We start from the raw sequence: 144,179 nt of genomic DNA on the forward strand, positions 1-144,179 counted from the left end.
AGTGTAAACCTATTATACTTTAAGGAAAAATATCTTTGGGAGCCCTGGAGGATGGGTTGAAGAGTGGGAATACTTTTGAGTCGGAGGACCAACTAGAAACTACTGAAATAGTCCAAGCAAGAAGTGACGGTGGCCATGGGCCTGGAGTAAGGAGAATAGTCATTAAGGAATCAAAATCAATAATGCTTGACATTTGGTTCAGTATGGAGTGTTAAGGAGAGAGGAAATGGCTTGACCCTTTCCACTTTTGGCAAAAAAAGGCAAGTTCCCCAGAGGAGTTTGGGAGGAAAGGTCATGTCTTACCTCTGAGTCTGAGAATCCTCCAGAAAATCAAATACAAAATGTTTAATCAGCAGTTGGTGATAGAGGGCTGGAACTCGGGAGAGAAACTAGGACTGGTTCCTGGAAGTCATCTACAGAGAGAAGATAAATGAATCCACAGGGTTGAGGAGTATACCCACAGATGGAGAGAAGGGAGGTAGGGGTGAAGGGATGTGAAGAGGTCACAGGAAATATGGATAATGATTTGGAAAAAACTGAAAAGCTGTCATTAGGTAGGGAGAAATACCAAGAGTAGCAATAGAAAATCCCAACAGGGGAGACTAAATAAGGATGAGAGGGTGGTCAGTATTGTCAACCACAGATTGATTAAAAAGTGTGAGGACTGAGAAAATTATAAGATCATCTACAATTTTTGAGAGCAATTACAGATGAATGATTAGGTCAAAAGCTATAGTAAGGGTTTACAAAATAATGTGAGTAGAGGCATAAAGTGTTGATAGTTTTTTTTTCCTTTCTTTTGTGGGTATTTTTTTTAATCACAAAATTCATTCTATTAATGCTTTTGATCTTTAACTAAGTCATTTCCCACCCCCCACTCCTCACATGGGGACCTCTTGTAAAGAAAAGCACTTAAGCTTAAATACAAAAACTTTGGCTTGCAATGCATCTCCTTTGCTTTTTGTAGAAGTGAGGTACTATGGGTGAGTGTGCAATGTACGTATGGCCAAGCACAATTAATGTGATGGTTGGCTTTCTGAAATGTTTTTACCCTCTTTTTAAAAAACCATTCCAAGAATAGTTTAGTGGATGATGGTGAAGGAGTAATATATTTAGAAATGAAGTTACATAAAAGCAAGAAATCTAATGAATTTGGTTGAAAAATCTTATAACAAAGTCTGTTAACATCACATTATAAAAGATGCTACTCTGTGGCTTAGAACCTTGGGACTTCCTCCAAAAAAAGATGCCAATGAAATACAACAGGGGCACATAATCCCATAAAATCATCAGATATTATTATTTCAAGCAAGATTCTTTAAAAAGAGAGAATACCTCCCCACTCCAACTGCACCACTGAAAAGTAGGACCAAGGCTATTCTAAAATGGTTTTGTAGTATCCAAATGACCAATTTTTATAATGGCAACTTTGAAAGAATTATGATCTGGAATCTTTTTGAGACTGCTTGCCATCTTGGCAGTTGGAGGGAAGGAGGGAGAAAATTTGACTCAAAATTCTTTTCAAAATGTTGGAAACTTTTTCATGTAATGGGATTGGGAAGGCATAATTAAAAAAAAACAAACCTTATCTATAAAATGACCAACTATAGGATTAGTAATGAAACAAGCTATGTTCTGACAGTACAGTGATGATCTCCATTTGTAGAACAAGATGAAGAAATGAGTCAATTTTGGATATGGTCAATGAGAATTTATTTTACTGTGCATATTTAAACATTTTGCTCTCCTTTTTAAAAATTAGGAAAAAAAACAAAAAAAAAGAAAAAAAGAAAAATAAAAAAAACAAATAAAAATTAGGGCAGAGGGAGGGGATGATTAGTGAGGGTGGAGAAAAATCAATTTGTTAAATTTTAGAAGCTGATTTTGCACCTTATACTCAGAAGTATTTCATACAATGAAAGAAGGGATACCTAAACTAAAAGGTTTACCTGCCTATACTATGCTGCCTCTATTCCTAATTGGGATCAGGGATTTGCTTTTGCTAAGTATCCATGGTTAAGCTATAAAGTGTCCATATATGTATATATATATATATATATATATATATATATATATATATATATATATATATATAAATCAAGTCTTAAATGAAACTAAGGCTTATAAGAGGTGAAAAGTGCCTATATTACAAGTGTGCAATTTGGGGACATAGTGGAGAAATCCAAAGGCCTGTAGCTGGGTAGAAACGAAGAGACAAATGGTCTGGGCCACAGCTAGTTGACTAATTATTAATTGTGAGTAAAGGGTAGTAATGTGAAGTAAGGCTAGGCATGTTAAGCAGATGCCAGACTGTGTGAGGCCTTAACTTCCAGCTCAGTTTTTGCATAATGGATGGAAAGCTACCCCTTGAATTGGGACAAACTGGATTCAAGGGCCACCTCTTATTGTTTTGAGTGACTCTGGGCAAGTCTCATGCCCTCTCAATGCCCAAGAACTCTCAATAAAGCTATAATGTGGAGAAAAGATGTCTGTATCAGTTTTGGTAAATGGCGTTGCCTCACTATAGCTCCTTATTCAGGTCTGTTTTTTTTTTATCCTTTTTGAAAATTTTACTTAGTCAATTTAGAACATTATTCCTTGGTTACAAGAATCATATTCTTTCCTTCCCTCCCTTCCCTCCCCTTCCTGTAGCCACGCGCAATTCCACTGGGTATTACATGTGTCCTTGATCAGAACCCATTTCCATGTTGGTGTTTGCATTAGGATGTTCATTTAGAGTCTACATCCCCAATCATATCCCCTTGATCCATGTGATCAAGCAGTTGTTTTTCTTCAGTGTTTTTACTCCCAGTTTTTCTTCCGAATGTGGATAGTGTTTTTTCTTGTAACTCCCTCTGAGTTGTTCAGGATCACTGCATTGACATTAATGTTCTGAGAAGCCCATTACATTCAAATGTTTAGGTCTGTTTTTTTAAAAAGGCAACAGGGAGCCACTGAAAGCTTTTGAGCAAGTCAATTATTATTGGCAATTACGTGGAAAATTAGCAGAATTAGCAAACAAAGTGATTGAAAGTAGGGAAATTACAGTCCACTCCAAAAGTGACTAGCAGGTTATTTGTTTGAAGGGAGGATGATTGTCAAAGATATTTTGTAGGAAGAACCTACAAAGCTTGTTGTTCAGTTGTGTCCAAGTTGCTATTCCCATTTGGGGTTTCCTTGGCAAAGATATTGACAGTGGTTTGCCATTTTCTTCTGTAGCTCATTCTACAGATAAGGAAACTGAGGCAAATAGGGTCAAGTGACTTGCCCAGAGTCATCCAGCTAGTGTCTTGAGATCAGGTTTGAATTCAGGAAGATGAACTGAGCCCTAGAACCATCAGAGGGTTAACATGAAGTTAGAGATTTTTGAAGATTGGTGATAGAGAAAGGATCTTAACTAAGATCTAAGTAACCCTACAAAGTTGTCAACTGACTTAAATATGGGGTAGGATGGGGTTTGTAAGAGGGAATTTATCTAGGTTACTATGAAATTATAAATGGGTAAATAGTAGACCCCTCAAAACAATTTGCAAATTTGAAGGGAAGGTAAGAGAAAGGATCTTATGTTTTAGAAAAGTTTCATTTGAAATGCTTATGAACCATCCAAGTGAATATTTCTAAAACAGTTGTTAACATGGGATTAAAGTTCAGAAAATAAATAGGTCAGATAATTATAGATGGTGAGTTATCTAAAATAACAATCCACCTATGGAAACCATAGAGATAAGAAAAACCAAACAAGTCACTGAAATTAACATTGTATTTGTACACCGAACATGTTCAACTGGCTAATATGATAGTGTTGTTTTGCATGACTGAACATGTATCATGGATGTCATATTGCTTGCCTTCTCAATGAGTAGGGATGAATATGGAGGGAGGGAGAGTATTTGGAAATCAAAAATTTTAAATAAATGTTAATTAGCAAAAATTTGTGTATGTTGATTTACTTTATCCATAAACAATTAGTATTTTTTTAGGTCTAGATTTATTCCTTCAAAAGAATTTTATCAGTGGCCCAGTGTGTAGAGAGCCAGGCCTGAAGATGTGGAGGTCCTGGGTTCAATTCTGACCTCAGATACTTCCTAGCTGTGTGACCCTGGGCAAGTTATTTAACCCCTATTGCCTAGTCCTTACTGCTCTTCTGCCTTGGAACCAATACACAGAGTACTGTGTCTAAGACAGAATGTAAGGTTTAAAAAAACAAAACAAAACAACAGGTTTTTGTCATTGGGTTAATATAGTTCCTAGATGTGTTTTGGTAGATATATTTTCAACTTTTAAAAAAAGTATGCTTAAAATATATTTTAACAGCATATAAAAATACTCTAAATCTCTACAAATTAGAGAAATGCAAATAAAAGGAACTTTGAGATTGTACCACTTCCCTTTCAGACTGACAAAGATAACAAGAGGAAAATGACAATGTTGGGAGGAGTGAGCTGTGGGAGAAACTGTAGGAGTGTCAAACTCACAACCCACAGCAGAAAGAACCTGCAGACCAGATTAAAATGTAATTGGGAAGTGTTTAACAATATTAACCTTTTTGTGACTTTCAAAGCTATAGAAAGTCAGAGCTTCTCAGTCTGGGACTCAGAGCCCATCACTCCCTATTCCCTCAACGCCTTCCATTTGAAGGTTGTATTCTTTTTAAAAACATTTTGCATATTACCAACTCAGCAAATTTACTCATCCCAGCCCTGTACCCACTCCCTGCTCCCCTACAACATCCCTCTCTTAGCCTACCCACTTTTCAAGGCTCAGCTCAAATCCCAATTCCACCATGAAATCTTCCTTGAACATCACAGTCTAGTCTTCCTCCTCTAAACTTCTAAAGTATTCAAATGTCTTCATAATTTTGGTTCTTAGAATGTGTCCTACTTTTAGTTTTTTTATAACACACATACTCCTCTCAATTACACTAAGCTCCTGGAGGGGAGACATTTGTACCTTATAGCCAGTCAGATATAAGACTTAAGTTTGTACTTCTTGAAGGCAGGTACTTTTATAATATTAGAGGTGTATGCACATTACAGGTCTTCAACAAAGGCTTGTAAATGAAAAGAAAAAAATCTGCTCTATTAATGATAAGTGTAACAACTAGCATTTAAAATGAGCACTTTTAGCTTTCCAAAGCACTCTATATTATCTCCTTTGGTACTCATGACAATCCTGGGAGGCAAGGGTTACTATTCCGTTTTACAGATTAAATAATTTCAAGGAATACATCATATAGCCAAATTCTGGCAAAAATAATCATTTGGATTCCATCGTGACCACCCCAGATAAAGTTCATTTTAATGAAATAGTATGGCTTGTGTTTTAGAGAATAAATGTTCATTAGCTTCAAAGTTAGTATTTAGTGAGGTCTGACCCAGGGTTATCTCTCTGCCCAGATGTGACGACCCAGTCGGATAAAGGAAATGAGAAACACCGTGTATTCAATCCACGTATGCAGGCATCACACACAGTGATCTGCCATAATACTGTGGTTCGTTTATTATATGTTTTCAGATACATGCTTCTTTGACACATAATCTTCTACATATGTGACATTCTACATTGATTGGATATTATCAAATCACCAAAACAACACTCTTGTGATGTTACAACAAAGAATTCTCTGAGCATTTACTATGTTTCTACAACACTCATGATAGATATGAATAATGTGAGTAAAATCATTTGTAGTTTAGTACCCCTTGACCTCCTGAGAGGATCATTGTGCTTTTGATCAGTTTTCACTATCAATCACAATTGCTTAGGAGATGAATAACAAAACATCTTCATATCTAGGTGTGAGGGCTTAAAAGCAGACCAGTTTTGGGGTTTTCCTCAATTTACAAGTTCTGTTTTTCTTGTGTTACTTTGAAGTGCCTATCAATACTGCCTGGTATTCTGTTCATCAACAAATTCATTGGAGTGTGATAACTCTAAGGAAAGATTTATTATGGTGTTCAAGCATTTGGCCAGTGTTTATTGTAAAGCCTTGAAGTGTATCTTGTGCTTGAGAAAGGAGGAGTTATGTGCAATAATATTTGGGTTTTGATTGCAATCTTTTGGGGGTACTAATCTAGGGGGATTAAAGTGGAGTATATATTTATTGATCCTTTTAAGTATTTGTTCTCATATTATTTTTCCTGTACTGGGGAGAGATTAGTAATCATAGCAAGTCCATTAGTGGAGGAAGTTAGGGAGAGAAGTCACAGAGGGGGAATCAGTGGGGGCCTCAATTTCTGGGAGCTGCTTTGCAGACTGTGACCTTGTCAGCCAGTCAGGGTAGGATGGCCTCCAGCAAATATTTAGATAAATAAGTCTCAGGAAAATCCTAGTTCTTGATCTGTGAAAGTGGAAAATGTGTCCATTTCCCAAAATAATTCAGATTAAAGTCTTTCTAGTTATTTTGGTTTTTGGTAATCAGGTAATCAAGTTAAAAACACTTTCCCCTAAATACTGCCTTAATGTGGAGATAAGTTGCAAACTAAAGTTGCCTTCATTGAATCTGTTTATTTTTAAAAATCAGTAGCTGAATGTATGTTACCATTAAGAGAGCTGGGGGAAAAAAAAAAAGAATAATTTTTTGTGATAAGTCCAGACAAGAAAATTACCAAGTGAAAAGAATCTCAAAACAAACAAGAAAACGATAAAAAAAAAATAGGTTTAATACTTTCAAACACTAAAACAAAAAACAAAACAAAAGCAAAAAAAAAAACAAACCCAAACCCAGGAATTCAAAAGCAAAGCAACTTAAGAAATCTAGCAAGACTTAATAATAATCAAGAATAGTGACATATCTTCAATCAGATTTATAAACATGGTACCAACAAGTTTATAAAACACTTGAAGAAGTTTATGAAAAAGGTTTTTTTCTATAAATGAAGATTCAACATGATAAAATATTTTAGAATAAAAGCACAGAAGCTGAAACTTGGACTAATCTTTATTGCTTACAATGGGATTTTAACAAGTACTTTTGTCATGATAAATAATATGCAGATCTAAATAAAGAACTACTGTATGAAACCCATGTTGCTGCTGCATAGAGAGATTGTGTTCAGTAAATGATCCTTTTGTGTTTGAAGGTAAAGAATATTTCAAGATTGGCTTCTTGAGAACTGAGATTGACCTTTAAGGACCATAGATGTCAAAGAAATCAAATTAATTTTTGTAACATTTCCCCCTATTTTTAATATTTTGTAATATGCAAAGAAAACCTTTAAGAAGACATTAAGTACAACAGCAAATGGTTCCTAGCCCCACCCCACACCCCTGTATTAGAACAAAGTACAAAATGTTTAACTACAGTCTCATCCACAACTGAGGTTACAACAATAAACACTGCTCTGCTCCTAACCAAAAAGGAAGACAAATATAATGCTGAATACTTTTAAATTTCTAAAATACTATTCCACAGTTGCATCATGCTCACAATATTAAATATTTACATTGAGTACTATTCCAATTTGACTGCTGGTATGACCAAACCTCAAAATTTTATAACTAATTAGTAAAGCAAAACACAAAATGGAGACAAAATAAATGTGTAATACCTAAACATGGTTCCAAATCCAAATTCCCAATCTCTGCAAATAGATGCCTTTCACATATTTTCTACCAAACTCATGTAAAAAGCATTTCAAATTATGACTCTGCAGTCTTAGTTTTATACTGAATATAATCCCATTAAGCACCAGGAAGTTTGATCTTTACCACAGTATAATCCTTTGCATTGCATGGAAACGTTAGAAGTGTTAGCAGCAAAATTTCTTAGAAGTTAAATTATAATGTTTAGGTAAAGCTCTGTTTTTTAAAAAACCAAAATAGTCCCTCTCCCCACTCTGAATGATGGCATTGAGGTTATAAATATCAATCTCTCTATATATATATATGTAATATATATTCTGACATAACTAGCATTTTCATTGCCATTTTAAACTTTTGATGGAAGTGGAATTTTTGTTCATAACATTCAGATATATAATTTCAAGTATGTATGCCTATATATACAAATATGGACCTGAATTCCCTTCTTGACAGAGAAAATAGAATTTTTTAGAGAAGAAAACCAATTCACAAAGGTTTGTTAGGGCATAGTGAAACATTCTACAGGTAATAGAAAACATAATGATGACTATTTGGACCATTCATTTCTGCATAACTGGAAAATTTTGTGTATTTCCTTGGAGGAAACCAAATAAGTATCCAATTAAGTTCACAAAATTCTTTAACAAAAGTAAGTTCTGTCAGAAGTTAAAAAGCAGTCAAATTCCGTACCCATTTTAAGTCACTATACATAAAAAGGATTGGTTAAAGTTGACTTCTAACCTTCCCTACTTTTTACCCCCAAGACAATAATCACATACACACACAGAAAGTAGCATTTTAAACAGTAGTACTATATGTAAACCATGGCAACTATAACAAAAACTCTACTGATGGGCTGAATGAAAAGGGTTTACATTTTTTTTTTTAAGAAATCCTTAAAATTCACTTGAGTATATAGGAGTTAAAAACAATCATGAATAGGTTTACATTTCTATTCCCCAGTGATCATATACAAACAATACGTGGAAGAAACAATTCAGATTAATGCATCTTTCCAAACAGTTTCCTGGTTTGTAAACTTAATGAAGATATGCACAATGGATGCAGACTGACAAAGTGGATAGAATCCCAAAGGACAACCCACACACTGTGTAAGGAAATCAAAATACTTTGAGAACAATGTACTAAGAAAATTAAGAATAAGGTTAGAAAACAGATAGAAATTTAAACTTGAACTCCAAGATCAAAAGCAGGTGCTTAAAATTTACTTCACAAGAGAAATGGAAATCACAAATTAAGAATTTAGCCTAACCTATTAACAGAAATCTTGAATAAGTTTTATCCATTATGAAAGTCTTAACAAAATATTTCTAATCAGACCATGATAAAAAAAATCTAACAATGGGATGGGTGCTGCTTGTTTTTTATTGATACACCATTACTAGTCTTAATCGTTCAATATTTTTGAGTTAATAATCATTTGTTGAGAAAACAGATAAATGGCCATGGTTAAAAGTCGTATGATTCATTTGAGTAAAAATGAAGACATTTGGCTCATTTCTGTTCAATAAACAGCCAATATGGAAAAGGGCAAAATCTAAAAATGTAATAAACAACTTTGATAATTTGCTTGCCTTGAAGACCTCTGATCTCTGCAATTTGGGGTTCTTATTTTCCAAAATACCAACCCTCAAAGTGTAAAAAGTTATTGAATTTAATCAACATTATCTAAATATAGATAAGCTTCCCAATCTATCTTCAGTAACTTCAGTAATGATGCAAAATCAAAACATAATCTATCCCCCCAGAGGGTCCAAATGGCATTTCACATTCACCATACCAAGTTCCTCTCTTGATCTGAATATTTTTTTCTAAACCACATGTGTGTATATATATATATATGTATTGAACACATTACTGATACTGCCAAAGAGTAATTAATGTGATGTTTGACAACTTGAGATTATTTCCATTTCTACTAGAAAAGGTTATGGTATTATGATAACTAAGTCACAATTCAGAGGTGGGAAGCATTCTTAACGCCTTAGAATGCTTTGAGAGTAGTATGTCACCACTGAATGAATGAGTCACATCCCCAATTCTACTTCCATCTGCCGTGATCTTAACCAGGACAATGAGATATTAGCAGGGCCAGAGTGAGGGCTAAAGCTTCCAGCATATTTCATAACCAGCATCCACAATACATACTGCAGACCCACTCACACTGAGGTGGGTTATGGAACTGCAAGACATGGGGTGGGTGGGTGCATGAAAATCATTCAGGAACAAAAGACCCCAACTTAACTATCAAGGGCTATAGGCCAAAAGAAGGCAATAAGAAAAATTCCAGATTGAAGGGAGCTCTTCCCAAAGAATTAGAGATGGTTGAAAGCTAGAGTAAGACCAAGGTTAGAAAAAAATTCCAGAGTTAAGTCAAAGGACCTCTTGACAGTTAAATGGTTTCATTGCTCTTGAATTCAATGTGGTTTAATGATGAAGCAGGAAAGGGCATACTACCAGCTGGGTTGGTAAGTGGACTTCTCAATAAACACACTCAAGGGTGGTGCTTAATCTCCAATATTTCTTTCCTAAAACATGGGACAAATCACCATCTGGCACAACAAAAGGTATGTTAACTCCAAGGAAACCAAAGCAAAGGTCTTAAAATGAGGTACACAAAGTCAGAAATTTTAACATAATACATGATTGGGGTGAAAACTGAAACTCCCTTTAAGGGACTTAGAATCTGGTAAATTAAATTCAAGTGTGGTGGAACCACAAAAAAAAATTTATACCAAAATAATGGATTTAACATTATTTAAACATAATTTGTTTAACCAACACCAAAGGATTGATGCTCCTATTACTTGGAGTATCAGATTATAACACAGAATGACTCAAGATGCATGTGTGTTTATATACCAACATATATACAAATGGATGGAAGAATGGACAGAAATCAGTAGCCCAAGTAACACTATTTTACTTATCTTTTGATTTAATATAGTTTAATGGTCATGCTGTCAGCCACTTGAAGACAGTTACCTTTTTAATTCTATTTTAGTGATAGTTTTAGATTAGATGTTGCCATTTTAAATATTCCTATCTTTTAAAAACTGTTTGGAAATTAATTTTGCTATTTAAGAGTAAGATTGTGAAACACCTTATTTTGTATTAAAACATCAGTAAAAAAGTGTAACTTGTAGTATAAAAGATGATTTCTGTGATAAATAGTGGAAATTCTGCTACCTTTGTATTTATCATAGTTTAAAAAAAAGTAATGGCCATTTATCTCCACCTGCTAAAGATTATTTATACTCTGATTTGGTGACCCAAAATAGGAATGTGGTGGATAAAAAATAAAAAGTTTATATATATGTGTGTGTATATATATATGTATATGTATAGTGCTGAAAATGTCTAGAAAAATTAAGAAGAATGGTGAATCTTGATTCCTATAAGAGGGGAAAAAATGTATCATAAATAATTCCAACCAGAAATTTTGGAACAACAAATGTTCATCCTCTAACTACCATGTTATAAAAAACTACAACAACTTTGTTACAAAGAGGATTTTTAAGACTGATTATTTCTTCCACCATTTAAGCTAGCTTGGTTTTTTTCTTGGCGGGTCCTTTGTACCCTTTGGCCTTTCTTCTTAAATTTCGCCTGTCTATTACTGGTACTTCGACTTCCACCTCCTCAGAACTGCTGTCTGCAGCCTTCTCAGTTGACTGGGGGAAATGATCCAGAGGCTCTGAAGAGGCTTCAGACTGTTCTTCCGACTGATTCTTTTGTCCTGTGTTTTGGATATCTTCAAGTTCAACCACAACAGGGGAGCTCTGAGAAGGGGTTGTTGAATTTTCCTGGGAATCAGGGACCGTTTCCTCTGCTTGATCTTCCAATGAGGAAGTTGTTTTGGGCGACACATTTGCAGAAACAGATTCTTCTGAGGCTTCACCAGTCACCGAGTTTGCGAGACCATTATCAGATGGTTCTTCCTTTGGGATTATGGCAACACTATCAGAATCTCCCAAAGAAGGTTTTTTTCGTGGAGCTGAAAGAGATTTTTCTTCAGGGTTCTCTTTTTCATCATGTGGGCTTTTGTCCTTCTCTACTTTGGAATCAATGACATCCTCAGCCTTAAAAAAAAAATAAAATAAAATAAAAGTAGTCACTTTTAAATTGTTTAGTCAATTTTGTCCTAAGAACTATGATTCTTTGACCCCACTCTTAAAGAGAGAATTGGACTTAAGGGAGCCTGTGGCTTGAACTGACCACTGTCCTAATTAAAAAACAAAAGAAAACAAAAAAAACCTGTTGCCTTAGAAGATAACATAGAAATATAAGGAATCACTATTAAGAAACAAAAGGGCATCTGGAAACTTAAGTTTCATAAAGAGCTGTCATAAAACAAACGCAAGTCAAAATCTAATTTTTTAAGGATAGTAAAATTTCATCGATGTGAATTATAGTTTGACAGAATTCATTGGTAGCTACAGGTTCAAGTTCATATCTTTGCCCTATCTATGAAGTAGAGATTTACTAAGAGTAATAAACAAACCAGTTGGCAGGGAGAACATTTAAATTAATTGACTGATCCAGGACAACACTGAGGAACTTCTGTGGGAGTAGAAATGCAGAAGAAAATATATTATTCATCACTTGTTTACACAGGTATACGAATTGGGGTTTTGGTTTTAAAAGATTACTTGATTACAAAAATGAATAATATGGAAATAGGTATCAAGTGATAATACATGTATAATCCAATGGAATTGCTTGTCAGCTCCAGGAAGGGTAGGGAGAAAACATGAATCATATAACCATGGGAAAAAATGAAAAAAAAAAACTGACAACCAGTATGAGCACTATGAAAATATGTACTTCATGAAAGCACTGGTATAACCTATATCCGATTGTTTATTGCCTTGAGGAGAAGAGAGAGAGAAAAAAAAAATCTGAATCGCAAAATGTCAGAAAACAATTGTGAAAAATTGTTTCCACATGTAATTGGAAAAAAATTTTTTTAATTGACAATTTTTGAAGCACCTATTTATATTCAGAGGGTATTCCACTTAAAAAAATCATTTTTTCTAATCTTTTAAAAAAGGCTCTCCTCTAAGACTTTCATAAGTATTACAAAGTACTATGTTAAAACAAAATTTAACTTGATTCAGCTTTCTGTAGACTTTTTGCGAAGCAGCTGCGGTAGATGTAGTGCTGGGCTTGGAATCAGGAAGACTTGAGTTTAAATATGACCTCTGGTCATTGTGTGCTTGGACAAGTCACTTAACCCCAGTTTGCCTGACTTTCCTCATCTGTACAATGGAAATCATAACATCCAATTTACAAAAATAAGCACAAGGAAAAATGAAGATAGAGAATGTTAATAAGTAGAAGAAACAGTAAGCACTCAAAGAAGTCTTCAGAGGATATCAGAATTGAATTAAGCTGAAAAGGAAGATAAAGTTTCTTGGAGACTAGAGTTGAGGAGAGAGTACACTCTAGACATGGTGAATAGTTTATTTATAAGGATGCTTTAAGGTGGGAAATAGAGCATTAAGTTTTGGGAATAGCTAGCAGTCCAGTTTGGACAGAAAGCAGAGTCTTATAAAGGGTGTAAAAAGTACTGGAAATCTAGGCAGTTCAGTTTACCCCATCAAAGACTTAGTTTCCTCATCTGTAAAATGCAGCAGAAGAATAATACTTGCAGTAGCTATATCATACTCATGGTGGTGTTATGAGGATCAAAAAATCTAAATGCCACCATTGACCTATTAAAGTTTAATTTTTATGAACTATTAAAGCTCAAAACTGCAGTGAGACATCCTGTGTGTAAAGTACTATGTAAATTTTAGCTATTAACAAAAACAACAACAAAAACACAGGCAGCCACTAGGTGACTCAGTGGATAGAGCCAGGTGATCCTGGGTTCAAATTTGGCCTCAGACACTTCCCAAATATGTGACCCTGGGCAAGCCACTTGACCTCATTTCCTAGCCCATACTGCTCTTCTACCTTTGAACCAATACCTAGTATTAATTCTAAGACAGAAAGAAGGTAAGGATTTTTAAAAAATAAAGAATTGTAATGATGATCTGGATTTGATTTTATTACTAAAGCCAGGAAGCAGACCATGATGAAGGAATCTTACCAGGAATTTATTTAGAACTAATCCAGGAAATCCAGACACACAGAAATTTTAATCCAATGCATACGCATCAGTTGCCAATGAGTCAATGAGTCATACCAAATGTAGCCAGTGTATTACTTCTTAGCTTTTTGCAAAAAGTTGAATGAAATTGATTTAATGCCCATTTACACACACTGACCAAAAGATGATCAAATGCTAGTAGGATTTGTAAGCTCCTTTCTATCTTTGAGTATTTTAACACCTAGCACTCTTAGTAGGTATCTTCTAAATGCTGACTGAACTGATTTGAATTATCAAGACTGTGACAAGGAAGTCACTTTAAAAGACTGATATATATTAATTTAAGGTTGCCAAGGAATTCAGCTATGTAATTCCTAAATGAAAACTCAAGTCAGCAGTCAATCTTTTATGGAGTTTAATTACAACAGGAGGAAGAAAGGAATTAGAGATAGAGAGAGAGAAAAGGGAGAGAAGGGAATAGGGCTTAAATACCCCTTCTGTTTAGGCTGGGCCAAAAGGCCCAAGCCCTTAGATAGCTGGGGCAAAGAAAAGAGATCAGTCCCTATTACTCACGTGACCAAAATGGAGAAACAGTCTCAGAGGCCCCCACCTTCAGCTTCCTTCAGAGCAAGCTTCTCAGAGCACACTCCAACCACTCAGACCAACTCCTCAACCACCACCCTGAGTCTTCAGAGCCCTCTATCTTTAAGGAAACCATCCAAGTTCCCTCCCCTCAGTTCTCACATCTACCAATCACTGTCCATCAATTTCCCTGTGCCAATGGAGGCTCTAGCTTAACCCACGACCACCCAGAGGTCTCTGGCTTTGCACATGTCTGTTGAAGGTCATATTTTCAAATAATTAAATCTTTGATCCTTTGCTACAGCCCTTCCTAAATCCTGTTAACCTGAGTAGGGTAGAGATTGGAATAATTAAATTTTGATCTAGGCTGCAGCCCTTCCTCAATCCTGTTAGGACTGAGTAGGGTGGAGATTGATTCCAAGTATCTCCATTGTATCAATTCTAAAATCAATCATGACTCAAAGAAATTCCTGTTCTATGCTTAAGCATAGGTCAAAGTCCTTTCCATTGTTCAGCAAAAGGTTTCTGTCCTAAAGTAATCTTAAGAAGGGAGGAGGGGGAAACTCTCATGCCAATGGGGTTCACATTCCAATAGCCAAGACCCACTATCAATAGGAAATTTTTCAAGTATGAAATTTCCCAATGGTGAAATTTTCCAACATTTATAAGTCTAAGAAATTTTGAGGTTTACAAGACAAAGAAGGAAGAGAAAAGGGCAAGTGAGGGCCAGATTGTGGATGGACTTAAGTGCCAGGCTAATTAGTTTCTCATTCATGCTAGAAACAAATTAGGAGCCACTGAGATTTTCTGATTAGGAAAGTGGCATCCATCAGCTTCATTTCTTAGAAAGATTATTCTAATAACTGCATCAAGGACTGATTAAAGAGAGGAAAGACTAAAAAATAGGGAGGTAGACTAGAGGCTATTTATAGTAGTTGAGGCAAGAGGTGATAGGGTGTGAACTTTATTCATAGCTGCCCCCGGTAAGAAGGGGAAAGATATAAGAGATATTGTACAGAAAGAATCAACAAGGCTTGTACTGAAAAGGGATAACTGTTATTTTCCTTAAGTTCTGAAAATGTTTGGAAACATCTACCAATGTATTTTTTGGCCAACAGATACACTAAAATTATAAGTTAATATAAATTCTGAATCAACTGCAATAGTATTGGAAACACACGATGGTTATGGCCTCAATGTCACATTAGAAAAGGAAAATTAGGTGTTTCCCCTACCTTATCAGGTGCAACATCCTCAGGAGACTTTGTAGATTCAACCGCAGGTGGAACAGGGAGTGTTCCAGATTCTTCACTGGAATGATCAGATTGCTCTTTTGACTTTTCATCCAAAGCATCATGATCAGTGTCCTCTTCAGTTTTTAGTGAGGTCTTTAGGGTATCTTCCATTACCTCACCATTCAGGGGTTCTAATTCAGATTCCTGTGGCATTATTAATTTTTTAATTGAAAGCATACATAATCACAGACTATCTTCCTAAAAATGTGGAAGGGCCATCCTGATAATTCAATTTAAAATGAACATTTAATAGCACTCATTAATTTGTAAAAATGTTCTTATATGGTAACTATGAAGAATTTACCATTTTTAAAATAAGGAAGCTAAGGTACTCTGAAAATCAAAAAAGTAGAGCTAGGCTACAGAGGGGCCTCAAAGATAATTCAGGGGAAATTTATTTTTATCCTTATTGTAACAAGAGAGCTATCAAAGGTCTTTGATCAACATCAGAACATGATTTTTTTTTAAAAAGCTCTTTTAGAAAGAATAATCCATTCTACACATTGCTTTTGGATTAGAAGGCCAGTTAGGATTTTACAGTTAGCCAACTGACAAGTGATAAGATCTTAGAACAAACTGGCAATGGAACAGAAACTTAACAATTTTTTAAAAAGTAAAAGCAATAGGATTTAGCAAATGATGAAAAGCAGGAAGAGCTGAGATCAAAAGTTAAATCAAAATTTTAAGCCTGGTTAAGAAATGTGGAAACTGAAGATACCTTGGCAGAAACTAGAAGTTTAATTTAGGACAAAAATGTCCTATTAGGCAGCCAAGGTGGAAGCAGGACAAGTGTTTGATTGAGAGTAAGGGACATAATAGGGTTCAAGACCTAGATCCACATTCTCATTTAACCTTTTTAGACTCCACTTTACTTATCAGCAAAATAAAAGGGTTGGACCAGAGGATCTCTAAAGTTTGTTCCAGATCTAAATACTATTATCCTATGATTTGGGAATAGAATATAAGTTTAGAATATTGGAGATAAGAGATTTAGAAGTTTTATATAGAGTAGATAACAAGGCCAGAAGAGGAGATATATTTTTTTATAAAGTAAGAAAAAAGATATTGTGCCTTGGCAAAATGTCCATAATCAAAGGACAGTCAAAAGATGACAGCAAAATGGAAGAGTCTAGTGAGGGAAAAAAAGCCATAAGAGTATTATGCCAGTTGACCAATGTAAGATAAATGGATGGTCCACACTTGAATGCCAAAAAAAGATAAAGAAAATTAAAGACTGACTAGATACCACTGGTCACTTGGTAAGACAAAAGTACAATATGGTTTCAGTAGAGTGGTGGGGATGGAAGCCGGATTTCAAGGAGGAAAAACATGGGTGGGAAAGTGAGAGACAAACCATATGCTACTTTCTCATAGCAGTTCTATAGTCAACACAATGAGAAATAGGATAATAGTGAAAAAAGATAATAAAATCAAGTGGAAAAAATTTCCCCAAGAAAACAGAGCCTTAAGCATGTGGTGAAAAGATGTTAAAGGGAAAAAGGAGGGAAATATGTTAAAGAGGTTAATGGGTTAGTACAGGAGGGAAAGACCTCAACATTCCCTTATACCCAGGATTCAAGGGATAGATAGAGGTGGGAAGAATAGATAGATTGGCACCTTCTTTCTCTAAGTCTGCTGGAAATAAAGGTGAATGGGAATAAGAGGGAAGAGACAATGAGAAGACTAGAAAACCAAGGATGAGAGTAATGGAAAGATTTCATGCTAGAGAACTGATAAGTGATTTTTGCTTTTCATAGCAATTTCTTCTTCATTTAATTAGATCCTCTTCCTTCCACTAAAATAAGGACACCGGTTAGGACTCAAAGTGTCAGATGGCCAGTATCTACATCCCACAGAAAAGTTGTCTACATAAAAATACATTATTTTTTTAAAAAAGCAGGCTTAGAAATAGACCCTTATTTAATTGGTTAAAACTTCCAGTATACTAAAATATTTTGAATAACTAGTGAATCACATGATGACATGACAGTGAAGTTTAAAAGAACTCTTAGGCAATGGCAAAAAGTAGAAAAACTAACTAGAGTCATCTCAATTTCCCACCACCCCCTTTATTGTTCTTATCTAATTAAAGCCTCTAGGCAAGCTATTTTATGAGCCTAAAACAAGAAAACACTTTCTTCTGGAAAGAAGTGATTCTTTTTATAATAATATTTATTGTCATTCAGCATGAATATGCACAAGCATATCAATGTGCATTGTTCTGATGTACTGATATGAATTTAATTTGGTAAACGACTCAGAATTTAAACATATTTGGGGATCTCACTTTTAAATACATCCTACAGCAAATCTTGTATTTGCTACACAAATTATACAAGTTGTATAATCACCCCACTCCTAAACTGATCTTTTGCATTGATTCAAATTTTCACATGGTAAGGTATGTTTTGTTTTTTTGCACCAAACAAGGGAACCTCCATTTCTATCACCCTTCTTAAGATGTATTAATTATATAGCTATATAATCATAATTCCATATCCATATAACATTACATGGACATTATTTTATGATATGGATAAATAATAACAAGTGGTAGAAGTAAAAGTTTATTGCTTTGCTGTCTGAAGAGGAACAAAATAATTTTGACTTGTGTTGTATTCTCATACCTCTTCATCATCTTGCTTCTGTGGAACTGATTTACTTGACCCTTGTGTTTCTAGGATGTGTTGTTCTTTATCTTTTGTTTCCTGCTCAGAATCAACCACACTCTCATCTGGTTCATCTTCAACTAGATCTTCTGAGCTCTCAGATGTATATGCAGTAGATTCCGATCTGGAAAAGAACGTTATTTTTGTTTTGTATTCTTAGTAATGAACTTACTTGGTGAAAAGAAAAAAATCTTCTACAAAACTTCCCCAAAAGAGGTCATTCAACTGCTGCCTAGAGAACTCTAGCATTGGGGAATTTAGAACCTATGGCAAGACAACTCATTTCTTTTTCTGAACTTGTGTTAGTAAGTTATCCTTTTTCTGAACCAAAATTTAGATCCCTTTAACTACATAAATTAGTCCTAGCTCTGTGCTCTTTGCAACCAAGCAGAAGTCTGTCTGTAGAAAGTCATCTTCTACATGACAAATTTTCCATAGCAACAGGTAGGCAAAAAAAAAAAAAGTGGATATTCACCCATTGGTAAATAATTGAACAAATTAGCATATGAGTATATAGAAATATTACTATAAGAAAAAATAAATATGTGAGAAATTCAGAGAAGCCTGAGGATACACCTATTTGAACTGGTGCTGAAATCTGAATGAAGTCAAAAACAGAATAGTATGTGACTAAAATGACATAAATGGAAACAGTACTGAGAGGCAAATAAATTATGAGTCATTGTAATGACTAATCTAGACCCCCTCAAATGAGATGGCAAAACAAAAATCCCACATTCTGACAAAAGAGATGGAGAGTGAGAGAGAGGGGAAGGAGGAAAACTACAGACGCAGCATGCTATTCATGCAGCTAGACTTGGTCTATATAGAGAAATTTTGGTGAAATGGCTTTTCTCTGTTAAAAGTAAGGATTCGGGGAAACTAGGTGGCTCAATGGATAGAGAGCCAAGGCTAAAGATGGGAGATCCTCAATTCAGATCTGGCCTCAGACACTTCCTAGCTTTGTGACCCTGGGAAAGTCATTTAATCCCAATTGCCTAGCCTTTACTGCTCTTCTACCTTGGAACTGATATTCTGTATCCATTCTAAGGCAGAAAGTAAGGGTTAGGTTTTTATTAAAGTTGAGGTGTAAGTGTGTGAATGTTGTGAATGGAGATATGTATACAAATCAGGAAAGTACTATTATGAAAACAAAAGCTATCAATAACACACACCCCTTCCCAAAAGTCTTTTCTCTCTTTGGCATGATAATCCTTCAAATATCAGCAGATAGCAGTCATGTCCTCACTGTGTTTTCCATCTTCTCTAGGCAAAAACTTCTCGAGTTCTCTTACTGATCTTTAGATGGCTTGATTTCAAGGTACAGTTCACTCAATCTATCCTTCCCTTGGTTATTGGTGAGTTCAACTGATTAATAAAAATTTCTTGGAATACATATACAGGCTAGTAGACACTGTCAGTCCTCAACTATCTGCTGATTTTGATGGAAGGAAAAGGACCTAGTTGAATGATGGGGGGGGGGGGTGAAGGGAAGGGAGGGAAGGGGAGGGATTCCCATGAAAATCGAGAATGCTTTATTGTTTGGTTGTGTTTGACTGAAGAACCCTTAGTCATTTGTTAATAGTCTTGTTGGCCCACCCGTTCATTCCAAGGAACATGGGCTGTCACCATAACTTTCCACTCTATGCAGCAATGTGTAGGTCTCTATGTAGTGCTATTAACCAGGAAATCTGAGGTTTTTCACAAAAGATACCATAAATGAAATTAAACTGCTTGTCTAACAGAATAAAAAATAAGTCCATTAAAATTTTAGTTTTCTACAATTAGATTTGTCGTTGACTATTCCTACAACATGATGGCCAGTGTGGGACCTAATATTCCAGGTGAGGTCAGGGCAAAGTACTCTGGGGGTTTGCCTTTCCTCAATCTAGCCAATATGTTCTGTCAGAGCAGCCCAAGATCACATTAGCTTCTTAGACTGGCACACAAAGTTCTATTACATATATGTATACACACATATATACATATAAAAACATATGCATACATAAATACATACATATCTGTCTGTGTATATATATGTATGAATGTATATATATAAATACTTAGCTCAAATAAGGCTTTATTCTTATTCTTAAATAAATATGTTCTATATTCTTATTCTATATTCTTAGATATATATGTATACACACAGACACCAACTATTGGCTGCTTTCAAAATAAAGTACAGAATTTAAAAAAAATGAATATCATAAGTATACTTGTGAATTTTGAGAATTAAGACTCCTATGGTAGTGGCTCCCTGAATTAGAAAATGCAGAAAATAGAGAAGTCTATGAGCAAAAGCAAGAAGATAAAATGGATATTAAAAGTTTTCTATATAATAGCCATTTTTATTTTTGTTTAAAGCATACATTACTAGTAACATATTTGTGGTAGCCAAGAAATGAGAACAAAGATGGATTTGAAATATGGATTAAGAAATGTGACTCATGAAGGTAATCAAATATTAGTATACAGTTAAAAATAATAAAAATTCAGAAACATGAAAGACCTAGAAAACTATATGAAATGATGCAGAATTAAGTAGAACCAGAAAAAATTCATAAAATGAGAACAATGTAAATGGAAAGAACAAAACAAAAACAAACTCAAAATGAAATCTGTGAAATCATAATGACCAAGCTGAATCCCAAAAGGGGAAATGAGAAAATTAATTCCACCTTCTTCTTGGTAAAGCTGGAGGAACTATGGGTATGGAACATTATATACACTATCAATCTTATTTAATATGTTTAATTTTGTTGGACTCTTGTTTTTCTATTGTTTCCTAATTCTTTGTTACAAAGATGACTATTTGGGAAGAGAATAAGGAGGGATATAGATGGAAATGGACAAAATGTCTTCTCATCCCTCTTCTTTGGAGTCAAGTTCAACCATAATGTTGAAGCATTCAGTTGCTTTTGGTGTTGTAATTCTTTATATTTATTTAATTGTGATCATTTCTATGTTGTTCTCTTGGTTCTGCAAATTTCATTTTGCAATGGTTTTTAAACAATCTTCCCAACCTTTACAAACAGGCTTGATTTCTTAAAGCACAGTCATATTCCATTGTATCATGTCCTATAACCTATTGTGATATTTTTCAACTAGTGGGCACCTACTTTGTTTTCAGTTCTTTGCCACCACATACAAGTGCTACTATAGATTTGGCATATATTGAACCCTTCTTTTTGTTTATTGACTTCCTTAGACATATAGGTCTATGTGGAATTGATGGATCAAAAAGTACTAACAGTTTATACTTTTTTCAACTAATTCTGAACTGCTTTCCAGAATGATTAGACCAAGTTACAGCTATGCTTATGATTTCACAGTTTGCCTACTGTTCCATCAACAATCTACTCTTCTCACCATTTTTGGTATCTTGGTGTCTTTGGTATCATGGGTATGTGGTACAACTTTGGTTTATTTTTGACTAGGAGATGGATTTTGGAGCCACCTAGAGTTCTGCTTGCTGAACAGCTCACAGTGAAACTGTCAGCTCTAGCTACTTCCACAGTTCAAACTGCCCATGTTGACTGTTGGACCCTTAAAATCAGATTGTCTGGTTCTTTGTCCTATATAACTCACCAAAACTGTAAAAATAGGTAAACTATAAAAATAATAAAGCAGTGAACTCATTATTGATTATAAACTGATTTAGATACTTCTGCTTGCTGTGCTTACAAAGTATCTTCAGTTTATATCAGTGAAGTGAAGCTTATAAATGAACTTCTATTCAGGGCCAGGTGCAAGAATGCTAAAGAGACTCATTATAAAAAATAAAATATTTATTAAAATATAGAAGGATAAAAAAGGATTTCTAACTCTAAGGGATTCTAACTCCACTCAAATAAAACTCCCTGGTTCCACAAGGAACCACTTCTCCTGTGTCATAGGCTACACTAATACTTCCTAATCTGATTAACACAAATTTTTCCTATTCTACAATAAACTAACACTCATCCTTATAATTCTTAATTTTGTCTTGAAGCTACAAAAATTACTTGCTAGCTGGCTGAGCTCCTTAGCAAGAACCAACTTAGGATTCTGAGCCTTAACAGTCTCAGAGTCCAAACCAAAGACGAGGTCTTTCTCAAGAGTGAGCAAGAGAGAAAAGATGTTACCTCCTCCTCTAAGCCCTCAGAGCAAGTCTCTGTGTGTGGCTCTGCCAACTGCCAGAGATCAACTGTCACACAGAAAAACCATTAGACTAGAAACTGACTCTGGCTGGAGGGGATGTGGCAAAATTGGGACATTAATGCATTGCTGGTGGAGTTGTGAATTGATCTAACCATTCTGGAGGGCAATTTGGAACTATGCCCAAAGGGCACTAAAAGACTGTCTGCCCTTTGATCCAGCCATAGCACTGCTGGGTTTGTACCCCAAAGAGATCATAAGGAAAAAGACATGTACAAAAATATTCATAGCTGCGCTCTTTGTGGTGGCCAAAAATTGGAAAATGAGGGGCTGGCCTTCAATTGGGGAATGGCTGAACAAATTGTGGTATATGTTGGTGATGGAATACTATTGTGCTCAAAGGAATAATAAAGTGGAGGAATTCCATGGGAACTGGAACAACCTCTAGGAATTGATGCAGAATGAGAGGAGCAGAACCAGGAAAACACTGTACACAGAGACCGATACACTGTGGTACAATCGAATGTAATGGACTTCTCCATTAGTGGCAATGCAGTGACCCTGAACAACTTGGAAGAATCTACGAGAAAAACCACTATCCACATCCAGAGGAAACACAGTGGGAGTAAAAACACTGAAGAAAAACAACTGCTTGAATATATGGGTCAAAGGGATATGGTTGGGGATATAGACTCTAAATGAACATCCTAGTGTAAACAACAACATGGAAATAGGTTCTGATCAAGGACACAAATAACATCCAATGAAATAGCATGTTGGTTTCGGGAAGAGTGGGTGGAAGGGAGGGAGGGAAATAATGTGATTATTGTAACCAAGGAATAATGTTCTAAATTGACTAAATAAATTAATTCAAATGGGAAAAAAAACTGACTCTGTCTCAGCTCTGTTTGAAACTCCAATTCTTTCTCAAGTCAGCTTCTCTACTTCTTATCTCTAAACTAATATAACAAGACCCAATTTCTAATATCATCCTTATAGTATGTGGTACAATTTTGGTTTAGTTTTGATTTGCATTTCTGATTTAATTTGCCTAATATTACATTAATAATTAAAAGAACTGATGAATAAAAATAAGACATAATTTTATATATACCTTTTTGTGAAATGATACCTTTTTTAATGGAGGGAGGGAAAGGAAGAAAGGAGTTAAGTGAGTATCTTAAATTTTAAATCTTACAAATGAATAGATAATTTTTTAAAAATTGTATATTTGGTGGATTTTAAATAGTTGTTTGATGGAAGAAAGGGAAGGAAGGGAGGAAAGGAAGGAAAGGAAAGAAAGGAAGGAAATATGTAAATTCTGTAGTTAAGAGAGGTCCTGCTAAGAAATTCCCCTTGCCAAAGTTAAGCAGCATCCCCTCTACATGCTATCTTCAAGAGCCCAGGCACTTAAGAAATGAAGTAACTTGTTTGGTGTTACACAGCTATAATCTATAGATTCTGATACCTATCAGATTCCTGAATCCAGGTCTTCCTGAGGCTAGCTCTCTAATTTATATTGCTCTCTACTATAACATATAATGAGTCTGTGGGTTGACCTTTACCTGTTCATTGGAGCCACAGATGAAGCCTGGGGAGTATTTTCATCCTCATCTTCCAGAAGGTTAATATCTGAATCCTGAAACTTCTTTCCAATCTTTGGCCGCTTCAAAAGAGAGCTTCTTATTTGAAGGTTAACAGGTGTTTTATCCAAACCTAAAAGACAACAATAAGCCTATCCTAAAGTACATATCTAGGATTATGCATATCCAGCATACACTGAAGTAGATTTTGTTTATATATTGACCCTACATTTCTCATGTTCTTCACTGATACTCGGGGAAAATGGGCCATATTGTTCAAAAGTAACAACTAAAAGAATTTTACCAACAATAATAATGGCCTACCTTACAAGAACAGCATTTCCAATATGTTCTTTTAAAATAAGACTTTATGGCTCTTTTTAATTTCTTAAATCACTTTAGTTATCTCAAAAATCCCTCCCTCCTTCTCCTCCTCCTCCCAGGAAGCCATCTCAGTGACAAATAGTATTTTTTTAAAATATATTTTATTTGATCATTTCCAAGCATTATTCGTTAAAGATATTTTTTTTAATAAAAGAATAATGTGTTTTAAAATCTCATTTCATTATTTAATATCCCCAAGTTGAGGGGTGAGGAGAGCAGGCTTTACCATCTATTTTACAATGGACAAAGAAGATGCTCAAGCACATTAATCAAAGGATCCAAATTCACAGTTGTTTACTAGTTGAGAAAGAATGAAAAAACTTGTTAATTCCAGGAAAGGTGTACAGGACCTGCACAGGACACAAAACGCAGGAAAATCTCAAACATTTGGCAGCAGATTGACCAGTGATATTTCTTACCTTCAGATGTACTTGCATAAGTATCTAATACACTTCTTTCTTTTACAGGATCAACCTAAAACAGAGGGATAGATTAGATTTCCATGTTTTTGACCCTTCTTTGAGGAACATGTGCTTCACCAACTTCAAAGTTAATATAAGAATCTATTTACAATAAAAAATATCTGAAATTCATGATTTAGTATAATTACATGTAAATTTGGTTGTTCTAAGAAATACATAATTTGGGGACAGCTTGGTGGCTCAGTGGATTGAGAGCTGGGCCTAGAGACAGGAGGTCTTGGGTTCAAATGTGGATTCCGACTTCCTACCTGGGTCCTGGGCAAGTCACTTAACCCCATTGCCAACCTTTCAGCACGCTTCTGCTTTGGAACCAATACATAGTATTAATTCTAAAATAGAAGGTATGGGTTGAAAAAAGATACATAATTTAAACAGTTATGCTACTGTATCAATTTTAATATATAATTTCAAGGTGTTTTAAAAATAAGATTCAATGTGCTCAGCAAGTCTTTTTCTCCCGACAACACATATGCATTATGTATGTCCATATCTACATTTCAAATCTCTTTCTGCTTTGACAACTATAAAGCCATGGAGTATTTTTTGATAAAACAAACCAAAATACAAAACCCCTGCAAGATGTTTAAACTATAACTCAGATTCCCAGAACTGAGGAAAATGATAGCCTTAAGAATTAAGTTTCATTGGTCAATTGAGAGGAATGCTTTTGTTTAAACACACCCCCACTTCCAAGAATCCTGACTTATTGATTGCTAGTGGATTTTAAAAAGATGTAAAGAACTCTAGCTATTTCATTTCTTTCAAATTAAGCACAAAATGACCAAGAAAGATAAATCTACTCTAATAAAAATGTTAGTATAAACATTCTTGTCCCAAAAGCTGGGATATTTGGGTTTATTTTATCAAACAATATCTTGCTGAGGTCATTTATCCCAAGTCTATGGCATTGATCCTCCCTTCTATCTCTTAGTCAGAACCATATTGTTTTGATGACCACTGATTTAAAGTCCAGTTTAAGATCTGGTACTGCTAGGCCACCTTTCTTCACATTTTTTTACATTATTTCCCTTGCTATTTTTGATCTTTTGTTCTTCCAAATGAACTTTCTTATAATTTTTTCTAATTCTATAAAAAAGGTTTTTGGTAGTTTGATAGCTATGGCACTGAAAAAGTAAATTAATTTGGGTAGGATTATCATTTTTATGATATTAGCTTATCCAACCCATGAGCACTTAATGTTTTTCCAATTATGTAGATCTAGTTTTAATTGTGTGGAAAGTGTTTTCTAGTTGTGTTCATATAATTCCTGTGTTTATCTTGGCAAATCTATTCCTTGATAATTTATATTGTCTAGGGTGATTTTAAATGGAATTTCTTTCTAATTCCTAGGTCAGAGATGGGAGGTCATAGGTTTAAATCTGGGCTAAAACACTTCATAGCTGTGTGACCCTGGGCAAGTCACTTGACCCCCATTGCCTAGCCCTTACCACTTTTCTGCCTTAGAACCAATACACAGTATTTATTCCAAGATGGAAAGTAGGGATTAAAAAAAAAAAGAATCTCAGAAGATGGAAGGAAAGTCATCAAGTCTAACCCATATCAAAACAGAAATTCAACCTTATGTCTTTTCTGATAAATCTTGGCTTCAAGACCTTTAATGAAAAGGAGATGACTATCACTCAGAGGCACTCATTCAAAATGCAAATTAATGCCTTATTTTGTCTAGTTTGTCAATTCATGATCCTATATTCACTTAATGCCAAGAATAATTCTATTTCTTAATTCCACTATGTAGAATTGTCATGCTCACTGTCATTTCTAAACAGCCTAGTGGTGATAGTTGAAAATCTGTAGAATTTGTTTTATTTTCCTCTGAATGACCATTTTCACAGTAGGTACAAGAAGTATTTGCTGAAAAAAATTACAATTTTCACAACCATAAGTGGGATTGAGTATTTTGTTAGAAACACAAAAATCATTTTAAGTTTCTATAACAAATGTGTGGACCTACAATTACCTGCATTTCACTGGGTTTGTTTTCTCCACATCCTGTTTCATTTCCTGAATCGGATATAGAGTCGCCGTCTTCATATGTAAGTTTTCTCATTTCACTTTGGGGAACCTCTGTGCTTAGAAGAATTTAAAAAGAGAAAAAGCAAGTCCACTTAACATTTAATTATAACATCACCATTACAATCATTATGTTATACCATAAAGATTATTATAACCCAATACCCAGGAGTCCTTTTCTTCAAACTCCAACTCATAGATTCTTAAATATTTTGCATTTTGTGAATTCCAAGAAAGATAGAGCCTATCCCCCTGTATCTGAGATGGCTACTCCATCCATGTCATATGTTCAGCATTATATCTTGCTTCTCTACCAATTCTTAGTTAGCATGATCAGTAGTTAGTTGAAAATGAAAGGAAATTTCTGTATCTTAACTCGATTAAGTACTCAGAGAGTTCCACCCTTCTAACTCAATTAGTCAGAAACTTGTGATTCCTTTGATAAGAGATTATACTCTCAAGAGAGGTGGATCCCACAAACACTGCCCCCCTGGACAGTATTAGGCAAATTGAAAGATTGCTATTGGTTTCTGTGAAAAGGGGGAAGAGACAGGAAATGACACGGAAACCCTTCCTTGGTTTTTGGAGAGACTGGTTCCAGAGATTCCTTCCTCAGCTTGTGGAGAGACTCTTTCCTTGGATTCTACGTTGGCTTGCTGGAGACTACCGGACTTTCATGTGGAGATCAGGATTTGAGGAAGTCCTTATGGGGGGCTGAGCCGGACTTTACTGGAGAAACACTTGGGGCTAGTAGGACTCTTCAGGCTCTATCTCTTTTTCTACATTTCCTATTTCCACTTTTTCTACCATATTGTAAATAAAATGACTGATAACAGCCATTTTGACTTGGGGACGAATATTTTATAAATGGCAACCACTTTTATAACTCTCATATTGAGCCAAAACCTAAATTTAAACCTTATAAAAGATGACCAGAATGTCATATGTCTAAGGCCTTTGGAACTGTTCAGATGACTATTAGTATCCTAAAGGCTAATATACAAAAATAGTTAAACTTCAGAATACTTTTGTAGCATCTATTGCTGTACACATTGTGGATGATTACCAATGGACATTCACTTTCTAAACTAGAATAGTATTATAATCAACTTAAAAAAATTCTTACCTCCATGTCTGAATGTTTCTCTTTGTAAAGCACTGGTGATGGGTATTCTCTGATGCCAGTGTCCAGTTCCTTCGATTTCCCAAAGAAGGTCATGATCTCCTGGGTACTTCTCAAAATACTGTTTACAAGCTATAAAATATATTTAAAATGTTTTTTTTAATCCAAATATTTAAAAATACATAATGTACAAGAGTCTGCTAGTGAAAAGAAGAAAAATCAAATTAAGTTAAAAATCTGAATGGTTACACTCTTGAAAGATTAATGATTTCAAAAGAAGCTAAATTCAAGTGGAAACTCGCTATAATAGAAAAAGCAATAAAACTAGAATCAACAAATGGTTATAACATATCAACTTTTAATATATACCGTATCAAGTTACCCAAGGTCTTTTAAAAATATAAGATGCTACATTTTATATCTTGTTATTCATGAGGAATGTTATGTATAATATTTGCTATAAATGCAGATGTTGATTTCACTATGTATTTGAAGAGTTAGGTGGTAGCACCATAGTGCATTAGGCAGTGCACTGTCTTGGAAGCAGAAAAACTTATCTTCACAAGTTCAAATCTAGCCTTATTAGCTGTGTGAGTCCAGGCAAGTCAATTAACCCTGTTTTCCTCAGTTCCTCCTCTGTAAAATGAGCTGGAGAAAAAAAATGGCAAACAACTCCAGTATCTTTGCCAAGAAAACTCCAAATGGGGTCACAGGAAGAATCAGACAAGATTGAAAATGACTAAACAACAAAACATTTCCAAAACCTTTGTCAAGAAAACCCTAATGGGGTCACAAAGAGCCCTACACAACTGGAAAAAACTATCCAAAAAGAAGTTTAAATTATATTGAATGTCAAAATTGGATAGGATATCAGAGGACAGAAGCTTTGAGAAGGGGATATGACTTGCTCATGGTCTTACGACTTGGGTCAAAAAGAGAATCTAAGACTTATGAAACTAATGTGAACAATAAGGTGGCACAGTAGATAAAGCAATGGGCCTTAAGTCAGAAAGCACAGAGTTCAAATCTGATCTCAGACACTTATCTGATGTGTAATCCTGGAAAAATAATTTAACCACTTGTTTTCTTCCACTGTAAAATGGGGATAACAACAACATTTAGCTCAGTATTGTTGTGAGGATTCAACAGTGCCTGACACATAGTAGACACTACATAAGTGCTTCTTCCCTCCCCTTCTTTCCATTATGAGCTGTGCAAACACAAACAAGTCACTTAAGTTATCATTCTCAGTATCTTCATCTATAAAAATATGGATAATAATAATTCTATTACCCCATAGGGGAAAGGGGCTAATTGTGTACAACTATGTCTATGAAATAAAACATCTTTATGATGTATGAAGTCTTCACTTTTACTGACTGACCCTTTACTTTCTCTTTCTGGCCACCATGACATGACAATTTCTAGAATCATAGATTTAAAGATGGAAGAGTCCTCAGAGGTCATCTCATCTAAGGTCTTTTATTTTAGAAGTGAGGACAGAAAAGCCCAGAGGTTGACTTGACTAAGGCCATGAAGATAGATGAGGCAGAGTTAGGATTCAAACCCAGATCATATGTGGTATGATTGTGGTGGAATATTACTGCATCATAAGAAACAAAGAGTAGTTACACAAGATAACAAACAGTGAAATGAGTAGAACCAGGAGAACATTATACATAGCTACAGAATTCATGGCAGAAGAATAAATTGTGAATGTTACCTCCAGAAAGTGAACAGAAAGGTGAAATATGAAACAATTTCTATGTACATATTGGCTACCTTGATATCTTTTGTGATGCAGGAAGGATGAAAGGGCGGGGACACTCTTGGATGGGATTTGTTATGTATATATGAAGAAAAGTAAGCTAAACAACATATTAGGAGATTTGAGTTCATTTGTATTCTATCTTCTTTTTCTTTGTATATGGAAATGTTTTGTTTGGTTTTGTAAGATTTGGAATTTTAAAAAATTTACACACACACACACACACACACACACACACACACACACACACACACACACACAAAACTCAAATCTGGAAACCCATTTTTGGGGAACAAGAATAACCTAAACCATCAAGAACAGATAAACACATGCAGAATGATCAATATGAACATAGCCCTTGACTACTGATTTTCAAATCATTACAAAGGAGGCCAGGATACATTTAAATCATCTCTCTATAGTTCTTTTGCATAATGTAACAGGAAATAAAAAGCCACTTAAGATTTCTGAGGATAGGAATATGCTGAACGTTGTATTTTAGAAAGATTACAAAGGAGTAAGTTCAAAAGTACGGTGACTAGAGAGATGGTTATAAAAGTAACCTCGGTATAAGTGCATAAACAAGTAAGTAGCAGTAGGGGTATCGAGGTAGCTAAGTGGACAGAGCTCAAGTCCTGGAGTTGGGAAACCCAAAGTTCAAATCTGGCCTCAGTCACTTCCTCACTATATAATGCTGGGCAAATCATTTAACCTCAGTTGCCTAACCCTTAACTGCTATTGTGTCTTAGAATTAATAATTAGTATGAATTCAAAGACATAAGGTAAGGATTTTAAAAAACAATGTAGCAGTAGAAAAGGAAGATGAAAAGGCATTAAAAGGAAAAAACCAGCAATACCAGGCAACAAAGTGAATCAAAAAAAATAACAAAAAAATCTGTTGGGAGGTGGCAAGCTAACAATATCATATTTAACCTGTATATTGAAAAAAAGATGTTCAACAATACCACAAAGATGTCCTGCACAAATTCTAAAAAAGGCGATTCACTTAGATAGGAACATCTGAAAAAACCTATCTGCTGAAATTTGCCATGTGCCTTTCCATTGCCTTCTGAGTAATATCTACTTTTAATTTTTAGAGATAGATTAAATACACTGTTTTACTGGGATATAATATGCCCCACCATTAGAATGCAAATATTAAAAAGATGGGCTTTTGTTTTCATGGGAAGTTCAAACCCTGTATAAATGAGTCTAATAAAGAGCTTGTATATATTAGAAGGTAGGCATATAGTGGTAATTGTTAATACTGAAAAAAGGCAACCAAGAAAACAAAGTGCAAGATTTTTTCTACATCTTTGGTATATTCCCCTCCTTCAAAAACCCTGCAAATTGATCACTTAATGCCCAGACAACTGTTGAATACCTAAAACAGAAATCTTTCACAACCTTTATCCAATTTGGCTACTTTCTCCATCTCTATTCCCTTTAGTGCCATTTACATCTCCACTATAAGCTTTCTGGTCTGGGTGTGGTGGATCTATTGTCCATGAGTGAGAAAACAATTTTGTATCCTTTTCATTTTTCTTCTGTTGGCTATCTTCTTTTAATTTTTACTTTGAAATATTCCTGGGATTAAATATTTGCTGGGCTTTCTTTAAACTGGTGTTACTATTCCCCAATGCTTCTCTAAGCTTAAGAGATAATACAGATCACAACTGTCCATGATGTTTCGTTATAAGCTTTAGATTCATATACAAAATATGACTTTATAGTCTAACTTGATATAGCTTTTGGCAGCTATCTCTGAAAAGTCAGGTGTTTTCTAAAGTATTTTTTAGGCTCACTCGTTTTCCTTGTTGTAGCACTTAGTTTATATTTGTTAAACTTCTCTGTAAAATGGTAGTTGGTGTACTGTATAATTAGTTAAGTACCATCATTCATTTCCCATTTGATTGGTATTTAAATAGTTAAGAATTATTTCAATTAGATATTATCGTTTTACCATCACTGTTTTTTTCTTCTGTTTTACAATTCTGATCCTAGCTCAAATGAGTCAGTGATCTTATTGTATAAAGACAAGGATAGTTCACTTCAAAAATAAAACTTGACTTGTTTCCTAAAATAGTTCATTTTGTTCTTTATGGTACACTTTATGTTTATGGCTCTTTATGATTTTGGGTACACTTTGAAAAATGTTTCTGGGGATACAAACAAAAAATGAAGCACCCTCTGCTCTCAAAGACCTTAAACTTCACTTAAACATCTAACAAGTACACAGAAAAATAAACATAAAGCAATTTGAAGAAAGCACTAATTACCAGAGTTATCAGGGAAGGTTTCACCAAGGAGGGGTACATAAAAATTGGCCTTTGCATAAAGATAAGGATAAAGAGAGAGGAACACAAAGAGCAAACCTCTTCCAGGCATGAAAGACATACCTCATGCATGTGTCAAGAGTTAAGAGGTAGGAAGCTTAGCTCAAGTTTCCCCTAATAGTACAATATGGCTAGAATATAGGTCTAAGAGGGAGAATAAGGATAAAAACAAGTTGAAACTATCAAGAACTCTATTCAATCATTGAAGTGTTTTCACAGAATCACATATTAAATTTGGTTGGGATCTTGGTGGCCATTTGGTCCAAACTTATGGGTTAAAACAACCCCTATAACATAACTGTCTAGTATGTTACAGTATCACCTGAGGACCTCCAATGAAGAGGAATTCTCAATTCCATCTTTAGATGGCTCTAATTGTTTGAAAAGTTTTTTCTTCTCTTGGATACAACTTTCTATCTTTGCAACTTTCACACAATGCAAGGGAGTAACTACATGGCCAAACCAATGTCTTAAAATATCTTAGGAAGATTCTTTTGGTTACAGTAGGGAACATAGATTGGAGGAGAAAAAAGCAAAATGAGAACTAACTAAGCAACTCCAAATAGGCCAGGAGAAGTTTTGAATTGAAATAGTAACCATGTGAGTAAAGACAAAAGGATGGATGAGAGGTACAGAGATTAAATTAAAGAGACTTAAGGGAGAAGGAAGGTCAAGGATACCTAAAGTTACGCACCTGGATTATTGGAAGAGAAAATTTTGGTTGCAATAAGGAGCATAGATTGGAAGAGAGAAAAAGAAAAAAGAGAGAGAACTAAATAAACAACTATAAATAAACAGTAGAAAGATCCTGAATTGAAATGCTAACCATGTGAGTAGAGATAAAGAAAGGGATGGACCCGAGAGGTATGATGAGATAAAATCAAAAAGGCTAAGGGTCAAAGATACCTGAAGTTATGCACCTGGGTTACTGGAGGAACTGTGATGCCTTCAACAGAATCAGTTCATTTTGGAACATAGGGCAGACATAGAAGGAAAAATATAATGAGTACCATTTTAGCCATGTCAGCTTCAAAATGCTAGTAGAATAGCAAAGTGGAAACGAAGGATTGGCAGCTGACAAAAAGAATAGTCAAAAGAAGAAGAGACAACACAAGTTGGAATAGAACTTTGGAAGATATCTGTGCATAAAAGTTAGGAAATCAATTAAGATCCAGATGGAAGAAAATGAGATAGTTGGGTCATAGAAGCCAACAGAGGAGGAAGTAAATACACAAAAGAATAAGGCAATCAATTGTTTCAAAAGCTGAAGCAGCTGTTACCTACAATGCTTTTACACATGAGGAGTGGGCCAAATTATCACAGACATCTAATACCAGAAAAAGAGTTAGGTTGGTCATAAAGTAAAAGTTGCATCCTACCCTAAATACTAAAGGAGGGTCTTCAGCCCAATGGGTTGATCCCTCCTTTGAGAGATTATGGAAAAACGTGAACAAGATTTACACATAGGGTTAAGAATTCGTAGATGGCTTAGAATATATATATATATACCATGGATGGAATCTGAATGATGAAATGACAGTCACAAATTCTATGCTATTTTCACATTTCAAAAGGTCTTTTAATTTATTCACAATTCTAGACTTGGACAAGAGGCCATAATTGCCCCATAAATAAGAGAAAAAAATAAAATAAAGGATTCTATGCTCTAAACATATGCAACTGTAGATATAAATGAGCACTGCTATGTCAAGGATCAGCTCCAAAAAGCTGGGCACTAAACAAATGCACTTCATTCAACTTATGATTCACTGTCTATTGGCATCCTCCATATGGAAATTATTGCATTCTTGGAAAAGAATCAAGATAAGGATTGGTCAGGGACTGAGGGGGGAAATCACTGTAGGAAGCAATAGAGCACCTGTTGTTCATTTGAACTCCAAATGCCATCCCCAAAGTCAATAGAGTTTAGAATGGGCATTCCACACTTGATCCTTCTCCTGCCAGCCAAAGTAGTGCCTGGGTCCATTCTAATAATAAGCAGATGGACTGCCTTAGTATAAAAATGTTTTGAGAGGGAGTATATTTATGAAATTATAGGGGAAGTCAATAAGAAAATGCTTCACTTTTATAGACCTTGCTTTATAAATTATTTTTCTAGGGTGTCAGGGAACCCCAAGAGGTTGTTTTAAAATATGATATGGTAGAGAAATAAATTAAGCTTTGATTTTCCAAAGAACCTAGAATTAAAAGTATATTGAGGTGGAGAGGAAACTAAGGTGGCCCAGTGTTTTGAGAGCCAGGTCTGGAAATCAGGAGGTCCTGGGATGACATCTGGCCTCAGATACCTCCTAGTTTGTCCCTGGCAAGTCTTAACCCCCCACTGCCTAGCCCTTACTGTTCTTCTCCCTCAGAACCAAATACTTAGTATCAATTGTAGGATAAAAGGTAAGGGGTTTTCTTTGTTTTGTTTTTTTGAAGTATATCATAATATATTTTGGGGAATTCAACTTCAATTCTAAATATCAGAAATGTGATTGAGATGCTTTCAGAATGTCTAAAAACTCCCAGAACACAGTAATTAATGTATTTTTAAAACTAATTTACCTGTATACATAAAAGAAGATAGTGGAAACCGTAGACCAAGTGTATCTTCTGTAAAGGAATCAACAAAGTCTTCCAGCATCAGTAGCCCCAAATCTTTCCCCCGATGGTTCTTTCTTATGAACATTGTGTCAAGCACTGGAAGCTGGTAACTTTGAGTGAGATAGGATGCACACTTGCTTCCTGAAATCATAAGAATGGAAACAATTTTATCACTACTTTTTTTTCCAACTAGGTTAAAGAAAAAATATATATACACAGTATAAATTTAATGAAAAAGACAAAACATTTTTTAAACTTTTATTTTCTATCTTACTAACAACTCTTTAATAGAAGGGCAAGAGTTAGGCACATGGGGTCTAGGAAGTCTCTGAGGCCAGATTTGTACCCAGGTCCTTCCAGCTCCCTACATAAAGCTATATTCACTGGGCCACCTAGCTGCTCCAATTCAAAGGGATTTTAATTTAACCACACAAAGAATCAGAAGACTGAGCAAAGCAATAAATTGCTGCTCAAAAGCTGTTTGACAGAGTCACATAACTAATGTAGTTAAGTCCAATTTCTGAAAGAGCTTCCTAACCTAAATAAACTGCACAATCTTTATTTTTTTTAAAATGGTCCTCTAGCTCTTCTGGACACTTACACAATGTTGGAGTTGCTAAGACAGTACCTTTAAGAGGGTGCGTGCACATGCTGACACCCAGACACACACACATATAGACAGACATACACACAGACATGGACTAGACAACCTATAATTGATTTGGCACAAGGAATTCCCAGATAATGAAATTTTTCCATTGCTAATGCAGATTTGCAACTTCCAAGCAAGGTAATAAATAGAGTCTTTAAAAGTTCCTTGCAGTATTTAGGTTAAATGACTTGTCCTGGAATTCTCAACCCAATATGTAGTCTTAAGAGAGTTTCCTTTTGAGTAAATGGGAGGGGAGGGGGTGCCAAATGATTTGCTTTGAACATAAGAGCACTATATCAAGGGGCAGGACTTGAACCCTGTCTTTCTGACTCCAAGGCTGCCTCTTTAGCCAGCGCTACTTTATTAATACTATATGTGAGGAGCTAGGTAGTAGAGAGGATAGGGTGCCAAGCCTGGAGTTGAGAAAACCTGGGTTCAAATCTGACCACAGATATGTTCAAGCTCTATGATCCTGGACAAGTCACTTAACCTTGATTCCCTAGTCCTGCTGCTCTTCTGTTTTAGAATTGATACTAAAGAAAAAGTCTTTTCTTTTTTTAATACTTAATTTTTAATAATAATATCAGAGACAATGTAAAAGCAAAACCCAAATTATAACGATCAGGATTTAAATCATCAAAATTATGAGATTAAAAGGAAAGCCAGAACAAGAAAGTCAAGAAATACAAATTAAATAGCAATTCAATCTAAATTATCTGTGAACCAAAGTGCTTGATTTAATATTCCATAATATTCAACCCAAAAAATAATTTGGAGACTATCTCAAAGTTCACTATGATGTTATTTTATCTGTTATAGGCCAGGTTTAATTTTAATGAATATGAGGAATAGAGAGAAACCCAGACCTCATTTGAGTCTTGGCTCTGATCCCTGGATAATTGGGTCAATACAAAAAATGTCAGAACCCCTATAATCTTCAGTTTCCTTCACAGATAAAAGGACTAACATCTCCATCTACCTACTCATCTCACATAGTTGTCATGAAGAAAGCTTTCTGTGACCCTCAAATTGTTATATAGAGTGGTTATTATTAAAATACTTTATTCTATGGTTATTTTTATGTCCAAATAAATACCATTTTGCTCATGTAGATATAATGCATTCTATTTTGTAAAAAAAAAAAATCTATATAGCTGATGGGTTTGAAAATTTCTGTTCCTTTAGCAAATAAATGATTAACTAAAGATGTCTTTTTTCGATTAAGATGGAATATATATTTGAAAACCCCTAAGATGTTTGAAAGTCTTACCATGTTTCATAAGCTATCTCTCAAAATGTTGGCATTTTTCCTAAAGAGTGGTTACTATGTTGGACTTTCCTGCCAGAATTAAAACAGTTTAGGTACATGACAGGAGTGAGGGTAGGGTGGCTAAAAAGTAGTTCTCTACCATAGACCTAATCCTATCTAAGGTGAGCTAGGAGACAATATCCAATCTCATATAACAAAAGTTGTAATAGATAGAAAACAGGGGAGTAGGGAGAGAAAAGGGTAAGAGTAGAAGCAACAAGGAGACAACTACGTGGCTCAGTGGCTAGATAGCCAAGCCTGGAGAGGGAAGGTCCTGGGTTCAAATGCGGCCTCAGATGCTTCCTAGCTGTGTGATCCTAGACAAGTTATTTAACTGTCATTGCCTAAGCCTTCCGGTTCTTTTTCCTAGGAACTGTGAAGATGGGATTAACTCTCCCCTGCCTATTTTTAGATTTAATCACCAAAAGCATATACATCCCTTTTATCCTTAAGTGGGGGTGGTTTGTGACCCATGTGTGTGCTTGGTTCAGATGAGGCCTGAGTAAACATCTTCTCTCTTTGATTTTCTTACTTTCACTCTTTCTCCTTTTGTAAATATATTACCATTAAAAAAAATCATTTGGAATTCAGCAATAATTCCTGGTGACCACATTCTTGGATATTTTATCCAACCCTTTCATTTTAACACCTTACATTCTTGACCTTACAGAACTAATATTTATTATTGATTCCAAGACAGAAAGGAAAGATTTTTTTTTAAACAATGGCAATAAGAAGGATTTCTGAGGTGATAGGGGAAAGGAACTTCTGGAGACAAAGAAAAAATGGAAATGAGTTATATTAATCCTTAGGGTCAGTGACTAAAGAAATTTTAAGGAAAAAATAATTCATATGACTAACTAGAAAGATATGTCTTTTATTCTGAATGGACAGAAAGAGCAAAGACTTGAACCTAAAGTATTCCCTTTGTTAAATGTTAGCTCCTTTAAAAACACAATCAACCTTTCAATTCCCATGTGAACTATTCTACAACAGTAACTTCTATGGCTTTAATAAAATAGTTACAATAAAAATACAAATGTGAAAAAATATTTCCATTCTCAGCCACCAATATTATGTCCCACAACTGCCTTTTGCATTATTCCCTCACCCACCTCCCATTTGTTTTTATTTGATATATACAACTTATAGTTTTTTTTAAATGGGAATACAATATAGGAAAACATTTCCAGCTAACAGGTTTTGGGATTCTATCTAAATGATGTATGCTTTACTACACAAGTTAACCATATTTATTGTTCCTAATTCAAATTCCAAAAATGAATAGCAAAAGACATGAGCTTAAAACAAGAGGATACTTTAAAATAACTTGCTGATAAAAGATTTTTTATTCTCAGTTCTGTGGAATAGTTTTAAAAAATGTATTGAACAAGTACTAAATTAAAAACTTCACTTTGAATCTTAGTGAATAATTTAATGAAGAATCACAGATATTTGTATTAACAGGGTAACCTACTTTGGTAGACAGAAACAATATACTTTAAAACACTCACCTGTAGGTTTAACTGAATAAAATCCAATGGCTTCACCTTTCTTCCACAAAAGCTTAGCATAATCCGTACTACTATGGCATAGGAATGGGACTTCATTTCTTTCCATTTCCCGTTTTCTATAAATAATTCGATTCAAAACATAGAGCACCACTCTTTCCCCTAGACTCTTCACCTAAAGGGGAGAATCAAACACCAATTCTAACAATTAGATCAAGAGTACTGTTGTTCACCTTACTCCTGGCACCAGCTCCTTGGAATTCACATTAGTTCTACTATATTAATATTGAATATATTATTTTTATTATTAAATATTATTTATTTTATTATTAAATATATGTGCATCGTGTTATTAATGTTTTATTAATATATTAAATATTATTATGTATTAATATATTAATATATTAAATAAGGGCCCACATTAACAGTAGGAAATTCAGATTAGGTTGGAAAGAAAGGTGGTGTCATGAATGATAGCCTGATAGCGCCATATTTTTTGAACAAGCAGATCTTGTACTAGCTGTCAACTCATGCCTTATAACATCTATCTAATCCATGTCTAAGATGGTACTGAACCCAAACACCTGCTTTCCTCCACATCTTACCTACCATCACTTCATGCAGACATGCTGAATGGCTCTGTTGCAAAGGTCTTTAGAAATACTAACTGAGGGTCACTGTAAACTATCCTAACAAAGTGACACTTACTTAAAGGGAAGTCTGGGTGACTCAGTGGATTGAGAGTCAGGCCTAGAGACAGGAGGTCCTGAGTTCAAATCTGACCTCAGACACTTCCCAGCTGTGTGACCCTGGGCAAGTTACTTAACCCCCATTGCCCAGCCCTTACTACTCTCCTGCCTTGGAACCAATACACAGTATTGATTCCAAGACGGAATAAGGGTTTAAAATAAAAAAGTAATGCTTAAAAGCTTTTTCTCCAATAGAATGTGGTTGGCCGGTAAGGATTCTTTGATTCTCTGTACTTGTATTCAGTGCCTGGCACACAATAGTTGTTTAATAAATATTTGTTGAATAAGAATATGATAATTCCCAACTCAAGAGAATGGCACTTCCAGTTCTACAAGTAATGTCTCGGTTCCATCCTATACTCTGACTCCTATACTTATCAATCTATACTCAGATGCCATGTTTCTCTTAAATTGTAAGTCTATACATTATCCACAACAGTGGCTACTACTCCAACTACTAAGAGCTTTCTTTAATCAAGGGCCATCCAGAACTGCTGCTCTTCTGTTCTAGACCAGTCCAAGCTCTTTCCATCAAGACTGGCCCCTCATTATCAGACTTGTACTTCCTCCTGAGATTGTGTGCATAAATTACAAGAGAATGGGAAAATTTTATGCACCTTTTTTATGGGAATTAAAGAAAGTGACAAGCAGGTAAAAGGAACACACCCAGAGAAAATGTCTAAGAGCAGCTGTACAATGTGGACACATCCCTCTCGGGAAAATGATTCAACATAACGGCTGCAAGGAAAAGAGAGAAGTGAATGAAGAAGTAAAGCAGCTTTGAGGACTCTATAACTCCATACTATCAGGAAGAATGACATTTTCCTAAAAACGATGGAAAAAGAATTTCAAAGTAAAAATAAGAAAAAAGGATCTGAAATAGCAGAAGAGGATCTTGCCTGTATAGCAGGGAAGTGAAGGTTGGAAGAACCCAATAAAGGGAAGAAAGTCCAAAGAATACCTAGAGCTAAGAAGTAGAAAGGGTCTACTCTATACACCACCATCATTGACCTCTGGGTCATCCACAGCTCTGATCTTTCTCAGGCTTTGTTATAAGATTAATAAATACAGAATACACAAGGAGAATAGTGATGTTATTTAACATGAGTGGTTGTGTGGGGAGCAGCTTATATCACTTCTCAAGTACAAACCAATATGATCTCTTCTCCCTGTTCAATTCTGGCCCCAGCTCACTGTCTATTTGTAATCTATACCTGTCCCATGAGAAGACTGCTGTTGTTGTTGTTCAGGAATTTTTCAGACATGTCTCTATGCCACATTTTGGTAAATTTGCAAACTATTTCAACCTTTTCCATGATCATTATACCTGCTCTGGTGATCTATGATCCTTGGTGTTACTATTGGAATTGTATTGGAATTAGAATTTGGAATTTTTTAGGGTACCATAAACCATGCCCATATAAGAATTTCAAGGATAAATGTTGGGTGTATTCTGACTGCTCTACCAATTGATCCTTTCCCTCTCCCTCAAGCGTACCTATTCCCTGAGACAAAACAATGTTGAAATTAGGCCAATTAATAACCCTAAAATGGTTTCTAGGTGTGTTTAAGTGAAGGCAATCAGAGCTCTGAATTGATTTAGCCCTTCTAGAAAGCAATTTGAAACTATGCCCCCAAAGTCATTAAATTATACTTAGTAATATAGTTACAAAATTTATAACTGAGTTCCAAAGAAATATAAGAAATAATAGACCTATCTGAACAAAAATGTCTTTCTCTATTTGTAGTAGTCTCCTACTCCCCTCCCAAAAAAGGAAACTAAGGGAATACTCATGAGGAATAGCTAAACAAATCATGGTATATTAATTTAATAGAATATTATTACACTATGATAAAACAATGACAGATAGTTTCAAGGAAAGCTGAAAAGACTTGCAAGTAGAATGAGCAGAATAAGAAAAATACACACAACAACATCATTTAAAAGTGATTTTTAAAAAATTTAAGAACTCTGATTGTTATAATGTCAGACTACTGAAGACAATGCATACTAATCACTTCCTGACAGAGAGGTGATAAATTAAAGCTGAAAAATGAGAAATATGTTTTTGAACATGGCTTAGGTTAGAGTCTGCCTTGTTTGACTATGCATATTTGTAATTAGGCTTTGTTTTTCCTTTGTTTCATATGGAGGAAGGGGGCAATCAGAGCTTGTTATCTGAAAATAAATAATTCTTTAAAAAATGAAGACAGGAAATGGAATGTCCTTGCTCAACCAGAAGAGGAGAACCAAGGCAGAAAAGTGACTCAATGCCATGTCACTGGTGAGGTCTTGAAGGGATAGGGAAAGAAGTGGAGAATTAGAGGGCATGGCATAGTTATTTTCAAATATATGATAGGTAGTCACAAGGAGAGGATGGATATACTCTGCATGGACCCAGAAGGCAAGAATTAGGAGCAATGTGTTTAAGTTGCCAAGAGGGAGGCTTCAATTCTCTGTAAGAAAAGACTTCTTGAGTTCCCAAGATTCTATTGTGATTGAGCTAGACATAGAAGACAAATGTCTCTAAAGATAACAGTCTATAAAAAATCTCTATTTTAGGAGAAAAGATAATAATAATGCAATATAACTAGAAAATTGCAAAATCTCATTTACCTGCTGAAGTCCTTCTCTAGAAGAAAGTGATGTTTTCACAATATCATCAACAGACCACCAATGATCAACAAGGTACAGAGCCACAGCTTCAAAGGAAATGAATCCAAAAGGAAGAAAGGAAGAGTATTATTAATAATTAAATCCAATATACTATTTATTGTACCTATTGTTGCTCTTTAGTAGTAGAATTTTTAAAATGTTTATCTATATAGAAGATCATTAACTAAATTCCAAATCAAACCACAATATAGTTCTAGTGACACTAGTCAAACTGCCTTTGGAAGTTTAAGTCATTATCCTCAAATTGGCATCTTTAAAAAAATGATGTCATCTCTTACTTTGGCCAGTTTGTTCAGATGAGAAAATAATTTCATGTACTGAGGTAATGGTCAAAAGAGTAACCAAAAATAAGGGAATAGGAGGCAAGTAAGGGAATGGGACAGATTTCCTAGAAGTTGTGATTAGAAATATACTGTTATGAAAACATGTATAAGTAGCTCTTTTAATATATCTCTAAATGAATGGAGGAAAATCCTTCCGTTTATAAATATCAAGAAATATACCTGTAAGTGAGTCCTCTGGTGCAAAAAGGGCAAGAATTTTGTGGTTCTGATCACCACCATAAAGAGGGACGAAGCCAACAGTTGACAGGCTAATTGGAACCTGAAAGAAAAAAGAATGCTTTATAACATGTTGAGCAACAGAGGAAATGCAAGAAAACCACACACACACACACACACACACACACACACACACACACACACACACACACACACACAAAGTGTCAGCTTATTAATTATACCTGTGAACATTTTTTTAAAACCCTTATCATTGGTCTTAGAATCAATACTGTGTGTTGGTTCTAAGGCAAAGGAATGCTAAGGGCTGGGCAATGGGGGGTTAAGTAACTTGCCAAGGGTCACGGTTAGGAAATGTCTGGGCTACATTTGAACTTGGGACCCCCAGTCTCGCTAAGCCTGGCTCTCAATCCACTGAGCCACCTAGCTGTCCCTACAGTTTTTTTAAGCCCTTACCTTCAGTTCCAAGAAGAAGAGTACTAAGGGCTAAGCAATTAAGGTTGAGTGACTTGCTCAGGGTCACACAGCTAGGAAGTATCTGAGGCCAGATTTGGATCCAGGATCTCCCAATCTCCAGGTCTGGCTCTCTATCCACTGAGCCACCTACCTGTTTCTATCTCTGAACATTTGTTTGTTCATCAGATGTTAATCAGACAGCTAGGTGACATATTAGATACAGCACTGGACTTGGAAGTACTAAGGCTGAAATCCTGCCTTAAACACTAGCTATATAACCATAGACAAGTCACTTAACCACTGCTTGCCTCAGTTTCCTTATCTATTTCCTCATACAAGGTTTGTGTAAGGATCAAATCAGTTAATATTGGTAAACTACTTTTTACAAAGCACCATTTTACAAAACAAGTTCATATCTTAAAAAGCTATATCAAAACCATTTAGGAAGAGGCTATCAACTAAATTTTAATATTATATAAATTATATATTCATATATATTTAATAAATACTTACAAATTTATCATAAAGTCTCCGAGATTAATTTTTTTAATTTTATAGTATTTTATTTGATCATTTCCATGCATTATTCATTAAAGACAATGACCATTTTCTTTTCCTCCCCCCCACCTCCCGTAGCCGACGCGTGATTCCACTGAGTATCACATGTGTTCTTGATTCGAACCCATTGACATGTTGTTAATATTTGCATTAGTGTTCGTTTAGAGTCTCTCCTCTGTCATGTCCCCTCAACCGCTGTAGTCAGGCAGTTACTTTTCCTCGGTGTTTCTACTCCCACAGTTTGTCCTCTGCTTATGGATAGTGTTTTTTCTCCTAGATCCCTGCAGACTGTTCAGGGACATTACACCACCACTAATGGAGAAGTCCATTACATTCGATTATACCAGTGTTTGTCTCTGTGTACAATGTTCTCCTGGTTCTGCTCCTCTCGCTCTGCATCACTTCCTAGAGGTCGTTCCAGTCTCCATGGAATTCCTCCACTTTATTATTCCTTTTTGCACAGTAATATTCCATCACCAACATATACCACAATTTGTTCAGCCATTCCCCAATTGATGGGCATCCCCTCGTTTTCCAATTTTTGGCCACCACAAAGAGCGAAGCTATGAATATTTTTGTATAAGTCTTTTTGTCCATTATCTCTTTGGGGTACAGACCCAGCAGTGCTATGGCTGGATCAAAAGGCAGTCTTTTATTGCCCTTTGTGCATAGTTCCAAATTGCCCTCCAGAATGGCTGGATCAGTTCACAACTCCACCAGCAATGAATTAATGTCCCTACTTTGCCACATCCCCTCCAACATTCATTACTTTCCATAACTGTCATGTTAGCCAATCTGGTAGGTGTGAGGTGATACCTCAAAGTGGTTTTGATTTGCATCTCTCTGATTATAAGAGATTTAGAACACTTCTTCATGTGCTTATTAATAGTTTTGATTTCTTTGGCTGAAAACTGCCTATCCATGTCCCTTGCCCATTTATCAATTGGGGAATGGCTTGATTTTTTGTACAATTGATTTAGCTCTTTATAAATTTGAGTAATTAAACCTTTGTCAGAGGTTTTTATGAAGATTTTTTCCCAATTTGTTGTTTTCCTTCTGATTTTAGTTACATTGGTTTTGTTTGTACAAAAGCCTTTTAATTTGATGTAGTCGAAATTATTTATGGTTTCCTTCTTTATGTTTAAGTCTTTCACCCATTTTGAATTTATCTTGGTGTAGGGTGTCAGGTGTTGATCAATTCCTAATCTCTCCCACACACACTGTCTTCCAATTTTCCCAGCAGTTTTTATCGAATAGTGGATTTTTGTCCCAAAACCTGGGATCTTTGGGTTTATTGTATACTGTCTGGCTGAGGTCGCTTGCCCCCCAGTCTATTCCACTGATCCTCCTTTCTATCTCTTAGCCAGTACCAAATTGTTTTGATGACTGCTGCTTTGTAATATAGTTTGAGGTCTGGGACTCCAAGGCACCCCTCATTTGTGCTTTTTTTTTTTCATTATTTCCCTGGATATCCTTGATCTTTTGTTATTCCAAATGAACTTTGTTATGGTTTTTTCCAAATCAGTAAAGAAAATTTTTGGGAGTTCCATGGGTATGGCACTAAATAGATAAATAAGTTTGGGTAGGATGGTCATTTTTATTATATTGGCTCGTCCTACCCATGAGCAGTTAATGTTTTTCCAATTGCTCAAGTCTAGTTTTAGTTGTGTGGCGAGTGTTTTGTAGTTATGTTCATATAGTTCCTGTGTTTGTCTCGGGAGGTAGATTCCTAGGTATTTTATTTTGTCTAAGGTGATTTTGAATGGGATTTCTCTTTCTAGTTTTTGCTGCTGAAATGAGTTGGAGATATATAGAAAAGCTGATGACTTATGTGGGTTTATTTTGTATCCTGCAACTTTGCTAAAGTTGTTGATTATTTCAATTAGCTTTTTGGTTGAATTTCTAGGATTCTTTAAGTAGACCATCATGTCATCCTCAAAGAGTGATAACTTGGTCTCCCCTTTGCCTATTTTGATGCCTTCAATTTCTTTTTCTTCTCTAATTGCTACTGCTAGTGTTTCTAGTACAATGTCAAATAATAGAAGTGATAATGGGCATCCTTGTTTCACTCCTGATCTTATTGGGAATGCATCTAGTTTATCCCCATTGCAGATGATATTAGCTGATGGTTTTAGATATATACTGTTTATTATTTTTAGGAATGACCCTTCTATTCCTATGCTTTCTAGTGTTTTTAATAGGAATGGGTGTTGTATTTTATCAAAGGCTTTTTCTGCGTCTATTGAGATAATAATGTGGTTCTTGTTGGTTTGCTTGTTGATGTGGTCAATGATGTGGATGGTTTTCCTAATATTGAACCAGCCCTGCATCCCTGGTATAAATCCTACTTGATCATGGTGGATGACCCTTCTGATCACTTGCTGGAGTCTTTTTACTAGTATCCTATTTAAGATTTTTGCATCTATATTCATTAGGGAGATTGGTCTATAGTTTTCTTTCTCTGTTTTTGACCTGCCTGGCTTTGGAATCAGTACCATGTTTGTGTCATAAAATGAGTTTGGTAGAACTCCCTCTTTGCTTATTATGTCAAATAGTTTGTATAGTATTGGGATTAACTGTTCTCTGAATGTTTGATAGAATTCACTGGTGAATCCATCAGGCCCTGGGGATTTTTTCTTAGGAAGTTCTTTGATGGCCTGTTGGATTTCATTTTCTGATATGGGATTACTTAAAAATTCTATTTCTTCTTCTGTTAGTCTAGGCAGTTTGTATTTTTGTATATATTCATCCATATCACTTAAATTGGTCTATTTATTGCCATATAATTGGGCAAAGTAATTTTTAATGATTGCCTTTATTTCCTCTTCATTAGAGGTGATGTCCCCCTTTTCATCTTTGATGCTGTTAATTTGCTTTTCTTCCTTCCTTTTTTAAATTAGATTGACCAGTACTTTGTCTATTTTGTTTGTTTTTTCAAAGTACCAGCTTTTTGTCTTATTTATTAAATCAATAGTTCTATCACTTTCGATTTTATTAATTTCTCCCTTAATTTTTAGGATTTCTAGTTTGGTTTTCTGCTGGGGGTTTTTAATTTGGTCCCTTTTGAGTTTTTCATTTGCATTTCCATTTGATTGATCTCTGCTCTCCCTAGTTTGTTAATATATGCACTCAGGGATATGAATTTACCTCTGATTACCGCTTTGGCTGTATCCCAAAAGGTTTGAAAGGATGTCTCGCCATTGTCATTTTCCTCCATGAAATTATTAATTGTTTCTATGATTTCTTCTCTAACTAAACGATTTTGGAATATCATATTGTTTAGTTTCCAATTAGTTTTTGATTTGGTTTTCCATGTATCATTACTGATCGTTATTTTTATTGCCTTGTGGTCTGAAAAGGCTGCATTTATTATTTCTGCTTTTTTGCATTTGTGCGCCATGTTTCTGTGACCTAATGTATGGTCAATCTTTGTGAATGTGCCATGTGGTGCTGAGAAGAAGGTGTATTCCTTTTTATCCCTATTTATTTTTCTCCATATGTCTATTAATTCTAATTTTTCTAAGATTTCGTTCACTTCTTTTACCTCTTTCTTATTTATTTTTTGATTTGATTTATCTAAATTTGATAATGGTTGGTTCAAGTCTCCCACTAATATGGTTTTACTGTCTATTTCTTCCTTCAATTCTCCTAGTTTCTCCATTAGAAATTTGGGTGCTATATTATCTGGTGCATATATGTTGATTAGTGATATTTCCTCATTATCTAAAGTCCCTTTTAACAAAATATAATTACCTTCTCTATCCCTTTCGATCAGGTCTATTTTTGCTTTGGCTTTATCAGATACCATGATTGCCACTCCTGCCTTCTTTCTGTCAGTTGAGGCTCAGAAGGTCTTACTCCATCCTTTAATTCTGACCTTGTGGATGTCTACCCGCCTCATGTGTGTTTCTTGGAGACAGCATATGGTAGGGTTTTGGATTCTAATCCATTCTTCTATTCGTCTACATTTTATGGGTGAGTTCATCCCATTCACGTTCAATGTTATGACTGTCACTTGTGGACTCCCTGGCATTTTGATATCCTTCCCTAATTCTAACCTTTCTTCTTCAGCTCTACCTTTTAGTCCAGTGATTTACTTTAAATCAGTCCCCCTTGTATTTCCCTTTCTACCCCCCTCCCTTCTTTTCCCCTGTAGTCTTTTTAAAATTTCTCCCCCACCCTCTCCCTCCCTTGTACTGCTTCCCTCCCCACCAGTCTGTTTTTTACCCTTCTACTCCCCTATAGGGCGCAAATCTATTCTCTTCCCCAATGGATTGGATTGTTCTTCCCTCTTTGGGTCAGTTTCAAAGTACGTAAGAGTTGAGTATTTCCTATCTCCAACCTCTTTACCCTTCCAGTGTATTGATGTTCTCCCCGCTCCCGCCATGATCTTCTTTGTGACATATAAATTTACCCCCATTTGTTTCTTTTCCCATTTCTTTTAGTCATAACCTCTTTTCTTTTTTAGCTGTAGTCATGTATATATATATATATATATATATATATATATATATATATATACATACACATGTATATGTATTTATGCATGCATATATCTATATACCTATTTATGTCTTGTCCTTTCATCCTATACAGTTTGTCACTGTTTCCTCTGAGTGTAGTTCTTCTAGCTGCTTAGGTGATAGCAACAGTTTTTAAGAGTTGCCAATGACCTCTTTTCTTATAGGGATACATATCATTTTAACTTATTGAGTCTCTTAAAAAAAAACCTTTTTTGTTGTTGTTGTTGTTTTTCCCCTCTTTTTTAATTACCTTTTGATGATTCTCTTGAGTTCTGTGGTTGGACTTCGAATTTTCTGTTCAGGTCTGGTCTTTTATTTATGAATACTTGGAACTCTTCTGTTGTGTTAAATGACCATACTTTCCCCTGTAAGAATATAGTCAGTTTTGATGGGTATTTTATTCTTGGCTGTAGGCCTAGTTCCCTTGCTTTCCGGAATATCATATTCCATGCCTTTCGGTCCTTCAGTGTGGATGCAGACAGATCCTGTGTTATCCTCACCATGTTTCCATGGTATCTGAATGGTTTCTTCTTGGCAGCTTGTAATACCTGTTCTTTCATCTGATTGTTTTTGAATTTGGCTATAACATTTCTTGATGTTGTCCGTTGGGGATTAAATACAGGGGGTGATCTGTGGATTCTTTCAATCGCCACTTTCCCCTCTTGTTCTAGGATTTCGGGATAGTTTTCCTGGATAATTTCCTCTAGTATTATGTCCAGGCTTTTTCTTTTGTCGTGGTCTTCTGGTAGTCCAATTATTCTTAAATTGTCTCTTCTTGAACAATTTTCTAAATCGTCTGTTTTCTGAATGAGATGCTTCACATTTTCCTCAATTTTTTCATTCTTTTTGTTTTGTTTTGTAGTGTCCTGCTGCCTTGTGAGGTCACTTCATTCTAGTTGTTTTACTCTGGTTCTTAAAGATTGGATTTCATCTTTGACTTTTTGGTCGTCTTTTTCCTTCTGGTCTGAGTTTCTTTGAAGATCGTCTTTCATCCTCTTTATCTCGTCTTTCATCTCCTTTGCCTCATTTTCCAGCTGGATGATTTTGGCTTTCAGGACACTATTTTCTTGTTTTAGTTCAAGTGCCTCTGTTTCCAGATGACTTATCTTAATTTTTAAGTTCTTTTCCCAATTGTCTTCAGCCTCTCTTAGTTGTGTTTTGAGTTCTTCCACAGCCTGTATCCAATTCGCTGGGATTTCTGGTTTATCATTTGCTGATCTCTCCCCCTCTGTTCCATTTGGTGAGTAGTAGCTGTCTATTGTAGTTTCTTTCTTCTGTTTCTGTTGTTTGTTCAAATTCACCCCTTCTTTCCTCCCTGTATTTGTCTGTGCTCTTGTTCCTCTCATTTATTTTTTTGAGAATTCTATCAGTCTCCCCTCTTGGAGCTTTAACAGAGGATCTCTTGGTGTAATCCCTGAGGGAGGGTTGTTGGGGGTTTGAGCTTTCCTGTCCTCTGGAGGCTTTTGATTGGCTTAAAGTCCAGCAGTCAATGAGGATGGTTGGGGAGCCTGGGCTTCCCTGTGTTCTGGAGACTTTTGATGGGATTGAGTTCAGCTTAGTTGGGCTGCATTTACTCTGAGTTTTAAACTTCCTGGACAGCTGGAGCAGATATGGAGGATCTCTAAAGCTCTGGCCAGGCTGCCAGGTCTATGCTCCTTCTAGGCTGCCATCTTGACTTTGCCTCTAGGTTTCTGTTTTTTCAGAAGACCCTGCTCTCTAAGGGGGGAGGGGTTGTGGCTTGCCTGGACTCTGAGGGCTCCTGATGGGATTAGGTTCAGGTGGTGTGGGCTGAATGATCCCGGAGCCAAAAAAAGGAAGAAAAAAAAAAGCAGCCACCTCCTCTTCCACAGTCTGTGTTGGGTGCCCAGAAACTGGCCCGGGTTACTTTCAAGGTAAGCTCTTCGGAGCAACCCCTTTGCCAGCCCTGAGTTTTCTGTCCTTTCAGTAGCTCTGAGGGCTCCTGATGGGATTGGGTTCAGCTGGTGCCCTAAAGCTGGGACCTCCCTTGAGACTCAGATGGAAGGACCCAGCCAGGGGGCCACAGGCTTCCCCCTTCTCTCTATGTTTCCCTGCCATCTGTGTTCAGAGCCCTGGAGACTGGCTCAGGTTGCTTTCAAGGTGAGTCCTCAGAGCCCTGAGGTTCCCGCTGCTGCCGTGGGCTCAGCACTCTGGGTTGGGGGGGATGGGTCCTGGGACCTTCTTTCTGTCTACCCCTTAGATCCGAGTGATCTAGGGTTCTGGCTTTTGGGGTGTGGTATCTTTTGATCCAGGTCCAGGAGGAGGTTTCCCCAGGTCTATCCTGTTGTTCAGCTTGAATTTCGGTGTCCTAAGAGCACTCTGTTTGCGATCGGTAAGGAAGGGTTTCCGAGGTCTGAACTTTCGCTGCTTCTATACCGCCATCTTGACCGGAAGTTCCTCCGAGATTAATTTTTATTCATAACACAAGTCTTAATTTTGCTACCTCCCGTGTGACTTCTCTGAGATGGCTTCAAAATACTTGTCCTGCTTACTTCCTAAGACTCTATAAGCATCAAAGGAACTATGATATATGTAAAAGTGCTTATCAATGTAGGGCGCTACTCTATAAATCTTAGCTGCCCTGACCACCATTCCTTTATATGTATTATTTCCCTCTATTAGAACAGACATTTCTTGAAGGCAGGGATTGTTTAATTTTTTTCTATGTGTATGCCCAGTGCTTCATCATACCCAGCACAGAGTAAAGTGCTTAATCAATGTCCTCTCATTCATTCTCATTCATTATTATCCTCTAGACTAAAATGAACCTGATTCCTTCAAGCTATCCCCATTTGGTATAGTTTAAATATTTACCTACTACACCTCCACATGCTGTGCCCCTTCCTGACTACTTTCCTCTTGAAGCATTTCGACTTGTCAATGTCCCTACTAAAATATGAGCCTCACCACATCATGTTTTCATAGAAGCCCAAAAGGTTAGAGCTGGAAGCAAGCATGAGCTAGAGACAAATCTGCGTTGTAAGCATTTACACCTCAAAAATCCACAACCTACAAACCAGGGCTTGGTTCATTATTTTGTTGGTTGTCTAAAGCTAAGAAAGTGATGGGAAAAAACATGAACAATGCAAACTAAATTGAAAAGTATGCCATGTGTACATTCCTCCGCCCTAAGGTGTATCTACCAGTAAACTCCTAGTTAGCAAGGGCTTCAGAGGCAGAGTCTGGAGCCTTAAATTAAAGAAGTCAAAGATCTGCCCAGTGTTGCACAGATGGTAGGAATTATGACATTAAATGTCCTGGCCTATCAATTTTCAATTTTTGATTTTGTCCATTTTATTACATATTGCCATATACTAATTACTTCTTTATTTTTCTACTGAGGTACATTTTAAAAAATATTATGAACATGTTTGTTTGTTTGTTTGTTTGTTTTTTTAAACCCCTACCTTCTGTCTTGGAATCAACACTGTGTATTAGTTTCAAGGCAGAAGAATAGTAAGGGCTAGGCAATGAGGGTCAAGTGACTTGTCCAGGGTCACACATTCATTTGAGCCTAGAACCTCCTATCTGTAGGCCTGGCTCTCAATCCACTGAGTTACCCAGCTGCTCCCATGAACATGTGTTTTTTAAAACACCCAAAATCCAAAAATTGTATTTATTTTCTTTTTTAAATCACCAACCTAGGGGCAGCTGGGTGACTTCAGTGGATTGAGAGCCACTCGTAGAGACAGGAGGAACTGGGTTTAATTCTGACCTCAGACACTTCCTAGCTTTGTGACCCTGGGCAAGTCACTTAACTTCCATTACCTAGTCCTATTTTTTTAAAACCCATAACTTCTGCCTTAGAATTAATACTATGTATTGGTCTTAGGCAAAAGAGTAGTAAGGGCTAGACAATGGGGTTTAAGTGACTTGCCCAGGGTCACACAGCTAGGAAGTGTTAGACATCCTTGTGTCTTGAAACCAATACACAGTATTAATTCCAAGATGGAAGGTAAAAGTTTAAAAAATAAATCACTAACCTTGTAACTCTTATATTTAAAACATTAAATATGTTTCTGGTTAAAGAATCAAAGATTTACAATTAGCAATTTAAATTCAAACTATAACATTAAACAGCCCAATACCACCTTCAAAGAGGCACTTATTAGAAACATGGTTTAATTTTTAAATTCATTCATTATTAAATAAAAGTCATTACTAATGCCTTACCCGATTACCGTGGCAAGTAAAATGTTCTGGATTATCTGGGTCTGCACTCCTGAGGACTGTCAAGTATTCTTCTGAATTGCTTTCTAATTCTTCGTGACTATAATTACTCAGCAAATCCACAGGGAATGCCATCCCCTTAAAAAGAAAAATAACAAACATTAAACTATATAAAGGCACAAAAGTATCAAATGTAAATCATGATTTCCCTTTTTAAAAGCAGAAAGAAAAGGTACAGCACGTTTTTGCTGTGATTTTTAAAAAATTTCTTTAAAACCCTTACTTTTTGTCTTGGAGTCAATACTGTGTATTGGCTCCAAGGCAGAAGAAAGGTGGTAAGGGCTAGCCAATGGGGATCAAGGAACTTGCCCAGGGTCACACAGCTAGGAAGTGTCTGAGGCCAGATTTGAACCTAGGACCTGGCTCTAGACTTGGCTCTCAATCCACTGAGCCACCCAGCTGCCCCCACTATGATTTTTTTTAATCAGTGAAGAGTTTGTTTATAGCAAGGGATAGTTCAATGGCTAGGGAAGTGGGGAAGGATCTATTCAGAGAGAAATGTGATATAGAAAAAGAAGGTATGTGGCTCAGTGGGTAGAGAGCCAAGTCTGGAGAAAGGAGGTCTTGGGCTCAAATTTGACCTCAAAACTTCCTAGCTGTGTGATCCCGAGCAAGTCACTTACCCCTCCAATGCCTAAACCTTGCTGCTTTGGAACGGATACTTAGTATAAATTCAACAGAAAGCAAAGATTTTTTAAAAAAGATATAAACAAAAGATCTAATTTTAAAAACAAAATCAATGAGAAAAAATGTCTATGCTGAAAACTTGGAACTACCAAATCAGAGGACCTCTTTAAAATAAGTTTTACAGATCTATCAATAACCATTTGTTAAAGGCTTACTCTGTGCTAAGATCTAGGAGACCTAAGTATACTGATTTTGAACTTAATTTCTACTGTAGAATAAACATTACCCAGTGAAGAAATGGCAGAATAGGAGCACTGAGTCTCTAGAACCAGTTAATCATGAGTAAAGCTTTTCCCTTAAAGGATGGAGCTGGACCCTCTAAAGAAGCAGAAGCACCTCATACTCCAAAGAGGATACATACTTGCCCCTAAGGAGAAAAAGAAAGTGATTCCCTATTTCCTCTGGACTAGACAATAAACTCTTCTATTTAGCATTTAGAGCCTTTCACAATCCTTCTAAAACCTTATCTTTCCAGATTAATTTTACAGTGCTCCCCTTCAGGCAATCCACATTCCAACCAAAATGATCTCACTGTAGTTCCCCATAGGACATTCCTGCTACCACAGGAACATCTCCCCCTCAGTGTCATTTGTTGCCCTGGCTATGTCCCCTATGCCTGGTTTGCATTCTTTACTCACTTTTAGATTTTTAAAAACTAGCCTCCTTCAAGGTGGCTCAATGGATAGGTTAGGAACAAGAAGTTTGACTCCAACCCCAGACATTTATTGGTTGTATGACCCTGGTGCAAGTCCCTTAATCCCCAGCATTTTCATCTGTAAAACTGAGGATGATTAACACTTCTCTCCAGTACTGTGAAGGCAAATAGATTTGTGTTTTGCAAACCTTAAAGTGAAAGAGATATAGATATAAAGAGAGAGAGAGCGCACTACTATTATTATAATTATTATTACTAAAGGATTTGTTAGTATCTCTCACCTGAGAATAATATTTAATTTGTATTTAATTGTAATTAAATTAAATGTATTTTCTATTGATTTATCTGTGTACATAGTTTCTTTATATAGATCAATTCTATAATTCTAAAAAAAGACTGTTTTGTTTCTGAAACACCTAGAACAAATAATGTTTTTCACACACTGTTGTTCTCCTACTCTTCATCCCCATGGACAAGTGTCCATAAGGTTTTCTCAGCAAAGACATTGGAGTAATTTGCAACTTCTTTCTCCAATGTGTCCCCATTTTGCAGATGAGGAATATAAGAGGTTAAGTGATTTGTCCAGAGACACACAACTAATAAGTTTCTAAGGCCAAATTTGAACTCAAGTCTTCCTGACTCCAGGTCTGGTGCTCTATCCACTGTCCTATCTAAGTGTTTCCTGCCTTTCACAGAGTAACTGCTACCTGAATAAATTAATGGTACCGTTTCTGAATTTTGATATTCCTCTAGCCATAATCTCTGCTTTCCATCTCTCCTTAGACCCCATGATTTCTAGTCTCTCCTACTTCCCATGATTTCCACTCTAACCTCACTTCTCCCCTTCATTGTCTTTATTCTATAAACATTTCAACTGAATTGTTCTCCCCCCTAGCTTCTCTTTCTCTCTTGTCCTGTTAATTCTCAAAATTCTGTATGCCCTCATCTCTGCTCCCATCCATATGTGTTGCTGCTTAAGTGATGCAATGCTGCTGTCTGGACACATTGCAAATTCATGTTCTCACAACTCACTAATGCACAATGCTTTGTACTCTTCATTGACTCACTCCTTTTAAATTGTTCCAATTCTTCTGCCCTTCACCATAGCCCAGCTCTCTCATCTCTTCTCAGGAGAAATCCTTGCCTATTTTACTAAGAAAAACTAATTTGACAGAGCGATGAAAGCTCTTACTGATCTCCCCTCTGTCTTCTTCAGGATCTTTGACTTGCTCATTCTCTCCTCTCTATTTCCCTCTCAACCTCTCCCTCCCCAACTGTATCCTAACCTTTTCTCTACTTGTGGGTTCTCTTCCTCATGCCTTTAAAAGAAACTTCACTTGACTTTTGTCATCCTCTCGAGCTTGTCTTCCCTCTTTATATTCTCTGACAAACTTTAAAATCATCTATACTTTCTGTTTCCACTTCCTTTCCCCCACCTCTTCCCTCAATTCTCAACCCTAGTGGATCTAATCCATCCCAGTATTCCAGAAAGACTGCTCTTTTCCCAAGTTATAAACACTGTAACTGCCAGATTCAATAGTCCTGTCTCAGGTCTCATTTTCCTCGAATTCTCTGTAGCTTTTGACACTGCTGACCATCCCTTCCTTACTGGCTGCTACCTTTTCCCTTGGGTTCCATAAGTCGGCTTTGTCTTGGCTCTGACTGAATCCTTTCATTCAGTATTCTTTTTTGGAATCATTATCCATCGTCTGCCCTCATGCATGGGATTCTTGGACCTCTACACTCTGTCCCTTGGTAATAGCCAACTCTCAGGATTTCTATATCCATAAATAAACCTGGATCCAAAGCCAACTTCTGAATGCCTGTTCCACATTGCCAATTGACTACTGAATATTTTCTGGTATCCTATTTGGCTTCTCAAAATCAGCATGACAAAATCAGGATGTATTAATTATCTTACCTATAAATACTTCTTCCAAACGCACTGCCTTAACAGGGGTAAACTAGACTTTATCTGACCAGCCTTCTTTTGTAGAACTGTCAGGGTAGTTGGGAAGCTCAGTGTATAGAGAGTCAGGCCTGTAGATCAAAAGTCCTGGGTTCGAAGCCAGTCTCACACATTTCCTAGTTGCAGGACCCTGGGCAAGTCACCTTACCCCAACTGCCTAACCCTTACAGCTCTTCTGCTTTAAAACACATTCTTAGTATAGATTCTAAGATAGAAGGTAAGGAATTAAAACAGAGGGACTGTCAATTGACCCCCTCCCAAACCCAGTAACGTATCTTCTTTTGTTGCTGTTCTTCCATGCCTACAATGTTCTTCATTCCTCATCTCAGAACCTTTATTTTTATTTGAAGATGAGCTTAAGTGCCTCCTCCTCTTATCATCCAGCCAGTTCCTAGTGCCCCCATAGTGCCTTACTAGAGTTACTGAGGTAAAAGTTGATTCCCGCTACAGAAAGTAAGCTCTTTGAAGGCAGCAGCATTTTGTTTTTGTCTCTGTAGAGCCAGTCCCTTACATAGGATGTGTTTATTTTAAAATGCTGAATTTTACGACCCTAAAATAGGATTCTAGGCTGAATATATTACCACTGAAGAAAAGTGACAGTGTTACTCAAGTAAAAGAAAGAGATATTTAAGGATGAACTTTTAGGGAATTGTTAGCTCAGGGAAAACAAGCAAATCCATTTTTTAAAAATTTCTATTCAATTTCCTGCCCTTTGACCCAGCCATAGCACTGCTGGGTTTGTACCCTAAAGAGATAAGGAAAAAGACTTGTACAAGAATATTCATAGCTGTGCTCTTTGTGGTAGCAAAAAAATTAGAAAATGAGGGGATACCTTCAATTGGGGAATGGCTGAACAAATTGTGGTATATGTTGGTGATGGAATACTATTGTGCTCAAAGGAATAATCAAGTGGAGGAATTCCATGAAGACTGGAACAACCTCCAGGAAGTGATGCAGAGTGAAAGGAGCAGAACCAGGAAAACATTGTACACAGAGACTGACACATTGTGGCACAATCAAATGTAATGGACTTCTCCATTAATGACAATGCAGTGATCCTGACAACTTGAAGGGATCTACAAGAAAGAACACTATCCACATTCAGAGGAAAAACTGTGGGAAGTAGAAGCACAGAAGAAAAACAACTGCTTGATCACATGGGTCAAGGGGATATGATTGGGGATGTAGAATCTAAATGAACATCCTAGTGCAAACATCAACAACATGGAAATAGGGTCTGATCAAGGACACATGTAAAACCCAATGGAATTGCGCATCGGCTATGGAAAGAGATGGGGGAGGTGAGGGAAAGAATATGATTCTTGTAGCCAAGGAATAATGTTCTAAGTTGACTTAATAAAATTTCCAATAAATAAATAAATAAATTCTATTCAGAAGTCTTAAATTAAAGCTGGTTTAAACTACACAAAGATTTTTGATACACCCAATAAATGAAATATATAATTTTTTTAAGCCCTTATCTTCCATCTTGGAATCAATACTGTGTATTGGTTCCAAAGCAGAAGAGCAGTAAGGGCTAGGCAATGGGGGTTAAGTGACTTGCCCAGGGTCACACAGCTAGAAAGAGTCTGAGGCCAGTTTGAACCTAGGACCTCCCACCTCTGGGCCTGGCTCTCAATCCTGAGCCACCCAGCTGCCTTAACAGTAATCATAAAGACAGACATAAGCATTCCTGGCAAATTAGATAAAATTTACTTTCCTCCCTGAGGCCCAGCTAGGTCTGTCTGACATGATGCCACAAAAGCCTACCAACTCTAAAACAAGTGGAGAGAGAATAAATGAGATAACATATGTACACATCGATTTGCCATCCTTGAGGTGCTAATACTTGGAAATAGATAGACAGACAAGAAAGATAGGTGACAGCAGAAAAATAGATAGGTAGGCAGATAAGATGATATAGACAGACAAGACAGATGGGTAGATGGGTAGAAGGGTAGATGGAAGGATTGGTAGGTAGACTCATGGATGGAGAGATAGAGAGATGGATGGGCAGGTAAATAGGTAGACAGATAAGAGTCAGACAAATATTGTTATTATTATGGAAAATGTGGAAGAATACTAACTACTTCCTGCTAATCTCATTCCAAGAAAAAAGGTAGAGACAGAGCTCAAAGGATGAGAAAAAGACAAAAGATTTTAGCTTCCTTAGCCGCCGCCCCCCCCCCCCCCCCCGGGTCAAGTCACATCTATTTATTATTTTATAATTATATTTATTATCAAGAGTTAGTGTTTATAATTAAGAACTTATATTTGTTATGAAGAATCTGGTATTCAAGTCCTGCCTTGGAGGAGAGTCTATATTCTAAGCTAAGATGTAGAAAGCAGTGAAATAGTTACTCCAGCACAGATCAATTCTGAATCAAAATAACCTTGCCTTGTTAACAAAAGGAGGCAGCCACCTCAATCTATTGCCCCCAGTTCTGGCAGAAACTCTGGGGAGAAAACATGAATGATTATGCCCCTAATCCAAGGAGCTAGGAGGTAAGGAGGTATCAAGGTGTCATTGAAGAACATACCTAAGCAAGCAGATTCCTAACACCTACCTTCAGGGTAGGGAAAAATAGAGAGGGGATGGGAAGTAATCTGTGGAGCAAATATATTTTACCATAACAAAATTTATTGCTCATTCTGCTTTCTTTTGTATATTTAAGCTTCTGTACTGCATGACTGCAAATCTGTCAGGTCAAATGCTTATCATGTATTGTTTTTTGGTACTGTTCATGAGATACACCAACTGGCCCAACTAAATTCATACTGAATGACAAAAGCTCACTGTAGCCTTAGGCAAATCAACTCATCAAAAGTATTTATGCAGAAAGGTCAGTGAAGTGTAAAAGAATTTCCAAATTAATTTTTAAGCAAGTGAAAAACTCATTAGAACAAACCTGAATCTGGTAAAAATGCAATGCAAGACCTCTTAGTAAAAGTTTAGTATATACTTTGCTTACAAATCAGCCTTTTTTACTTTTCATCCATTTCCCTACAAAATGCAATAAGAAAACATTAATTCCCTTCTTCGATATATGTTCCAAAGAATATACAAGGAAATGGAAATTAAAACCCCTTGTGAAATCAAAAATGGTAAGATTCCATATAGACCAAAATATTTTAAAAGTGCAAATTATAGGGAATGGCTAAGCAACTAATGACAGGGGAAAGTAACAGAATATTTACTGGTACCCCAACTTCTTAGAAAACAGAGCCTACCTATAATTAGATAGGAAAAATGAGCAAACACAAAAACAAAAACAAAAAAGCACCTAACTCTAAAGAATTTTTATGGAGACAATGAGGAAGGTACAGACAAAGAAGGGGACAGAGAAGCAAAGGAAATACACACAAAGTCCAAAAGAAAAATGTGCATTGGACAAAAATTTTTGAAGAGCTCAAAAAAGACTTCAAAAACCAATTAAGAGAGGCAGAGGGAAAAGTGGGGAAGAAAAATGGAAGTGAAGCAAGAAGAAAGGAAAATGATGCAAGAAGAAATGGGTCAATTGAAAAAGGAGAACCAAAAACTGACAAAGAAAAATCATGCCATAAAAATCAGAATATTTACTGCAGAAGAAATAAGAATACATAAGCATATATATATACACACATATAAAAGATGTTAACCAATGCAATGTGGAGTGAATTAAGCAGGTACATAAATCGTTATCTGCAATGACTACAACAGTATATAAGGAAAGGGAAAAAAAAAGGAAAAAGCTCAAATGCCAGAGAGATAATGCCCTTATTATGTATTTACTTGCTTGAAAGAAATAAGATAGTCTTTGTCCTAAAGAAAATTACATTCTAATATTACAATCTAATAGAAGATAAAGGAGAATGTGGAGCTTAAAAGGGGAAGTGAGGAGAAAGCATAGTGTGGGAGATGGGTTGGAAAGTCACATAGAGACCTGGATCCAAGCAAAATAAGGCAGAAATACCTTACTGAAAGTCACTGTTTTCTTTTTTTTTAAACCCTTACCTTCTGCCTTCCAAATGATACTAAGTCTTTGCTCCAAGACAAAAGAGTGGTAAAGAAATGGCAATGGGGATTAAGTGACTTGCCCAGGATCACCCAGCTAGGTAGTATCTGAGGCCAGATTTGAGTCCAGGACCTTTGGTCTCCAGGCCTGGATCTCTATCTACTGAGCCACCTAGCTGCCCCAAAGTCATTGTCTTCTAATGCACTATTGGGAGAGTCATGATGAGATCTAACCATTCTGGAAAGCAATTTGGAACTATGCCCAGAGGGCTATAAAACTGTCCATACTCTTTGATTTAATAATCATCACTATGTCTTATGCCTAAGATATCCAAAAAAGAAAAAAAGGAAAAGGACTTATTTGTACAAAAATATTTATAGCAGCTCTTTTTATAGTGGCAAAAGAATTGGAAATTGAGATATTCAGCTGGGGAGTGGCTGAACACAATGTAGTATATATGATTTTAATGAATTACTACAATGCAATAAGTGACAAAGACTTGAACAAACTGATACAAAGTGGAATAGACAGAACCAGGAAAACACTATATATACACTGTACAGAAATATTATATACTATGACCAACTATGAATGAATTAACTATTCTCAGCAATACAATGATTCAAGATAATTCCAAAGGACTTGTGATAAAAATGCTATCTACCTCTAGAAAAGGAATGAAGGAATCTGAATACAGATCAAAACGTATTATATTTCATCTTATTTTCTTTGGTGTGTATTTTTTGGGGGAAGAAAGGAGGAAGATATGTCTTCTTCCACAACATAAACAACATGGAAATATGTTTTGCATCATCACACATGTATAACCTATATCAAATTGATGGGAGAGAGGAAGAGAATTCGAAACTCAATATTTTTTAAATAAATGTTAAAATGTTTTTTAAAGTATAATTGCGAAAAATATATATTTTTTTTAAAATACAGTGTCCCAAGGTTGTCTAAGTCTTCAAGGAGGGGTAAAGTGAGAGTAGAGAAGTATAAGAGCAGGAGCATAGAAAACATGGTAGGGGTGGTCTGGAAGTGGTCAAATGAGAAAATATACCTCTTTCCTTCAATGGAGAGATGTGATCTATCAAATTTCATTGATGAGTTAGTTTTGTAGAACTGCTTCCCCTGCCTCTTTTTGTTCTTTGCTGAACAGTTCTGGGCAGAAGTGGTAGGTAGAACACATTTGGAAATGAGGAATGAATTAAAAGAATTATTTTTCAGATTTAAATTGTATTAAAAGGCAAAAATCACTGTTGGGAGTCAATTTAATAAAATTAATACTGGACCTCAAAGGGGACAGCTGGATGGTTTAGTGGATTTAGAGCCAGGCCTAGAGATGGGAGGTATTGGGTTCAAATATGGCCTAAGACACTTCCCAGCTATGTAGCCCTGGGCAAGTCACAACTCCCATTGCCTAGAACTTACTGTTCTGCCTTGGAACCAATACACAGTATTTATTGGTTCTAAGAAAGAGGTAAAGATTAAAAAAATAAAATATTGGACCTAAAATCAGGAAACCTCATATGCTGGAAGAGGTTCCCAATACTGGGAGGAGCATCATACCTAACACCTTGGAAAATCTTATCCCATTCAACTCCAGCCAAGAATCAGGATTTGGAGAACTCTGCTGGTTATCAAGGCAGGACTGTTATCTATTTAAAATTGAATCCCTTAAAAGAATTTTAGACAGCAATGACCCTCAAATGGCTGTTGGATTCGTTCTAGAGCTTGAAAGAACTGTGTTGGCTTTAACTTTCATCAGGATAGGGTAGAGAAAAAAGCTAAGGAACAGGTTATAGAAGTTCTGGTTGCTGTTCAGGGCCATCCAACTCTTTGTGAGCTCCTGGAGCATAGCATGCAGGTGCTGTCCATGGGGTTTTTCTTGGCAAAGATATCAGAATGCTTCGCTATTTAATTTCCAGTGGATTAAGGCAAACAGAGGTTAAGTGACTACCCAAAATCAGTTTATATCTGAGGCTGAATTTGAACTCAGGTTTTCTTGCCTTCAGGTCCAGTACTCTATTCACTCAGCTACTTGCCTCCTTCTTAAAAGTTCTACCCAAAAGGGAAAATAAATACATGTGAACTTAACCAAAACAGGCTCTAAGGAAGTCCTATAATAATTTCCTTTCCAGATATTTTTTTTTGCTCAGATTTTTCTTTTATCTCTAGTTGTGTCAAAGGTCACAATTCTTTTGTCCCTATGATTTAATGGTCAGGAAGCACTTGCCATAGGAAGGGTAGCAAAACGTGGGCAAAAACATGGGTTTCTATCCTTAAGGCTACTGTTAAAATTGTATTCTCAAATTACAGAAGTAATTTAGATAGATTTGGATGCGTCTTAACCTAGAAATTTCCCTGAATGTGCTTTCAAGTCCTCATTAAAATATCTTCTCTTCTCAATGTCAAATTGGTACAGTGTGATCCTGCACAAGGGGAGACTTCTCTGACCTTCACTCTTATCTGTGAAATGAAGATGTGGGTCTCTTAGGAGGCACATGAGTAAAGGGGATAAAACGAGGAGATGAGGAAAGAGAACTGTCAAATCTTGACAACTGATTGAATTAGAGTGAAAGAGAGAAAGAATCAAGGATGACTCCAAGGTGGTGAGGGTAGGTGACTAAAAGGATGATAGTGCCCTCAACAGGACCAGGACAGTCTGGATAAGAGGTAAGAGTGAGGGACAAAACTGGGTTCCATTTGGGACATGTGTTTTGAGTTCCCTTCTCAATTTTTGAAACATTCACTTGGTGACATAATTAGTAACTGGTGATACAGAATATTTAGGGAGATCAGACACTAGGCACAAAAGTGAAAATCATTTACAAAGCAGATGAATCCATAAGCATTGATGAAGTCACTGAAAGAGTGTAGAGAAAGAAAAAGAGAACCTAGGCCAGAGGAAATCTTAGGTGATACCCACCCTTATAGAAAAGAACATGGATGATTAGCTAATAAAGAAGCCTGAGAAGAAGTTGTCAGCTGGGAGAACCAGGAGATAGTGTCATAAAGGGCAAGGAAAGAAGAGCAAGGGGACGGTCAGCAGTGTCAGGCAGTGCAGAGGTCTCAAGCAAGAGAACTGAGAAAATAAACTGCAATTAGGAAGATATACAATGAGAAAAAGGAAAAAGTTCTAAGCAGGATTCTTAACCTTTGTGTCATGAACCTCTTCTTAGAATATTTTTAAATGTATAAAATGTATTATAGGGTTACATAAAAAACCAATTATATTGAAATAGTTAACAAAATATTTTTAACATACAAGTTCAAAAACCTCAAGTTTAAGAACCTGTACTGTAGATGGACAGGTGGCCTCCATTTTAGCAGTAAAATAAGGTCCTCTGCTGAGACTGACCTTTGCCATGTTAGTGTGATATTAAAAGTTGCTAAGTTTATTATTTTTCACACTCATTCTTTTTTTATGTCATGAAACACCTTTATAACATCAAGAAATTTATGGACATCTGTTTAATAATTAATTTCATTTTTTTCTAATCAGCAGGACCTAAGAGCAAATAATCATTCCGTAGCCATTTAACTTAGTTAAAAGAAACGGAGTAAAGTCAGCCTGAAGAGAAGGTAGCACATATGCATTAATAGTTAATAGATATGTTATGGAAGTCTAATTTAAACTGCATTTAGTAAGTCAAATACAGGGCATCCCAAAAAGTCTTAAGTTTAATAAGCTTAAAATAGCATTAAGGCTTTTGGGACTCCCAGTATTGTACTATGATATTCAGCTGGGAAATGTTTGGATGCCTGATGCTTCTAAGGTAACAATAATTATGAGATAATCTGAAAATGTCTGAACATTTCAGTGTTACTAAAAATTTGGTCTTGGACACAGCAATCTTATTCATAATTTCTCAAAAAAACCTATAAAGTGTTTTTTTCTGAAATTAATATTTATATCAAACTAGTACAAGAGTATACACATTCTTTAATTTTGAAAATAGAACCATCCATTTCCCACCTCTAGTACTTTTCATATTTCAATAGCAGTTGGATAACCTGTGGTATGTGATTGTAATGGAATCCTATTGTGCCATAAGAAATGACAGAAGATGATCACCAAAAAAAAAAACAACCCTGTAAAGACTTCTATGAAGTGATGCAAAGTGGAGTGAGCAGAACCAGGAGAATGCTGTACACAGTAACAACAATAATGTAGGATCAGCAACTGTGAATAACTTAAGACAAGGATCCAAGACAACTAAATCCAGGACAACTCATGAAGAAAAGGGGTATCTATCACCACAGAAGAACAGATGGAGCCTGAAAACAGTTTGAAATCTTCAATTTGTTTTCTTTCGTGAATTTTTTTCTAGTGTAAGTAATATGTTTCTTGTTTCATCACGTTGTGAAATATGATGCCATATTTGCCTTCTCAGGGAGGGAGTAAAGTTGGGGGTGGGGGAGAATGAGACATAGATTTTTGGACACAGCTAACGTGAGAATCTGTTTCTCTTTGAAAAGCATATTTATTATAATTTATCTCATATACTCATAACAAATCATATGAATTGATATTGTTATACATTTTAAAAACAAATAGTAACTAAAAATAGAGGAATGTAAATTATGAGATATTAATCATATAAGTAGGTTACAAATGAATATGCTTTATAAGCTTTTAACAAGGTTTGTTCATTATTCTCCAATGTGGATTAAATGTAAGTCAAAATGAAAAATTTTCATCTCACAACTAATAATAAAACTCAATATAATTTCTAAAAAAAAACTTATATAGTAGTTATCAGAGAATTTTCTCTACTGAAGGGAATGAGAAGTCTTAGGAGATGTATACCTGTCAGCAGAGGTCCAATAATTGTGGATTAAAGATAGAAGGCTAAACTGAAAGCAATGTATTAAAAGGCTAAGGAAGTCTGCTAATTGTAGCTTTGACTTCCTAGGGTACAGAAGTAGTTTTCTAACTTTAGACCCACTAGAATACACAGTAGATCAGAAATATTCTGTAGCAATTTAGAATAGATAAGTAACACCTTTCACAGGAGAGGGAGGGGTAGACATAGGAGGAATCATTCAGTTTCGCCATAGAACTATTGGAATTTGTTAAAAGAATGAGAAGAAATTCCCTCTTCATTAGGCAGAAGACAAGGGTAAGTAGTCAAAATATTGTTATAATTATGAAAGAAGTCCTTTTAGATAAAATTGCATGGTTAGACGAGAGGCCAAGTACATTTTATCCAGAAACAAATAGTGGTTACAATGGTAGAGGAGACTTGGTTTTATCATATTCTTGCATTGTTTACTATACTTCACTTCTCCATCCAAAGTTGTTAGAGTTGGGGCAGCTGAATGGTTCAGTGGACTGAGATCCTAGATTCGATTCAAATCTGACCTCAGACACTTCCTAGCTGTGTGAATCTGGGCAAGTCATTTGACCCCCATTGCCTAGCACTTACCAATACACAATATTGATTCTAAGGTGGAAGGTATGGGTTTAAAAAAAAAAAAGAGGGGCAGCTGGGTAGCTCAGTGGATTGAGAGCCAGGCCTAGAGATGGGAAGTCCTAGGTTCAAATCTGGCCTCAGACACTTCCCAGCTGTGTGACCCTGGGTAAGTCACTTGACCCCCATTGCCTAGCCCTTACCACTCTTCTGCTTTGGAACTAATACTTGGTATTTATTCTAAGGCTGAAGGTAAGGGTTTAAAAAAAAAAAAAGAATTCATGGGGCTGCTAGGCAACTCAGTGGATTGAGAGCCAGGCCTGGAGACAAGAGGTCCTGGGTTCAAATTTGACCTTAGATACTTTCTACCTGTATGACCCTGGGCAAGTCACTTAACCCTTACCACTCTTCTGCCTTAGAATCAATACACAATATTGATTCTAAGGCAGAAGGTATGGATTTTATTTAAAAAAAAAAGTTGTTGGAGCCATCAAGTGGTTAGGGTGATTTCTACATAAAAACGTCATGGCCGTTTTTTCCATAAAATATACTAAACATGGCTGAGCTAAATTCTCCCTTCCAGTTCTGCTCCTATTTCTCTTCACTGAACAGAAACTATTTTCTTTAAATTTGTTAGTGATTTCATGATTGCCAAATTGAATAGGTTGAAATACTTAAAAACAAGAGATTGGAAAAGATATAACTAGTCTATGATTATATATATATAATATATGTATATATATATATATATATATGCACACACACACACAATCTGTATCATATTAACTGCCTTCTTGGGAAGGGAGGAAGAGTAGGGGGGAAATGAAACATGGATTGCAAAATATCAGAAAATAAATATGAAAAATTGCATCACATGTCATCTAGGAAAAAAAATTAAAATTTCTTATAATAAAAAAATATAGCTAGACAATTCCTATGAAAAAAGATCTCAGGATTTCTGTGAACTTCCTGTTCAGAGTTAATAGTGTGACATAATAGGCAAAAAGTTAATTCTAGAATGTATTATGATAGGCATCATAACCAGAAATTCCATTCTATTCTGCCCTAATAAGGTCATTTCTAGAGTACTGCATTCAGTTTTGAACACCAAAGCTGAAGATGAGCTAAAGCATATCTAAAAGGAGGTGATCAGAATGGCGAAAGAACTAGAGAACATTCCATGAGTATTAGTTGAAAGACCTAGAGATGTCCAAAGTAGAGAAGGTTTCTCTTTCTCTGGAGGTCTTCAGAAGACTGAGGCAGAGGCAAAAAGATCACTTGTTAGGGCTATTAATAGAGGGCAATCTTATTGGTACAGGTTGAACTAGAAGGACCACTCAATTTGAGGTTCCTTCCAACTTTTTTAGATTCTTTGATTCTCATATGAAAGACAGTACAAAATAACTCAAAGGCACTAAAATACAAAGAATACTAAAATCTTTAAATAATAGCTTGTATCAATATACAGCTTTGTTTCACAAGAGACTTAGGGGTTAATAACTGTCATAAAGATAAGCAAAAAGCGAGGAAGTCACTTACACAACTAAAGAGGTAGTCAGGTCTTAAAACTAGATCTCATATCTCTAAGTTTAGTGTTCATTCTACTAGGCTACACTAAACAATAAGGCTTTTTTTTATTAATCTAATATATCTTATGAGCAATAGAGTCTCACTTATTGAAAAGGCACATAGCATAAACAAGAGTACCCAAATCATTGATAGATATGTACACAGATGACATTTTATCAGAATTTTCCATAAATAAAAATTAAATGTATCAAATGGCATTTTGCAAATAAATTTAATTTAAACATGGAAAGCATTGGCATAAGCAGGGGTATGCTTCTAATGTTTTACAACTGGCTCTCCAGGAAAAAAAAAATTCATGCTTAAGGCACACTTTTGAATTTAATCTGCATTATTAACATTTTCCTCTATCACTTCCTTAAGTTTAGACAATCAACAAAGTAATAAATCAAGCTCTGATTTCTAACACTTACAGATTTGAGGTGTAAATGCTCACAATAAAAATTTTTAACAACTAGCTCCCAAGATTCTGTCTCCAATACATTCCTGTGTAAGGGAAGAGGTAGCTGGAAATCAGAGGACCCTAGATGCCTCCAAGGAAGAAATAGCCTTTAAGAACTTAAAAGACAAGTTGTCATGTCTGTGTACTTACCAAGTCTTTTCTCTGAGATAGATTACACCAGGCCTTCTTCAATCAATCCTCACAGAATATTCTCTAATCCTTTCCCCATTCTGGTCTAACTTGTCTTTTCTAAAAAGTGGTACCCGAGATTGAAACATAGTATTCCTATCCAGTCACTTCAAAACACTTAAGAATCAGCCAATGAATGCCTTTGGGCTTCCTGAGAACAGTGAAGGGGAAGTCTATAGGATAATAAGGCACCTTTGCTCCAGAGCCACCAATATCAAAAATGCTCCATCCCCCAGACCATAGTTCATATCTAACCAACACTGCTGAGACTAGCCACAAACCCTCCCCTCTCCAAAAGAAACAAACAAAAAAACTAGTCCCACTCCCCCATCTAGTTTCATTTCTGTAATAAGAGGAGAGTTATAAGATTTTGGCCATTTTGATAATTTTTAAAGTAATAAGGAGAGAAGAGGAAGGAAGGATGTGCATTTATATAGCACCTACTATGTGCCAGGCACTGTGTTAAACAATTTACAAATATTATCTCATTTGACCCTCATAACATCCCTGGAAGGTATGTGTTCCTAAGTATCTCTATTTTACAGATGAGAAAACTGAAGCAGGCTGAGGTTAAGTGACTTGCCCAGGGTTGGACAGACAGTATCTAAGATGAGATTAGAACTTAGGTCTTTCTATCTCCAGGCCCACTACTCCATGATGACATTTTATGTAGATAAAATTGTGCTTTTAAGATTTACAAAGCCTTTTCCATACATGATCTCATTTATAGATGAGGCAGCTAGGTAGCACAGTGGATAGAGTGCCAGGAATCAGGAAGATTCCTATTCCTGAGTTCAAATCTGTCTGGCCTCAAGACACTACTAGCTGTGTGACCCTAGACAAGTCACTTCACCCTGTTTCCCTCAGTTTCCTCATCTGTAAAATAAGCTGGAGAAGGAAGTGGCAAACGACTCTAGTATCTTTGCCAAGAAAATCTCAAATGGAATCACAAAGGGTCGAATAAGATAAAAACTGAAACAATATAAATAAGAAAACTGAGGCTAAGATAAAGTGTCACAACTAAGTATCAGAGGTGGGATTCCAATATGGATTCTTCCTGACTCCAAATGTTCTGTGCACTCTTCACTATCTCTAATGCTGACAACCCACACATTATTTAAGTGGCTACTGGGCACAAAGCATGGCACTAGGTACTGAGGATACAAAAAGCCAAATAAAGAAGAAGTCCTGCGTGAAAGCCTATATTTCACTGGGGTGAAGTGATTAACAGAATTTAGTTTGGATTCCCTAAAGATTTCATTCCCAGATATGTGATTCCCTAACAGATTAGCTTCATAACCATGACATTCCACAAGACTGCCATCCCCAAATATGGATGCTCGATCCTTTACTTACTGAATATAAATAAATAAAAATATAAATTTTTAAAAAATGAATAAAAAAATAAATATAAATAAGCAAGACGTACAGAATCAAGCCAATGCTATTGTAGTCACACTGGCATGGGTGCTACAATGAATGCCTTGCAGAAGATAGATATGGTGAATGGTGAGAGAAATCTACTTTCTACCTGGACAGCCCTGGCATTTATCCCTTGTACATGTGCTATTATCGAAATGAAAACAACACCCTTCAACATGAAGACGTCAGCAACTACTGCATGACCTAGATTGCTGCATATTATTTATATAATCACTTGGAAGCTGCTTATAACAGGCTCAGAAAAGCCAAATCAAAACGACTAAACCCAATACTCCATATAACCCCATCCTTTCCTTTCACCCAGGGCTATTCAAAGTTACATAATTAATCTAAAATTGTCTCTTTCTCCTAGCTCCAAGGATACCCAGCCTTTGAAAATATATACAGTGTTTCTGATTCTTCAGTGCTCTCTCGGAGAGAGGCACCTCTCACTCAAAGTCAGGAGGAGGAGTTGTGTGTATTTAGTAACCTTGGGTCCAAGGCCAATTTAAAAAAGAACAATTTAAACAGCAAATGCATTGTTCATAACCATCTTCAGTCACTTAATCCCCAAACTAGCCTAGTCCCTATGTTGGCAAACCTGTGGCACACATGCTAGAGGGGGCTGCTCCCTTTCCCCTTTCCATTGCACCTGAGGACATTTTTCACTTCATCCACCCTTCTGCCCAGCAGCCCAATGGGAGCATTTCCTCCCTTCTCTGTCTGGGGTGAGGGTGCAGTTTGGGCACTGGCCCCTGCCCAACACTTAACTTCTTAGTATCAGTTGTAAGATAATAAAGGGGCACGGCCTAGTGCCCAGATAGTAAGACAGAAGTGTCTAAAAATAAACAAGTAAATAATAAATTTCTTCTACACGAGATAACAGGGATTCATTTTAAAGAAATCAAATTCTTAACTGAAATGCAAAGAAAATCAATGCTTAGCTATTTTAAAGCAAAAGCATCTTGATCTAGCTCAAAATCAAGATGAGAAGAGGAATTTCAGAGTTGAGTATTTTGAACTAGGTTTCACATAATCTATATCAACTCATAAGTACAAGATACCTGTACTCTAAAACTAATTAATCAGATGTCTGCCTATTCACTGCTATCCTGTAGTACATAGTCTCTGCTGCCCACAGCATTCTGCAGGACCATTATTTATCTTTTTTCTCCCATTTCTGCTGTGCTGAGCTCATTAGAGGTTCCCACCAGTTTTCACAGAGATTCTCACTCATCACCATCATGTGAACAAGTGTTTGCAGCTTCCTTTTTCAACTTTTCTAGCCAAGAAAGGGCTTCCCCTTGGACCCCAGGGGAAAGGGGAAAGGGAATGTTACCTCAATCAAGGCTGCTCTAAATAACACCCTGAGCAACTCTTATAGAAACATAAAACCTTGGAAGGAAATAGATCTGCCTCAACTGGACATCTGTGCCTAGGATGTCAAAATGATGGAGGAATAACTTATTTTCAACATTGAATTCATACTTACAGAACTAGATAATACAAAGCAGAGCCCTGCCTAGAAAACCACACAAAGGATTTTTATTCAGCCCAAAATGAAAACATGTTTTTTTAGGGGAAAAAAAGACTTTTTTCAAAGTAGCTAAAACAGTACAAAAGATAGCAATTAAGTCAAGCAAACAATATTTGATATTCATTCAAACTATTATACAAAGTAGCAAAGCTAGGTACATTTTATAAATGGAAGAAGTGACTCAAACTGTCAAAGGACAGATTTAATATTCCAACATGCTAATAAGAAAAAGGCAAATTAAACTGAGGTTCCACCTTGCTGCGTAGAAATTAGAAAACATGGGGAAAAAAGGTAGAACACTCAATGGAGGGGTTATAGGAAGCCAAGTACACTGATACAGTTGGTAGGTCTATGAAATTGTCTTAAGGGGTGTGACAATTTGAAATACAAGAAAAGTGACTCAACTCTTTGTAACTTTTGATCCATCAGATCACGAGAGCAACAAAATAAGAGAAGAAATGCTTTTCCTATCTCTACCACCCTTTGAATCTCTCTGAGACAGAAATTTTTCATCAAAGATAAAGTAGCTTCAGCTGTCTCCCCATCTAGTACTCCAAGAATCTGAAAGATGGTGGAAAAAAAAAAGAAAAACCAGGAAGTCATGTTTGCTGATCATGAGCTCACTCCATACTCCTTCCCCACCTCCCACACTAGGAACTGTGAGAGGCTGCACCAGCAGAACCAAGGACAAGACCCAGGCTTAGGTCAGAAACCACAGTCCCCCATGGAGACAATGACTTCAAAATGTAAAAATTCTGTTGTCTCAAAAGCCAACTTAGCCAGTACACTTCAGGAACAAAAGAAGCCTGCCAGGGGAAGAGCAACCTGGAAACACCAGTGCTACAAAGCTCTATAAGCTGCTGGTTCCAGGCCAGAGAACTGAGGACACAGGTCATCAAAATAGGACACCATGCAATGGGGAGGAGGTGAAAGGGTTGTAATACTCCATGAAGCCTGAAAGAAAAGGTGCAGATAGGGTCAATTCTGACCATCCAAAATTCAAGTGGAGCAAAGACTTAAGTTGGTAACAATTGCCCGGTATGGAAGGAGGCTAAGATACTATGAGATCTAGCCTCCATGGAAAATCACAATTAGAGGGTAGAGTCAAGAAGTAAGAGATAAGGAAAATAAGGGAAAGGTGGATAGAGGGACTGAAAATACCAAAGAATTCTGGAAGAAGAAAACTCAAAGACCTTGATAAAGAGGTAACAATAACAGAAGGAAATATGGTCTCCAGAAGTAGTAAATGAATTCAGGCATTTATGAACACATAATGCAAATGAAAGAAAAACGACCCATACCTGATGAGACAAAGGATCATATGGAATTTCAAGAGAACAGGGAACCACAACATGCTTTTCCTGAGTGGTTTAAAACAGAAATGAGAATTATGAGAGCAGAATTTATATCCTACACAGCAAAAATAAGTAGAATAGAAAAACTTGAATAGGCAACGGCAAGCCTCACCAAAGAAATGAGAGAACAGCAGATTACGCAGAAATACAAATACAATGCGAAAACACAGAAATTAAAAGGGGAAAAAAACATTAACATCAAGAGAAAATATGTTTATTACACAAACAAAACACATGGAATTCAAAGACAGAGTACAGAGATAATCTAAGGATCATAGGTCTCTTAAAAAGACAGACTAGGACAAAAAAAAAATTAAACCATAATAAAGTGACAAAAAGGAATTGCCCAGAATAATCTAAACATAAAAAATGAAATTCATAGGAGGCAGTTAGTTGGCTCAATGGATAGAGCCAGAGACCTAAAAATAGGAAGTCCTGGGTTTGAATTTGAATTTAGACATTTTCTAGCTGTGTGACTCTGGGCAAATCACTTAACACCCACTTACTAAACTTTACCACTCTTCTGCCTTAGAACCAATACCTAGTATTGACTTTAAGATGAAAGATGGGTTTTTAAAAAAAATTCACAGATCTCTCAGGGAAAAAAATGAAAGCCCACAAATTCCAAGGACCACAAAAAGTTCTGTAAGCCATGGAGAAAAGACCCTCAAACACAATGAAATGGATGTTTAAATAATGCAAAACTCTTCTGTACACACCAGAAAAAAAAGAAGTATTATTCTAATTATATGTTTCAAAGAGCAATAAAGTTCAGGGAAAAGTGACCTATCCTGTAAATCTGGGATTAACCACACAGGACAAAAGATGGACATTCAGTAATAAGGATGAGTCTCAAATATTTTTATAAAGAAAATCACAATTGAAGAGATCAGTTGCCTCTTAAAACACTCCAAACAACCAGGATGCAGGAATGAATTATAAATTCAGCAGGCAATGATAGCAACAGTGATAAAAGAGAGAAAGGAAAGACTTTTTACATGAGACAATAGTTAACAATGAAAAGTCATAAAGGTAACATTATGGGATTTTAAAAAGAAGAGTAGGGAGAAGAGAATAGAAGTGATTTATGGGGATCAAATCAAGGACTTACACTGAGGATGGCCTCTGGTCTCAGAAAAAGAGCCTACAGTCAAGTGGTGAGAAATGTTAGTATGTGGGTGGGTTTTGAAAGGGGAAGAAAAAAAAAGACCTTACCTTGGATACAAGGGATTCCATTGATGATATTCTGGGTAAAGAGAGATGAGGACCTTACTGAATGAGGTCTGGGGGATTTGATGCTTGAAAAGTCTACTTGTTAAAAGAAAAACCAAAACCAAAAAAAGGAAAGTCTACTAGTTCTGGGTGGGTGGAAAGTGGGAAGAGTTGGAACTCCTTGTAATACTAACACTTGGAAGAGAGGTAGGGCAAGGACATGAGAGGAAATATCCAAGCAAATACACAGAAATGGAGAAAAGGGAAAAAAGGTCAACAAGAAAGGCTACAGATCATAAGTGGGGTGCATAATCAGGGACATGGTGGGGGAGGGGCCCTATCATGAAACCAGGTATTCTATGACATATGCAATAATTTGCATTGTTGTCCAAGAAAGGAACAATGATGGAAAAGGGAAGTCCTACAAGGTGGTGGCATAAAATATCTAGAGGGAAGAGCCTAGAACCTTGAGAGCTTTAATGGCATAAAGAATATGGAAAGACCAGATCATTTTAGGGGTGATGAATCAGAGAATGAAGGTCTAGTAAGCAGAAAAAAAAAGAAATAATGAAGAGAGACCCTTTTTGGAAAGAAACACAAAAAGTGAAATTTAAAAATACTAGCTGAATGAGAGGATAGGCAGAGGAATTATTAAATGAGAAGAGAAGTTCAGGGGTGAAGTGGAAGAGGGCCACCTTAAAAAAAAAAGATTTAAAAATTTGTGTAATTGAGGAATAAATAATTTTTCAAAAAAAAATGTGTTTACAGCAGAAGAAGGAACATGAAAATGAAAAGCTTCTGCACAAACAACATTAATTCATCCAGGATAAGAAGTGGTCAAATGGGGAAAAAAATCTTTGTATCAAAATTATCTGATAAAGGTTTGGCATCCAAGGTATATAAACATTTAATAAATATATAAGACTGCTAGCCATTGGGTGACTAGGTGGTGCAATGGGTACAGTACCTGCAAATATGGTGGAACAATCCAATGTAATGGATTTTCCTACTAGTAGCAATGCAACAAACCAGGACACTCCTGAAGGATTTATGGGAAAGAATGCTATCTACATTGAGAGAAAGAACTATGGGAATAGAACTGCAAAAGCAAAACATATGACATCACTTATTACATGTATATATGAGTATGTGATTTGGGGTTTATACTTTTAAAAAAATTGCTGTGCAGAAAAAATTAATAATATGGAAATAGGTATCAAATGATATTTGTACAACCCAGGAGAACTGTTTGTTGGCTCTGGGAGGGGGGAGGGGAGGGGAAAAATAAAATGAATTATGTAAACATGGAAAAATATTTTAAAACAAAAAAAATTTTTAAACCCTTACCTTCCATCTTAAGATGTATTGATTCTGAGGCAGAAGAATGGTATGGGATAGGCAATAGGGGGTTAAGTGACTTGCCCAAAATCTCAGCTAGGAAATATCTGAGGTCAAATTTGAACCTAGGACCTCCCATTTCTAGGCCTGATTCTCAATCCAGTGAGCTACCCAGCTGCCCCCATAGAAATATTTTTTTTTAAAGAAGTAATGATGAAAAACAAGTGGTTCAATCAAGGAATGATAGAACATGATGTAATATATAAATGCAATGGGTATTACTCTGCAGGAATTAATGACAAAGAATTCAGAGAAACATGAAAGATGCAGAGTGAAAAAAGTAGAACCAGAAATATACAATGTGATTTTAACAATAAAAATTTAAATATATTGAGTAAAAGGAACCCATATTCCAACAAACTGAAAAAAGAAAAATGGATATACAGAATATTATTGTAAAATAAATACAATAATAAAATCTACTTTTTCTCCGCAAAGAAGCAAAAGTCTATGAGGGTGGAATACATTGCCAGAACCAGGTATGATAAGTCTGTTATTCTGAATGGTTTTCATTACAAAGGAATATTCAATGAGGAGGAAGATGGGGGAATGCCCAGAAACCAGAAATGACAATGACATAAAAACAACGAAACAAAAATAGCAATATTATGTTTAAAGGCGTACTTCATCTTGATTTGAGCCCTTACAATGATAACCTTCTTTCCACTCATATGAGCTCAATAATATAGCTTCTTATCCCCTGGACTGCTGTAGTAAACTCTTAACTAATCTACATACCACCAGTCTCTTATCACTCACTCATCTATTCTTTACACAGTGGTCAAAATAATTTCCTTATAGTACAGGATGGACCATGCTGTGTTTGTGTGTGTGTGTGTGTGTGTGTACTTATATATATATATATATATATGAACTGCCCTATTGGGGAACAGCTAAACAAGTGATGGTATCTGAATAAAATGTAATATAAGAAATAATATGGAAACTAGGAAATCTTCTAAGAACTGATACAGAAATCTGTGAAGAGGGGATTGACTCTCCCCTTGCCTACTTTTAAATTTAATAAACAAAAGCTTGAACACCCCTACTTGGTACTAGGTGGGGGAGTTTCCACAAGCCACTTAGAGAGCTCCACCCTCTCAACTCAATCAGTCAGAAACTTGTGAATCCTTTGATAAGAGTCTACACTCTAATAGGATGAGAGGAGAGACCTACAAACATTGCCCCCCTGGGCAGTGTTAAGCAAATGTAAGGACTGCAGTTGGTCCCCATAAAGTGGAGAAAGGGACAGGAAGTGACACAAAAAACGGCTATAAAAGATAATGAACTTCCTGTGCAAGAGGTCTTCGTCCTGAATTTTTGCGTTGGAGGATCTTCTCCCTCGGGACTTTAAGTCTTCAGCTTCACTTGGACCTGGCTCTTAGACTGCTTCTGTAAGACTACTCCTGGATCTTCTCCCTTTGGATCTTCTCCTGGTGAGTGAACAGCTTCTGGCTTCTGGAGAGATTAGCTCCAGAGGTCTCCCCTTCAAGGAGGAGGTGGCATGGATTGAACCTTTGCTTAATTCAACACAGAGTCCTCTGGCTGATGGGGTTAATGAACCTGGGACAGAGCAATATTTAGGGTGATAAGCTAGACTTCTTACTCTACCCTCTTTCACATTTCTCTACTTTCACTCTCTACCTCTGTAAATAAAACTATTTAAAGTCATTTTGATTTGGGCTGTATTAATTTTAAAAATTGGCAACCACAGAATTATCTTAAAATTCTCATATATTTAGTTCAACCTTTAATTTAATTCCTTACAAATCAAAGCAGACCTTATTTCACTTCATACCCTGCTATGAGAATTAACAATTCTGAGGCTGAGTTCCTAGTAAGAAAATCAATTTATTGATCAGACTTGCAAAAACCAATAAATTAATTGGTCAGGGATCAAAATAAAGATATTCAGCATCTTGAGTTATTAACTACAATTCTAGAGGCTCATTATTCAGCCCTCCTCTAGATAGTGCAAGACATTTCTAATTGGTGAATATCAAATGAGGAGGTGGGCTTAATAATTCACAGTCCCCTCTTAATTCTTTGATGATGAAAAAAATCACATGTCCAATCCTAGGATTTAGATGGAAAAATCAAGTTATGACCAATTAAGAAAGAAACTTTATAATTTTTTTCAATGAGGGAATCCAAGGGTGCTCTCTGGATGTATTTGGCCAAGGCTAGTTTCTGTTTATTAGACAAGATGGAGCTCACAATCTCAATCTTAATAATCTCAATTATAGAAGCTGCTCTAGGCCAGGGAATGTAAGAGCATGTCAGCACAAAGGAATGAAGAAAGAGGATTGAGACACAGACCAAGTCTTATTTAGAATATTATGTAAATTATTTAGGAATAAAAAACGATATATTAGAAATAAATATCATTACAAAAACAGTAAAAATGACAAAACATGAGAATAATCACTGTCAATGCAATTACAGAAAGACCATGGCATAGTTGGTGGAGATGTAACTTAATACAACCATTTGGGGAAGCAGATTAGAGTTATGCAAATCAAGAAACAAAAATTTCCATACCTGCTGATCCCAAGATTCCACTAGTAGGCTTATACCAAGGAGACCATTAATATGAAAACCACCATAAACACCAAAATATTTATTCTAGTACTTTTTATGACAGCAAAAAACTGAAAATAAAGGAAATACCTATTAATACTGGAATGGCCAAACAAATTGTAATATACAATTAATAGAATGTTACTGTGATATGGAAGGAAAATATGATAAATACAGAGATGAATAAAAATTCCTATATTAACAGATGTCAAATGAGTTACATAGACAAGAAAATAATACACACAATGAATAAAAAAAGCAATGTAAATGCAAAGAATCAACAAAATCAAAGGTTAATATTGCAAAATTGCAAAGAACAAGTATGACTCCAAAGACATTTGAGACATCACACATCTACCTCAAGATCCATGGTGTGAAATATTGCAAATGTTTTCAGACTTTTTGGATGTACTGATCAGTTTTGCTATTTTTTCTTTTCTTTGTTATTTCATAAAATGTTATTTGGTATGGTTAAGAGGGAGAGGAAGAGGGATACCAGGGGGAAAATAATTTTTTAAGACATCAGTTAAAAAGCTATTTTATTTTTTTGGAAATTTTATTTAATCAATTTAGAATATTTTTCCTTGGTTACAAAAATCAATGTTCTTTCCCTCCCCTTCCTCCACCCCATCCCATAGCTGACGTGCAATTCCACTGGATTTTACATGTGTCCTTGATCAAAGCCTATTTCCATATTATTGATGTTTGTACTAGGGTGATCATTTAGAGTCTATATTCCCAATCATATCCCCATCAACCCATGTGATCAAGCAGTTGTTTTTCTTCTGTGTTTCTACTCCCACAGTTTTTCCTCTGAATGTGGATAGTGTTCTTTCTCATAAATCCCTCTGAATTGTTCTGGATCATTGCATTGCCACTAATGGAGAAGTCCATTACATTCGATTGTACCACAGTGTATCAGTTTCTGTGTACAATGTTCTCCTGGTTCTGCTCCTTTCACTCTGCATCACTTCCTGGAGGTCATTCCAGTTCACATGAAATTTTTCCAATTCATTATTCCTTTAAGCCCAATAGTATTCCATCACGAACATATACCACAATTTGTTCAGCCATTCCCCAACTGAAAGGCATCCCCTCTTTTCCAATTTTTCCACCACAAAGAGCGCAGCTATGAATATTCTTGTACAAGTCTTTTTCCTTATATTATCTCTTCAGAGTATAAACTCAGCAGAGCTATGGATAGATCAAAGGGCAGACAGTCTTTTATCACCCTTTGGGTATAATTCCAAATTGACCTCCAGAATGGTTGAATAAATTCACAACTCCACCAGCAATGCATTAATGTCCTGACTTTGCCACATCCCCTCTAGCATTCATTACTTTCCTTTTATGTCATGATAGCCAATTTGCTAGGTGTGAGGTGGTATCTCAGAGATGTTTTGATTTGCCTTTCTCAGATTATAAGAGATTTAGAACACTTTTTCATGTGCTTATTAATAGCTTTGATTTCTTAATCTGAAAATTGCCTATTCTTGTCCATTGCCCATTTATCAATTGGAGAATGGCTTGATTTTTTGTACAATTGATTTAGCTCCTTATAAATTTGAGTAATTAGACCTTTTGTCAGAGGGTTTTGTTATGAAGATTTTTTCCCCAGTTTGTTGCTTCCCTTCTAATTTTGTTTGCATTGGTTTTGTTTGTACAAAACCTTTTTAATGTAATCAAAATTATTTATTTTACATTTTGTAATATTTTCTAACTCTTAGTTGGTCTTAAAATTTTTCCTTTCCCAAAGATCTGACAAGTATACTATTCTGTGTTCACCAAATTTACTTAGTTTCCTTCTTTATATTCAAGTCATTCACCCATTCTGAGTTTATCTTGGTGTAGGGTGAAAAAGTTATTTTAAAATTTAAAAATCTCCCAACTGATAAATGGTCAAAAGATGAAATGACATTTTTTGGCTAAAGAAATCAAAGCTTTAGAACAATACAAAAAAGGCTTTAATTCATTATTGATTAGAGCAATACAAATCAAAACTCTGAGATATGTCTCACACACTTATTAGATTGGCTAAAATAATAACAGGGCAAAATAACAAACATTGGAGGGGATGTGGAAAAATGGGGACACTAAATAACACTGCTGGAAGAACTGTGAACTGCTCCAACCATTCTGAAGAGCAATCTGGAATTATTATCAAAGAATTCTAAAGCAATGTACCTTTTGACCCAGAAATACCACTATAAGCGTAATACCATTATTAGGTTTATTTCCTAAGGTGATTAAGGTAAATGGAAAAGAAAACTATTTTTTCTAAAATATTTATAGCAACTCTCTTTGTGGTGGCAAAGAAATGGAAACTAAAGGGATGCCTATCAATTAGGGAATCGATGAACAAGTTGTGGCATATGATTGTGATGGAATACCACTGTGCCATAAGAAATGACAAGTTAATTTTAGAAAGACCCATGGAAGGCATTATGAGGAGTGAAAGGGTCAACATTAGATTATGATCAACTGTGAAGGTTTCAACCATTATCAGCAAGTCTCCATGATAATCACAAGGAACTTGTGATGAAAATGTTATCCACTGCTAAAGAACTATTGGAGTCCGAGTACAGATCAAAGTAGGCCATCTTCCATTATGTTTCCTTCATGAGATTTCTGTTGTATCTGTGATATGTGACTGCTATCATATTATGAACAATATGGAAATATGTATTACAAGAAAGTACAAATACAACTTATATCAGACTATTCACTCTCTCTGGTAGGGAGGGTGATGAAGGAGTAAACTTGAATTCTAAAATGTTGAAAAACAATCCAATTCTCAAAAATTGCTTCTACGTGTAATTGAAAAAAGTATTTTTTAAAGAGTGAAAAAAGCAGAATGAAGAGAAAATTATATTCAGCAATAAGTTATTTTAGAAATAAATCCTGAGAAGACTTATATGAATTGATGCAAAGTGAGTAGAACTAAGAACTAAGAAAACTATACCCAATGACAACAATATTTTAACTATCAACTATGAAGGACTTTAACATCTCTGATCAAGACAATTCCAAAGGACTCATGATAAAAAATGTTGTCCACCTCCAGAGAGAGAACTGATAAACAGTATAGACTGAAATATCCTTTTTTTGTACTTTCTTAATTTTTCTTGCTTTTTGGGTGGTTTTTACAAACATGGCTAATATGGAGATATTTTTGTATGACACTTTACATGCAAAAGTGAAATCATATTACTTGACTTCTTATACTGGATGATGGAAGAATAGGAAGGAGGGAGAGAATTTATAACTCAGAATTTTTTAAAATGAATGTATAAAAATGTTAATGAAATTGGAAAGTACCAAAATAAGAATATAATTTTAAAACAAAATAAAGTATGGGTTGAAAGGAGAGTGAAGCGAACTAGGAAAATTTCTATAATAACACTGCAAAGAAAAAATAACTTTTAAAGACTCTAGATAAATCAAGAGTACAGAAAACTCAAGATCAAACATGCTGCTCCACTGTCAAAGAGGTAAAGAGACTTAAAAATGCAGACATTGTCAAGACCAATGTAGGAATTTGTTTTGCTAGACTATTCATGAGTTGTTTTTTTTGGGTTCTTGCATTTTTTGCAGGGGAAGGGTAGTCAGATGGACAGATTATGTTAAAACTACCAAAACTATTTTTTAAAGGGCAAAGACTAAAGAAAGGTGGCCAAAATTAAGACATTTAAAAAAAGGTGGAGGGAAGCAGGAATGTTATGTATGGGAAACACCAAGTAGACCAGTTTGGTGAAGCTATAGGGAGCTCTAGGGGGAATAATGTGAAATTAATCTGTAAAGACAGGTTGGAACCAGATTATGAAGTCTGAACCACAGGATTTAACACTCAATTATAATATCATCTTTGATTCCATAATTCAGAGGGACAGACCTATACCTGGACTTGATTTTCAAGGCCATTTAATCCAAGATCAGAGGTGGGATTTGAACCCAGGCACTCTGAACGAACCCAGTGTTTTTGGTACCATACTGCAGTACTTCCTATCTGCATCCAAGCTACCTGAAGACTGTATTATCGTGGTAAGAAAAATAGTTATTAAAGAAGTTGAGTTCAAATCCCATCTTTGCCTTTGTCATCTGTATGACCAGTGACAAATCACTTCAAACTCTCAATTATTTAAATATGTCTGTGTTTATCTCTATGCCTCTATGTCCTCCTTCAGGTTCACCATTTGTAAAATGAAGAGTTGGACTAAATGAGCTCTGAGGGTTTTTCCTTTTTTTATTTTAATTTTATTTAATTAATTTAGAACATTTTTCTCTGGTTACAAGATTCAGATTTTTTTACTCCCGTCACCCCACCTCCCTCCTGTAGCTAACACACAATTCTACTGGGTTTTACATGTGTCATTGAACAAGACCTATTTCCATATTATTAATATTTGCACTAGGGTGATCTTTTAGAGTCTACATCTCCAATCATATCCCCATAAAATCATTTGATCAAGCAGTTGTTTTTCTTCTGTGTTTCTTCCTCTGAATATGGATAGCATTCTTTCTCCTAAGTCCCTCAGAATTCTCCTGGATCATTGCATTGTTGCTAGTAGAGAAGTCCATTACATTCGATTGTACCACAGTGTATCGGTCTCTGTGTACAATGTTCTCCTGGTTCTGCTCCTTTCACTCCTCATTAACTCCTGGAGGTTGTTCCAGTTTGCATGGAATTCCTCCAGTTATTATTCCTTCCAGCACAATAGTATTCCATCACCAACATATACCACAATTTGTTCAGCCATTCCCCAATTGAAGGGCATCCCCTCATTTTCCAATTTTTTGCCACCACAAAGAGCACAGATATGAATATTTTTGTACATATCTTTCCCCCTATTATCTCTTTGGGGCATAAACCCAGCAGTGCTATGGTTGGATCAAAGGGCAGTCTTTTAGTGCCCTTTGGGCATAGTTCCAAATTCCATGGCTTAGCAATTTAAGAAAAAAGTTATTTTTTTTTAAAGGAGGAGGAAAGAGGAAAGGGCAATATAAAATCATTGACAAGTGTCTAAACTCTTTATAATTATGCTAATTACCCAAATATAAAAAAAGCTATCATCCGAAGTTAGCAATGTCTTCTTAAAACCGAAATATAGATCACTTTAAATAAATTCTCAATTCTCAGCTGAAAGAGAACAGTTATGTCAATTTATGCATTTTTCATAATTTTTAACTAGTGTTTCTATCTTGAATTTAATATCCAAAAATATTCATAATTTCTGCAAAAATTGAGTATCAAATGGTACTCAAAATTGTTATTTCTAAAACAATGAATTGAAAACTTATGGTTACATAATCTGAGGGCCTTTTTTCAATATAATATTTTTCACTATCTTCTAAATAGCCATCATTATTCTACTATGTCAAAAAAACTCAAGGGAAGCAAAACAAACCTGACCAAATTCTGTCAACTTGCCAGCTAAGACAGTTGTACAATAAAACACTGACTTTTTCTTTAGGAATTTTGCTATGGGAGAACTATTTGCATTAAAATATCCAAAAATAAACTTCACCAGGTGTTTCATTTTAATGGAATAATTCTAGAAGCTCATCAGCCTAGCTTTTGGAAAATTGACAAAAATAAATATGCCAATACTGTATGCCTGTAGACCGTGTGCCCAGGGTCTCTTTAGGGGGCCCACAAGAAAAAAAAATACTTTTTTCTTCCTGCTAAGGTTTTTCATTTGTAATGAGATAAATATTGATAAGATTGAATTCATACCAACAAAAACTCTTTGGAGGAGGATTCAATAATTTTTAAGATTACAAAGGACTCTGAGGCCAAAAGTTTTTAATACTGCAACTGTATCAATAAGACTACTCACCTCTAATTTTGAGAACTGCAAAAAGAAAAAGGAAAAAAATAGCTAGTTTTTATATAAAATGTTTAAAACTTACAAAATGCTTTATTTATTCCCCACCACAATCTGTGAGGCAAGGTGCTACTAGAGGCAGGTAGCTAGGAGCTAGGTTACTTAGTGGTCTGAGAGCTAGGCCTAGAGAAGTAATCCTGGGTTTAAATCTGACCCCAGACACTTCCTAGCTGTGTGATCCTGTATAAGTCACTTAACTCCCACCATTGCCTAGTCCTTGATGCTCTTCTGCCTTGGAACCAATACATCATCCTGATTCTAAGGCAGAAGGTAGGGGGAAAAAAAGATAAAGTGAAATTATTATCCCCATTTTACAGATGAGAACAGTAATTAAGTGTTAATTTAATTTAATTAATTAAAAAGTTAAGTTAATTAAGTAATTAAGCCCAAGGTTAGACAGTTACCTCTGACTCAGGATTTGAACTCCAGACTTCTTGACTCCAGGTCTGGCAGTCTATCCACAGCACCTAGATCATAATTGAGGTAAGTCCTACTTATTTCCCAAACTTGGAAGAGAAGAGTTTAAGAATTAACAGAAAATACTTCTTAAAGATGAGATTCAGTACCCTCTCATATAGTCAACTTCCAATTATCCATCAAAATCCAAATGTCTTCACTATCCAAGAATACTGGACTTGTGATTGTTTCCTATTGGCCATAACATTTCTTCCCACATTCATAGAGGCAACAATGAGAATATTACATGAGAAAATATGACCACATCTAGGATTAGATACTAAAACTCATCAATTTCAGCTCTGTATTATAAACAGTATAGAAGAGCTATCTTTATCTCTGCAAGATAAGAGCTGGACACTGAATGAAATCTTTGAAGCTTGACATTGAGCACTACACTCTAATTTTATAGAAAACTGAGTCCCAGAGCTAAGGGATTTGCTCAATCTGAATCTAGGGTCTCTCTGACTCCAAAACTACTAATCTTCCACTGAGCTACAACTGAGAGTAGGTTCTAAAAACACAAAAGTTCCTTCCCCTTTTTCCTACAGAGAATCATAGAACAAATCAGGTCTGGTCCCTTCTAACCAAATCATTTTATGATTTTAAGCAAGTGACCTTAACCACTACTTTGTTCAATTTTTCATTCAGTGTAAGAATCCCTTCCACCAGTTAATTCCTGAGGGTCCTCTAGTAGAAACATCTCCAGTGACAGCTGACTCAAGGATTTTGCATTAGACCTATAAATGAAATATTTTTACAACATTTAGGCAAATGGTAAAATCTTGTATCTGAAGTATTTATAGAGCTCATAAAAAAGGCTGGTGGCTAATAGATAACAAAACATATTAGATAACATAAGTGGATCAGTTGGAGGGACTTGGGAGTAAGGAAGACCAGAGTTCAAATCTGAGTAAGTCATTTACCTCAATTTCCCCACTTGTAACACGGAGATAAGAAAATAGCTACTTTACACAGTTTTGGGACTTATTGAGCATTTTACAAATGTTAGCTCTTATTAAAATTCTTTTCTCTGTATAATGTAGTAAAAAAGGAGAAGGTCTGTATTCAAACACCTGCTCCAAATACTTACTAGCTGAATGACCTTGGAAAATTATTCAACCTTACATAGCCTTTTTTTCTCATCTATAAAATGAGGGGGTGGGATATCTCCTATTTTCTGTCCTTTTGAACAGGTTGCTCTCCTTGCCTGGAATGTTCTACTCTTTGCTTCCCTGGCTTCCTTCCAGATACTTCACTCAAATTACATTCTTCTACGGAAAGCCTTCCCAATCCTTCCAGGTACTAGTTAGTGCCCTCACCTCTGAGATTACTTTCCATTCTACTCCTTAGAGTATCCATCTACTCATATTGAATCTTCATTAGGAAGTTAACTCTTAGAGGTGAAGAATAATGTCTTTTACTTTTCTTGTATACCCACTTCTTGACATATAATAGATACTTAATAAATATATGTTGAGTGGCTAACCAAAAGTCTCCAAGTCTCTTCCAGCTCTAAATTCACATATCTCATAGAGATAATTTACCTAACTCTCATAGGAGTTCTAGAAGTATTCCAAATGATGTTCAATCTCTAAGACAACTGAAGGAAAACATTTCCAGATCCTACAGGCAAAACAGTAACACAGATTTAATTATGTTAGCCATCACATGGCAACTGATGAAATGGTATGGTTGACAAAACATGGAATTTAGTGGGAACAAAAAGCTTACAGATGCAGGAGGCCCACCCAGGGCCAGTCTTTGTCGAGGGAATACCTGGGAGGCCAGGGCAGTTCTAAGGCTGCCCTTGTTACTGTTTAAGAATATGAGATAACATATATATAGTGCTGTACAAATTTTAAAGCATTATATAAATGCTCATTATCAGAGTAATTATTGATTAAAGGCAGGCTTCTGCGAATTGTTTTTTCTATCCTTTTTCTTTCTTTTAATAATGTTATGTGGGTTGGTTCTCAGGGAGGGGCTGAAATACAGGTGATGTAAAAACAAAAAATATCAATAAAAATTTATTTTAAAAAATAAGCCCCTTTTCCAAAATATATTAAAATATTTTTTATATTTTATATTATTATTATATTATATATTATATATATTATATATATTTATATTTTATATTATATATAAAAATAAAAAATTTTTCACTCAATTATGCTAAGATTTAGGAATCTAAAGATAAAAACTGTGTGGGTCTCTACCCTCAAAGGTGCAGTAATGGATAGTTCTGGGTTGAAAGTCTGGAAATCAAAAGTCCAAATCTAACCACAGACACCTTACTAATTCTGTGATTCTGTGTGACCCTTAACCTTTGTCTGACTCTGTTGCCTAATATGTAAAAAGGGGATGAAAAAGCACCTCCCTTCCTGGCTAATGTAAAGCTAAAATGTGACAATACCTGTAAAGCAATTTATAAACCTTAAAGTGCCATACAAATGCCAGCTCTTATTATTATGATCATAATCATTGTTATTATTATTCTACTGTAAGAATATGATGTATATAAACCATCGTCCTGAATAACAGACCTGTTTCCACTTCCTTCCAACCAAGACATTGCCTTACTCACCACCCTCTCCCATACTATATATTGGACCTCCTCTTATGACTTCAACACAACTACATTAGGCACAAGGCTTAACTTGTTTCTACTGCCAGACCCTCCCTCTGCTGCTCTATTCAATAACCTTTCCTCTTCCAAGGTTCACACCATTTAAGTATATACCACCCTATGCAGATTCTGGTAGCCTGATCAGCCCTCAGGTCATTCTCCTCCCTTTGTCAAGGAGTTCAGTATTAAGCTCAGTTTTCCTTCTCACTACTCCTGCTTGGGTCTATAATATCTATAATATATGTATCAACTTCTACATACTATGGTTCCCAGTTCAATCAACTTTCTCAGCTCCACTGACTTCTACCTTCATTCTATCTCAGTCACACACTGGGACTTTTGTTGTTTTTTGTTGATGCTTAGTATCAACCACAAATATCCCAATTCTAAAATCCAGAATACTGAAAATCCTTTGACTATCACCTCTCATCTTTCTGTCCTATTCTGTGCCTTACCTATTATTCTTAGTCCTCAACAAAACCTCTGGTCATTCTATCCCTCTTCATCTCTTCATTCTAGCTTCCTTTCCTCTCTTAGGAATCCAATCTTAGAACTGAGAGAGCCAAGATGGTGGAGTATAATAGAGTGAGAAACTCACTGGAACTTTACCAAATTCCCCTCCAAACAACTTTAAAATAAAATAAAATCCTGGAATGGCAGAATCAACAAAAGGTCAGGGTGAAACAAATGAGACAACTAAGGAGGTTAACAGGAAAGGTCTGTCATACTGAGGTGACAAGAAAGGGGCGGAGGGGTAGAACACAGAGGGCTGCTGCAAAGTCAGCAGCAGGCTTTGGAGGTGGCATAGCAGCAGCAGCAGTAGCTTTCACCCCACAGAGGATAAGGGAGGATCAGACAACTGATCAGAAAAGAGACTGCAGAATGTCCTTTCCTGGCACTGGGTTTGGGATCCTGTTGCATTGCCCATATGCTGTTCTGGGTCTGTCACAGGGTGAAAATGTGGACAAAGAGGTGGTCCTTCTCTTTGCCCTGACCAATATATCTACTTGTGTCTTTGATTCTATCACTTCCTGCCTTATCCCCTCAATCATTTGGGCTTGCAACTGCAAAGAAAGAATGGCCCTGGTCACACTTCCAATGCAGAAAGGAGCACTAGTGCTTGTAGTCAGATGGGAGCTGGAATCACAGGTACACTCGCACTTGTGGTTATGGGGCACAGGGTCCCCTTCCTGAGTAAAGACCAGAACCTGATCATAAAAACTTACTATACTGACAGGAAAGATAGAAGAGAACAACATCAAAACAGCTACAAGCAAAGTCTAAAAGAAAAAGTTGTGAATTGCACACTAGCCTAAGAAAAATTACTGGAAGAGCCCAGAAAAGATTTAAAAAATTAAATTAATAGAGAAAATAAGAAAAGAAATGAGAATAATGCAGGAAAATTAAGAAAAGTGAATTAACAGTTTGGTAAAGGAGCCAAAACTACTTTAGAAAATGGTTTCTTAAAAAATTAGAATTGGGCAAGTAGAAGCTAATGACTGCATGAGGCATCAATAAACAAGAAACCAAAATTAAGAGAATGAAAATAGTAGAAGAAAATGTGAAATATTTCATTGGGAGAAAAAAAATGACCTGGAAAATGGATCGAGGAGTGATTAATTTAAGAATTATTAAACTATCTGAAAGCCATGATAAAAAAAAAAAAGCTTAGACATCATATTTCAGGGGTAAAATTGAAATTGAAAGAATTGGTTGATCACCTCCTGAAGATATCCCAAAATGAAAATGCTCTACATGATTATAGCCACATTCCAGAGCTCCCAGGTCAAGGAGAAAAATATTGGAAACAATCAGAAAGAAACAATTTAAATATCATAAAGCCACAATCACAATCACACAAGATTTAGCAGCTTCCATGTTAAAGGCTTGGAATATGATATTCCAGAAGGCAAATAAACTAGGATTATAAACAAGGATAACCTACCCAGCAAAACTGTATATAGTATATAGTCTTTGGGAGGAGGAGAGGGAATAGATATTTCATGAAAAAGGAGACTTTCAAGTATTCTTGATGAAAATATAAAGTAGAATAGAAAAAATGACTTTCAAACACAAGACTCAAGAGAAGCATAAAAAAGTAAACCAGAAAGAGGATTCAATAATAATAATAAGGGATTCAATATGGTTAAACTATTTATATTCCTATGTGGGAAAATACTACTCGTAACTCCTAAGAACTATCATTATTAGGGCAGTTAGGAAGAGTATACATAGACAGAGAACATGGGTGTGAGTTCATTACAATGGGATGATTTCAAGAAATCAACTTCATGTTGTCTCATACTCCTGAATCTCTTGCCCTCTTGTCCTATCAACATCATCTCTTCTGTTTCCATACACCAATCCCATCAGGTGACTTCCCTTATTCCTACCTGAGTTGCCAATCACTTCGGAAGTAGCAAAATGTGCTGGCTACATCATCTTATTTCCACTGGGTATACACCTCTATACAGCAATTCTTTTGACTTTTCTACTCTCCACAGATGTTCACAAACTTCCCTCCTCAAACCACTTACCTACAAATCATTACCTCCTTTCTTCCCCAGAACACAGAAAATCACCTCGTATTTACAGATGAAAATTAAGGGTATCCACAGCTAGTTTCCTCTTCTCCCTGAATCTACATTTCAAATTCCTTCAATATCATCCCCTTTTTTCCTGCTCCTTTGTTCCAGCTTCTGACAAAGAGGTAGTCCTTCTCTTTGCCCTGGCCAATATATTTACTTGTGTCTTTGATTCTATCACTTCCTGCCTTATCCCCTCAATCATTCTCTCTAATCTTCATTCTCTTTTCATTCAGTCTTTCCTTACTCTCTACACACATGCCCAGATCTCCCCCATTAAAATGTCTTTTGCTTGACCCTCATATTCCCTCCTTGTATCCTGCCAATCTCCCCTCCCTTCCATAGCTAAGATCCACTAGAAAAACTGGTCTACACATATTGGTTCTACTTCATCACACAATCCACACTTCTCAACCACTAACAATCTGATTTTGAATGTCAATTGCTCTACTCTAAACCAATGATTCCCCCCCACTCCAATACTTAACCTCCTTAGTCTCTTGGCACTGCCTGGCACTGTTGGATCACTCTTTTCCTCCTGGATACTCTTAGTTCCTTGAGTTTCAGTGGCATTGGGCTCTCTGATTACATAGGATGCCAGGCACTGTGCTAAGGATTTTACAAATATTATTTCATTTGATCCTCACAACAATCCTGGGATGTAGGTCATATTATCCTCATTTGAGGAAACTGAAGCAAATGAAGGTTAAGTGTCTTGCAAGTTGCAAGTCTTGAGGCTGAATTTGAACTCAAGTCCTCTATGCAAAAAATTCTTAAATCTACATATCTTTCATCTCCCTAAAATTCAAGTCTCATATCAATAGACTTTCTGAAAATCTCCACTTGGATATCCCACTGACATCTCAACTTTTAAAAAAAAAAGTTCTCCCCTAAAACCTAGCCTTCCTCCTAACTTTGCTATTTCTTTCAAGAATACCAATATCCTTCCAGGACCTCCTCTACTAGAGAAAGATTTAGAGACATCCTCGACTCTTTCCTCTCACCCCTCACATTCAATCAGTTGCCAAGTATTGGTTCTATTCACCCTCTTCTCTCCTTGATTCCTCCTTAGTTAAGATCCTCATCATTTCTTCTCTAAATTAGAACTATTTCAATAGCCTCCTAATTGATTTGCTTTCAGTCTTTTCTCCATAATCAATTCTCCACATAGCTGCCTAATTGATACTTAAAACACAAATCTGACTATGGTACTTCCATGCTTAAGAACTCCAGTATCTCCTTATTACCTTCCCAACAAAGTTCTGCATCTAGCATTTGAAGCTTCTCAGTCTGGCTCCAACTTATCTTTCTAGACTAAGTCTACATTACTCTCAGTTCCCATATGCAACAGATCTAGCCAAACTGTTTTAATGGATGTTCCACTGCCTTTGCACAGGCTTTCAACAGGCTTTTTCAATTCATGGAATGCTCCTTCAAGGGTCAGCTCAAGCACCTCAGAGGAAATCAATCCTGATTCACCATGTTAAAGACACCCTCCTCCCATTACTTTATCTCAGCTCTGTACAAATTGAGTTTTCTCTCAGTAAAATGTAATTTTTTTGATATGAGGGCTATTTCATTTCTTCTTTATTCCTAACATAATGTCTAGCAAATAGGCATCTTGTAAATATATTGAAAATGTACCCAGACTGATTTCAACAAGCAACAAGTTTTAAAAACAACTACAATGCACAAGATAGTAAGTAGGTCAGAGATTGTTTTGCCCTCAATTAGTTTATAATCTATGGATGTATACCACATGAGGAAAATACAAAATAATTTGAAAAAATCATTAACAAGTTAAAAACTCAAGGAGGAGGCAGTAAGAGATAACCTAAAGGAAATCTGAGAACAGTGGAGGGAGTACAGTGCAGGCAAGAGATAAATCCATTGGGGTAGGAGATGGAAAGTTATTAGTCCAATCTGGCTATAACGTACTGAATATGAAAGTAGACTGAAAAATTTGGCTTGAAAAGGAGGCTGAAACCATTTTTTAGAAGGCTTTAACCTAGATAGGGAGCCATTGAAGGTTTATGATTAGTTGAGTGAAATGGTCAGAGACCTGTAACTTGGGGAGCCTGGCATCTTCATGGAAGAAAAATGAGAAATTAAAAGCAGGTGACAAAACAGGACATTATTCCAATAATGCATACTAGAGGAGAGATGAGGGCCTGATCTAATGTGGTACTAGACTAGAGATGTTTAAGACTTAATGCTAATCAACAAGATTTAGCAAGGGGAGGGAAGGAAGGGATGAAGTAGAAGTCAAGGATGACTGACTGCTTTTATGATCAGAGTTGATAGTGATCTCATGAGGAAATAAGAGAATTTGGAAGAGAAGAGAGGCAGGTTTGGGCAAAAGGTAATCAGTTTGACTTTTTTAGGCAATATTTAGTATAATTTAATATATTTTTACTTCAAGTTTATATTGTCTATTCAGGTTTGGAAGGTTCTTTTATAAGAACCTGAATAAATAAAACCTTTTAGGAACCCATAACCCATAAGCTTGTTAGAACTGTCCCTTGAAAAGGTCGGTGTGGCCACTCATACCTTATTTCTGCCTGGGCTGCTTATAAGATGGCAGCTTTTAATAATACAGCTACAAATTTTCATCAGAAAATTGTAACATGTTAACTGTATTTAGAAGTCATCACAATGGAATTTTCCCCAACTCCTCTCACTTCTCCCAACCACTAAATGCAAACCAAAACATATCTCAGTAGGTTCTGCCCTAATAGTAAAGAATCTTCCTCATGTAAATATTTTGTAGAAGAAAACCAAGATATCATATCACTAACAAAAGTCAACTGTGAATCTTTAACATGCAGAAAAACAAAAGCTAACAGTGACTGGAGCTGACCCATTTTGGTGAATCTTCCATAAAACAAGTCTCACAAAATGTAGGCATTATGCAACAGCCAGTAGTTAACATTCTAGAATTTAAATTCTGCACACAATAATTTCAAGATTAAACCAGTTTACCAAACCGATATAATCCAAATTATGGTTCAATAAAACAATTTATATCTGTGATGGCCTAATAAATGTATAAGCTGGGCATAAAAAGAATAATCCATCTAAATATGAATTGCAACATTTTCTCAAACCAGGCAAATGATACGTGGTATGTTAACGTTCTAAGACACACATATACATTTTTCCTTGTAATGGTCCCTAAATTTGGACTAATTTTAATTCTAACCCTTCTCTTGACTCCAAACCTCCAAACCCCACCAAGCCATATATGCATTCATTTCATTCCATTTATAAGACTAAAGGCTGGGGGAAGGGGCTGTGAGGAGGGGGCGGTACACTGGGAGAAGGTGGGAAGGAAGAGAAGGGATGGAATAGAAGAAAAGACTATTTACACATCCGTTTCCTGTATTCTGACTGCTTTAGCAGAACTGAGGAGGGACTACTTTTTTCATCCATAAAGCCATCTATCGAGAGTTCAAGGCTCCATATACTGCTCTCCTGAGGGGTAGGAGGTTCCTGATAAATCATCCTACAAGATAGTAAAGAAGCAGCCAGCCAGTCAGTCAACAAACACAAATGAAACGTTTACTACGTGCCAGGCGCTGTGCTCATTGCTGGGGATACAAAAAAAGGATAAACAAAAATAAAAATAAGCACCTTTTTGTCAAAAAGCCACAACCCACGGGGATTAAAAAAAAAAAACCAGTGCTTTGGATCCCAAGTTCCCTTTCATTGATATAAAGGTTCTTGCTCCCTTTTCCGAAGTCTAATGAAGGGAATGGACTCTTTCTCAAAATGTTTTTAAATACATAAAAAAAAATGCATGGAATTAAAAGGGAAGCTAATTATGCATATATATATATAATTTAAAACAAGTTTACAAACCCCAAACAACCTCAGGATGACTCGTCAAGAGCATTTAAAGGTGATTGATGAGGTGGGAGCCTTAGAGACCACCTGGCTAGTCCTATATCCGCAAAGGATTGAGAGCCCAAGGACACAGTACGTATACCCCTCACTAAACCCGGGGCTGAGGGGGAGGAGGAGTATAGGAGTGGGAGGGGTGTGATGAAAAGGATGAGGAAGAGAGAAGAGATGCCCGAGAAGGGTAACCAGCTGCAGAGACCCTGCTAGAGGTTAGAGGAGTGGGATGGAGAAGGAGAAATTTCCTCACACAAAATGGTGGAGCCTCCACGAAGCTAGGCGCACCTGGGGCCGGACGCCCTGCTGCCCCTCACCTCCCACGCCGGGCCGTCTCCCGGAGCTTGGCCTAGACCGTCCGCCCGCCGCGTCGCGCCCAGGGGGTGGAGAGCTTTCTGGGGGCAAGCGTGCTAAGGCTAAAGCCAAAGGGGGGGGGCGGGGTGGCCTCGGGCCCCGGGGAGGAAATCACCCCCCAGCCTCACTCACCTCGGCTGGGCGCGCCCTCTGGACGTACAGGAGAGGAGCCGGGAAGGAGGCGGAGCCTCGGGGAATGAATGGAGCCCGAGGCGGCTGCGCTGCGGCTAGGACTGCGGGCTGGTGTGCCCAGGACAGCGGGGATCGCTCCTCTCCTGGCCGTTCCCTTCCTTCTCCTCCGCCACGGGTGCGGCGGCGGCGGCGGCGGCGGCAGCGGCAGGGACGACGAGGTTCCGCGGCTTCAGGGCACCCGGGGCTCCGGACTGCGCCAGCCCCTGTTCAGTTCCCTAGCTGCGCCCACGACCGCGCCCGCCCCCCTCTCCTCTGCTGGCTCAGTTCCACGGTCTGTTGGAGTCTGTCTATCACTCAGGCCGTCCGTCCGTCCGTCTGTCAGGCAGCCTATGCCCACCGCGCGCCCCCTCCGCCAGCCGCTGACGCATACTCTCTGCAACGCCCCCAGCCTTTAAAGCCATATCTCCCCCCACCCCACCTACATCTACACCACCGCCTCCCATCGCCTTAATCCCTAATCCCCCCCACCGCTGTCACGGTTTTGGTCACGAGGGGATGGCGGGCGCAGACACTCTCCCAACCCCCACCCATGAGCCCGCCAGTGGAAGCCACCGACTGGGAGGAAGGGAAAACTAGTATGGGAGAGACTTCACCATCATTACTGTCTCCTCGTAGCCCGGAGAGGCTGTCTGTCTATACCAGGATCTGTGCAATACTCACTCCCCACCCTCTCTTCACCTCGAGCACTAGGCTACATTCTGGAGAGAGGAAAATGACCTAGGCGTCGGAGCAAAAATAGACACGACTATATTGCTCTGGACGTTTTTGCTAATCTGCATATTCTTCGTTTTAATGTCTACATGTCTAGAATGTCCATACCTTCTTGCTCTTACTGCGCAAAAATAAATTCGGATACAGTATGTAACACTGGATACAACGCCTAATTTGCTTATCTTCGTTTAATGTTAAAATAGCCCGGATGGCCATTCCTTCGGGCTCCTGCTGCACAAAAATAGATAATGAATATATTGCATGGATATAATACCTAATTTGCTTATTCAAACTGTCTAGGATGTCCATCCTTTCTTGCTCCTGATACTTCTCCCCGAGCCTCTCTCCCGGGTCTCCCAAATCCTAACTGCTATGTCATAGCCGACTTCTCTAGCAGGGAATTGACTGCTCATGAATTCTACCTAAATTTTGCTCAATCTTGCCTGCTGGGCTGTTCCCAGCTTCAGTCTAGGGATGGAGAGAGTTTTATATCTTCGCTGGTGGGATTTAGGAATGGCGTTTTAAAAACGAACTGGAAGACACCCACAATTTTAAAACGAATGGGAGGAGAAAATCCCACTTTCATCTTGGATGCAAAGACGAAGAGAAATCTTGGGCTACATTTGTATAAAAATGTAGAATATAGAATATATAAAAATAGATTTGTATAGAAAGCTGAAAGGAAGTCCACCCAGCCCATCATTCCATTCTTTCAAATTCAGGTGACTTTTGAAAGGATCTTTTCTCAGTACAGCACCGACCTGCTTTAGATATCCATCCACTCCTCTTCCTAGGGCAGTAGGCCATTCAACTTCTAAGTGTTTCTCTAGAAAAGAAGGAATTTTAAGATATGCTTATTAAGTAATAATAATGATAATAATAACCATGATATTTTAAGTAACAGGTTTTATTGAAAAAAATCAACGTGTGTACAATGTCATGCTTAAATTTTATTTTTTAAAATTTACTAATTTGTTGTGTGCCTACAAAAAATTAATCAACCAGACATCCGATAACCTAACAACCTTCCAAGTTTATAGTCAGTTTGGAAATAAAATCTCTTTATTCTGAACGAGTTAAAAAGCTTAACATCCTTTGAGTATTTTTCAGTGAATTAAAGAAAATGTCAGGTATTCAATAAATATTTGTTGATTGATCAATATTAATGCAACTGAGTTTAATATTTTATAACATATTTCTGTGTATACATACACTGTACAGCTTTTAAATTTAGAAACAATTCTGTCACTTTAAATTTTTGTTCCTCAAGATACTACCCACTAATGTAAACTTTACTCAGTAGAAATTTTGTATCTTATATTTTAATATTTGTTGTTTGGTTTTTTCAAAGAAAGGGAATGACCAACTAGTTCTGAATATTTAACCTCAATATTTGAGGCCCAGACTGAATGACCCTGCCTCTGGGCAACCATGTATCCTGCTATAAAATAATCATAATTTCCACCAAAATATTGTATAAGATGCTTTGAAGTACTTCAGAGAAAAGCTTTATAATAATTATATTTGTTTTTACTAATTGTTTATTTTCATTGTTCTTGTATTCAACTAAAAGAATGGAAGAAAAGACTATGACCCTTCATGGCAGTGCCTCCTTCTAACTATCTCCAATTTATCCAGTTGTTTGTACTTCGCTGTTGATATGTTTCTCCCAACAGACTATGAGCTCCTTGAGATCAGGGACTGGGTTTTTGCCTTTCTCTGTATCCCTAGATCTTAGCTGAGTGCCTGGCACCTAGGAGATGTTTAATAAATGCTTACTGGCTTGAATTGAGTCCAGGATAAATGAGTTATGCATGTCTGCTATTTAGCTGTCTGATGTATTAGAGTTCTTGCCCCAGGAATTATTTAAGAGAGTGAGGAGGAAAAAAATGGGGAAGAGGGCAGTTAATCTTAAGTGTACTCTCAAACAAAATGCAGTTTCTGTGGTGATCTCTGAGGAATAGATGTTAGAGAAAATAATAGACCACCTGGCTAGCAAAAAGAGATCACACTAGAGATCCAAAAGGTTCATTTAGGGAAGCTATATTAGAATGACTAAAGTGTTGGAATTTAAGGCAACAAAGAGTTTGAGTTAGTTGAAAGCCCAGAAATGAAATGGAGGGGGATCAGTCTCAAGCCATTGACCAAAGACAACTGCCCAAAAATTCACAAAAAAAGATTTCTTATTTTTTGATGAATCCAGATGCAATCAAGCCTCCCAGAAGGGATTATATAATTTTTACAATGTTTGGAAACAGAATGTTTGAATAGCTTTACTATGGTTTTACAATGAACATATTATAACATCTTCAAGAAATTGGAAAATAGTTTTATAATGGGCATATTCAAGCATTTTAAAGAAATGATTAAGGGTTGGAGACAAAGGTTTTAATATAGAAATAAAGGGCAGGAATACTATTCAAAGAAAGGAGGAGGTCAGGACTGGATTATCTGAGAGGAACTGATGTCAAGCCATGAGACTTGATTACCTGGAAGAAGCCTCAATGGAAGAGATTTCTATAACAAAAGGGTGCTCCAGATTGGTATATAAGATCTAATCATTGAATACTTTCAGGATCTAAGATCATCAGCTTGGGGCTCCTGTCCCAAGTAAACTCGATTAAGACTTTATAGCTTTTGTAAGGATGGGGTTGGGGATCCAGTTTTTATGAACTTTTTGGAGATATTAATAATTTGAGAATAATACACTAATTTCTCACTCCACACAATACAATCGGAGTTCTGTCCTTGGTCCTGGAGCCCTCTCCTCTTACGCCTTTAAACTACTTCACTTGGTGATCTCATTAGCAACCATATATTTAATTGCTATTTCTATGCTATCTAAAAATCTATCTATTGTATTCCAACTGACTTCTGATTTCCAGTCTCTTCAGGGTTTCTGAAGACTGGTCAAGCCAATGGACTTACCAGGACTTTGAAGGAAACAATGAGGCTGATGGTTTGGGCAACTCTGCCTCACTTAAATCCAATTCATGTGCAAATCAAGACATCTCCTGTGATATCACTGGTCCAGTTCAAAAACAAAGGATGAAAAACTGTAGATTCTTAAATTCAACAAGTCCAAGACAGAATTCACTCTTTTCTCCCCTTTTGTTAGGTCATTTCAGTCATATGTGACTTCCTGACACTATTGTTTTGGGTTTGTTTGTTTTTTTGACAAAGATACTAGAGTGCTTTACCATTTACTTCTTTATTTCATCTTTCAGATGAGAAGGAACTCAGAAAATTAAGTGACTCCCCAAGATCAGTGTCTGTGGCCTGTTTTCATCTCACACAGATGAGGCTTCCTGATTGCCAACCCAGTGTTCTATCCACTAAGCCACCAATTGTCCCCTTCCTACCTTCTCTGTTATTGTAGAAGGCAACCTTATTTTCTCAAGCTCTCAGATGAGCAATTTAGGTGTCAGCCTGGATGCCCCTCTTAATCCTTAGCCCCCATATCCAAGTCTTTGAAAAGACATATCAATTGTACTTTTGCAACATCTCTCAAATACTCTCCTTTCTCTGCAAGACACTGCCACCAGTCTTATACAGCTATCATTATCTTATAACTAATGATTGCTATAGTTTGCTGATGGGTCTGAATGTGTCATCTCTGCCCACTCCCTTCAATTCTCCATTCACCCACTAAAGTTATTTTCCTAAAGTACAGCTTGGATCATGTCCCTTCCTCCTAATAAACTCCAGTAGCTCCTTATTGCCTCCAGGATCAAATACAAAATCCCATTGCATGTTCATAGCCATTCTTAGTCCCTCCTACCTTGCTCCTCATAGATATTCTTCCATCCGGTAATACTGGCTTCCTCTCCCTTCTAGGAACAAGATACTGGGCTCTTTGCCTGGCTATTCCCCAGGCCTAGGATGCTCTCCCTCCTGAATTCTACCTACTGACCTCCTTGGCTTCCATTAAATCCCAACTAAAATCCCAGGTCCTACAGGAAGCTTTCCTCAACCCCTCTTAAATCCAGTGCCTTCCCTCTGTTAATTATCTCCAATTAGCTAAAATAGCTAAAACCTCAGACATAAACAAACACTGGCTGACCTGATCATATTCATATATATATATATATGGAAAAAGAGCATAATACGTGTTCTGGAGCATGGAGAAGACTCAGATCCAGAGTAAGATCTGCAATTCTATTCACTGAAGGGGGCCAGATCCCTTTAATAAAAATCTATTGGCTCAGAACTCTCAGTTGTTCTATTGTTTTTTTTTTCTGAGACAAAAGGCAGAAGAAGGTAGGGTAAGATATTTAAAAGGGGGGGAGACTATGTTGGCAGGGGGATCAGTAGAGTTGATCTATTCAATTTGGAATCTAAATGTGATTCTACTCCTGAATCTACTTTAAAAGGAAAGAAGGGGGAAGGGAGAATGTTTCATTATTGATAAATTAAAATTCTAAAATTAAATTAAAAATTCTCTTGGTACATTGGCTATAGTAGAGTGAATGATTAAGTGTGTTTGTGAAGACTGTGTTCAGTCAGATCACTAGGCAAAATACAGTCTGAATGTTACCCTCCCACCCTTATATTTTAACCTTGTTCAAACACCAACCAGACTAATGGAAGTAGTCTTCAGATGGGAGTAATCTGATGACCATGATACCTTCAAGAACCATTTTTACTAGGAATAATCAAAGGAGTACATGTCCCCTTTCAACAAGGAGATCCTGTATTATGACAACAAACCATTCCATCCTTTAGGATAGACCCAGTCATTATCATTAAGAAAACTAAGACCATTATAAGAAGCTATAATAATCCCACTTGGTAAGATGATGTTGCTGTTCAGTGTTTTCAGGGTACAAATTAGTGTTTGATTTGTTTTGTTGATTGTCTAGATTTAAAGAGAAAGAGGGAGAAAATAGTAATTCAGTAATGCAGATTCAACCTAAAAGTACCGACCTGTGGAGAACTAGTTGTTAAACACTTACCAGCATACCACTGCCCCTAAGCTGGTTGATTGTTGTCTTTCTTGCTCGAAAAGACCAAAATGGCATCACTATGTGGAGGACAATGTGTCCAACTGTGACTGATCAGACCAATATGAGCTCTGAAGGCACAGGTTGATCCCTGTGAACTTTTGGGATGGAAATGTTGAAATCGTGCATCTCCTGTTTCTTTTGAGCTACTGAAATTCTGCTTTGCTCATAAAGCACAGAGACTTCTTTGATTCAGGAATGCCATGCTGGGCAGTCCTATGTCAGTGTCTCCCATATCTCATCATCAATACTAAAGTTTTTCAGAGAGCCTGTCAATTTCCTTGTGTCACTTCCTCTGACCTCTAGGTAAGTGCTTGCCTTGTGTGAGTTCTTCATTAAATAGTCTTTAGACAAAGGGATGTTTGGTATTTGAACCACCTGGTCATCAAGAGTTGCAGTCTCTGCAGTTTGAATGCTTGACAATTGAACTACAGAAAGGTAGTTTCTACCTTATCTTACCAGATGATCTTCAGAATCTTCCAGAAATAATTCAAATGGAAGTGATTCAATTTTCTGGCATGGTATGGTATACTGTCCAGGTTTCAAACATACAACAAAAAGGATAGCACAATGGCTCTGTAGACTTTCAGTCTGATAGGCAGCCTAATACTTCTCTTCCACACTATCCTTCAGAGCCTCTTGAATACTGAGCTAGTTCTGGCAATGCATGCATCAACATCATTACCTGTGTGGACATCCCTGGAAACTATACTGCTAAGGTAAGGTAAACCTATTCACAGCATTTGAAATTTCTCCATTTGCTGTAACTGATGATTCATGTGTGGATGGTGTGGTGCTACCTGGTTGCTAAATACTTTCCAGCACACTACTGGCCCTAGACAAAAGAATGCATCAGAGTAGGACATTTTGTTGCTCAGTCCTTTTAGTTGGGTTCCAACTCTTCAAGACACCTTTTGGAGTTTTCTTGACAAAGATATTAGAGGGGTTTGCCATTTCCTTCTCCAGCTCATTTGACAGATGAGGAAAGAGGTAGAATTAAGTGATTTTCCCAGGGTCCCATAGTTATTAAGTGTCTGAGGCTGGTTTTGAACTCTGGTCTTCCTGACTCCAGGTCCAGGGCTCAATCTGCTTTGACACCCACCTGCCCATTTGGGAAGATATTGATGAATTATCAGATGCTTTTCTCACAAAGTGAAGAGGTCTTGACCTATATTGTCAAATTAGAGGATGAACAGAACAAAACTGAATAACCCAGAATGACTCCAGTTAGAATTATAACAATCAGAGGGATTAAGAAACTTTCAACAATGCAAAAAGGACCCTCCATGAAGATCTAGAGTAGGCAGTATCTCAACCAATAGATTGGGAGAAATTCCATGACACTATACAGAATTGAGATGAACATCCTGATGCTGTCTATATTTTAAACCAGAAGACATTGTATTATGGCAATAAGCCACTCCACCCAATAATAATCCCACTTGGGAAGATGCTATTGTTATTGAGGTTCAGATCAGGTACTGCCCAGATCCAGAAAATGAGTGTGATCTGAAAGCCATTGTTGCAGCCTTATGTTAATCAATTGGCAGCAGACATTAATGATTTCATAAATTCTTCACTCGCCTGGAACTAGGAAAACTATTAGTGAATTTAGGGGAACTGTATCCAATGTGCTTGATGGGTAAAAGAGGGAACTGGAAAAAGAAGAGGAAAATAAGGTTAATTTTTAAGTGAATATTTCAGTGTTGATTCCTTGCTCCAACTACTTAATGTCTTAGGGTGTCAATAAACTCCTTTTTGTCATTTTCCTGAGTTTGCCCTTACCTGACCAGGAAGAGGCCGGAACCAGGATTTTTCCTTTAAGAATCAAGATTTGATTTTTATTTTAGTTTCTGGGTGGAATAGTAAATAGAGGGCTTCAGAGCTTAAATTCAAGATCTAGGTTTTAAATCCTGCCTCTGACACTTATTGGCTGTGTGTCCCAGGGAAAATCCCTTAACCTCTCAGTTCCCTAGGCAACTTTCTAAGATTGTAAATGGTGGGAAAGCTGTCTTCAAGAATTAGGAAAGGGAAATCTCTTGTGCCGGTGAAATCACAGATGTGTTGTAGGTGCTTAATATAAGTTTATTGGCTCTCAAAAAAAAGTACAGAAGACACTTTTAAATTTAATATGCACTATTATTTTCTTCATCATTTTTCTTAAGTCTACACCATCAACAAAACAAAAAATCAAGTCTTTTATAGTAACAATTGTCTCTTGCAAATCAGTTAGAACTGGGTCTAGCGTACTGGAGTGAGGTAGTCTCCCATGTGTCTGGGCAGCCATTTTGAGTAGAAACTGGAGTTTTTGTATTTATATGGACTGATTCAGAGTGAAGCAAGCAAAACCAGGAAAGATACTCTAATTCACTTTAATGATGTAAATAGGAGTGAAATAGCAAAGTGTAATTATAGCCTAATGACCAAGCTTAGCTGAAGAGGAGAGAGGAGAAGATGCATTTCCCTTCTGTCTTTAAAAACAAAATGAAACATCAAGAACCATTAGAAACCAAGCAAAAATCAAGATGACTGATGAGCTCGAGACCTCTCTGAAGAGATGGCTTTACCAGGATGTGGCTGCTGCACATGCCACAGGTGAGAGATGAATGGCAGATGGATACCAAAGGAGGAAAGCAGCTTGGAAAAGGGCTCAGAGGGGCAGCTAGGTGGAGAGAGAGTAAGGTTTTGGAGACAGGAGGTCCTAGGTTCAAATCAGTCTCAAACTTATCAGTGAGTTAAAGGAATGTGAGCCCCCCAAATGTGAAGACTTCTCATGAAAGAATGGTTAGATGAAAGCAATTTGTTCCAACGGCTTTGTTAGTCATCCACTGCATCTTGGGCCATCATCAGTCATCTTGACTTCTGTCTTCTTACTGGACTTGGATGACCCTGAAAGAGAGAATGAGACCGATGACTTTGTGCAATTCTGCCTTGCTTAAATCCAATTCATGGACACGTCCATACATCACTCATCATGATATCTTTAGTCCTCTTTGAAAACAAAGGCCAAGCAATAATAACAACATGTATATACAATTTATGTTTGTTGTCTCCACCATTGCCTTTCTTTAAAGGCAGGGACATGTTTTGGCCTTTCTTTGTGTACCTAGGATACAGAATAGTGCTTAGCACAAAGAAAGTGTTTAATAAGTGCTTACTGAATGACCAAAATTTTCCTGGGTAAAGATTATTTCTATTTTGCAAAATGAAAGAACACAAAGGACTAACTTGACAAAAAATAGAATCCTGGTAAATAAGTTTAAATATTGAGAAGAAAAATTAGAATTAGCAAGTACTAATGACTTAAGAAAATAAGATTATTAATATTAGGGGAAGGAAGGGCTACCTTTGAGATTTCATCAATTTTAGCACCTGCCCAGTGTAAAAACTCCTGATTGTAAAGCAACTTACCGTTCCTTAGTTGCCAAAAGACATTACTGAGGCTGAGTGACTTAACAAGGTCATACATATTGGTCACCCCTTCATCTTCAAGTGAGGAAACCAAGCTGTCCTGGGTAAAAATACCCCCATACAGGTACCTGCTGCACAGAAGGGAGTGGATCGTTTTCCTTCCTTACGATGGCAATTGAAATGAAAAGGATAGGAGGATCAGGAAAGGTCTCATGTAGCCTATACTTATAAGGGAGCCAGAGATACTGCAAGGTGGTTGTAAAGGAGAAGAGCAACCCCCTGTGTAAAGTCACAGAAGAGAGAAGATGGAATGCTGAGTCAAGTTTGGTTAAAATGTAGAGGGTTTGAAGGGAAGTAATATAAAATAGCTGGAAGAGAAAGAGAGGTTGGAGCCAGGCCATTAGAGGTAAAGTCATATGTACAGGCAAAAGCCAGCAAGCCAGTTTGACAGGTATAGTGAGTGCGTGAAGGGAAATATTATGAAAGATCAGAAAATTGGGGAAGCCATATTGGTAAAGGCTGTAAATTCCAGACTGAAATTTTTGTATTTTGTCCTTGAGATAATCTTTGACCCACTAAAATTTTTTGAATTGGAAAGTAATATGACATATTCAATCTTTGTCTTAATTAGGCAGTTTCATAGAGAGAAGAATAGGAGAGAGGAAAGAACCAAAACAGGGAAGCTATATAGGCCTGATAGAGCAGAAACTTTCTTTTTTTGCCAATGATTAATATCTTAACTCATTCCCAAACAAATTTAGACTACTTTTTTTCTCTTTTTTCTTTTAATTTTATTTAATTGATTAAGAAAAATTTTCCATGGTTCTATGATTCATGTTCTTTCCCTCTCCTCCACCCACCCCCTCCTGCAGCCAATGCTCAATTCCACTGGGTTTTAGGATGATCATTTAAACTACTTTTCTTTTAAAAGGAGCAGGTCAGTGGCTCAACAGAGCCAGACCTAGAGACAGGGAGACCTAGGTTCAAATATGGCCTCAGATACTTCCTAGTTGTGTGACCCTGGGCAAGTCACTTAACCCCATCACCTGATCCTACTGCCTTGGAATTGGTTTTTTTAAAAAAAGTATACAGAGGGGAAATAGGGTGTAAGAAGATTAAAAAGGCAGATAGATAAGAGAGGGCTTTATCCATCCCATAGCAAATAAGAATGTTCACATTGTCAAACAATGAGCCAAGTATAGTTAGTTGAATAAGATTAATAATGCTCTAAATGAAATATTGTTGATTTTGCAACATTTTTCAACAGCTGGACTAAAATAACATGAACTTTAGTCTTTGAAAACAGCTTTAGTCATCCATATTTTCTTGTTTTACTGCCAATGAACTGGAAGAAATGAATAGTTATAGCCTGTCAGAATGCAAGGGCTTCAGAACCCATATTTTCATTTAAAACTTCTTTCAATATTACATTCTAATCAGTGTTAGGTTGAACTTAGAAACTTTAAATTCAAGTTGTTTTTTCTTTCTTAAAAATTCAAGTCTTACACTCCTGAAGGACTTCTGTAAAAAAATGCTATCCACATTGAGAGAAAGAACTGTGGGAGTAGAAATGCAAAAGCAGAACATATGACATCACTCATCACATGTACATATGGGTATGTGATTTGGGGTTTAGACTTTAAAAAAAAATTGCTGTATAGCAAAAATAGGTATCAAGTGATAACATTTGTACAACCCAGTGGAATTGCTTATTGGCTCTGGATAGAGGAGGGAAGAGAGCAGGGAAAGAAAACAAATCCTGTAAACATGGAAAAATATTTAAAATTAATTAATTTTTTTCTAAAAAGAAAGAAATTGAAGTCCTGGAAGGCATCCTTTTTCTAGAATAAGCCTACTTTGTCCACATTAAAAATCTGTTGATAAGCTTTCTTTGATTACTTTCTTCAAAATAACAGTTTGCATCTTCACTGGCCACTTCTCTTAGTATTTCTAACATTGTGTAATTGAATTAGATTTTAAGAGTGATCAAAGCTCCCAACTCCTAAAATAACTCCTGGAGACTTGATCTGTTTCACCAGAGGTCAATAAATTAAGAGATGAGATTAATCAACATCAGCTGATGGGCAGGTGCCAGGTGGATTGCAACTAAGGAAGATACAAGCAAAGGGCATTACACAAGTTTAGAGAGACATTCTATGGCAAAGAAGAAGGTTCACTCAGTCTATCAGGTGAGGTTGTTCAATCTTGTTCTTTATCCCGGGAGGTTGAATGATACCATCAATCTGTCAAGTGATTTTGGGAAGAAATCTTCACCTCAGTGTCTCAGAGTTGGAAAGATTAGGTTTGCTCCTGTGTGATAATGCATTTTTCTGAGGACACTTTTAATAGAATGTCCTGGCAGCAAATGTCTATCAAGGGAAAAATTAGTAAGGCTCATCTTATGCTGATCAGCTTGAAGGTCTCTATTTGTGTAACTCTTAACTCTATTTCTTTGACCTCTAAGGTTGCTTTTGCCAGGGAGTAAATGCCCCCCATCCAATGCCAGGTACACAGGTTTTATCCATTTCCTTCACAGCTAACACTTGCAGCAAAAGTTTCTTCACTATTTACTTCCTTTCCATTTTCTTTAAAAGAAACTTCAAGGGGGCAGCAAGGTGGCTCAATGGACAGAGAGTGGACAGAATTCGGAGGTCTTCAGACACAAATGACTTGCCCAGAGTCATACATTGAGGACCCAGGATCTCCCATCTCTTGCCCTAGATCTTGATATACTGAGCCATCTAGTTGCCCCATTGGTGGATTTTCTTAAGGAAAGAGACTGAGGATAAACCCAAACTTTAAAAATTTATACAATTTCTACTTCAGGTAAGATCTATGTCACACTTCGGATAAGATCTATGTCCCTTCTCTCCCCACTAAGAGAATGGGATAAATTAAGACCTATTTACCCACTAAGAGAATGGGATAAATTAAGACCTATTTAGTGGCAGTAGCCTCTTCATAATTCAGAAAAGATTGACTAGATCAGAGGGAGGAGGTCCCTTAGATTACTTGGAGAATTACTGTGGAGAGCAGTAGAGGGAAGAATTGAATATTGCCTATTGTTCTGGAATATTAACCCCAAATTATATTTTTAACATTATATAATCTTTTCTTATACAAGAGTCCTAGAAAGATTACCTCATCTCTTGAAGGTAGAGACATGCTTTAGAGGGAGGCATGCCAGTTTTTGGACATTGTTCTCTGAGCAAGAATGCTTAGATAATGTTGAATTAATAAATAATGACTAATGGATAAATAATTCAATTGATAGTGTTAAATTAATAATTAAAAAAAAAACTAGTGCCTAAAACACGGAAGACTATATTATTATTGTTTTCTTTGACAGAGTAGATTTCACAACCTAAAGAACAATGAGCTTGCCTTTAGTTATTGGCAAAATTCTACAACAGATCATTTTTAAAATGGCTACTTAACGTATGAAAAGGAAAAGGCTACAAAAGCATGGCTTCATCAAGAAAAAGTCTGATGGATTAATCAGCTAAGGCAAACAGTTGGACTGTGTCATTTTATCCAGTCCTTCCCTTCTTCATGCCTCTTTTTCACTGTGTGTATGTGTGTAATAGATAATGGCTACCAGCTCGATCTACTGTATGAGAACTCATTACAGATTAATACATTATTCCAGGGCATCCCTCTCCTCTCTCTCCTCAGATATTAATAGAATAAACCCTCCTCTTTTCTCTGATTTTTGAAGCCCCTGCTGGCAGATTGCTGGCAAAAAGTCTAAACAAACCAGTGTAATCTCTTTTCTTTCTAGGGGTTCCCACTCTGATTGCTTTCTCGGTGCAGCATCCAGGCATGGATACAACCGTTTAGCACATAAATATGGCTTTTTAACAGCTTCGATGTTTAAGCTAATTTGAGACTTAAAAAAAATGATTTCGAGTAAATACTAAGGATAAGCCTCCCTGTAATCTGTCCAAAGGGTGAATAAGGGAATAGACTAGTTTGGATCGCTGCAGTAATTCCCAATTTTTTGTTCAATGAACCCCTTTCAACAGAAACAAAAAAATGCATTGTGAACTTCTTGTGGTAATTCAATACTTATTTTTTTTCACGATATGGGCTTATGATAACAGTGGTAAATATTGTTCTCCCCAAGGCCCCAAATTAAAATTTACATTATACAAATGTAATTATAAAATAAGAAATATATTCTTCCAATAATTGTGAACATTCTAAACATAAAATTATAAGACTATTTTATGTGGGACATTCCATAAGAATTAAAGGAAGTAAGCAAGACTTTATGCTTATTGTTATCTTCAAGACTTCATTTTTTTTAAACCCTTACTTTCCACCTTAGAATCAACACTAGGTATTGGTTCTAAGGCAGAAGAATGGTAAGGGCTAAGCAATTGGGGCTAAGTGACTTGCCCAGGGTCACACAACTAGGAAATGTCTGAGGTCACATTTGAACCCAAGACCTCTAGGTCTGACTCTCAATTTGCTAAGCCACCCAGCTGCCCCCTGCAAGACTTCATGTTAAACTTCTTTACAAATTTTGTTAAATACAAATAATATATATATTTTTAAAACCTTGTCTTTCATCTTAGAATCAATACTCTGTAGTGGTTCTAAGGCAGAAGTTTGATAAGGCTAGCTAATGAGGGTTAAGTGACTTACTTGCCCAGGGTCAAATCTGAATTCAGGACCTCCCATCTCTAGGAGTGGCTTTCTAACCAGTAAGCCACCTTGCTGACTGGGTTACATTTTGGGGGAAGATGATTTCCGTAATAATTAAAGATCACATCATGCTTTATCATGCTATTGTAGGTCAGTAATAACTTTTCTAAAAAAGTCACAACTGTTTGGGAATCATTTTAATGATTTCAATAGAAAATGTACCTTCTAAGCAAGCCGGGAGGAGAAGGCCGCTTCTGGCGCCAGGGTCACCGAAGCTGGATCATCCCTGCTGCCTCTGCCGCTGCAGCAGGCGCTGCCGGGGTCCCCAAAACTGGATTGTTGCAGGCTCTGCAGCCTTCGCTCCTGGGGTCCCCTAAGCTGGATCGCTGCCGCCGCCACTGTCACCAAAGCTGGATTGTTACCGCCACCGCCACAGCTGCTGCCTTTTCCCCGGCTGAGGAAATTGGATCTTTGCTGCTGGTGCTACCACCGCTGCTGCAGCTGCCGAGGTCCCCAAAGCTGGATTGTTGCAGACACTGCTCCTGGGGTCTCTTAAGCTGGATCGCCGCCGCACTGCCGTCGTCACTGCCACCACCGCAGCCGCTGCCTCTGCCGGGGCTGCGGAAGCTGGATCATCGCGGCTGGTTCTACCACCACTACCGCTGCCCCCGCTGCTGAGATCCCAAAATCTGGATAGCTGCCCATGCCTCTGTAGTCACCAAAACTGGATAGTCACTGCCACTGCAGGGGTCACCAAAGCTGGATCATCACTGCCACAGTCACAGCCGCTGCCTCTGCCGGGGTTGCGGAAGCTGGATAGTCGCTGCTGGCTGCCTCCGCTTCAGAAGCTGGATTGTCGCAGTCGCAGTCGCAGATCACCAAAGCTGGATAGTTACGGCCGCTGCAGGGGTCACCAAAGCTGAATCATCACTGCCATGGACACAGCCACTGCCACTGCCACGGCCATAGCCGCTGCCTCTGCTGGGGTTGCGGAAGCTGGATAGTCGCTGCTGGCTGCCTCCGCTTCAGAAGCTGGATTGTCGCAGTCGCAGTCGCAGATCACCAAAGCTGGATAGTTACCGCCGCTGCGGGGGTCACCAAAGCTGGATAGTCACTGCCACGGTCACAGCCGCTGCCTCTGCCGGGGTTGCGGAAGCTGGGTAGTCGCTGCTGGCTGCCTCCGCTTCAGAAGCTGGATTGTCGCAGTCGCAGTCGCAGATCACCAAAGCTGGATAGTTACCGCCGCTGCGGGGGTCACCAAAGCTGGATAGTCACTGCCACGGTCACAGCCGCTGCCTCTGCCGGGGTTGCGGAAGCTGGGTAGTCGCTGCTGGCTGCCTCCGCTTCAGAAGCTGGATTGTCGCAGTCGCAGTCGCAGATCACCAAAGCTGGATAGTTACCGCCGCTGCGGGGGTCACCAAAGCTGGATAGTCACTGCCACGGTCACAGCCGCTGCCTCTGCCGGGGTTGCGGACTGCTGGCTGCCTCCGCTTCAGAAGCTGGATTGTCGCAGTCGCAGATCACCAAAGCTGGATAGTTACCGCCGCTGCGGGGGTCACCAAAGCTGGATCATCACTGCCACGGTCACAGCCGCTGCCTCTGCCGGGGTTGCGGACTGCTGGCTGCCTCCGCTTCAGAAGCTGGATTGTCGCAGTTGCAGTCGCAGTCGCAGATCACCAAAGCTGGATAGTCACCACCGCTGCGGGGGTCACCAAAGCTGAATCATCACTGCAGGTGCCACCCGGGGTGATCCGACACCGCTGCCGTAGCTTGGGTGATCCGACACTGCTGCTGTAACGGGGTGATCTGACACCGCTGCAGCCACAGCTGGGGTGATCTGACGCCGGCGGTGATCCAACACTGCTGCCACCGCTACAGCTACTGCACACAGGATGCCAGTCTCTGGGATCTACTGCTGGGGCCAGGATCCGCTGCCACAGCAGTAGATCCTCAGGTGCTGCAGGGACCACCCCCACCCAGATCTGCAGACAGAAGCAGGAACCCCCGAAACAACATGATCCACCGCTGCCCCATGCCTGATGCCTTGCCCCTGAAAGCGCTCTGATCCTCTCGCCATCTCCACTGTAGCAGGGTTTCCCCATCCCTGCTGCCTGCTGTGTGGGACATCCCCAAGTTGTAGTTTAATTTGAAAATAACACAGACCTACTAAAGTAGTCAGAAAAACCAAGTCTTTAGTCAGAAAAAGGGATAAATCTAATATTTCGGCTGGGTCCAGATCCCAGAGCCAAAAACTTTTACAGCATCCTACACACCTTAGGACTCTGGGTACTGTATCCCAGGGAGTGAAACCTGGCTAGATGGGTGCTCCAAGAAACAAAAGAATTTGGGGAGCTGAGGGACTGGTAAATAAGATTGATTGACATTACTATGGCTATTAGGAAATCGGAAGGTTCAAACTATACCGACAGCTTTGGAAAACAACCATAGCCAGAGGCTGGGACGCATACATTACACTACTAAAAGGGTGGTCCCCGCACTGGTATGGGTCTTCTAGGGAAGGATCTTGGATACAATGGGGGAAGACTACTAAAAAAAGGGTACTTAGCATTTGTTTAGCCCCACCTAACTGGGATTATAATTTACTTTAGGGTGTATTATTCAGTTTGAAACCAGCAGAATCTGTGAACTCCCTAGAGGCAAACTCTGACCCAACTAGAGGAGAAACTTGGGGTCTCCAGCTTTCATGTTGACTAAATTTGGGATTGCTAGATCCCAAATAAACCAATTCTGTGGTCCCCCAGATTACAAACTGACAGCTTTATTACTTTCACCAGGAGCTTGAAAGGGTTAGGGTTATGCCCAATATTTGGCCTCTACATAGAGCCCAGCAACAAAACCGTTTGCTGGGACTCTGAGAAGTATCCCAGGGAGTATCATTGCACTAGATGATGGCTCCAAGGAACAATAGAACTTGGGGAATTTATGGGGAGCTAAGAGACAACGAAAATACAAGTAAATGGGAGAATCCAAACTATACAAAGGGGATACCAACAGTCCAGGAAAAGAAACCATAGCTGGAGGCTGTGGTATCAGAGAATGGCCTCCTTACAATGGATACTAAAGGGAAAGATCCAGCCCAAGGCCCCTGCTACCAGAGAAAGGATTTCGATACAATGGGAGAAATTTCTAAGACAAAAAGGGTATTTAGCATTTGCTTAAGTGGGCTAGTCCTACCTAAACTGAGATTATCAATTACTTTAAGGCAGCAATTCTCAACCTGTGGGTCACAACCCCATGGGGGTTGAAGGACCAAAACACAGGGGTCGCCTAAAACCATCAGAAGATACATATTTCCGATGGCTTTAGCCACTGAGAAATCTTGCTACTTACAGCAAGATCTCGGAAAGAACAGGGACCCAGTTGCCTGCACATTGTACTAATTTACCTATTAGCAGCCTTCCCCCTTTGAGGGGTGATGGACTTACCCTGTTGCCTGGAGACGAGACTCAAACGGAGACCCAGAGAGAGCACCCCTGCAGAGGGGTTAAGAACAAATCCTGGAGAGGATTAAATCCTGGAGCGGATAACGGAGCCGGAGTAACCCCAGCAAAGTGAAGCCTCAGCTCGAGCTGGAGGGAGAATACAGGAAGAAAAAGGCAGTGTCTGAGTCTGAGGACCCCCTCCCCAGGCAGAACTTACCTCCCGCTCACCCCAGCCCTCTGGCTGTCTCCTGCTGGATTAATATTTCTCAACATATAATTAAATATTGTTTTTGTGATTAATCACTATGTTTAAATTATGTTTGATTTGTAGCAATGAGAATATATAATGCATATCAGGTATTTGCATTCCGTATCATAACTGTAGCAAAATTACAGTTTTGAAGTAGCCACCAAAATAATTTTTTGGTTTGGGGTCACCGCAACATGAGGAACTGTATTGAGGGGTCACAGCATTAGAAAGGTTGAGAACCACTGCTTTAAGGTCTATTATTTAGTCTGAAATGGCTAAGTCTGAGACCTCTCTCTGGGTAGATTCTCAGGGGAACAGGGCAAACTTGAGGTATAATTGGGGTCTCCAGATTTCAAGTTAAGACAAACCCTTTTCCCCCCAAGTCTTTCAGTCTTTCAAATTTGTTGGGCTTCAGTGTCCTCCTTCTATTAGAAGTCTTGCTCTTGTATGCAGGTTCTTGGAGCAGCTAGATTGCTGAAAGAGAAAACCAGAGAAATCTATAACCCATTTCTCCAAATTGGAATTTGATAGACTCAACATATTTGCTCACATATAGGATTAAATATGCTGCTAATTTTGGTCTGCTTTGAAATATCAGTCCTTAAAAAATATTTGACATGAGTGTTTAGGAGCAATATTAAAAGTAACCCCATCAGCTAGTTTTTAAAACCCTCTCGTTAATTCTGTTACAAATATTTATGCCAATTATAAAAATATGTAGTTTATATACTCAGCCAGAAAAAGATTGCCTTACTCTACCCAAGGTATTTTTATAGAAAAAGCAACATTAAAAATAGATGCAGACTAAACTATAGAAATATAAAAGAAAAAAAATCTACATCACAGGTTTATCAAGGCTTGTAAATCTGAAAACGGTCCTTCTCAATGTGGAAAATAAAAATATCCGTTAATGCTAAGTAAAGTCCTAATTAAGTATCCTATTATAAAACCACAAAACCATATTTTAAAAATGCTGGCATGATAATTTCAGCTTCAAAACTATTTTAGAAGTTAAATGGGAAAGTCACAAAATTAAACATTAAATTCAAAATTCTCCAAATTAAAATGATTCTAACTTCGTAGAGATTCAACATTCTTGCACACACTCACGCACCCTCGCCTTTATGGAGGTTGAGATGCTCAGGATCTAAAAACCTGTTTATCAAAGATGTTGCTTAGAATTTACTATTCATATGTATTGATCCCCCAAACCCAAGCCGAGTGACTCTTCTGGTCTCCAGAAGCCTCTTCCGCTGGATCGATGTCGGGACTTTCACCTTAAGGAGCAAGAGTCTACTGCGCTGCCTATAGCGCTAGAGTCACTCAACTTGGGCTTGCCTCCACCTAATGGGGATTGTCTTTTACCTTCGGGTTCATTATTCAGTTTGAAACTGCTAGCCTGAGAATCCGTTCTGAGTGGGTTCTCAAGAACGGGGAACAAGGACAAGCTTTGGGGTCTGCAATTTACGATCTAGTGCTAAAACCTGGGGATCATCAGATCTTACTAGTTTGGGGTTTCTGGCTTCTATGTTGACAACACTGATAAGTGCTAGGTGTTTCCTAGGACCTAAATTTTTCCTAATAATACCTCCGTCTAAAGCCTCGGGGAAAAAGGAACTTTCTTTATCTGTTTAATTATGTGAAATGGCTAAAACTTCTTCATTATCTGCGTCTTCAATTTCTATATTTCAGGATTTGCCTCTCTTAAGGCTTCCTACTTTTCATGATTACAGAAAACTTGCCGTAACAGAAGAAGAGTGGGAAGGGATTAAAATGAGGGAGAAATGCTCTCCTAATTTGGAATATTAATGCCATGTGAAAATTGGCAATGATGCATAGCCGCGCATAGAACCTGCCAGGCGTAACATAACACAGAAGTTGGGTTTTTTTTTATTTTTGTTTTGTTTTTTAGAGAAATCTAGTTGAGCAATCTGTCAGCCCTCCTATGATCCAGAAAGCATCAACAACCAATTTTCTCATACATTCTTTCCAATAACCTTCTCATACAATTCAAACTTACATGGCAATTCTCTCTAACCATGCTCCGGGTTAAAAATAACCTATCTCCTATTGTTAACAATTATCTCCATAAAATTGTCAGGCTCCATTACTCTTTCCTAAATTCCTCTGATCTTGCAACAATTATGTTCTACAACTCTACACCTATACTGAGCATATTTGCTATGCAAAACTTAAAAAAGCTCTCGGGAACTTCTTGTTGAGAATTTTTTTTTTAATTAACAAATATTATATCCAACTTCATAACAGAGTAAAACGCTACTAGTTGAAATTTTCCTACTCTAGCTAGATATGAAAACTAGCTCTTTCCTTTCTAGGTTCTCTACTTAAAAGGGACCAAGCTCAGGGCAAATACTATTAAAATTCCCAGGGGAAATAAAAATGGCAAATTTTATACCCACTTCAGAAAAATTAAAGGACAACAAAAACAAGAAATGGAATACGTATCCAGTTCAGTAGTCCTTGAAGGCTTGAAGTAGAGATGATTTCTACAAAGGTGTCTTTGGGGGAATTCCAGGCTCCTTATAGAGATCTCTTAAATGGACTTCTGGTTCAGACTTTACACTAACCTTGTCTAGGTTTTAGTTCCCTAGGAAATGATAATACGGCTCCAGGGGCTCTGAATGAATTCTTTTCCAACAAGAAATCTAGCAAAATTAACATGAACAGATTTTGATAAATTCACCCACACTCCAGACTGCGGTGGTAAAATGCAGGACATCCCTAGAAATTTCCCTAGTAGGAAAATTCTTTTCCTAATAGCTGTCTGTGCCAATTGTTATTTATCAGAGAAAAATAATGCTCAAAGATAAAAGCTAAATTTGGTCAGTCTTCCAGACTTAAAAAGGAAAAAAATTAAGGTAAATCTCTATAGAAAAAGCAATCCTCGGGATTTACTAGTCTTCAAAAAACAAAAACCTATCGCACTCTGGAAATTGACCCCCAAAACTCCAAAAATCAGGCTATAGTTCATGGCTTTTTTTTTATTCTAAAAAAGTAAAATCCATAAAGATTTCTCACCAACCACGAAATTCAGGATTATTAAGGAAAAACTTAAAATTACCTTTAAATCAGAATAGTGTACTTAAATTACAATGGCTATCCATCGCCATTTTTTTTGCTTCTTTCTCTAATTTCACCTATGGTTCAAAAATTGCATTTCCCTCAACTGTGCCCTAAATCTCTCTTTTGGTCTAAGGCAGAAACCACTTCTAAGAAGATTTTGGCTGTTCAGTTTAAATGCCCAGGGTTTTCTTACCATTAAACACAAGACCTTTCCCCAATATTTCTTGTCCATCAACAACAACGCAATAACTAATCAGGTCTCCAATTGATTAAACTAAAATAATCTTTCTTATTCTCCGGAACACATACACGCTAATCAGAAAAAAAAAATCTTGTTCTCTGGACATAATAAGAAATAGCTTAAGAAAAATGTGAGATTATAGCATTCGGATCAAGCGTCAACACCTCAAATAAATGCACCTTCTTATTAACATCATTAAAAATTAATTGCTGTTGATATCGTCACCTTGGAATTTAGAGTCCCCAAACTTGTAGCTTAGAAAGATTTAATGACTTCCCAGTTTTATTCAGCTCGGAGGTGAAAGCCTCAGGTTTGAACCTGTTCCTGTGAAAATCCACTATCCACTTCAGAAGAAGGCTAAGCCCAAGGCGAAGCCGAGAGACTCTTTGGCGCAGTAGGCAGCGCGTCAGTCCGGCAAACTGAAGGTTCTGTGTTTGATCCTCGGAAGGAGCGTGTGATATACAATATACTGGGAGAGGCTTCTGGAGGTGAAGAGTTACTCGACTTCGGTTTGGGTTTAGAGCATCTGAAGTCGGTAGTGGATTCTCCCAGAAGGCTTTCACCTCTGAGCTAAGTAAACTGGGGCATCACTAAATCTTTCTAAGCTGCAAGTTTGGGACTTCTAGATTCCATGTTGACAATATGCAATATTTCTCACTTTAACCATACCAGGATTAGAAAGAAAAGACTATTGTTTATAGGTGAACTATAAAGGTTGGAACATTTTGGTAACTCCTTAGCTATTGCTCTGTGCTCAGCCTTGGTCCAAGGTGTGAAAGGTGACTGAAGGGCCCTGGTGTCTTCCTCTCCCTTGATTTTAAAAGGAAACTGAGGAATTGGGACCTTGAGTGAGCTGAGAGTTTCAGGCAGGCTGCTTTCAAGGAGTGGTGGATTACCGGGGTTCTTTAAAGTTTCCTGAAGTTCTTTTATTTCTCTATACAATTTGGCAATCTGAATTTCAATTTTTCCCCAATCCAGTTCCTTAGATTTTCCTGCTTTGTCTAGATTAGCCCGTTTTCCCCTCATGTTTACCTTTTTTTTTTCGCTTTTACCTTTCTCCCAGCTTGGCGATTGATCCTCCTGGTACTTTCCAGGAGTCACTGGTTGAAAGGCTTCCCTTTTGGCATCCTGGATCCTACTATCTCCATTGTTTAAAACAGATTGCTGTAAGAGGAGGAAAGGGGAGAGAGAAAGTGGAGGGAGATTACTCTCCTCTCTTACTGATGGAGAGTGGTAACAAGGTTTATCTCACTGAATGGAGTTGTCTCTCGGGGTGTGAGGAAACTGAAAGGTCTATAGAGAGATGGCTTTGTCTCTCCTTCCCCCAGGCTGGCTGACTTTAGGGCTATGGATTTTACAGGGAGAAAGAGAAGAGATCTGTCAGCCTTCTCTTCCCTGAATGTGGGCTCAAACTGCTGGGCAGATGTGATGTCCCAGACAGTTGTCCCTTTCAGGGATAAGGGTCTTTGTTGTGAGACCCTTCCCTACAACCCCAGGGGCAAGCCGGTTCTTTGCTTGCCCCAGATGAAACAAATGTTTCACCTTTGTTCTTGTGCCCACACACCCCAACCTCTATCCTTCAAGAAACCTCTAACCAATCTCTAACTGACAGTAACTGAAATTTTATTTGAAAAGGGATGGGGAATGAAGGTAGGAGGGATCAAGAAGAAGGATGGAGGGAATTAGGAGAGCCCTTACAATTTAATTAAAACAGACTGTTTGAAGTTCAAAGTCTGGCTGAAGGCTTGGTGCCTTTTGCCCAAACTCCCAGTTTCCTTAATCTCTTAACTTTATCCAACTTAAACTAATATCTTGTTATCAAACCAGGGAAGGTAAAAAAGAGGGAGAGACCCAGGTGAAAGGGCAGATTGGCCCCTGTCTCAGAGTCCAACTGACTCTAGGTCAGTCTTGAGTAGTAGGAGGCTAATGGTGAGGGAATTTGTAGAGGATTTTCTAGCTGGAGACAGGTATGTAGCAAGATGAAATCAGCTTCTTTGTCCTACTGGCATCAAGAATCACTCTCTGACCCTCAGGAAATGCTCTTCTCCCTCTGCTTTCAAAGCTGGAAGTGTAGTCCGATGGTTCAGAATTCTCTCAGCTCCTGTTCCCCCAGCATCCTCAGCTCCTATTTTGTGTCCCCCCCCCCCCCCCCCCCCCGCCCCCTTGGCCAGTCTCTCCTTCAGACTCCAAGATTTTATTTCAGGGTTTCTACCCAATTCTTACACTGCAGAGAGATAATCAAAAGCATCCCTTTTTGGCCAGATTCCCTTGGAATCAGATTTAGTTGATCTTCGTCATTCTTTCAACCACTCACAGGTACCTGGTCCATACATACTCTATGGACAAGATTTTGGCAGATGTTCCATTAGGGAGGCACATTGGGACATTTGCAAAACTGCGATTGTCCATTTCGTTCCTTATTAAAGAGAGGCTCCTTGTCACAAGTCTGGCTTATCAAGAGTCTGGCTTACCCAGCCAACCTCCCAAGCTAAATTCTGACAACTCAGTGGGTTCTTGTGGGTACCTCACATCTGGTATTTAGCTAGTAGGCAGCTTAGGCAACCATAACTTTGAATCCCGGCTGGCTTACCATTTGTTAACTTGGAAATAACACAGAACTACTAGACCAGTCGGAAAAACCAAGTCTTTAATCAGGAAAGGGATAGGTCCAATATTTGGCCTCTACACAGAGCCCAGCCATAAAAACTTTTAGAGTCTATACACTGGGACTCTGAGAAGTATCACTACACTAGATGATGGCTCCGAGGAACAAAGAATTTGGGGAATTTATATACCTTTTGGGGAGCTAAAGGACAATGAAAATATGATTGATTGACTTTACCATGGCTACAAGTAAGCGGGAGCATCCAAACTATACTGACAGGATGCCAACAGGCCAGGGAAAGAAACCATAACTGGAGGCTGGGGTATCAGGGAATGGCCTACTTACAATAGATTATTATCTATTGAAAAGAGAAAGATCCAGCCAAAGGGCTGGGCTACCTGGGAAAGGATTTTGATACAATGGGAGAAATTTGTAAGACAAAAAGGGTATTTAGCATTTGCTTAGATTAGCTAGTCCCACCTAAACTGGGATTATCAATTACTTTAAAGTCTATTATTTAGTCTGAAATGGCCAAGTCTGAGACCTCCCTTGGGGTAGATTCTCTGGGGAATGGGGCAAACTTGGGGTAGAATTGGGGTCTCCCCATTTCAAGTTGAAAGCACTCATTCCTTCATGCCCCTCCCCAAGAATTTCTCCCATTGTAAAATAGATAGCAAAGCAAGGTTGTGGAAGAGATGTGGGATCTGCTTTACTCAGTAAACAGAACTAGCTTGTGCTAGATGGTTCCATATATAGCCCAAATGAGTCCTTCAAAACCTTGTTGGGAATTGTTGTAAAGCTCAATTTCTACCCAATTAGAACTAGGAATGAACTTCCTAAATATATAAATAGATGGATTTTCATGTGGGAAGAGAGAGGAACATCTTTCAATAACTGAGAGAATCATTTGACCAAATTAATTTGCCTTGACCTGTCAATTAATGAATTAATTACATACACAGAATTATTATTTTTCTATTTTGTGTGTATCTCTCAGAAGTTTTGATCATCATAACAGCAACCAAAAAAGTATATTTGTATTATGCTAATAGTTTTTATTTTTAAATTTTTATTTATGCCTTTTTGTTTTTAAATCACAGTAATTTCTTCTTAAACCTGTTCCCTATTGAACTGTCTCTCATAGCAAACAAAAAGGGAAGCCAGCGGATATAGACACTTAGTCTGACTCCATAACACATTCTGTACCAAATGTTATAGGCAGGAAGGATAGCCTTGGGGTTAGGGAAGGATACCTTTTGCAAGCATGCAAGACTCCAAAACTTAGCTTAAAAACAAAAAGGAGATTTATTAACTTAGAAAGTAATGTTGAGAGTGACCAGGAGGATAGCAAGGTAGAGCAGCAAGATGGGGAGCAGTTTCTTGGGAGGACAGCATGAAAGGAAAGGCTGTTCCCCCATGGGGACAGCATGGATAGAGAGGCTGTCCCCCAGACAACATCAGTTCTGGGGTTTATATACTCTTTAGATGCTATGTCCTGGTGTGGACATGACTTGGTAAACATCTCAGGACCCTAGGTGGGATCATTGGATGTTTCTAGGTTAAGAGTCACAAGGATGCAAGGGCAAGGGAGTTTCCCTAGTAATAGTTGACCTGGGTTTCTGGGTTACCGTGCCCATGTCATACCCACAGACCCATTTATTTAAGTCATTATACTATTTACTAAAGTCGTCTCTGAGTTAAGATTATTCATTAACATTCATCATTCTACTGCTTTTGTGTGTGTATTATTCTTTACATTGTTTTTGTAGCTCTAGACATTGGGCTGAGAAACCTAGGGGAGGAAACTGAATTGTTGTATGCAGTTACTCATACTTGAACTTGACCTTGCAAGGTGTTACAGACAGAGTGATTGCTATAAACTTTGACCGTGAAAATATGGGTTCAAGACTTTGAATTGCCAAAAGCATAAGGATAATTTTTAGTGTCTTGATTTAAATAAAAAATAAGTGGTCGTGGGAAAAAAATTCTCAAATATGAAATACCCAAGTCAGCTGGGTTTTATGGAGATTTTAATTAATACAAATGAAGGAATTAAAGAAAGGGAGAGAGAGAGAGAAATAATAGGAAGGCTAGGGCCTACGCCTGGGCCTTTCTTTTAAGGGAGAAAACTAAGTCAGTCTTCAATTACTCACCTCAAGATTGTCCCAAGCAAAACTCTAGTGTTCAGAGAGACCCTCCAGTTCAGCTCCTGAGCTCAACTGATCCAAAACCCCCATGAATTGGTTCAGACAGCTCCTTTTAAAGAGAATTTTCTCCTATTTCACCTCCCCTAAGTTTTCATATCTACCAATCACAATAGACATTTTCCAAAGGACTGATCATTCTTAATTCACATCTTGTTATCACCTTCTCTGGGGAGACTAAAACTTCTGAGTATTTCACATCTCTTTGCTAAGCTTGCCCTTTTAGTGATTAATTTGACCTTCATAGGTACTTAGCACCCTTTTGTATTAGATCTAAAAATAGACCTAGCTTAAGGGCTTGGCCTCACTATAAGTATGGGTTGGGGACTTTTTCATTATTCAGTAAGGAGTTTTACAACTTTATCTTCCCCTAAAGTATGCCTAAGTATGGGTGGAGTAATGTTAGAGTTCCCAATACATTCCTGACTAAGTACCTTCACTGGGTTAAAACATCTGAAGCTACCCATCTCTGTTTGTGTACATGTAGAGTGAATGGTTTGTTGTAATCTGGGATGCCTAGAGTAGAGGCAGACAGGATAGCCTGTTTTAATTTAGTAAGCGCTGCTAGGAGTTCTGCCTCCAACCTAAATGGTTCAGTGACTGCATCTTTTGTCAATGCTATAAGGGGTTGGTGATTTCCCCATAGCAAGGAATTCATTGCCTGCAAAATCCTGTTGTTCTTAAATTGCTCTCACCTGTCTCTTAGTGGTTGGGGCACTCAGTTTTTGGATATCCTCAACTGGCTTAGGGGAAATGAAGTGGGCACCATCAATTAATTTTGGGAGACACCACTGAAGCTTTGCTTTTGAGATCTTGTGTCCTCTCTTATATAATTCCAACAGGAGATGTTTGCTATCTTGGAATGTTGTGGCATTTGGTGAGACTAAGAGCAAATCACCCACAAAGTATATTAAATGGCTCTCCTTAAACTCAATATTTGCCAACTTGTGTCAAAATTTGGGAAAATAAAATTGGACTTTCTACGTAACTTTGAGGTAGACAACACCACGTGTATTATTATAACCTTTCCAGGTATATGTAAATATGTTTAAGGAATATTCATGGATGGGTATTGAAAAAAAGGTAGAACACAAACCTATTGCTGTGAAATATTTAGTGACTAGGAACAGAGGAAATAATGGTGACTTGGAACAACAGGGTGCCTTTTGATGACACGATTATTAACAGTCCTCAAATCTTGAACAAATCAATAAATAGATTTTCCATTTTCATCCAATTTTAGTTTTTCAATAGGCAAGATAGGTGTATTATATTTTGATTTGCATGGATTATTCTTTTCTATTCAATTAAAGAATTTATCACTTGGGAAATTCCTTTGATTATCTCTTTTGATAATGGATACTGAGGAATGGAAGGAGGTAGGCCACCTTTTGTCCTAATTTGAATCAGAACAACTGATTTAAGTAGGCCTACAGTGGAAGAAGATGTAGTGTAATAGATAATATTTGAAGGTATATATTGATGGATACTAGATAACTAATGTACCTCCCTCTTCAAAAGCGTTTCAGCCTCCCCTCCCCCTTCTTCAGTCTCCTTCAAGTCACTCAGTATGAGCTGTGAGGTTTCAATGAAATAATTCTTCTTTGCCAAATAAGGGTTTTATTTGGGGAAGACAGGACAAGAGTGGAGGATAAGGTAAGAGGGATGGGATTTCTCTATTATCTACAATAAGTGTTAGATTGGAGGATATTGAGGGAAATAGCAATTCAGTCACTAGCATGAAACTTTGGTCAAATATAGGTCTAAATATCTTCCTCCCAGTTCTATAAGTCTGTCCATGAGCTGGGAAGGATTTTCACTGATCTCTTGTCTAAATTTTTCAAACTTTGTTCAGGTACCCAGTCTGTCAACTTTGTTAAGTTTGTAAACTTTGTTAAGTTTGCCTTTTGTAAGTTACTTGACCTTTTTGTGATTAATTTAACCTTTACAGGTACTTAACACCCCTTTGTATTAGATCTAAAAATAGACCAGCTTAAGGTTCTAGCTTTACTATAAGGTATGAGTTGGGGACTTTCATTGTTCAATCAGGAGTTTACAACTTTACTATAAGGTATGAGTTGGGGACTTTCATTGTTCAATCAGGAGTTTACAACTTTATCTTCCCCTGAGGCACTGCTCCACAGTAGGGTAGAGCAATTTTAAAAGTTCCCAATACATTCCTGATTATGTATCTCCATTGTTATAATAAGAGAATACCTAAACCAAATCTTCTAAGTTATAGTCTGAGTAAATTTTAAGATTCACAGTCAGAAACAACTGACTGACCCCTTGGGTTGTCCTAAGTCAAGCTTAAGTCACCATTGATACATGTGAGACACAGGAAGTGATGTAAAGAATTGCCTATATATTTCATGTAGCTTTCTCTCTGTGTCTCTCCCTTGGTGAGGTTGAACTCTCTCGGTGGCATTGGGAGCTCTGGGTGGTATTTTGGCGTGCATGTGGTGTTTTGTTTCTGTAGCATGGTTTAGGTGAGGTGTCTTCCCTGAGCTACCTTGGTGAGTAGTAAGACTGCTGATTCCTCCTTTCCTTGACTTCCTGAAAAGGTACTCTCCTCCAAGGAAGCCCCTCATCTTGGAGGAGACCTCATGACTGGAAGCTGAGCTAGATTTAATCTTCTGAGAAGGCCCCTTGGCCAAGGCCTCTGAACTTCCCTTGGCTTAGGCTAGGCCGGAGAAAATCTTATACCTCTTTCCCTCTTTTTCTTAATTTCTTCCTACTATTGTAATTAAACCACCCTAAAAATTCCAGAATGACTTGAGTATTTTATTGGGATTGAATTTAAATCCCTGGCAACCACTAATATAATATATTCAGTCAACAACCCTAATTTTTACCCCTAACACTATTTGAGAAATAAAATCTTTAAGATATACGAATTGAGTCTCAATTAAGCTATCTTTCTATTGGTTCTTCTTCTTAGAGAGAACTAGGTAAATTATTTGGTAATTTTTGTATATTTGAAGTAATCCTATCAGAAAAAATACTTCCAAAAATTATAACAGCCTTAGAAAATCAGAAGCTGTGAGCTGTGCCAGCTCATCAATGCTCTCAAGGAATGGGAATTGCTTGAAATAGACTGGAACCTCCTTCTTCACTACGTGTGCCATAATTTTTAGCACCAAATTGAATATATATATATATATATATATATATATATATGTATGTATGTATATATGTATACATATATATACTTTTCCTGAACTTTTACTTTTTGCCAATTGTAAAGATGAAAATTTAGGGGAGACTGAGTCAGGTAGAAATTAGTTTCTCTCTGCAAGGAGTATTATATTTTATGAGGTTTATTAAAGGTTGAGAATTTAAGAATATACAAGTAAGAAAAAACATGTGCCTAGGCCAGAGGCCTAGACAAGACCTCACCTACATTATGGAAAGAGCCACATCTGCCCCAAAACGGAAGTCCAAAAAAGAGCTCAAAAGCCTTTGCAATCAGGTTAAATCCCTTCTCCATCTCGGCCCAGGTGAAATTACAAGGCATTCTGGGGAAGTGGAACAAAGGCTTGTGGGGATTGAAGTCCTGGATTCCAATCCATTTTTACACTATGCATTCTTGAAAAGTAGGGATAGTATAGGTAAAAAGTGAGGAACAGAAGATTAACAGGTTAATCAAATTCCTACCTTGCTTGTGTGATCTTTTTAGTTATTTGTTTTTATTTAAAACCCTTACCTTCCACCTTAGAATCAATACTGTTGTTAAACTGGAAAAAAACACAGAACTATTAAATAGTTAGAAAAACCACTTTTTAATTAGGGGAAAAGGGGTGTGTATGTTATTAGGCCTCCTCACTTCACAAACTCCCAGACTGTGGTTACAAATCCCTGGGAGTCTCACTGCTTAGATGAAAACTCCCAAGAGTCATTAAATTTGGGAAGCTTAAACACCTTTTTAGGGGAACTGGGGACTGAGTATGAGAGAGGATAGTTGATTGGCTTTAAGATATTAACAAAGAAAAAATGAGGAGACAGGAATAACAGTGAGAAGCTAATGCTTTACAATGGACACAAAAGGGGAAGATCCAGCCAAAGGCTGGGCTACCTAGGTAAAGGACTTTGGCCAAAGAGGAGAAACCATTGGGACAAAAAGAGATATGTAAAGCCTGATGGGATTGGCCATCTCCACTTAAACTACTTTAAGGTCTATTGTTAGTCTAGGCCTCTGAAGATGGACTTTCCTTCAGGGAGAGACTCTCATGTGTCAAGGTCAACTTGAGGCTTTCACCTTCCAATTAACTAAATTGGAGGTCATCACATCTCACTAGGCTACAAGTTTGTGTGTCTCTAGATTCCATATTGACACTGTGTATTGGTTCCAAGCCAAAAGAGCAGTAAGGGCTAGGCAATGGGGGTTAAGTGACTTGCCCAGGGTCACCCAGCTGGAAAGTGTCTGAGGTCAGATTTGAGCTCAGAACCTCCTAACTCTAGGCCTGACTTTCAACCCACCAAGTCACCCTGCTGCAGACACCAGTATCTTTTTTCCCCCTTTTAAAAAATTTAGAATATTTTCCCATGGTTCCATGATTCATGTTCTTTCCCTCTCCTTCTTTCCCTCTCCTTCTTTCCCCCCTCTCAGACTAACTAGAGCCAGCAAAGCCCCAGTGCCAGAGGGAATAAGTGAAAAAAGAAGCCATTTTCTCTTTCCCCTGGAAGGCAGTTTCTTCCTAGTAAGAAGAAAGATTGTGGTCTGAGCCGGTTGCTAAGGAAACCCTGCCTACACAAAGGGGATAAAGATGAGTCCCTCTGATACCAGGGAGAAGTCATTATTAGCTGAGGTGATTGACAGCTCCATTTACCTTGCTTGCTAGTGCCACCAAGTGGTATACAAAGAATGAGTGTTCTCTTTTGCTTTCTTTATTGTGTAAGCTCATAGAAGTCTTCCCATATTTCTCTGAATATCCTCGTAGCATTGTTTCTAATAATAGCCAGTATCTGAGTAGCAATTTAATATTTGCAGATTCTTTACATGTGTAAAGGAGCAGCTTGGTGGCTAGTCTGTGGAACCTATAGACAGGAAGATCTGAGTTCAGATCCAGTCTCAGACACTAGCTGTGTAATCTTGGGCAAGTCACCTCATCCTGTTTGCCTCAGTTTCCCCATCTGTAAAATGAGCTGGACAAGGAAATTGCAAACAACTCCAATATCTCTACCATGAAAATCCCACAGACAGTATGATCCACAGGGAAAAGAAGAGTTGGAAAAATGACTGAACAACAAATTTTCTGTTATTACATTTGATCCTCATAATCATTTTGTAAGGTGGGTGCTATTATTATTCCCATTTTGCAGATAAGGAAAATAAGGTCGAGAAGAACTAAATTAATTGCCTATTGTTACATAGCTTCTGAGGCAGAACTGGATTCCAAGTCTGGCACTCTATCCTTTGCATCACCTGATTATTCTCAGATGAAGAGATTGAAACACTTAGAGATGAAGTCACATGCCAAAGGTCTCATTGGTAATAAAGAGCAGAACTGTCCAAATCCTCTAACTCCAAATGCAATTACTCTTTGTAATATACTACACTGCTTTCATTTAGCCTACTCTAATAATGCATGGGGGGCAACTGGGTGGCATGGTTCATAGAGCACTGGGCTTGGAGTCAAGAAGACTTATCTCTATGGGTTCAAATCTGTCCCCAGACACTTCCTAGCTGTGTGTCCCTGGGCAAGTCACTTAACCCCCATTGCCTTGCCCTTACCTCTCTTCTGCCTTGAAAGCAATATACAGTACTGATTTCAAGATCAAAAGTAGGGTTTTAAAAAAAATAATCTTGGGGAAGAAAGGACACTATACTATACTATACTATACTATACTATACTATACTATACTATACTATACTATACTATACTATACTATACTATACTATACTATACTATACTATACTATACTATACTATAGTAGAAATGTCCTATGATTGGCAAACACTAGGAACCATCCAGAGAAAGGGTGAATCTATTCCTTCAGTCCCTTCTTACTTGATCTAGATTTGTCGATGGGGCAGGTGGTAATAGAGTGAATAGAGCTCTGGGCCTGGAATTAGGAAGACTGAGTTCAAATCCAATCTTAGACACTTGTTAGTTGTATGAATTTTGGCAAACCACTTAACTCTTTGCCTCAGTTCCTCATCTGTAAAATGAGCTAAGGGATGCTCTAGAGTATTGATGAAGAACTTTTAGAAACTGTACCCTTACACCATATGTGAGCTGCCACCTTACCCCAGACAGGTGAGGGAGGAAGTGCTCCCATTGGGCTGCTGAGCAGAGGGCTGGGTGATGAGAGATGAGTCCTCCGGTGTGGTGGAGAGAGGGAATGAAGCAGCCCCCTCTGGCACTTGTGCCATAGGTTTGCCAACATGACTCTAAAGGATAGAGTGCTGGGTCTGAAGTCAGGAAGACTCATCTTCCTGAATTCAAACCTGGCCTCAGATGCTTAACCCTTAGCCCTTGCTACTCTTCAGTCTTAGAATTGATAATAAGACAAAAGTAAGCATTTAACAACAACAAAAAAGAGTTGTTGTTGTTTAGTCATGTCCAACTCTTTGTGACTCCATGAATCATACTCTGTATTGGGTTTTCTTGGCAAAGATACTGGTTTGCCATCCTGTTCTCCAAAGTATTAAGGCAAACAGAGGAAAAGTTACTTGTCCAGGGTTACACAGCTAGGAAGTGTCTGAGGTCAGATTTGAACTCAGGTTTTCTGACTGCAGGTACCCAGAGCCCCTTAGCTACCTCCTGATTAAGAACAGAAAAAAACATTTCCTCTTTTGACAGGGTTGAAAATCTAGTGGGAATATAATAGTATGGTTTACTTAGATGTTAGTGAATGAATGAATATTAAGGGCTTAATATATTCAAAACACTGGGCTAAGTGCTAGGGATACAAATAGAAAAGCAAAACAGTCTTGTTCTTGAGGAGTTCATACTCTAATTACAACACATGTGGAAGATTTCAGCTATAAGTCAAATGGAAAAGTCATCCTTAGAGTGCTGGGCAAAGCAGATGGTAATGCTTCTTGTTTAAAATAATTTCCATAATAAAATTATATCATCTTTTGATGTTGAACTGTTTGATAGGGGAAAAGGACTTTTGTAGCAAGAGTTTCTCTTTTTCTGGGTTTTTAGTAGCTATGAAATATAACAGTGATGGAGAACCTTTTAGAGATCAAGTGCCCACACTGCACCCTCATGCCAAATGTGAGCTGCCCCCTTACCCTAGGCAGGGGAGGGAGGAAGTACTTCCATTGGGCTGTTGGACAGAGGGGTGGGTGATGGGGGAAATGTCCTCAGGTGCCATGGAGCAGCCTCCTCTGGCATTTGTGACATAGGTTTCCAAACATGTAACTATAATATCTATAACAACTATAACAAGGGCCAAGCTATATCTTCAGAGGGGTTACTTCCAAGGCAATGCTTCCCAGGAAAGCATTCAATATATCATTTAATAAAAAGCTTAATAAAATAAAAAAATAAAATATTTAATTCTATTCTAGTGAAAAATCTGGAGAGATGTAGACTAGATGATCATATGATTATATAGATCTGGAATTATTTAAATGACTGAATTTGAAGAATAGTTATTACTGTTTTAGGGTCAGTTTAGAAGGAGGTTTCTAGTGAAATATCCTAGAAGAATTTGTGGATAAACTTCATTCTAGGCACATCATCTCAGTGGCTAGAGTAAAGGCATGAATGACATGCTTATCAAATTTGCAGAGAGTAAAAAAGTCAAGAAGGATAGATAAAATACTGAATGACAAAGTCAGTATTTTAAAAAATCTTGATAGGCTAAAATATTTTCCTAAATATATAATAAAATGGAATCTAAGTGGTATAAATGTGAAGTCTTATGTTTGGGTTCAAAACGGTAATTTCATAAGCACAATATAGCTAGTTTAAAAAAGATTTGTAGGTTTTAGTCAATGACAAGCTCAGTAGGAATGAATAATTTAATAGTGCTATGCCCCTCCCCCCAAAGAAATCTTAGTAAGGGCTCATTTAAGGAAGTACTCTGATAAATTGGAGAGTCTCTAGAGGAAGGGAGAAAAGATGATAAAGGGCCTCATAATTATTCCATATAACAGTGATGGCAAACGTATGGCATGGGTGCCAAAGATAGCATGCAAATTACTCTCTACGGGCATGAGGCCACTCACCCCACACAGAGCTTGTTACTAGAAAGGCAGATGGACTCTAGCAGAGCTATTCCTTTCCCCTTCCCCCTTTTCACCCTGCCTGAGGACATTTTTTCACATTCCCCACCTCTCTGCCCAGCAGCCAATGTCAGGGCATAGCAGATAAGGTGGGCGGCTCACAGGAGGCAGAGCTGGAAGGGAACAGAGCATTCAGGAAACTCCCCTCCTCCCTCTCTACACTTGCTGAGGACATTCCTCACTTCACCCTCCCTTCTTCCCAACAGCTCAATGAGATTGTTTCTTCCCTCCCATGTGTGGGGGTATGTGACCTGCACTCAGTTGTGGGGAGGGGTATGGCACAAGGTCTCAGGGGTGGGGCCAGGCACTCTGTCTCTAAAAGGTTTGCCATCATTTCCAAATAATATCTTAACTTGGGGTTTATGAACTTGATTTTAAAAAAGTTTTAGGGGCAATTAGGTGGCTCAGTGGATAGAAAGCCAGACCTGGAAATTGGTGGTCCTGGGTTCAAGAATTACCACAGACCCTTTCTGGATGTGTGACCCTGGATAAGCCACTTAACCCCATTTGCCTAGTCCTAACCATTCTTATTTCTTGGAATTGATACTGAGTAACTATTCTAAGACTGAAGGTTAAGGATTTTTAAAAAATGTGTTTTGATAACTAATTGTTTTAGGACCCACAGAATACCTTTGAAGGGAAGAGGAGTTTCTCCTACTTTCTTCTTTCCCTCCCTCATGGCACACCTTGCCAACCTGTAAATGGTGTGTTGGGGAGGTAGCCTAGAGAGGGGCTAAATTTGTAGAAGAACTCAAGATTTTATATTGCTCTAATGTCTAGCTTAATGCTTTGTACTTCAAAGGTTCTAAATAAATACCAATTGCTATATTGGTCAAATTGAAGGAACACAGGATAAGCAAGGAGCAGGTAGGTGGCTCAGTGGATAGAATATCTGATCAAGAGTCAAAAAGGCCTGATCTCAAATATGACCACAGACACTTTTACTAGCGGTGATCTTAGACAAATCACTTAACACTACTTGACTCAGTTTCCTGATCTGTAAAATAAGAATGGCAAACCATTCTAATATTTCTGCCAAGGAAACCCTAGATGGAAGTCACACAGAATTGGACATGACTGAAATGATTGAAGAATAAAGGATGAAGGAAGCATGTTTAGGCAACAGCTTGTGTGCAAAAAAAATAGCAGGGAGATTTTTGTGGACTACAAGTTTAATATGAAAGTACAGTATTGTGTTTGAAATCCAAAAAAGTGAGTAAGAAGATCTAGAGCTGCACTGAAAGAATGATAATGCACAAAACAAGGCATATGACCTTTCCACAATTCTTTGTGCACATCTGGAATATCGTGCTCAGTTTCAGATGCTATACAAATGTGAATAATCTGAAGACTAATTAAGAAGAGGTGTTAAGATTAAAATTTGGGGGGAACTGAGGCAGGTATAAATTAGTTTCTCTCTCTAAGGAGTATTATATTTTTATGAGGTTTATTGAAGACTAAAATATAAAGAAAACACAAGTAAGAAAAACACGTTTCTAGGCCCCGAGAGCCTATTCACTACCACTCACATCTTGCCTGCTAGGTGGAGAGCAGCATGTGCTCCGAAGCAGAAGTAGAAAAAAAGGCAGAGCCTATTTACAACCAGGTTAAATACCCCATCTCGCTCTCAGCCCAGGTGAGGTCTCAGTGAGATTAGAGGGCATTCTGGGGAAGTGGAGCAAGGACTTCTGGGGATTGAAGTCCTAGATCCAAGTCTCCATTTTTACAGAGGGTAGAGAAAGGACTAGAGATATTTTACCTGGAAAAGATAACATTTAGGAGTAGCTTATGTGAATACATATAAATATATAGTTATAATTAAAATTATTTCAAGATACTGATTTGGGGTATGTATAATTGAAAATATGTTATCCTAAAAAAGAACTACATTTCCTGGGAGCCCACTGACTTCCTGTCATTACATACTTCTTGTAGACAGGGAATAAATAACCAGTGGGTAGCCCTACCTGCCTCTTTCTTTGGCATTATGCATTGAACATGACATCAGTGGTAAGGTGGGGATTTTGAAATGGCTAATCAGCCATGGGCATGTGGTCTTTATTTTGTATCAGCTTTATTCCTTGATTTCTAGTGATCATTTAATAAACCTCTTAAAATGTAATATTTTTATTATTTGAGATTTAATTTTAATTTTTATAGTTGGCAACCAAAGGGATAAGAAAAATTCAAATTTTTTAAAAGACAACCTAAATAAAATTTTAAGCCATGTTTTTTCTGCCAAGGCTTCCCCATCCCCCTCCCCACAATGAACTCTGAGAGGACTCCAAATTCTCTACCAGGAGTGCTACCCTGCTCCTGCCAGTTTGTATGTTTTTTGTTTCTTGTTGTTGTTGTTGTTTTTCTTTTTGCATGGTCACCCTCCCTACAGGCCTGGTCATTTTCAGTTTGAGCATTTTACCTCAAGGAGGGGATGGGGAGAAGGAAGTTACTTTTCCAAACAGGAAGTAAATTACAAGCATGGTGTACTCTATGAAAGAGCAATGCCTTGCCTATTTCAAACAGCTTCTACCATTCATAAGTGATAAGTGATAAGATCCTTTCATTATCTTGCCTGATACTCAGGGGAGAAATTAATCTCCCTACAACCCTTTGTCATTTGGGCCTGCCCAGTCTCTAAGATTCATCCAGTTTGAGATTCTTCAAACCTGTGTTCTCTCTCACTATGGGAAAACCCACAGTTATGACAAAAGGACTCTATTGTTTTATGAAAGTGTCTGTATCTTATTGTATTTTACTATTTGCTTGCTTTAAGATTTAATTATGTTGAATACACCTTCTTCTCAGCACCACATGGCACATTCACAAAAATAGATCATACACTAGGTCACAGAAACATGGCACTCAAATGCAGAAAAGCAGAAATAATAAATGCAACCTTTTCAGATCATAAAACAATAAAAATATTGATCAGTAAGGGTACATGGAGAGCCAAATCAAAAATTAATTGGAAATTAAATAATATGATACTCCAAAATCGGTTAGAGAAGAAATCATAGAAACAATTAATAATTTTGTTGAGGAAAATGACAATGGTGAGACATCCTTTCAAACCTTATGGAATGCAGCCAAAGCAGTACTTAGAGGAAAATTCATATCCATGAGTGCATATATTAACAAATTAGGGAGAGCAGAGATCAATGAATTGGAAATGCAAATCAAAAAACTTGAGAACAAACAAATTAAAACCCCCCAGAAGAAAAACAAATTAGAGATCCTAAAAATTAAGGAAGAAATTAATAAAATCGAAAGTGATAGAACTAATAAACAAGACTAGAAGCTGGTACTTTGAAAAAACAGACAAAATAGACAACGTACTGGTCAATCTAATTAAAGAAAAGGAAAGAAGAAAGGCAAATTAACAGAATCAAGGATGAAAAGGGGGACCTCACCTCCAATGAAGAGGAAATTAAGGCAATCATTAAAAACAACTTTGCCCAACTATATGGCAATAAATATACCAACCTAGGTGATATGGATGAATATTTACAAAAATATAAATTGCCTAGACTAACAGAAGAAGAAATAGATTTCTTAAATAATCCCATATCAGAAAAAGAAATCCAACAGGCCATCAAAGAACTTCCTAAGAAAAAAATCCCCAGGGCTTGATGGATTCACAAGTGAATTCTATCAAACATTCAAAGAACAGCTAATCCCAATACTATACAAACTATTTGACATAATAAGCAAAGAGGGAGTTCTACCAAATTCCTTTTATGACACAAACATGGTACTGATTCCAAAGCCAGGCAGGCCAAACAAAAAAAGAAAATTATAGACCAATCTCCCTAATGAATATAGATGCAAAAATCTTAACCAGGATATTAGCAAAAAGACTCCAGCAAGTCATCACGAGAGTCATTCATCATGATCAAGTAGGATTCATACCAGGGATGCAGTCAATATCAGGAAAACCATCCACATCATTGACCACATCAACAAGCAAACCAACAAGAACCACATTATTATCTCAATAGACACAGAAAAAGCCTTTGATAAAATACAACACCCATTCCTATTAAAAACACTAGAAAGCATAGGAATAGGAGGGTCGTTCCTAAAAATAATAAACAGTATATATCTAAAACCATCAACTAATATCATCTGCAATGGGGATAAACTAGATGCATTCCCAATAAGATCAGGAGTGAAACAAGGATGCCCATTATCACTTCTATTATTTGACATTGTACTAGAAACACTAGCAGTAGCAATTAGAGAAGAAAAAGAAATTGAAGGCATTAAAAATAGGCAAGGGGGAGACCAAGTTATCACTCTTTGAGGATGACATGATGGTCTACTTAAAGAATCCTAGAGATTCAACCAAAAAACTAATCGAAATAATCAACAACTTTAGCAAAGTTGCAGGATACAAAATAAACCCATATAAGTCATCAGCATTTCTATATATTTCCAACACAGCTCAGCAGCAAGAACTAGAAAGAGAAATCCCATTCAAAATCACCTTAGACAAAATAAAATACTTAGGAATCTATCTCCTGAGACAAACACAGGAACTATATGAACACAACTACAAAACATTCTCCACACAACTAAAACTAGACTTGAGCAATTGGAAAAACATTAACTGCTCATGGGTAGGATGAGCCAATATAATAAAAATGGCCATCCTACCCAAACTCATTTATCTATTTAGTGCCATACCCACTGAACTTCCAAAAATTTTTTTACTGATTTAGAAAAAACCATAACAAAGTTCATTTGGAAGAACAAAGGATCAAGGATATCCAGGGAAACAATGAAAAAAAAAATACAAAGGAAGGGGGCTTTGCAGTCCCAGATATCAGACTATATTATAAAACAGCGGTCATCAAAACAATTTGGTACTGGCTAAGAGACAGAAAGGAGGATCAGTGGAATAGACTCAGGGTAAGTGACCTCAGCAGGACAGTATACGACAAACCCAGAGAACCCAGCTTTTGGGACAAAAATCCACTATTTCATAAAAACTTCTGGGAAAATTGGAAGACAGTGTGGGAAAGATTAGGTTTAGATCAACACCTCACACCCTACACCAAGATAAATTCAAAATGGGTGAATGACTTGAACATAAAGAAGGAAACTATAAGAAAATTAGGTGAACACAGAATAGTACACATGTCAGACCTTTGGGAAGGTAAAGACTTCAAAACCAAGCAAGACTTAGAAAGAGTTACAAAATGCACAATAAATAATCTGGAATACATCAAATTAAAAAGTTTTTGTACAAACAAAACCAATGTAACTAAAATCAAAAGGGAAGCAACAAATTGGGAAACAATCTTCATAAAAACCTCTGACAAAGGTTTAATTACTCAAATATACAAAGAACTAAATCAATTGTACAAAAAATCAAGCCATTCTCCAATTGATAAATGGGCAAGGGACATAAACAGGCAGTTCTCAGCCAAAGAAATCAAAACTATTAATAAGCACATGAAAAAGTGCTCTACATTTCTTATAATCTACAATTCTTATAATCAGCCTAATCTCTCCCACACTGTCTTCCAATTTTCTCAGAAGTTTTTATCAAATAGTAGGTTTTAGTCCCAAAAGTTTGGATATTTGGGCTTGTCATAGACTGACTTGCTGAGATCACTTACCCCAAGTCTATTCCACTGATCCTCCTTTTTGTCTCTTAGCCAGTACCAAATTGTTTTGATGACCACTGCTTTATAATATAATTTGAGATCTGGTACTTCAAGGCCACCTTCCTTTGTATTTTTTTCCCATTATTTCCTGGGATATCCTCGATCTTTTGTTCTTCCAAATGAACTTTGTTATGTTTTTTTCTAATTCAGTAAAAAACTTTTTTGGAAGTTTGATGGGTATGGCACTAAATAAGTAAATAAGTTTGGGTAGGATGGTCATTTTTATGTGTTTGTCTCGGCAGATAGATTCCCAAGTATTTTATATTGTCTAAGGTGATTTTGAATGGACTTTCTCTTTCTAATTCCTGCTGCTGAGATGTGTTGGAGATATATAAAAATGCTGATGATTTATGTGGGTTTATTTTGTATCCTGCTACTTTGCTGAAGTTGTTGATTATTTCCACTAGCTTTTTAGTTGGTTCTCTAGGATTCCTTAAGTAGACCATCATGTCATCTGCAAAGAGTGATAGCTTTCTTTTTCTTCTCTAATTGCTACTGCTAGTGTTTCTAGTACAATGTTAAATAATAAAGGTGATAATGGGCATCCTTGTTTCACTCCCGATTTTATTGGTAATGCATTTAGTTTATCCCCATTGCAGATGATGTTTGCTGATGGTTTTAGATAGATACTGTTTATTATTTTTAGGAAAGACCCTTCTATTCCTATACTTTATAGTGTTTTCAATAGGAATGAGTTTTGCATTTTGTCAAAGGCTTTTTCTGCATCTTTTGAGATAATCATGTGATTTTTGTTGGTTTGCTTGTTTCTATGGTCAATTATGTGGATGGTTTTCCTGATATTGAACCATCCTTGCATTCCTGGTATAAATTCCACCTAATCATAGTGAATGACTCTTGTGATGACTTGCTGGAGTCTTTTTGCTAATATCCTGGTTAAGATTTTTGCATCTATGTTCATTAAGGAGATTGGTCTGTAGTTTTCTTTCTCCGTTTTTGACCTGCCTGGCTTTGGGATCAGTACCATATTTGTGTCATAAAAGGAATTTGGTAGAACTCCCTCTTTGCTTATTATGTCAAATAGTTTGTATAGTATTGGGATTAGCTGTTCTTTGAATGTTTGATAGAATTCACTTGTGAATCCATCAAGCCCTGGGGATTTTTTCTTGGGGAGTTCTTTGATGGCCTGTTCAATTTATTTTTCAGATATGGGATTATTTAAGAATTCTATTTCTTCTTCTGTTAATCTAGGCAATTTATATTTTTGTAAATATTCATCCATATCACTTAGATTGGCATATTTATTGCCATATAATTGGGCAAAGAAATTTTTAATGTTTGCCTTAAATTCCTCTTCATTGGAGGTGAGTTCTCCCTTTCCATCCCTGATACCATTAATTTGATTTTCTTCTTTCCTCTTTTTTATTAGATTGACCAATATTTTGTCTATTTTGTTTGTTTGTTTTTTTTTCAAAATACCAGCTTCTAGTCTTATTTATTAGTTCAATATTTCTATTACTTTCAATTTTATTAATTCCTCCCTTAATTTTTAGGATCTCTAATTTGTTTTTCTTCTGGGGGTTTTTAATTTGTTTGCTTTCAAGTTTTTTGATTTGTATGTCCAAATCATTGACCTCTACCCTACCTAATTTGTTAATATATGAACTCAAGGATATGAATTTTCCCCTGAGTATTGCTTTGGCTGCATCCCATAGAATTTGAAAGGATGTCTCAGCATTGTAATTTTCTTCAATGAAATTATTAATTGTTTCTATGATTTGTTCTCTGACTAGTCGATTTTAGAAAATCATATTATTTAATTTCCAATTAATTTTTTATTTGGCTCTCCACATACCCTTACTGATCATTATTTGTATTGCCTTATGATCTGAAAAGGTTGCATTTATTATTTCTGCATTTACGGAGTTGTATGCCATGTTTTTATGACCTAGTATATGGTCAGTCTTTGTGGATATGCCATGTGCTGTTGAAAAGAAGGTGTATTCCTTGTTGTCCCTATTTATTTTTCTCCATATATCTACTAACTCTAATTTTTCTAAGATTTCATTCACTTCTTTTACCTCTTTCTTATTTATTTTTTGATTTGATTTATCTAAATTTGATACTGGTAGGTTCAGGTCTTTCTCTAGAATAGTTTTACTATTTATTTCCTCCTTCAATTCTCCTAGTTTCTCCTTTGGAAATTTGGGTGCTATACCATTTGGTGCATACATGTTGATTAGTGATATTTTCTCATTATCTCTACTCCCTTTTATCAGAATGTATTTACCTTCCCTATCCTTTTTAATCAGGTGTATTTTGCCTTGGCTTTGTCAGATATCATGATTGCAACTCCTGCCTTCTTTCTGTCAATTGAGGTCCAATAGGTCTTGCTCCACCCTTTAATTCTGACCTTGTGAGTATCTACTCACCTCATGTGTGTTTCTTGTAGACAACATATGGTAGGATTCTGGATTCTAATCCACTCTCCTATTTGTCTACATTTTATGGGTCAGTTCATCCCATTCACGTTCAAAGTTATGATTGTCACTTTTGAATTCCCTAGCATTTTGATATCCTCTCCTAGTTGTGTCCTTTCTTCTTTTGCTATATCCTTTTAAACCAGTGGTTTACTTTTAGTCAATCATCCTATTCCCCTCCCTTGATATGCTTCCCTTTCTGGCCCCTCCCTTTTTGTTCCCTTCTTGTTTTTTAGGGTCTGTTAAATTCCCTCCCCCCTTTTCTTCCCTCCCTTTTTCTGAACTCCCTCCCCCTACCTCCCTTAGTTTTCCCTTCTTCCTTACCCTGTAGGATAAGATAGACTTCAAGATCCCAATGGATTTAGATGCTCTTCCCTCTCAGACTTGATTTCACTGAGAGTAATATTTGATTATTACCTATTAGCACTCTCTTCTTCTCCCTCTTATAAGAGTATTCTTCCCCTCCCCTTCCCATGTGTATCTTTGTGTGACAAAGATTATTCTATTTTATTTCTTCAAGTATTTCTTAGTACCATCATCAATTCCCCCATCCCCTTTTTTGCATATCATTTTATAGCCTTTAATGCCCCAATATTTTCCTATGAATGATTCTTCTATTTACTATAATAATGAAAACATTTTTGAGAGTTACAAATAACATTTCCCCCATATATATATATAATTTGTTCTAATTTTAGCCCTTAAAGAAGAGAGTTTGAATTAAAAAAAAAACATTTTTCTCCTTTTCCCTCTCTTTCATATTTACCTTTTCATGTTTCTCTTGATCTTTGTGTTTGGAGATCAAACTTTCCACTTAGTTCTGGTCTTTTCTTTACAAACACTTGGGAATCTTCTATTTTGTTGAATGCCCATACTTTCCCCTGGAAGTATATAGTCAGGTTTGATGGATAGGTGATTCTTGGTTGAAGATCCAGTTCTCTTGCCTTTCTGAATATCGTGTTCCAGGCCTTGTGGTCCTTTAATGTGGAAGCTGCCAGGTCTTGTGTGATCCTGATTGGTGCTCCTTTGTATCTGAATTGTTTCTTTTTGGCTTCTTGTAGGATTTTCTCCTTAGCTTGAAAGCTCTGGAAATTGGCGATTACATTTCTGGGAGTTGTTTTTTTTGGGTTTAGTGTAAAGGGTGTTCTATGAACTCTTTCATTGTCTATTTTTCCCCCCTTTTCAAGACCTTCAGGGCAGTTTTCTTGGATGATCTCTTGTAGTATGGTGTCAATGTTTCTATTTATTTCTGGCTTTTCATGTAGACCAATGATTCTGAAATTGTCTCTCCTTCCTCTGTTTTCCTGATCTGTCACCTTGTCAATGAGATATTTTATGTTTTCTTCTAATTTGTAAATTTTTTTTACTTTGCTTTATTATTTCTTGCTGTTTTGCAAGATCGTTGTCTTTGAGTTGCCCAGTTCTGATCTTTAAAGACTGGTTTTCCTTTTCAGTTTGGTCTATCCTCCTTTTTGAGGCTTCCAGCTGTTTCTCCAATTGGGAGTTCTTGTCCCTCAGATTGTTAAATTCTCTTTGCATTATATCCCATTTTTCCTGCCAGAAGGCTTCCATTTTTTTTAATAACCTCCAATTTAAATTCTTCAAGAGCTTATGGACAATTTCCATTTCTTTTGGAAGGTTTTGGAGCATTTATTTGGGTTTCCTCTTCTGCTATTTCCTCTGTAGTCTGTATTTTTCCTCCCTAAAAACTATTCAAAGTCAACTCCTTCTTCTTGCTTTTCTTGGTGTTGGGAAGTTGTTACTGGGCACTGTTTTCCATCCCTATGGTTTTCCCTTCCCTTTCCAGTCAGAAATCTGAGTGAGGAAGGCTGGATTTCTATGTATGGATCTAATAATCAAGGCTTTTTGCCTTGGGTCAGCTCTCAATTCTCTGTAGCTGCGCTATCTTCCCGGGGGAGCCCTAGGTCTGCCCTCCCCTGCATGCCGGCATTTCAGGTGTTACTGCTCTCAGGGGTGGGTCCTTGGTGGTCTTAGTCAACTCCAAAGACCTATAGGTGCCCCTTGCTCACTTCAGGGGTGCCCTTTGCACACTCATTGATTATGGCATGCTGGTTCTGAGCACCCGAGATCTGAGCTCCCCTTGCCTGCCTGCCGGGGTTTTGGGTGTTACTGCTCTCAGGGGTAAGTCCTTGGTGGTCTTAGTAGCTCCCATGACCTGGAGCTGCCTGTTGCTCACTCCTGGTGTACCCCTCCCTCCCTCATTGGTTCTGGCATGTGTTCACTTAACTCTGGCTCTGTAGGTGTAGTGGGGGAGGGTAGGTCAGCTCAGGTTTTGGTGTGAGCTTTTTCGTTCCCTTATAGTGTGGAAATGCCCATGTCCCACGTACCTTCAGTGCTGCGCCCAACTGTAGAGGCCCTCCGTTCTTGTGAGGATGGTTTTTTGGGGGTCTTTTGAAGTCATCTGTATCGTTGGGTCTGAGGAGGGGAAGCAAGCCGTGTCTATTCTGCTGCCATGTTTACCCGGAAGTCAATTTTGATATTTTTTGAATGTGCATCACCTGCTGTACTACTGTTCTTTATTTAAAAAAATGTTACTTTGTGAAAATCATTCGCTTGCACTGACAGTGGATCATAGCCAGGTTTTCAGAGGAAATGGATCTCATTTTTGTTGAGAAACCATTGTATTCTACCTTTCCTTAGCTGACACAGCGTGTCAATGATTATAAGATATATGTTTTTTTATTTTTAAAACTCTTATTATTGTTTTTGTTTGCATGGACAATATATTATTTCAGGTTTTTTTCCTTTCCTTTTTGTATTTGAAGAACATCACCAGTATTGAGAAAATTTTCTTTAACCTTTTTGATTTTGCAGTAATATAAGTTTAAAATATATTTGCTATAATGTCAAATTACCCAAAAAACTTTAGACTATAAATATGATGCCATTGATTGCTTAAATAAATTCATGGGACTTTGCTTAATGATTCTGTCTGATTCCAGGAGAAGGGAATACAAAAAGAACCATTGCTCAGTGCTAAAAAAGCATGAGCACAAGGTCAAAAAAGACCAAACCAATCCAGGTAGGATTGATGAACTTCTCAGACAATATGAAAGGTCTTGAACCTAGTGTGAGACTTGAGGTTGTGATGCTTGACATATGTTAAGACACAGGACTCCTTGAACTATATCCCTTGTGAAAAATTCTTTCTATGAAAGTACCTAACATTTGGCTGTTCTGGCTCCCCTATCCCTGAGAGTGAAGGTAAAAAGTCCTTTTTTCTCTCTTATAGTATGGCAACTTCTTGTAGTCTTGGCTGCAAATGGGTAAGTGAAATATTACTACATTTTGTCCTACAGACTTATGGGATAGAAATCACTTTAATTGGTTCCTGATTCAAGGACCTATTGTAGGTTTATTTTCCTTTAACTTAAATAATTTTTTTACACATAAGACTTTGATAGCCTATATTTCATCCAGAAGCTATCTTTTCTCTTTTATTTGGATTTTTTAATTTTTTATTTCTCTTGCCAATTGATTCATATACCTCATAACTGTCATGCATCCCTAAGTGATCCTTGTGTTTTTCAATCACCCTCTTCGGGGGCGGGGGGGCTATGTATAATTATTATTATTCTAAATTGCAAGATTTAAATTCTTTTTGAGAGTAATTTTAGGTTAAGAAACATGATGCCTCTCTGAATCCAGAAAATGAAGTCTTTGGAAAGGGCACCATGAATATGTCTCCACAGACCACATGCTGTACCAGAAGATCCAGAGTGAACTTTGGGATGTGGTGATTTGAACTGTATGTGGTTAAATGCATTTGTTTTTGTATGTATACTCTTTTGCCAAAGGGGACTGCCCCCTAACTGGCTTTTTGCCAATTTGCCTAGCAATCTTGGATTTGTTCTTTTCCCTTGTATCTCCAAATTATTGTAATTTAAAAGTTGGTTATGTTTACAAGATCCATTGGAGAGACCAGTCTTCCATGGATCTCAGGGGGAAATGTATAATTGAAAATCTGTTACACTAAAAAAAGAACTACATTTCCTGGGAGCCCACTGACTTCTTTTCGTTACATACTTCCTATAGATAAGGAATAAATATCTAGTGGGCAGTCCTACCTGCCTCTTTCTTTGGCATGATGCAGTGAACTTGGGGGCAGCTGTAAGGTGGGGATTTTGAAATGGCTAATCAGCCATGGGCACGTGGTCTTTATTTTGTATCCTCTTTATTCCTTGATTTCTAATGATCATTTAATAAACCTCCTAAAACATAATATTTTTATTATTTGAGATTTCATTTTAATTTTTACAGGTAAGATAATCACTTTATAGATTAGGCCAGCATCATAATCAATAAAGTGACAAGTAATTCCTCCTCTCTATAAGCAAAGACCTTTAAGGTCCTGGATACAATTTTGGGATATAGATAATGGTCATCATAATTGTCACATAGGTAGGAAGAGAAACATTATAAAATTTTCCTATAAGTCAGACTGTGAAAGGAACACATTCCTTTGGATTACTAAAAACGAAGAAATTACAAAATTTGTAGACTGGATGGTGTCTGAGATTCAAGACCTTGGCACAGGTATCCTCTCTAAGAATATATAGGAACTGGGACCTTTCTACTCCAGAGCCCCAATATAAGAATCAATACAGTATATAAAAAATATATATATATGTATATATGTATCTATATTCAAGACTTTGAAAGGGTATAATTTAGAATAGGGATTAGTCTTATTTTTCCTTGGCCCTGAAGAGCATAAATAGAAGCAATGGGTATTATTAGCTGCCAAGAGGCAGATTTCACCTCAGTTGTAGGAAATATGTTCCTGTGAGAAATGTTCAAATGAGAACTACTCAAAATGGGATTCCTGGAAGGAGGGTGAATTCTGACTCACTGGCAATCTTTAATGAGAAGCTAAGTGACTACTTGCAGAAATGTTAGAGGGGGATTCAGATTGTAGGTAGAGAGTGGTCAAAATGGCACCTAAGGTCGCTCATTCTTTGAGATTCTGTGAACATTTCTTCTGTAACTATCCCTGTGGTTTAGATCTTTATCCTTTCTTATCTTAACTTACCTGTTCTCCTAGGTACTAATTTCTCCTCCTTTCCAATATATCTTGCACATAAGCGAAGGGACAGGAATAATCATTTGCATAGTGCCTACTATATTCCAGACTCTGTACTAAGTGCTTTTTTATAAATATTATCTCATTTGATCCTACAAAAATTCTAAGAGGTAGGTGTTATTATTCTTCCCATTTTATAGCTGAAGGAACTAAAATAAGGAAAGTCAAATGACTTGTCAAGGATTATAAAGCTAGTAAGTAATCAAAGCCAGATTTGAACTTATATCTTCCTGACTGGTTCCAGTGCTCCATTTAGTGTGCCACCAACTACCTCACTACTGGGTTTGTACTCCAAAGAGATAATAAGGAAAAAGACTTGTACAAAAATATTTATAGCCGCACTCTTTGTGGTGGTAAAACTTTGGAAAATGAGGGGGGGTGTTCATTGATTGGGGAATGGCTGAACAAATTGTGGTATATGTTGGTGATGGAATATTATTGTGTGGACGAATTCCATGTGAACTGGAATGACCTCCAGGAATTGATGCAGAGTTTAAGGAGCAGAACCAGGAGAACATTATATACAGAGACTGATATATTTTTGTATCATAGGACACAATTGAATATAACAGACTTTTCAACTAGCTGCAATGCAGTGACCCAGGACAATCCAGAGGAATTTATGAGAAAGAAGCTATCCACACCCAGAGAAAGAACTGTGGAAGCAGAAGCACAGAAGAAAAACATATGATCAATCACAAAGTTTGAAAGGGATATGATTAGGGTTTTAGTGTTAAAGGATTACTCTACTGCAAATATGAATCACATGGAAATAAGTTTTGAACAACATGTATAACCCAATGGGGGTGTATGGGGTGTTCAGGGAGGGGTAGTATCTCTGGTATGGAGGGCTTGTCATGTCCTTCTAGGGCAGCTCTCCAGCCTCTGACCCCTACCTGACACCCAGCTCTCACTTGTGGCTCCTAGTAGCTGCTAGAATGCGGCAGTGGCCACACCCCGGGGCAACGGCTAAACCTTGTGAGAGTAATCATCGGGTAGTTGACCCCTGGTGAACCAGGGCCTTGCTTATCCAGCATGTGAAGACTGCTTCGGCTGAACAGACAGAAGAAACCAATAAGAAGGTTCAACGGCTGAGATGGCGACGCAGCAAAGCACAGTGGAGTGCTTAGGGCATGTTGGAGCACAAAAGACAACTCGGCCATCCAATGCAGCTGAGGAAGTCTCCAGGTGTAACGACTTTTCGTGCCACTGGACCCAGGCTTCCAACGCCGAGAGAGTGGGACTGTCTCTGTGCATGGACTTTTCCACTTAAATCTCCTTCACGCACAAGTGTCCTTGTGCACATTCATCTATCATAGATGAAAATGCACAAAGATAATCGTCATCCTCGGTTACTGAGAGACTACTACTATACTATACTATACTATTTCTTGTCAGCTCTGGGAGGAGGGAGAGAAAGAACATGAATCATGTAATCATGGAAAAATATTCTAAATTTAAAAAAATAATTAAAAAAATTTAAAAATGCTGACATGAAAGATTGTATCAAGGAAACATGATAGGAAATGGAATTGAGTTATTTACATAGCAAGAATGAGGGATAAAGGATGGTTGGTCCAAAAGAGTTTTACTATGAAATATTAAGAACCAAGACCCAAAACATGTCTTGTACTGGATTGTGCAAATACTATTTATGGATGGATTTGGATTTGGACCATTGGAGTGGAGGCTCACACCCATGATATCACAGATCTATCCAAATATTTGTATTTATAAAAAGGTAGAAAGGGGAAGCTAGGTAGCACAGAAGATAGAGCCAGACCTAGAGTCAGGAGGACTTGGGTTCAAAGCTGGCCTCTGATACTTTCTAGGTGTGCAATCCCAGGCAAGTCACTCCATTTGCCTAGCCCTTACACTTCTGTCTTAGAGTTGTTTCTAAGACAGAAAGTAAGAGTTTAAAATTAAACAAATAAAAAGATAGGAAAACTACATAATTGTATGTCAGATTTGTTTTTAACTTGCTAAAAGTCATCTTCTAATAAAGTATATATTTGATGTGATGTTGCTCAATGTAGTATACTCTCTCCAGGGCTTATTTGGCATTCTTTTCAAGCACAAGGAAATTTGGGATAGGTGTGCTCCTGGGGCACACCTACCTTTTCCCCCCTCTTGATAAATATTTTTTTAATTCATCCACTGAGTTTACTTTTCTGAACTCCACAGAATCATTTACTTAGAAATGGAAGAGACCATAGAGGAGCCAATAAGTCAAATCTCTCATTTTTGAGATAAAGAAATTGTGTTGTCCAAAGAAATTAAGGGACAAGCTGTCTAAGGTCACATATTGCATCAGCAAATAAAAGAACCTGAATTTGAACCCAGATTCCAAATTCAGTACTCCTTCCACTTCACTGAGTTGTTTTCCTTCCTATTAATGTGTGATTTGGCTGATAAAACATGATATTAGATGATAAACATACTAATAGCTAACACTTATGAATAACTTTATGACTTGCAAAGTGGGGGAGAGTGGCAATTTAGACAATACTACAAGCAACTTTTTGTTGTTGCTTTTGTTATTTGTTTTATTTTTAATAATCTTTATCTTTTGTCTTAGAAACAATATTGTGTATTGGTTCAAAGGCATAGGAGTGGTCAGGGCTAGGCTAGATATGGCTCTCAATCCATTGAACCACCAGCAACTGTTTTTTGAAATAAAAAGAAACTTGGGAAAATATGTTTTAATCTCTCACCTTAGATGACAATACCTTCAACATACTTTTGACTTTCTTTTTTCCTTTAAGACTTTGCTGTCATTGCGTCCTACGATGAGAGATCATTTGCTCTTGAATCAGAACTTTGGTGTAATGTACCCTCCCTCTGCCTCAGTTTTCTCATAGGTCAAAAGCTGGTCTACGTTTCTGAAGGTTTTTCTAATTCTAGATCTTATGATTTCACTACCACCTTGTGGCAGAGGCCCTAAACTGCAGAAACATTAAGAGGGACAAGGGGAAATGGGGGGTTTGGGGGGAGACAGCTTCTTTGTGGGTATAAAATCGAAAACTTAAAAAATGATGGGATTGTCTTATATATGAACCACCAATGAGAGTTCTTGAGGAGAGACAGTGGAATGTATCTCTTCCCAATCCTTATTATCACACACACATGCACAAGCACATTCTTTTCTCTTTCATCATCTCCCTGATGACAGTGGGTAGTGTAGTATAATTAAAAGAGTTATAGATTGGGAGACTTGGGAGATACTATGTCTATTTCCACTTCTGCCCCTAAATAGCTGTGTCATCTTGGACCTTCCTTTATATGTAGAGTGAAAGATTTAACTAAGCTCATAAGAACATATGTTCAAAGCTGGTGGGGACCTTAGAGGCTTTGTTGTACAATCCCTTTATTTTATAGGTAGGGAAACTGAGACCTAGAGAATTTAAGGGAATTGCCCAAGATTAGGTAAACAAGGTATTTAAATGACAGAGGAAGTATTTGAACCCAGATCTAGTGACTCAGGATCCATCTTTTTCTCTTTCCATTGTCCTGCCTCTAGCCAGATGATTTCTAATATTCTCTGCTATGGATTAGCAAATCTCCTTTTATTAACTGTTGGTTACCAACAAATGTCTAATTTTGCCTAAATAGAGATCCTAAACTATCAGAAGACCTGCCTGAGTCAGACCTAGCACAGAGTAGATACCTACTGGCTTCAGAGGCAGGACTTTAGTTCAATTCCTGTCTCTGATGCTTACTACTTACAATATTATCTTGAATACAAGTCACCTAGCTTCCTTGGGCTGAAATGAAGGATGAACAACAATAATTGAAGTAAGAGTGGTATTCACCTCTTCTTATTCTCTTTCAGTTAAAAAAATGATATCACTTTATGTGTTCAGGCTACATATTTATTTTGAATTTATTGTGGTATATGGTAGAAGATGGCGATCTAAACCTTATTTCTGCCAAACTGCTTTCTAGCTTTTCTAGTATTTCTTGTCCAAAAAGGAATATTCTTCTTCCTCTACTCCACTCAACAAATGTGTATATTTTGCTTTTGTTTGCTGTTTGCTTTTGTTTCCTGCTTATTCAGTCTTTTTCCTTCCTTCCTTCCTTCCTTCCTTCCTTCCTTCCTTCCTTCCTTCCTTCCTTCCTTCCTTCCTTCCTTCCTTCCTTCCTTCCTTCCTTCCTTCCTTCCTTCCTTTTTTCTTTCCTTCTTTTCTTCCTTCCCATCTTCCTTCCTTCTTTTCTTCCTATATTCCTTCATTCTTTTCTTCCTTCTCATCTTCCTTCCTACTTTTCCTCCTTCCTACCTTCTTTAAAAGAAACATACAAAAATATTCATAGCTGTGTTCTTTGTGGTGACAAAAAATTGGAAAATGAAGGGATGCCCTTTAATTGGGGAATGGCTGAATAAATTGTGGTATATGTTGGTGATGGAATGCTATTGTGCTCAAAGGATTAATAAAGTGGAGGAATTCCATGGGGACTGGAACAACCTCCAGGAATTGATGCAGAGTGAGAAGAGCAGAACCAGGAAAACACTGTACACAGAGACTGATACACTGTGGTACAATCGAATGTAATGGACTTCTCCATTAGTGGCAATGCAATGACCCTGAACAACTCAGAGGAACCTACAAGAAAAACCACTATCCACATCCAGAGGAAACACCGTGGGAGTAAAAACACCAAAGAAAAACAACTTCCTATCTTCCTTCCTTCCTCCCTTCCTCCCATCTTTCCTTCCTTCATTCACACCAGCAAAGTGTTTTTAATGACTACTGTTTCATGATATAGTTTGAAGT

The 144,179-nt window shown here is 37.3% G+C and overlaps 1 protein-coding gene and 1 long non-coding RNA gene across 5 annotated transcripts; both read right to left on the reverse strand.

Annotated features, from left to right (window-relative positions):
* Positions 1-5,436: 5,436 nt before the first annotated feature.
* FAM169A (family with sequence similarity 169 member A) lies at positions 5,437-92,417 on the reverse strand. Of its 4 annotated transcripts, none has more exons than XM_056824757.1 (13): positions 92,287-92,417; positions 51,844-51,978; positions 42,101-42,200; positions 41,538-41,623; positions 38,175-38,346; positions 34,661-34,840; positions 27,995-28,123; positions 26,816-26,922; positions 24,775-24,829; positions 23,954-24,104; positions 18,207-18,372; positions 15,520-15,723; positions 5,437-11,687 (listed from the first exon to the last, which is right to left on the reverse strand). In XM_056824757.1, exons 2-13 carry the CDS (start codon positions 51,973-51,975, stop codon positions 11,148-11,150), a joined length of 2,022 nt encoding a protein of 673 aa, XP_056680735.1. In that variant the 5' UTR covers positions 51,976-51,978; positions 92,287-92,417; the 3' UTR covers positions 5,437-11,147. The 4 variants fall into 4 exon arrangements, with proteins under 4 accessions (XP_056680735.1, XP_007486595.1, XP_056680734.1 ...); XM_007486533.3 differs by lacking the exon at positions 92,287-92,417 and adding an exon at positions 92,054-92,187; XM_056824756.1 differs by lacking the exon at positions 92,287-92,417 and adding an exon at positions 82,638-82,698.
* Positions 92,418-100,127: 7,710 nt separating this feature from the next.
* Positions 100,128-108,006, reverse strand: LOC130458520 (uncharacterized). Its single transcript, XR_008917914.1, has 2 exons — positions 106,344-108,006; positions 100,128-100,949 (listed from the first exon to the last, which is right to left on the reverse strand). It is a non-coding gene; the product is annotated as an uncharacterized LOC130458520 (long non-coding RNA).
* Between the last annotated feature and the right edge of the window lie 36,173 nt (positions 108,007-144,179).

Source organism: Monodelphis domestica, chromosome 3, assembly GCF_027887165.1.
Source record: "Monodelphis domestica isolate mMonDom1 chromosome 3, mMonDom1.pri, whole genome shotgun sequence".
In the NCBI taxonomy this organism is placed as follows: domain Eukaryota; kingdom Metazoa; phylum Chordata; class Mammalia; order Didelphimorphia; family Didelphidae; genus Monodelphis; species Monodelphis domestica.

Coding starts and splice junctions, on each gene's coding strand:
- FAM169A (XM_001368326.5), bottom strand. CDS start 72,394: ATGGAATCCCTTGTATCCAAG. Junction 42,201..51,843: donor TTACTTGCCACGGTAATCGG/GTAAGGCATTAG, acceptor TTTTTCTTTCAG/GTTCCAATTAGCCTGTCAAC. Junction 28,124..34,660: donor ATCTTCTTTTATGTATACAG/GTAAATTAGTTT, acceptor TATATTTTATAG/CTTGTAAACAGTATTTTGAG.